General features: G+C 39.8%; 1 protein-coding gene across 1 annotated transcript; it reads right to left on the bottom strand.

The window, feature by feature from the left end:
- Positions 1 to 8,838: 8,838 nt before the first annotated feature.
- On the bottom strand, positions 8,839 to 109,520 carry LOC143853976 (ABC transporter G family member 28-like). The gene is made up of 14 exons (XM_077363671.1): positions 109,303 to 109,520; positions 108,783 to 108,859; positions 96,097 to 96,366; positions 72,286 to 72,349; positions 71,848 to 71,994; positions 71,416 to 71,450; positions 63,696 to 63,769; positions 62,333 to 63,246; positions 40,706 to 41,002; positions 35,062 to 35,562; positions 33,496 to 33,644; positions 10,997 to 11,286; positions 10,771 to 10,904; positions 8,839 to 8,995 (listed from the first exon to the last, which is right to left on the bottom strand). Exons 1-14 carry the CDS (start codon positions 109,518 to 109,520, stop codon positions 8,839 to 8,841), a joined length of 3,327 nt encoding a protein of 1,108 aa, XP_077219786.1.
- Positions 109,521 to 113,733: the final 4,213 nt, after the last annotated feature.

The following is a 113,733-nucleotide window of genomic DNA, read 5'->3' as shown; positions in this document are numbered from 1 at the left end:
CCGAAACCCATGAAACCTGAACCCAACCCAGGTTATTTTCGGGTCGGGTCGATGCGGGTCGGGTTTTACCCGGCTCGAGTTGCAGCCCTAGTTTTCACTATACACCGACGTTTTATTTTGAACGTCGGTATATGTAATACCCTGTAAAATAATAATAATAATAATAAATAAGCTATTATTTATAAAAACTATTCCTCAATTACCATTCATTATTACTATTTACCCGTGGGACCCACATAGAGGGACCCACTACCATCTGTGAGACCCACAAAGAGGGACCCACTACCACCAGTGGGACCCACAAGCGGGACCCACAAAGCAGGACTCACTACCATCGTGGGGCCCACAATATGGGGCCCACACCCCACGGTGGGGACCACCGCTTGTGGGGCCTACCTATAGAATCTAATAATTGCAACAAAATTATTGAACTATTATTTAATCATAATGCAATAAGATAAGATAAGATAAGATATATATATATATATATATATATATATATATATATATATATATATAGAGAGAGAGAGAGAGAGAGAGAGAGAGAGAGAGAGAGAGAGAACGGTTCCTACACATATGTGTAGAGAGTTCTCTACACACTAGCTTAAAATACAGTGGGGGCCCACATTGTTTGGGTGATCCAAGCCATCCATTTTAAAGGGCCTCACATAGATAGGGGTGTCTACAAAAAATCAGATCCATAGGATCATCCGAACCCTATGATTTGTGGAGGTAAAATGGATGTCTTTAAACCTTCACAAATTAGTCCATTTTTTCCCTCCACAGTTCGAATGGTTAGGATGATCCTATGGATCTGATTTTTTGTGGACACCCTATCTATGTGAGGGCCTTAAAAATGAATGGTTTGGATCACCCAAATAATGTGGCCTCCACTGTATTTTAAGCTAGTGTGTAGATAACTTATCTACACATATGTGTAGGAACCGTTCTCTCATATATATATATATATATATATATATATATATATATATATATATATATATATATATAAAATAATAAAATAAAAGAAAGAAGGGCTAAAAAAATCAAATTGTGGGTTTTATAAACCCACCATGCGTGGGTTTTTCCAAACCCTTTCCTCTTATCTCCTCTCTCAACACTCAACTCAACTCAACTCAACCCTTTCCACTCATCTCCATCTCTCAATAGTAAGAAAAAAAGAGAGAAAGGGAGGAGAGAGAAAGAGAAGGAGGACAGAGAGAGAGGAAAAGGAAGAAAAGAAAGGGGCAGAGAAGGCGTCTTCATTCGTTGTTTTCATCGAGAGGTTAGTACTAATTTTTATAATGGCATAAACTCACTTTGTCTTTTCTTATTTCCATTTTTGATAACTGCACTAACTCGGTTTATCTTTTTACGATTTTTTTAAACGAAGTGCTGATTTCAGTTTTATAACCACACTAGATTAAGTTGTCTTTTCTGATTTTAAGACAAACTGTTGAAATTTAAATAAAATTCTATTTTTGATAACCATACTAACTCGGTTTGTCTTATTATGATATTTAGGACAAAGTGCTGATTTTAGTTTTATAACCACACTAGATTAAGTTTGTCTTTTCTGATTTTAAGACAAACTGCTGAAATTTAAATAAAATTCCATTTTTTATAACTACACTAACTCGGTTTGTCTTATTCTGATTTTTGGAACAAACTACTTATTTCAGTTTTTATAATCACACTAAATTAAGTTTGTCTTTTCTAATTTTAAGACAAACTGCTGAATTTTCAATAAATTCCATTTTTTTATAACCGCACAAACTCAATTTGTCTTATTATCACTTTTTTAATAAACTGCCGACTTCTGTTTTCATAACCATACTAAATTAAGTTTGTCTTTTCTGATTTAAGACAAACTGTTGAATTTTAAATGAAGTTTCATTTTTGATAACCGCACTAACTCAGTTTGTCTTATTATCATTTTTTTTAACAAATTGCTGATTTTCAATAAATATTCTGTTTTGAAATCACTCACAAAAATTTACGTAAGAAGACAAAATTATATAATTAACATAGTAAAGCGAATAAGTTAGAAGAAAATTCTAACACTTAACGAATAATAACATTTGTTATGTAATTTGTATAGGGTTACTTCTCAATTGATATATAGGGTTTGCTTCTCCTTACACACTCAAAGGCAAGTGATGACTGACTTTTATACTATTAGTTACGATTATGATTTTTGTGATTATATTTCTGTTTCCTATGATTATTCGCATTCTTTTTGCACCTACGTCATTGAATTAACTGATTATCCCCGTAGAATTTCCTGTGGTAATACTTCTTATTTTTAGGCCATAACACGATGTTTTTGTATTGGCCTCGTACAAAGTACAAGAAGGTCATAGAACTACGTGTGGCCATTTACCGACGGGTACTTGAGGATTCCCATCATGTATATACATATGAGAAGATAGATATGACTCATATACCTCGTCGAGATGACATGATACTTCTAGTAGTTAACTGTTTATATGTACTCCGTATGATTGAGGCTCTCTTATACGATTCCATAATTTGCCATCTTTAGCATATTCCTTAACGTTCTCACATGTTTTTTTTATATTCTTTTATCCTTAGCAATAAATCTTATAAATCTTATTGCTTTTCCTTATCTCTTGTGAATGCCATGAGAAACACTTTTATAATACAGATTTTCATTCCTGTCACTTTTATTATTCAAGCCAGTCACATGAGCTTGTTGTTTGACTTAGATTATTTTTCAGGCTTTGTAGGTGAGGAAAAATTCAGGAGCTGTTGCCGATGAACAGGGTTAGGTGATACTTAGGATGGGAGAGAGTACTCAATGACTTTCTTTTCGATGTGACTTATTATCATGTTTGATGAAAGTTTAGTCGTCGTTTCCCTTTTCGGGGTAGCGATTCGAATTTTGGGATTTAAAAAAAAAATTAGCCCCAAATCCGGGTCGTTACAGTTGGTATCAAAGCTGTATCTCCTCTAGTACGGTGTGTTGGTTCCATCTCGGAAGCGGAGAGAAAAAGTTCTTGGGCTATTTGTGTAGCTCCCCACCTTCCGTACGGGTTTTGCTTATATCTTAGGAAAGGGGTTAGATAGATGAAATATAGATAGTAGAACCATTTTTTACCTTTTTCTGAGAGTATGGAGAGAGGAATTTCGGGGACGAAATTCGTTTAAGGGGGGTAGAATGTAATACCCTGTAAAATAATAATAATAAATAAGTTATTATTTATAAAAACTATTCATCAATTACCATTCATTTACTATTTATTTTACTATTCATCCGTGGGTTTACTATCTACCCGTGAGACCCACAAAGAGGGACCCACTATCACCAGTGGGACCCACAAAGCAGGACCCACTACCATCCGTGGGGCCCACAATATGGGGTCCACACCAAAGGTGGGGACCACCGCTTGTGGGGCTTACCTATAGAATCTAATAATTGCAACAAATTTATTGAACTATTATTGAATCATAATGCAATAGGATAAGATAAGATAAGATAAGATATATATAATATAATATATAAAATAATAAAATAAAATAAAATAAAGAAAAGAAGGGTTAAAAAAAATCAAATTGTGGGTTTTATAAACCCACCATGGTAGGTTTTTCCAAACCCTTTCCTCTTATCTCCATCTCTCAACACTCAACTCAACTCAACCTTTCTATCCATCTCCATCTCTCAACAGTATGAAAAAAAGAGAGAAAGGGAAGAGAGAGAGAGAAAGAGAGGGGAGAGAGAGAGAGAGAGGAAAAGGAAGAAATCAAAGGGGGAGAGAAGGCGTCTTCATTCATTGTTTTCGTCGAGAGGTTAGTACTAATTTTTATAATGGCATAAACTCTTTTCTTATTTCCATTTTTGATAACTGCACTAATTCGGTTTATCTTTTTACGCTTTTTTTTAAACAAAGTGTTGAATTCAGTTTTATAACCACACTAGATTAAGTTGTCTTTTCTGATTTTAAGACAAACTGTTGAAATTTAAATAAAATTCTATTTTTGATAACCACACTAACTTGGTTTGTCTTATTATGATTTTTAGAACAAAGTGTTGATTTTAGTTTTATAACCACACTAGATTAAGTTTATCTTTTCTGATTTTAAGACAAATTGCTGAAATTTAGATAAAATTCCATTTTTGATAACTGCACTAACTCGGTTTGTCTTATTCTGATTTTTGGAACAAACTACTGATTTTAGTTATAATCACACTAAATTAAGTTTGTCTTTTCTAATTTTAAGACAAATTACGTGTGGCCATTTACCAACGGGTACTTGAGGATTGCCATCGTGTATGTACTTAGAGGAGATATATATGACTCATATACCTCGTCGAGATGACATGATACTTCTCGTAGTTAACTGTCTATATGTACTTCGTATGATTGAGGCTCTCACATGTTTTTTTTTATATTCTTTATCCTTAGCAATAAATCTTATAATTCTTATTGCTTTTCCTTATCCCTTGTGAATGCCATGAGAAACACTTTTATAAAACCAATTTTCATTCTTGTCACTTTTATTATTCAAGCCAGTCACATGAGCTTGCTGTTTGACTTAGATTATTTTTCAGGCTTCGTAGGTGAGGAAAAATTCAGGAGCCCTGGCCAATGAACAGGGTTAGGTGATACTTAGGATGGGAGATAGTACTTACATAATTTCTTTTCGATGCAACTTATTATCATGTTCGATGGAAGTTTAGTCATTGTTTCCCTTTTTGGGGTAGCGATTCGGATTTTGGGATTTAAAAAAAAAATTATGTCAAAAAAATTAGCCCCAAATCCGGGTCGTTACAGTATACCTTTTTAGTGACATTGGAATTAGCGACATTCATTGCAAACGTCGGTGAATATAACACCGACGTTTTTCCTTATGTACAGCGACGTTCGAGAACACCGGTGAAGGTCGACTTTCTTGTAGTGTTGTGGGTTACCTTAAGACCTAGTACTACCCTCAGGTGATCCCAAATCAGAACCACTGTTAGGTAGACCAAAGCCATAGAGGAGGCCTACAGACCAATATGAATTCTCAGGTCTAAGGACATATAAAGGGTCCTATCTGGGTAGAATGGCCTTATCTTTATTTCATGTCCACGGGCTATGCTAGTATGATCACATTAAGTGCATGAATCATTCGCAGTACCCATTCTGCCTACTTAGGGTCTACTACCTTAGTGACCGATATAGGCCACCCTAGTTCGTGTATAGAGGCAAGGTCAAATATTGGTTGTGTGTAAGAAGAGATGTCCAGTCTCAACCCCAACCATAAACCTTTTAGTTCTGTAAAGAACCGGAATATCCATACGATCTGTGAATCCATAGGCCTGACCATTCGTATGATGTTGCCTAAAAGGATAAACATGTGTCTAACATAATGAAGCACGCAACACTATCCTCTAATACACCCATTAATTGTCATGAAATACATTAACTATTAGGGCAGTGATAAATCGACTCCCTAAATGGATGAATCGACTCCCCATGTGTCTATCTCTCTCCTCTTTCTCTCTCTAACCTAGAGGAGAGAAACCTAGAGGAGAGAGAAAGACACATGGGAGTCGATTTATCAATTTGGGGAGTCGATTTATCACTCCCCTAACTATTATTGTGAACTATAAAATGACTGGCTTTTGGGGCATATAGTCTTTCAGTTCAAAGATTTAGACAATTCAATTATTGGGCCCTGTTGACCGTTCATGTTGGAGAGAGAGAGAGAGTACTGGTTGTATCAGTTGTGACTTGTGACACAACCGGTAAAAGGGGCGCCGCGCGGGGGGGGGGGGGGGGGGGGGGGGTGGTGAACTTATCACCGCCCTGTTGCTTATAATTAAGGGTGTCAATTTTGGCTCGGGCTCGGAGGCTCGCTCGAGCTCGGCTCGAATCCTTAACGATCCGAGCCGAGCCTAATTTAGGCCAGGCTCGGCTCTGCTCGGCTCGTAAAGGCTCGTTAAGAATTTAATATATTTAAATATATATATTATATATTAATTTATACATTAAAAGGGTTGTCCAGGGAGTGAAAGGGGGGGGCAAAATATGTCAGTTCATTTTTGGAACCCCATTTGTTACTAGGACCACCCCCCATAGTGTAAAAAAAGTAGTCAAATTACACTAGTAGGGCTGTCCAGGGAAGATGAGGGGTGTGAACATAATATAACCCGAGCTCGGTAAGGCTCGCGAGCTTGGCCGAGCCTGACCGAGCCGAGCCGAGCCCGAGCCCGGTTTGAGCCCGAGCTTAGTTTGAGCCCGAACCGAGCCGAGCCTGGCCAAGCTCGGCTCGGCTCGGCTCGTTTACACCCCTACTTATAAATGTTACTTTCCTTATAGCTAATAAATATATTACACAAAAAATTCTTTATAGCTTAATACATCAAACCTAGCTCTATATTTTCGCAGTGAAAATCTAGTCACAAAGGTCCTGTTTGGATTGCGGGAAATTTCTGGAAAAATTTTTGGAAAAGAAAAACTATTCCAGAATTTCCTTCTTTTAAATTGATTTCATATGAAAAAAAAAGTAACTGGAACCACCCCAGTTCAAAATTTATTTACAATGACCTTTAATTTACAGGATAATATGATATCACTTAAAATTATCACTTCCCTCTAAACTGTTGAAATAACAAAAATTCCTAAGAAATATTCTCGGCAAGAAATGTTTTTCTTGCAATTCAAACAGGGCCATACGGCTGTGTTTGGCAACTAAGAATCATTTTTCATGGAATATTAGCTCACATCATCTCCTCAATTATGCCGTCTGAATTCTCTCCCGCTGCCACTCTCCTTGCCACAGTCCCACCAGTTGATAACCAATATTCTATGGAAACAATTTTCTTTGTTCCCAAACGTAGCCTATGTTATCCATTTCCTTTGTAAGGATGAAGAATTCAGTATTTATCACACTCACCAACTTTCCGTGTATACCTTGTAAATAGTTGGTGTATGGATAAACCAACTAATCAGTATATACACCACATTAAGTACATATAAAACCATCACTTGGTCTATATTCCCTCCAAGCATTGTCAAGATGACTAATCCAGTATATATAACATATACCAACCATGCAGTACATGCACCTTTTCATAACACAGGTAATAAGTGAACCATCTCAATTAGGTCCTTGCGCAGGTGTTGAGCTCGTCACCACTGTCAAATGGTTGCGAATAATGTAAACACAGAACTTTGGGGTGCACCATTATATGTCGTTCTTCTTGGATTGTAGGAATTTTCTGAAAAAGTTTGGAAAATAATTTTTTTCTAAAATTTCAGCTTTTCCATTATTTGGTTACACAGGAGAAAAAAGTAATTTGAACCATAATTCAATTTTTATTTTCATGCACCTTCACTTTATAATGATATCCTAAAATATATCATCTCTCTAAATTCTGGAAAAAAATATTCCTAGGAGAAAATTTTCCTCAGGGTTTGTCCCAGTGAGGTAAAATTTCCAAAAAACATTAGTTTACTCCCTGTGCAAAACTTAAGGGTGTTCCAATAATGAAAATATAAGCAACTTTCCTCGTAAGTTTACGTGCTGCCATCTATTTGTCTTAAAAGAAGCGAAATGGCATACACCGAAGGAGGTAGGAATTAGAATTACCCCAACTGGAAGTAGAACCAGTGTTTCCTGACCAAAATTTAAGTCGTGGAAAATGACTAAATTGCCCCTATGACATAAAAATTGATCAAAATACCATAGAGTAAAATGAATTGAATACCCCGGTCATGGAAAATAACTAAAATACCCCCATTGCGTAAAAACTGATCAAAATACAGAGTATTGGGTAAAATGACCAGAATACCCCTATATCATGGAAATTAACCCAAATACAGGGTAAACATGAATGATCAAGATACCCTCGAGTCATGGAAAATGACAACAATAACCATATAACATAAAAATGATAAAAATACGTCGTATCAGTAAAAATGACCAGAATACCGTCATGGAAACAGACCAAAACACCCCTATATGGGTGACAATGACCAAAATGCCCCAAGTCATAGAAAATGACTAAAATACCCTTTATGATAAAAATGATCAAAATATCCCCATATGGGGTAAACATGAATAGAATATTCCGAGTCATGGAAAATTACTAAAATACCCTCATGACAAAAAATGATCAAAATATGTTGTATTAGGTAAAAATGACCAGAATACTCTTGCATCATTGAAAATGATTAAAATATCCTTATATTGGGTGAAATGACCAAATACCCTAAGTCATGGAACATGATTAAAATAGTCATATGACATTTACCCCCGACAATATGTGGTCCTGAAACACTTGAAATAAAATATACTTTGTAAAATGGAACAAATGAAAATTTAATCAAGGGTAAACTAATACATGGTAAGTAGATTACACCAAAATGGTTTACCCTGAAATGGAATACTCCCTCGTATTTACCCTCACTGGAACATACCCTCAAAAATTGTTTTCCTACAATCCAAACAGGGCCTAAATATTTCCAACTTTTGGAAATCATAGCAAGAATGACGCTGGCCTTGCAAAATATTCATCTAAGAAAATTTCAGAAGCTCCATCCTGTAAGATATCTAAATTTAATCATTTGAATGTTAATTTCCACGAAATATTAAAGTGCACTCAGGTTCCCATGATGACATGATTTACAGACCTTGCCTCAGTTACCTTTTAACAGGCAGTTTCCCAATGGGGAAGGGAAATGATGTAAGTTTTCCGGGGAACCTTAAAAATGGACTATTGCTATAATGTAACCATATCAGAACTGAATTTTCCTTTTGTACACAAAATATATGAAAAGAATGATAAATTTTTTTTTTCAGAAGAATGAAAAGAATGATGATTTGGTCTCACTTCTTTTGGAAGGTCACCATACAGAAGAACGCTATGACACGGAAGACTATACCGTAGGTGATGAGAACGAATAAACAAAGACCCCAGTCATGTAGATCATAACCACTGCTCAGAAGCGAGCCACAGCGAGTAACCAGCCACACGCCAGAATACCTGTAGCAGAAGAAATGTAAGAAACATGGAAAAAGATTAGTTATGGATTAAGTAACAAATATATTTCACAAAATATCCACTTTTCTGACACTACCCAAATACAAGAATTTCCAGGCTCTGTTTCTTTCCACGTAAAATGGTGTAAAACAAATTTTATGCTCATTTTTAAGGGGAAAATGGGTGTAATATTTGTTTTACACAGTTTTAATTTTTAAGTGGAATGTTTTAAGCCCATTTTACGCCGAAAGAAACGGAGCAAAGGAGTTTTAGAGATGAGCGTGTTAAGATAAAATATTTCATTCAAAGTAGGTAATATTTATGTACACAAATATTGCAATTCCGGGGTACATAAAAGCAAAATCTAAATTCTTTTAAATGTTCATTAGTGTAACTGGTTTCACTTTGCGGTTGTTTCTGCTCCTATGGATTTAAATGTTTTGCATCTCAGATTCTTTGGATTCCTATGGTGCAGTTCTCTTGAAATTTTGAGACCAATGTGCAAAGATTCTTCCAAACATTTTATTGTCAGCATCTGTGCTTGAACAAGTCTCCTTTTCTGTGATCCCTAAAGAAATTGGGAGCAAAATCAAAGTCGTTGTTCAATTTGTGACAACAAGGAACATTTCTATGCTAGTCAGTATGCACATTTTTATAGACAACACTCAAAATTTTTTTATGTTTTCCTATTGCGTCTAAGTATTGTATTAATAAGTAGTGCTTTGCGAAATTTGTGACCTCTAATCTTATAGAGATCTCTACTTCGCTAATATAAAATCTTTGTATTGTTTCCCAGTCACTGATTCTGTAAAATTCTCAACATTCCTTTATGGAAAACCAAATGAACATCCCAATATGTAATGAAGGAGAATGTTCCTTTACTGGAAACATGGTCTGATGTTCCGTACATTGAAAACAAACTATGCTTTCCTACAATGACCAAATCTTCGAACAGGGCACAACCATAACCCTTCAAACCAGTTAATGGAATGGAATAGTCTTTGCAAAAGTACGTCAACCATGCTAAATATGTAAAATGGTAATATCCTCATCCTTTTTTTTTAAATGGCAAAATATCTTCAACCTTTTAAACAACCTATAAGATCTCTTACCAATATTTATGGACACGTCCATTAGGTTAGATCATCGGTTCCATGCCCGTGTTGAAAAGGGAGGCATGGAAAAACACTTCTTATTATATGCACACTTTTTCTTGCTTCTATTCAAAACAAACACTTCTTATTATATGAACACTTTTTCTTGCTTGTATTAAAAAACAACATATAATATTAAATACTGGAGGCTGGAGGCTGGAGCCATTATATTGGACATTAGAAATTAACACAATTCCAGATTTATTACTATATTTTTACAATTGTTTAAGCAATATAGTAATTTAAAGACCATCTTATAATTATAGACTTGTGCATTCAATCGATTATGATGCATCATTCCAGACATTTCTAATATGTAATCTTTGTAAGTAGAGGGCTGCTAGCAAAACAGGATTTTGTTTGGAAATTAGAGATGAAATCCCCTGTAGTGACACATGCGAGAAAGACAAGGAAGTGAGGTCGTATCCCCAAGAAATGCATAAAAAGCTGTGGAATTGACCAACGTTTCCAAATCGCCAGTCAATTCCACTTCCGTCTTTATTTTCCAAACGAAATCCCACTTTGGAAATTTTTTCCTTGTAAGTATATTCCAGTCTTTGTGCGCGTGTGTGCGTGCTTGCGTGTGTGTATGTCTGTGTGTGTGTAAGTCAAGATGGGACAAACCTTTCAGCATTAGCAATAACAAATGCTTCCAAGGCCCACTTTGGATAGCATAAGGTGGCTAGGATCTTCACAACTCCACCTCTTTCCTGCTGAGTCGCTATGAGAGTCAAAACAACAGGAAGTAGTACAGACCACTGCAGGAATCAAAGTAGCCTAAAGTTAGAAGGAAAACAAAGAGAACAATTATAATTGATATTGAGTTGAAATTAGAACATGCTATACGGACCAGTTGGGCGGGACCGGGTTCCAGAAAGATGGCAAATGCGTAGGCAATACCCGTCACACAATATACAAGGCAGACCAATATAATGTAATTAGCTGAAAATGAGGACCTAGGATTGTTGAAAAAATAGAACATGGAAAGATAAACCAGAGGCTTGATAACTGTGCTGAAATGGTCGATTGTATCTTTTGAGAGAAAATAAGCCAGCCCACTCATGCCGGAAGCACTTTCTCTCCAGTAGTGCAGCTTGTCAAGTGAAAATGATCTCAAAGCTGCTATCTTACATAAGAGAGCTGCATTAACATTTCAACTAAATGAGAAAATGAATTTAGACACACACACACAAACACACACACACACATATATATATATATATATATATATATATATATATATATATATATATATATATATATATATATATATATATATATAGAGAGAGAGAGAGAGAGAGAGAGAGAGAGAGAGAGAGAGAGAGAGAGAGGAAAACGTTGGTGCGCTTAAGCTCACCATTTTTTTGGTGAGCTTAAGTGGTTATAACGCCTCCCATTGGTTTCTGTATGTGGGACCCAAACCTTTAAACGAATGGGAGGCGTTATAACCACTTAAGCGCACCAAAAAAATGGTGCGCTCAATACTTTTCTCATATATATATATATGTGTGTGTGTGTGTGTGCGTGTGTGTGTGTGTGTATATATATGCAAGACCTTTTAGCTCAGGGATATAATCATGCTCTTTATCTGTTGACTCTATGTAATGTTTGTAGGGACTTCTGGTCCCCACTGTAATTTTCATAGATTCAATAAAACTGTCATCTTTCAATATATATATATATATATATATATATATATATATATACACAGAGAGAGAGAGAGAGAGAAAACTGTTGGTGCGCTTAAGCTCACCATTTTTTTGGTGCTCTTAAGTTGTTATAGCGCCTCCCATTCGTTTAAATGTTTGGGTCCCGCTGGTTCCCCCTTAAGCGAACCAAAAATAATGGTGCGCTTAAGCTCACCAACAGTTTCTCATATATATATATATGGGAAAGGTGTGCGTACTCGGTCGAGTAGATAAGCTTATCTACTCGGTCGGGTTAAAAACAGTGGAGGCCCACATTTTTTGGGTGATCCAAACCATTCATTTGAAAGGCCCTTACCTAGATAGGGTGTCCACAAAAAATCAGCCCCATAGGATCATCCTAACGCATCCAACAGTGGAGGGAAAAATGGGGAAAAATGGACAACCATAGCTTGTCCACAAATCTGCCCATTTTTCCCTCCACTGTTGGATGGGTTAGGATGATCCTATGGGGTTGATTTTTTGTGGACACCCTATCTAGGTAAGGGCCTTTCAAATGAATGGTTTGGATCACCCAAAAAATGTGGGCCCCCACTGTTTTTAACCCGACCGAGTAGATAAGCTTATCTACTCGACCGAGTACGCACACCTTTCCCTATATATATATATATATATATATATATATATATATATATATATATATATATATATATATATATCAGAGGGAGACCTCATCTGAGCTAGCAAGTATAATTAGGGTAGGTACCGATGTTTTTTTAGGTATTGATTCTATAGGAGTTAACATAGATAGGGTGTTTCTAAGAAATCATCTCCATAGGATCATGCTAACACCTGATTTGTGGAGGTTTAAAATGGACGGCTATAAAATGGGTCCATTTTGTGCCAACATAGATCGAATGGTTGGGATGATTCTATGGAGATGATTTCTTAGGAACAACCAATGTTAGGTTTTATGGAATGAATGGTTTGGATGAGGATATGCTATTTGTAGTGGCTAGCTCAGATAAGCTTATCAGGGCCCATCAAATCGCGCAAACAATGTGGGACCCCGTTGTATTTTTGGCCGATCGAGTAGATAAGTTATCTACTCGATCGAGTAGAAACATTTTTATATATGGGAAAAACGTGGGGGGCCATAAATTGAAAGAGGGACACCTTGCCGTGTGGGTCTCCTTCAAAAATGTGGAGGCCCAAAAATGTAATCTTCCCATATATACTCCCCCTCTAAGGTAATCAATTTAACTCTATAGTTGCAGTATCAAACTACCTATATCAAATATATCATACCCAAATTCAATTCTCGTTCACTCCATCTTTTGATTCTTTGGAGTTTTCTTGATCTAAGGGGGTGATTTGATCTTGTCATTCTTTGGGTTTGTCTTGATCTAATAGGATGATTTGATAGTGAAATTCTTTGGGATTTTCTTGCTAAAGAGGTAAAACTTTGTGAATTTGATGTATTTTCATATTTTCTTGATCAGTTCTTTTGCTAAATTTATTGACGAGTGATTCATATTTTTGAGGATTCTTTGTTGATGGTTGAAGTTTTTTGGTTGATGATTGATTCCTTATGTTTTTTCAGTAAGGACTTCTTCGGTCTCTTAATCTTTTTGAAGGGTTTTAAAACTATTTTACCATCTTTTGAAGGGACATAAGTTTCTTCTTCATCTGACACTTCAAAATCAGACAAGTCAGTTTGATTGTCGCTTTCTTGGAGATCTTGATATTCATTATCTTGATCTTCAAAATCAACATATTGATCCTGGAAATCTATCTCATAATCTTCGTTTTCCGTTATGTTGAGAGTATGTTTATGATGTGGATTAGTTTACTACTCAGAAGATACCACGGGATACAAGATATAGTATTTCTTAAATTGTTCATAGAAGATACCATGAGAGAGCAGCCACATAGGCTCACTTTTCAACAGATTTTGTCTTATTTATTTAATTCATCTGAGGTGGCTTCTCTCTCACGCAACAAACGGCCCGCGAAATTCCTTCTCCTATGGTCCCTAGTAAATCCATAATGTGTATATATATATATATATATATATATATATATATATATATATATAGAGAGAGAGAGAGAGAGAGAGAGAGAGAGAGAGAGAGAAGGGTTCCTGCGCTCGAACGCAAATAGCTTATCTGCACTCGAGCGCTGGAAACAGGGGTGGGGCCACATTGGGGGGGGTCATCCTAAGCATTCATTTGACAGGCCCCATCATGGATTGGGGGTGTACCAAAAATCAGCTCCATTGGACCCTCTTAGGGTGTCCATTTGTGTCGACAAATCTACCCATTTTTCACCCCACAAATGGACACCCTATGGTGATCCAATGGAGCTGATTTTTGGTGGACACCTATCCATGAAAGGGTCCATCAAATGAATGCTTTGAATCTCCCCCCCCCCCTCCCCCTCAATGTGGCCCACCCCTGTTTCTGTGCTCGAGTGCAGGAACCCTTTACTCATATATGGGGAAACGGTTCGTGAGCTAGAGCTCATATAAGCTTATATGAGCTAGAGTGCTCAAACACATGGGTCCCACATTTTTTGGGGTGATGCGAACCATTCATTTGGAAGGCCCCATCATAGATAGGGTGTGTACCAAAAATCAGGTCCATTGGATCATCCTAGCCCAAGTGGAGGGCAAAAATGGGCAGATTTGTCGACAAACAGTGTCTGTCCATTTTTCCCTCCACTTTTTGATGGGTTAGGATGATCCTATGGATCTGATTTTTGGTACACACCCTATCTATATAAAGGCCTTCCAAATGAATGCTTTGGATCACCCTAAAAAATGTGGGACCCATGTGTTTGTGGAACTCTAGCTCATATAAGCTTCGTGACCTCAAGCTCACGAACCCTTTTCCCTATATATATATATATATATATATATATATATGAGAAAATTGTTGGTGCGCTGACAGCGTACCAAAAAATGGTGCGCTTAAGTGTTTAAAACATTTCCTATTGGTTCCTGTAAGTGGGACCCGAACATTTAGCGCAATAGGAAATGTTTTAAACACTTAAGCGCACCAACACTTTTCTCTCTCTCTCTCTCTCTCTCTATATATATATATATATATATATAATTTTTTTTTTTTTTTGAGACGGTAAAATGAGAATATATTAAAAGGCAAACCGAGATGGTTCAAAACAAATTACAAAAGGAGAAAGAAAAGAAAAAACAAAATCAAGGTGGGAGATAATCAAACGGCTCCAGACTAGACCTAAAAACACCACCCCTTGCTAGGGAGTCGGCATCTGAATTAGCAGATCTCCTCACATGCTTAAACAATATAGACGAGTCAAGAACTATATCATCAATTTCCTCAAAGAAAGATAGAAACTGCCACGGAGGAGAAGCCGCACCCATAAGCCAGAGAACAACATTAGTGGAGTCCCCTTCTACTATCACCTTATCTAACACAAAATTATCCAAAAACTTGATCCCACAATGAACTGCTCTCACTTCCGCTTCATTAGAGTCCGCCACTCCAATGGGGCTCGAGAAGGCCCAGAGAACATCCCTCTTGGAATCTCTACATAAACCCCCAATCCCTGCATCACCAGGATTGCCAAGAGATGATCCATCGAAATTCATCTTTAACATCCCATCTGGAGGAGGGAGCCAGGATTGATTAATTTTGACTTTGGTAACCCCCTCCTTGCAAATAATCTGCCAACCTTCCCATAGATCATACGCTGAGACGAAATGAAACAGAGGAAGGCTTCCAGCCCAAGGAATGACCGCTGCAATGATCTTGATAAATATCCAGTAAGACGATTTTGCCACACCGTCAAATACTCGGGAATTTCTTTCCTTCCAAATGAACCACCATGAAGCCAACATACACATCTTCCACAGCGTCTTACCCTTTCTTTTCCAGGGGCACCATTCCCAACTTTTAATAAAATCTGATATGGTGTTAGGGAGAGCCCATGATACCCCAAAGCGAGATAGAATAAAGCCCCATAAATCTCTGGCAAACTTACAGTGAATGAATAGATGATCAATGGATTCGCCATCCGATAAACATAAAGGGCAATGGTTTACCAAAATCATCCCTCTCTTCCTCAAAAATTCAATTGTCTGGATGCGACCACAACATACTGCCCACGCAAAAAAGAAAACCCTCGGCGGGCAAGAAAACTTCCAGATCGAAGCAGAAAGAGGCTCAACTTCGCTACACACCAAATGTTGATAAAAAGATTTAACAGAGAAAAATCCGGATGAACACTAAAACCACACACGGGAATCAACCCCCCTTCTCTTAATATAACACCCTTCAATCAAAGACATCAACTCTAAAACTGAATTCAACTCTCTATCAAAAAGTCTCTTCTGAACTTCGGCTTCCAAACCACCATCGAGTTAACCCGCTCAAAACAATCCGCCACCCATGCCACCTTTTGAGAAGACACCAAAAACAGATCAGGGAATAATACCCTAAGAGGAACTGCCGAGCACCACGGATCTGACCAGAAACAGATTCTATCCCCAACATAAACCTTAAAGCGAATACCTTTGCTAAAAAAAACCTCAACCTTCAAAATATCCCGCCAAACAGTTAGAGCTTTGAACTTAAAATTATCCGCAGTACACCAATTCCCCTCACTCAACCCATATTTGCTCCCTATCACTTTAACCCATAAGGCAGAGGGTTCCGACCCAAACCGCCACAGCCACTTTCCCAACAGAGCCGTGTTAAAACCTTTAATTCTCCTTATTCCCTAACCTCCATTTTTCAATGGGAGGCACACAGAACTCCATTTAACCAAGGGAATTCCACCAGAGGAATGAGAACCTCCCCACAAAAATCTCCTCTGAATTTGTTCAATTCTAAGCACTACACTCACAGGGCATTTGAATAAGGAAAGAAAATTAATCGGAATGTTTGATAAAACTGCTTTGATGAGAACCAACCGATCTTTAGATACCAAATTACGTTTCCAGGAATCTAAACGCCTCTCAACTCTGTGGATGATTGAATTCCAAAAGTGTTTATTCGGTCTTCCTACCCCCAAAGGAAGACCAAGATAAGAAGCAGGCAAAGAATTCAATGTACACCCCAGAATCCTAGCAAAAACAGAAGCTTCATAAGAAGGAACATTTATAACATATAACCCTGACTTCGAAAAATTAGATCTTTGACCAGAAACCATCTCGTAACACCTTAAGACAACTTTAGATTCAATCTCTGGGAAAACACAGGGGCACAAAATAGCAAAGTATCATCTGCGAATTGAAGGAGCGAAACCTCCACTTTATTACTCCCAATTAAGAAACCTTCAAAAGGACCCAACTCACTTCTTTTTCTCATAAGCCGGCTAAGAGACTCCGCAACAATCACAAGGAGAAAGGGGGATAGAGGATCCCCTTGCCTCAACCCCCTAGAAGATTTGAAAAAACCTTTGGAAGAACCATTGATGAGAACTGAGAACCAAGCTGAAGATACACAGGTCCTACTCCAACCTCTCCACCGAGAACCAAAACCCATTTTTCCAAGACTATAGTCCAGAGAAGCCCACTCCACCCGGTCGTAAGCCTTTCCCATATCAAGTTTACACAAAACCCCTCCTTCACCGCTTCGCCTATAGGAATCAATAGCTTCATTTGCGATAAGAGAACAATCCAGAATTTGTCTTTTATTAACGAAGGCGCTTTGACTATCTGATATTATTGAAGGAAGAACTAATTTGAGACGATCCGCCAAAACTTTTTCCAAAACTTTATATAGACAACCAACTAAACTTATCAGACGAAATTCCGACACCTTTGAAGCCCCCTCTACCATTGGGATTAGGGTAATGAAGGTTGCACCAGTACCTTTATCAAGAGCCAGCCCTTCAAAAAATTCTTGGAAAAATCTCATCAGATCCGATTTAACAACTTCCCAACATACTTGGAAAAAAGCAAGACAAAATCCATCCGGACAAGGAGCTTTATCTTTAGCCAAAGAGAATAGACCTTTCAGTCATACTTGGAAAAAAGCCAGACAAAATCTCTCTCTCTCTCTCTCTCTCTCTCTCTATATATATATATATATATATATATATATATATATATATATATATATATATATATATACTAGTAAAAAACCCCGTGCGATGCACGGGCCGACAAAGAGCTGTACGGATCACTTCATAGGTTGATCCAAACCGTCCATGGATGGAACACAACATAAATAGGTTATGCCCCAAAATTCATTTCCATAGGCTGATCATAGCCCTCCAATCTATAGAGGTTTCCATAATATGTTTTTCATCTTAAATCGGATGGTTAAGACCACCCTATAGTTTTTTTTATTAAAAAAGCATAAAGGAGGGGGGTAAGATTGAAATTATGTGGCTTTAATGGGTGCCTTTGTTAAAAAGTATAAAGGAGGGGCAGGATTGAAAATATGTGGGTTGAATGGGTGCCTTTGTTAAAAAAAGTAAAAAAAAGTGATGTGTAATTCTCATAGAATTTTGAAATAATTCAAATAATTCTCTCCTTTTCTCTTATGCGATATATATATATATATATATATATGAGAAAAGTGTTCTTGAGCTCTAGCTCAGATAAGCTTATCTGAGCTAGATCTCAAAAACACATGTGGCCCCACATTTTTGGGGTGATCCAAAACATTCATTTGGAAGACCCTTCCATGGATAGGGTGTGTACCAAAAGTCAGCCCTATAGGACCATCCTAACCTTGCCATTTGTGGAGAGAAAAAAATGGGCAAAAATATGGACATACAGTGCCTAGGATGATCTTATCGTTCTGATTTTTGGTACACACCCTATCCATGGAAGGGCCTTCCAAATGAATGCTTTGGATGCCTCCCAAAATGTGGGGCCACATGTGTTTTTGAGCTAGAGCTCAGTTAAGCTTATCTGAGCTCTAGCTCATGAACACTTTCCTCTCTCTCTCTCTCTTTCACTCTCTCCGATATATATATCGGAGAGAGAGAGAGAGAGAAAGAGAGAGAGAGAGAGAGAGAAGTTCCTGTGCTCGAGTGTAGAAAACATGGTGGGCCCACATTTTTTGGGTGACCCTAAGCATTCATTTGAAAGGCCCCATCAAGGATGGGGAGTGTACCAAAAATCAACTCCAATGTGGGGTGAAAAAATGGGCAGATTTGTGGACAAAGAGTATCTGTCCATTTTCCCCATCACAAATGAACACCCTAAGATGATCCAATGGAGCTGATTTTTGGTACTCACCTTATCCATGATTGGGGCCTTTCAAATGAATGCTTATGATCACCCAAAAAATGTGGGCCCACCCTCGTTTTCTGCACTCAAGCGCAGGAACTGTTTATATACATATATATGGGGCGCGCATAGTTGTAAATTCCGTTTCGGTCGCCATTTCGTTTTGGCCACCGAAACGGAATTTCGGTGGGATTTCGGTCATTTCGGTGCATTTCGGTCGAAACTTTTCGTTCACACAAAAAATATATTGAAAAATATGAGAAAAATCCAAAAAAATAAAAAATCAATAGAAAAAGATGAAAAACTAATAAATAGTCCAAAATATATGTCCCAAAAGGCATATTCATTACTTAAACACATAAAGTCTTGCACAAGTCCAACTGATAGTTTGATACATAGAAAAACATTAAAAAAAAAGATACATGAAAGTGAAACATAGACAATAGCTAGTAGCAACAACTCTCAGTCATCATAACCCGGATGGTCATACTCAATGTCTTCTTCGTCGTCGTCGTCGTCGTCGTCGCCGCCGCCGTCATCACCACCTGGACCACCAGTAGGGACATCTTCTTCAAGAGGCATGAGAAAGTCGTCGTCGTCGTCCCCGGCCCCAACCACAGCAGTAGGTGCTTCAAGATTTTCCCACCCAATGTCTTCCGGCGTGAATATGACATCTTCTTCTGCAACCCAATCCATCATGACATCCAGATGGTCTATGCTCAAAGGGTCACTAGTGGTAGATGATTTCCTCAACAAGTCCCTGAAAAGGAAAACATTAAGTTTAATGTTAAAGGTTAAACTTAAAAGCTTAAAGTGATGAGGTGAGAGTTGAAAACATTATATTACGTTGTATACCTTTCTCGAAACTTAAGATTGTAATGGACAAACACCAAGTCATCTAATCTCTGGTGCTCCAACCTATTTCTCTTTGCAGAGTGAATGTGTTCGAAGGTGCTCCAATTCCTTTCACACCCAGTCGCACTGCAGGTCTGACTAAGGATTCTGATCGCAAAGGTCTGTAATTCTTCCACGTTACCTCCGAATTGATTCCACCATGCAACTGTAAAGTAACAAATAGTAAAGCATTATTTGTTGAGAAACTGAAAGTTAAAATGAATTATACTTAATTAAACAAAAAACTCAAATATACCTGGTCCCAACTTCGTTCGGTTGCGGATTGCAAGCTTCATTCCAAACATACCCTTAACCTCTCGATAATCCTCAATCTGATTGGTGATGAGGTCTTGTGTACCTTCATCAGGTACCAGTCGAGTGATGCATGCCAACAAGCCTCTGGTTACTTCACTGTGCCTAGAGAAGGTAGGAGTGAAAAAGAGAGCAGGGTTAAGAAAATATCCTGCTGCATGGAGGGGACTGTAGAGTTGCCTATCCCATCTTTGGTCGATGATCCTCCAGATGGGATTGTAATCTGATTTTCTCTTCAACCTCTCCTTGATGTTCTCTTTGGCCTTATCCATGGCCTCATATAGGTAACCCATCGCCGGTTTGTCCTGCCGATCTACCAAGCGCAGCACTCTCACTAAAGGCTCGCTGATGTTTAGAATGTACTTGCATTGGTCCCAAAAAGATTTATCCAACACAGTACTAACTACCCCTTCACTCAATGGGTGTTGGACAAACCTACTAGTACTATACTCATCATACACGAACATCTGCTGAAGTGCTTTCCAATTCAACACCAGACTTTGTATGCTAATGAAATTTGTAGCAAATCTGGTTGCAGCAGGGCGGCACAACTCCTTCCCACCTGTGAACTTCTTCCTCATCAAATTTAAGAGGCTTCCATGGTTGTAGATGAACTTTGTAATCGTTCGAGCCCTCTCAATTGTGGTTGCTATGTGAGGAAATACAGTCGGTTTGCACAGATGCTCCAAGATGAGATCTAAGCAATGAGCTGCGCACGGAGTCCAGAAGAATGTACCAAACGCGGCTTCTAGTCTTTTCCCAGCAGCTTTGTAACTTGGCTTATTGTCAGTTACAAATTGCACCACATATTCCGGATTCACCTCTCCGACAATCTTTGCAAAGATATTGTATAATTCATCTGCATTCTTCACTATGCCAGATGCATCAACGGATTTGAGGAATATGACTCCTTTAGGGCAGTACACCAAGAAGTTGATTAGGGAACGTTGTTTGGTGTCTGTCCATCCATCTGCCATAATGCTACAGCCAGTGTATCTCCATGACATCTTAATCTCCTCCAAGTAGTTGTTTCCCTCATCCACTGTATTCTTCAAAATGGGACCCCTTAAAGCATGATAAGTAGGTGCCTTATAACCCGAACCCACGGCATTCACAGCGTCAAACATAGGTTGCCAGAAAGGTGAATTGGCAACGTTGAAAGGGAGATTGGCATCGTAGCAAAGCATGCCAACCGCCATGTCTGCTCTATCCATTGTTTCTTTAGTAGCCAAAGCACTTTTAATGCTTGGCTGGGCTCCAGGGGTTGTTCGTGGTGCAAAGAAATTCCTGATCCCTCCTGTGATTCCCTTCTTCTTCCTTTTTGTACCACTCGGTTCTACAAGAACATCCTTACCTCTTCGTTGAGGGACTTGAGGCAATTGTGTGCCAATGTCTTCTTCATCCTGCTCTTCTTCTTCGTCTAGTGTGCCATAAAAACCTCCAACCTCTGCTCTGGATATGCTCATCATAGCCCTTTCTTTTCTCTTTGCATCTAAAAGTTGCTTCATTCGATATTTTACATCTTCAGTCACTTTTTTGCATGATGCTACTTCACCAGGAACAGCTGCTAAATGTTCTTTCAAGCGGGTTATACCTCCACCCGATATGACTTTGCCACAGAATATGCAAGTTATTTTATTTCTTTGACCCGAAACCAATGTACCGTAAGCCCATGCCGGGTCATCCGATCTAGCGGGTGCCGAACCAATAGAGGATGCTCCTGCAGAAGGTCCCGAGCCCGACCCACTCATTCTGAAATGAAGTAGAAGAAGGGGAAAAATGAATTAGTAGAAAGAAAATTGAAACAAATTACAAAAAAATGAAGTAGAAGGGGACAAATGAAGTAAGAAATAAAAGAAAGGAAATGGAAAGAAATAAAGAGAACCTTGAGGTTGAACTTGAGTTGAAGAGAAGAAGAAAAAATTAGCCTTCACTCACTTGAAATAAGCCTTTGGAAATAGTTCTTGACTTCTTGACCTTGTAGTGGTAAGTTGAATGTATGCCTTCCCTTTGCTCCAAAATAGACTTGGATTGAGTTGAAGAAGAGGGTAAACTTGTAGGAAATTTAGTAGAATAGATAATGTAAGTGAAAGTAGAGAAAGAAGGAGAATCACTTATGTGAAGGTAGAGGATAAGAAGGTAAGGAAAAGGCTATTTATAGAGTTTTTAATTGGATTGTGCATTTAAAAATGACTAAAATACCCTTCCCAACAGCTATAAACGGTCACATTTTGAGGTTAAAATGGTCAAAAACCAAAAAGAGCTGTTGCAGGGGCATTGTCGTAAATTCTGCAAAATCCAGTCAAACTAGCCGTTATGCACGATTCCGGCCGGAATGGAGAATTTCATCCATTCCGGACGAAATTCCGGATTTCGGAAAATTTCGTCCGGAATGGAACGAAATTTTGACCGGAACGAAATTCCAAAAATTTCGTTCCGAAATTTTAAACGAAACGGAATTTACAACTATAGGGGCGCGATATCTGAGCTCATGCTCAGATAGAATTTCTGTGGCAGAGTTTTTAAATAGGGCATCTCCCATGTTGTTTGACTCATGCAACCCATTCATTCCATAAAACCTGACATAGATAGGTTGTTCCTAAGAAACCATCTCCATAGGATCATCCTAACCGTTCGATCTATAGAGGCACAAAATGGACCATTTTGTAGACGTCAATTTTAAACCTCCACAAATCAACACTTACCATGATCCTATAGAGATGATTTCTTAGGGACACCCTATCTATGTTAGGTCCTATAGAATCAATATCTAACATAACCCAAACAACATAGGCACCCACCGTATTTAAAAACTGTAGCTCAGAAAATCTATTTGAGGTTGAGCTCAGATACCATATATCTTTTATATATATATATACAGAGAGAGAGAGAGAGAGAGAGAGAGAGAGAGAGAGGAAAGTGTTCCTAAGCTATAGCTTAGATAAGCTTATCTAAGCTATAGCTCAAAAACACATGTGGGCCCACATTTTTTGGGGATTCAAAGCATTCATTTGGAAGGCCCTTCCATGGATAGGGTGTGTACCAAAAATCAGCCCTATAGGATCATCCCAACCTTGCCATCTGTTGAGGGAAAAAATGGGCAGAAACATGGACACACAGTGTCTGTCCATTTTCCACTCCACCTTTGATTGGGTTAGGATGATCCTATAGGGCTGATTTTTGGTACACACCCTATCCATGGAAGGGCCTTCCAAATGAATGCTTTGGATCCCCCAAAAAATGTGGGGCCACGTGTTTTTGAGCTATAGCTTGATAAACTTAGATAAGCTATAGCTTAGGAACACTTTTCTCATATATATATATATATATATATATATATATATATATATATATATATGAGGAGACAGGAATTTACACTTGGGGGGGGGGGGGGGGGGGGGGGGTGGGGGGATGTGAGGCGGCCACCCCACGCTATATGTCCCTCCATGCCTGTATGTATCGGGAAAGTGTTTCTAAGGGATACCTTAGACAAGGTATCTAAGGGATCGCTCAAAAAACACAGGGAGCTTAGATTGTTTAGATGATCCAAAGCATTCATTAGATAGACCCTAACATAGATAGGGTGTGCCCAAAAATCAGCTCCATAGGATCATCCCAACCCTTCGATTTGTGGAGGTAAAAATGGACAGGTATAAACCTCCACAAATCGAAGGGTTAGGATGATCCTATGAAGCTGATTTTTGGGTACAACCTACCTATGTCAGGGCCTCTAAAATGAATGGTTTGGATCATCCAAACAATGTGGCCCTCTATGTTTTTTGAGCGATCCCTTATCTAAGGTGTCGCTTAGAAACACTTTCCGGTATATATATCTATATACTATATAGCAGAAGAGAAAAGAGATGATTTTTTGAATTTTGTTGTAAAATCTGTGGAATTAACATGTCAAAGGCACTTCGTCCACTTCTTTTGTGTTAGATTTTACCCCTCTGAAATTCCTAAATGCCTCATCTCCGTCTATACACGTGTACTCTATATAGAATGGGAAAATGGGATATTTTTTCTTTTCCCTGCAGTCGATGGTTTTCTGCAGCTTCTGAAACGAAAAGGCAGACCTTATCCCATTCTGCCACATGTCTCTCTCTCTCTCTCTCTCTCTCTCTCTCTCTCTCTCTCTCCGCATACAGATCGCTCACATCTCCCCCCCCCTCTCTTGCAGGATTTAGGATTTTTCCCCTTTTTTACCCAAAATCTGTTTCTCTTCCCATTCGGCAACTTCTGCTCTTCGAAACCCTTTCCACTTCTGTTTTTAGGGCATGACTACGATGTGGTAATACACTCTCACCCCTCCCTCCCTCCCTCCCTCTCTCTCTCTCTCTCTCTCTCTCTCTCTGCATTTGATAACGATCAATTTTTGCTTTTCTTACTTTTCTGGTTTCTTTTGATAACGTACCCTTTCTAACTTTTCCTCTTTTGTCGTTGTCTTGGTAAATCCTCTCTCTCTTGCTCTCTCTTCTCTCCCTCTTCTTCCTTCTTCGCAAGCTTGATTGTCGACAGCTATGAAATTCAGTTTCAGGGGAAGAGAATATTTCGGTGGATGTTCTCCAAATATACACTTAAAGACACCGTCCCTTCGTTTGTGCTTCCTCTTCAAGAAACCCTATTTCAGGGTATATTTTAGAAAGCATATTATCCCTTCGTTCCTGCTTCCTCTTCAAGAAACCCAATTTCAAGGTAAATTTTAGAAAGCATCTTTCAGGGTAAGTTTTTGGAACATCGATGCTTCAATTTCTCCAGAAGTTGTGTCATTCATCCAAGTTCCAGTAGCATGTTCACATCTAAATGCTAGGAACAAATTTTGAACTGTTTCCTCTGCGTATGTTGTTAATTTACAATTCATCATCTGCATAGTATTAGGCATGCCCATATTTTATGGCTCCATACAAATGATTTCCATTTGCTTCTTTATTTAGTAGTCTGTATCTGTTCTTCTTTTCGCATATGGGCTTAATGTGGGTAACAATTTCAAGTATTGGATCCAAAGGTTGTAGGAAAGATTTTAAAGAGCATGATGGATCCTGAAAAATACTGGTGCAATCACGATTAACATTAAAAAAAACTTTTCTGTGATCTGCAAGCATGTGGCAGCTTGGTGAGGAGGAGTTCATTTTTGAAGGAGTGAAGCGTCCTAGGAAAATCAAAACGATAGTCCATTAAAGGCTCAGAAATTATTAGACAAAGGTTGTGAAGGATACTTGGCATATGTGAAGGAGGATGACGGAGGCGAACTATCCACAACAAATATTCCTGTAGTGAGCGAGTTCTTGGATGTTTTTCCTGAAGACTTGACGGAGTTACCTCCCCACAGAGAGGTTGATTTCACTATCGACCTTGAGCTAGGGACCAAACCTATTGCTAAAGCACCCTACAGGATGGCCCCGGTCGAGATGAAGGAATTGAAGGACCAGTTATCTAAGTTGCTTGATAAGGGATTTATTAGACCGAGTTCGTCACCATGGGGAGCTCCTGTATTGTTCGTGAAGAAAAAGGATCGTAGACTACGGTTGTGTATCGACTACAGGTAGTTAAATAAGGTTACAATCAAGAATCGTTATCCACTTCCTTGGATTGACGATCTTTATTATAGTTGCAAGGAGCCTGCCGCTTCTCGAAAATTGAGCTAAGGTCCGGATATCATCAGTTGCGTATCAGGGACGGGGATATTTCTAAGACAGCATTTCAGACTCGGTATGGACATTATGAATTCGTGGTAATGCCTTTTGGGTTGACGAATGCTCCAGCTATATTTATGGATGTGATGAATAAAGTCTTCAAGCCGTTTTTGGATCAGTTCATTGTGGTGTTTATTGATGACATCCTCATTTACTCTAAGTCAAGAGAAGAGCATGCAGAGCATTTGAAGTTAGCACTGGAAACTTTGAGGCAAAATCAGTTGTGTGCCAAATTTTCTAAGTGTGAATTTTGGTTAGAGAGCGTGACATTCTTGGGTCACGTGGTGTCTAAGGAAGGAATTTGAGTGGATCCATCTAAAATCGAAGTGGTTGTTTTGTGGAAGCAACCGACAAATGCGACAGAGATAAGGAGTTTATTGGGATTGGCTGGATACTATCGAAAATTCGTCGAAGGGTTTTCTATTTTGGCAGGACCATTGACTAAGTTGACAAGAAAGAAAGAAAAATTTATTTGGACTAAAGAATGTGAGAGCCGTTTTCAAGAATTAAAGAACAGATTGACTTCTGCACCAGTTCTAGTACTTCCTTGTGAGGAAGGGGATTTTGTTGTATACAGTGATGCATCTTTTAGAGGGTTGGGATGTGGTCTTATGCAGTCAGGGAAAGACATTGCGTATGGGTCGAGACAAATGAAGAGGCATAAAGTGAATTATCCCACTCATGACTTAGAGTTGGCAAGAGTAGTTTTTGCTCTGAGGATCTGGCGACACTATCTATATGGGGTGAAATTTTAGGTTTTCACAGATCATAAGAGCCTCAAATATCTCTTTGATAAAAAAGAGTTGAATATGCGTCAGAAGAGATGGCTCGAATTCCTTAAAGATTATGACTTTACATTGAGCTATCATCCGGGGAAAACGAAAATTGTGACAGATGCGCTTAGCAGGCAGGGGCACGTAAATTTATCTTATTTGATGATGGAAGAGTGGAAGTTGTTAGAGCAGTTCAGCGATTTGGATTTGGGGACTTGTGAAGTTGGTAACAGTACTTTCATTGCCAATCTTCGAGTCCAGTTAGATATTGTGGAGGCTATAAAGGTAGCTTCGGCAGAGGATGAGGACATTGCAAAGATGAAGGCGGAAGTGGATTCCAAACCCGATTTCCATGTTGGCCTACCTTTAAAAGCAACTTACAAACAAAACAACCAAAGCACAATTCACAAGTACTTCCAGATACAAAAAGTGCTCCAAGAAAAAACAATAATGCACACTAATTAGCCAAGTCAGCATAAGTATCTCAAAGATAGTCTTACGAATCAATTCCATGATCTATGATTATATATTACATATCAAAGTGCAATTAAACAGTCCCCAAAATCCAGTTTTCCGTGCCATTACATAGCATGTTGAGACAATGGTTCTAAATTTCCACCGAAACCGACACAAAGCGACAAAAGTGTTTCTATATTCATCCACACAGAAGTGCATATCGAAACCGAAACATATACTGAAACCTAAACCGTAAGTGTATTAGTGGTATACGATATTAGTATATGTTATATGATTAATATTTATATGAATTACATGCGGAATGTTGCATGTTCTGAATAATCATACATGCGCGATAGTGCATCAGTAGGTGTTTGATGTTGTTAAACTATTAATTTTTTTGAAAAGTGACATATTTCATTGAAGTTAGAGAAGCAAGAGGGACGAGTAATCCCCCTGCAGTACAAGATATCAGTGAGCACTGGAATGGGCATACCAAACTAGAGTGAAGCCTTAAAGTAAACAAAAACCAGTCATGCATCTTTTCCTTCCTTCGACTTTCTGTTAGCTTGCACCATTTCTTTGCAAAATTCCCCACAATCCTTCCCGCATCTTCGTGAGTCCCTTCAGGACACCCTAATAGACTATAACCAGCTCTATTATGCTGAGCACTTCTCCAACTTATCCATGATGTGCTTAAATGAAAAATCCGGCATATCAATGAGAAGATGCTCCGGCAACCGATTCAAGAAAACAAGATTTTTTCTGCTGGCGATCCTCTCTTCCACCAAACGGATGCCTACAATCCTGTTGGCCTCCCAATTCAGCCGCCTCGCAGCCCTTTCCTCGCTTAGCATCAGTTGGAAGAAAGGATGATCGTACAAGGGCGAATGGGTGTCCTTGACGGATTCCGTCCCATAGAGCCTAAGCATGGTGAAAGGTCGATCTACAGCCTCTGGGATAAATAAATCCCACTGCTTAAGGAGAAGATCCCCCGATAACTCTTTATGGGTCGGATCGTTAATAAAGGCCTTCTCTTCATCAAAAATCATCGTCCTCATTCTCATGAGAATGTTTTCTAGTACCATAATCTCCATGAGATACCTCCTATTCCTACCTCCAGAGGACAAAGAAGATTCGTTATCCATACCTGTTGGTTGAAGATCAAATTACCCACCAATCTAGTGACTCCAACTACTTTCTTATACTAATCTTACTGTTCTTCAATCTCGATACCCCGGATGCCCTAAAGACCCAGACCCCAAGTGTTATAAATCGCGCCCCTTTATAATTATGACAACTACTACGGGAGGAGAGAAGTGTCCACAGGACAAGAAGACACGTCGCTCTATTTCCAATTATTAAAAAAGGAAGCTTGTACTCCACGAAAGCACCTTAAGGCCTCGCATTACCAAGAAAACACTAAGGCGTGGGCCCCCGAACAAAACCGCCAAACTCAAAAAGTGACACGTGGCAGAGGCTGAAAGTGAATTATGCAAAAGCGAATCCAATGCTGGGACGATTGGAAGCTAATTTGATAGGCTTTAAGAGCCTATTTGTATTGAGCCCCCTTAAAGCACCCACAGACTTCGCCAAATAGGTTGAACAAGGTTTTGATCCTGCCAACTTCGCCTTGAGATTAGGGGTGGTCTCACCAGAGGCGAAGTTCCTTGTTTTAACTTGATGGGCACCTCTTTTGCTCAACTTGGTAGATAGGTCCCGCCACGATACTTTCCGCCTAGGGGCAGGAAGGTCAACTGACCCGGATCCTACTAATGAAAGGCTGGAAAGACTCACTTAGAGGTAAGGCAGACCCAAAAACAAATTCAGATCCGACCTTGGGCAACGTGCCCAGGACCGATTCATAATTTGAATTCAAAATAGGGGACGAGCGATCACCGGAGAGCTTCAGATGAGCTTCTGTCGACGGCAATGACGGAAAATCCAAACTTACAGAGCCCGAAGGGAATTTAGTCGGAAAAGAGCCGTCTGTTTTGTCCTGAATTTCAATCCCAATGGAATAGACATGATCAAGAACCTTAATTTTAACGGATGACCGGGGGCTAAAATTTTGGCCGAAACAAGGCTCATACACTGTTGGTGCCTACCTTCCATCTTTATTTCCAGGACATTACCAAAAAGATTTCCTAAGGCCTCCGCTGTAGATACAGTCCAAACGTGTAAAGGGATACCAAAAAAATTAACCCACAAAGGTTCCTCACCATGAATAAATTCCTTATTCCATGGTGACAGGGAGCTCAAATGATATTCCCCAGAGCTTCCAGGCCTTTGGAGAGGACCAGTGAGGCCTGTAGTTCTGATTCGAACATAAACAAGAATTCATCCTCCGCCAATGTACAAGGGCACTGTAAGGATGGAATTACCCAAAGCTTTTGTGCCCAAATCCAGATGTCCTCTAAGGGGCCTTTGTAGTCTTTCTTTTTCCTTCTCAAACACGCTTTAAGAGAATCCATCCAGATACCTACTTCCCTACCCGATATGGTTAAAATCGGGTAACCTCCAGTCTCTTGTGAAGTGATTGTACCAGAATCAGGCCAACAATTGCTCTCATCAAGATCCCCCTCCCATCGGGATAAGGGGCGAGTACGAGGTACCCAAGAGGAAGATGTCCTAAACTGGCGACACCATCGGCATTTATCCCTCCATTTGAAATTAGTGTACCTACAGGGAAAGCAGAGCCAATTTCCATGGGTAGAACCTACCTCTGATTTCAGTCTCCCTGTAGATGCGACTCCCCACTTAAACATCAAGGCCGATTTCCTTCTCTCTTGGTTACAAATTCGACATCTTTTTCCCCATCTGAAGTTTTGGTAACAACAAAAGGAAAACTGCCAGTCCTCCGACCATCTCTGAGCATCTCTGACCATCTTCCAATATTGGCTCCAGGAGTTTTTTCATGTAAGGGCGCATTTGGCTACCATCAATTTATGTTTTCCTCGAATATTAGCTTACCCAATGGTGAGGGAGCGTGGGAGAGGGATTGTTAAACTATTATGAATGGTTGTCTTGCTTATGTGATTGTTTCTAAGTGTGTATTTGAGCTTATTCTAGCATTTCATGAAGTTTCATCTTAAAAGTCTATCATTTGTATACATTTCCATACGTCTCCATGATTTTATATGATTTTCACCGAAATTTTCAGCTGAAATCGAAACGTTTCCATTTCCTCGGCGGCTGAAACCGAAATCAAATTTTAAAACCTTGATTGAGGCTAATCATTTTATATATAAGAAAGTGGAAAATGGGGAGATAACTCCCAAGTGGATATGCATTCAATATCAAATTGATGATATTTATAGAGTTGTTGAAGATAAGAATGAATATTTCAATGAGAAGTTATGTTTCATGAAACACATTAGCTTGAGAAGAAGTATCAGGATATTTCTGTATGTTCCATTTCTTATGTCACACTGGCAATTTTCTCATTTGGTAATGTACTTTGTTACATAGGACAATTGTCCTATATTTTTGGCTAATGAAAATACACGACCCTTTCCTCTCCACCCAAGCCACATAATCTGTACAGGATATTGACAGGATATATACATCAACCTTCCTAATTTTCATACAGTATAATTTAGTGTGAAACAACGAATTACTCCAAATCTTAAGCTGTTGGAGAGGGTGTTAATTAATCTTTTATACTTTAACACTCCCCCTCACATGTGGCCCCTCTTTTTAGGGTAGGCCTACATGTGGCAAATGTGGCCCCACTTTTGGGTTGGCCGTTACAAGTGGATTTTTAATATCAAGGAGTTTTGAACCCAAGACCTTTGCTCTGATACCATGTGAAACAACCAATTACTGCAAGAGCTTAAGCCATTGGAGATGGTGTTATTTAATCTTTTATACTATAACATTTATAATTATATCTGCAACTCAGAGCAAACACAAATTATTTTGTCATTTCTAAAAGTTGAACTAAGTTTGACATAACAAAAACTTATAAAAGCATGGAATATGGCAGTTCATAAAAAATTATGAGCATATCAGAATATGGCTACAGCTTCAAAACGCAACTTAAAGTTTTTTTTTTTTTGAAATGTTAAAAGGAACTTAAAGTTGACAAATATATAGTTAGACGTGGAGCTGCGGAATGCGAGAAATGAAAAAGGCGGAGGATTGGCAATGCCCCTATTGTCTGTACTACAACTTCGGCTGGCGGGATAAATGTAGAAGATGCTTTCGATCCCTTCACCTTGTTTGCCTCTGGACGGTGGGAGAAGGCCTACAGGGAGTTCTAAGCCAAATCAAGGTAACAGATCTGCTGTATGGTTCTGCTCTCCCTGTCAATATCTTAATTTCATATGGCGGAATGAATATCGCTGGTGTCATCAGGCCAGAATCCCCTCGAAGTGGGTTCCTCATGCTAGCTCACCTTCTAGGGTAGAATCCAATGGTGGTGAGGAAGATTGTTGGCCCGATTCAGGCAAAATTTATCACCACAGAAGTTCAGGGAGTCCATTTTTATCTGTCTCGGGCAAGGAAGTGGACACACGAATGGGTTTACTAAGAGCTTGCCTAATAGGGAAAAAGAAAAATCATAATGGGACCTTGCAGGAGCTTTGGGAATGGGCACAAAAGTCTTGGGATATCTCATCTTTACATTGCCCTTCTATATTGGCGAAGAATGAAATTCTCTTTATGTTTGAAACAGAATCACAAGCATCACAGATCCTTGCTAAGGGATTTGCAGCTTTGGGTAATCATTTGCTCTCCCTCTCACCATGGAAAAGGAAGTTTATTCAAGGTGAGGAAGCTCACTGGGTTCACTTTTATGGCATCCCTTTACACACTTGGGCTGTTTCAACGGTGGAGGCTATAAGGGGTCTCTTTGGTAAGGTTGTAGAAACCAAGATGGAAGGCAATCACCAAAACTACATGAGTTATGTCTTGGCCAAAATTCTAGCCCCACGTTGGCACCTCCCTAGATCCTGTTTTAAAATAAAAGTTCTTGACCAGACCTATACTATTGGGGTTGAACTCCCAGGGGAAGAAATGTCTCATATTCCCATATCCTCCTTAGGCCTTCCAGGATCGGATTTTCGATCGCCGGCAAGTCAAAGGTGGTCTCCTGGTGAGCCTCTGGATCCCGTTTGGATTTCAAATTTCAAATCTAACCAATTGAATCTTCTGGTTTTGCCGCCCAAGGAAGTGCCAATGGCTTGCCTCGATGAAGGTGTGGTGGGTCCTGAAAGCGATCAATCAGGCTTACCGTTTGCAAGGCCCGAGACATCTAAGCCAAAATACCCTGCCCCTAGGCGGAAAGTTGCCTGCCTTGGTGCACCCGTTAAGATTATCAAGTCAATTGGCTTTCACCCAAAAACAAGGAAGAGTTTTGACTATCGAGCCCCTGGCGGATATTATGATGGTTCAAATCCCTTGGCTAGTGGGCCAAGATCTCAAGAAAATGTCCTTATGAATATATTGGAGAATATTTTAGTTACAAAATTAGGGTCAAAGAAGATAAACAGCAGATTGGTGAACCTCCTAAAATTCTACTCCAAATCTGGTAGGATAGGCCCCATTTATGGTTAATTCAGTAGTTGACCCTTGGACGATTGTAATTTTTAGGTTTTTGGTTAAGAGTAGTGGGGTACTAAGGGTTTCAAATACTTGTCTCCAATGAAGTGCTGAGTATTGATATGGTTATGTTTGTTGTTTATAATTACTAGTAGAGTGAGGAAGGAAAAAGGGATGTTCAAAGGGGAAGTTAGGTGTTTTGTTATTTAGTTTGTGGGATCCATGAAGTTGGTTTTAGTTCTGTTGGTCGGTGTTAAGGTGATACTTTAGAATGGTGGATTGGAGAGATAGCAGGAGTAATTGTCCCATATATCAGATTCCAAGTGCGCCGAGGAAAGTATTAGATCCTCAATAGCTTGAGAGACCATGGTCTTTCGCTTGTCGAGGCAATGCTGCCTAGAAGTTCTTCTACGTTGCTGTTAGTAAAGGAATGTGGTGGTGTCGCTGCTAAAAAAGTGTTGGGGTTTTTTTGGAGGCTATTTGAGGAAGATGATGGATGTAGGTTGGAATGATTGTAGTGCAGGGCAGTTGGCTGGGCATGGTCGGGGAATGTTTAGTTTTTTTTGACTCGCCCATGGCGTGGTTCAGGAAGAAAGGGCCCATATTTGTGTTGTTTTTGTTCAGTCTTTCTGGCTCAGGGTATGCCGGCAAGCTTTATTTGATACTATGTAATGCCAGGTGGGACTCCTGGTCCCTAATGTAATTTTCATAGTATTAATAAAAATATGTCAATTTTCAAAATAAAAATAAAAATATATATATATATATATATATATATATATATTAATGTAAGTTTTTGAACTTACATACTGCAATTACGGTATAGGTGTAACCAAGCGCCCCAAACGTTTCATCACTCACTTTAGCAAGTGTTCCTAAGCAGGCTCCAGCAAGCAACAAGATCAGAAAATCCACTGCTTGTATTCTGGCTTCTCGTAGGCGCTGCTTGCCGACTCTGGGATAAAAAAAATTAAAGTGTTAGAAATCTGTAGCTCAACAATTCATGAAACTTTAGCCAAAATATATTTTGAACTGAGAACCAACCACTCCATGCCCAAAAAAAAAATCCACCAACTCTCCCACCCACCCACCCACACCACCACCACAACCACCCAACCCCCAACCATGGTTTTAAATTTCGGCCGAAATCCGAAATTTTGGATTTCGGTTTGGGATTGAAACCGAAATTTCACGAAATCCAAAATTTCGGATTTCCCAAATTTCGGCCGAAATTTCAAGAAATTGAATTTTTTTAAAATATAGTATTAATCCAAAATTTCAGAAATTTTGTAAATTATAAAATAATACTTTTTTTATTACTCGTTTTCGGCCAAAATTTCAAGAAATTAATATTTTTTTAAAATATAGTATTAATCCGAAATTTCGGTTTCGGTCAAGGCCGGAACCGAAACTACAAACGAAATTTAAATACATGACCCCAACACACGCAATTTTAGTTCAACTTTGCAGAACAATCAAACTACTCTACCCAGTAAATTTCCTACAAAGCATGGTGAAAGGAATGAAAATTTTGTTCTAAAAAATACAAATATTCCACTATAGAATCAATTGTGTGAGACTATAAGGAAACGCATGCCCCTTCCTAGCTTTAAGACCATGTGCAATTGAAGTAAAGAAAGCCCCACATCAGAATACCAATCAAATCCAATTGCCATTACAACAATCCAGCAAACCTTAGGAAAGATGTTTTGGTCACTGAAAGGTATATAACCGGGAGAGCTCTCCAGTGCAATACTAGACGGGGAACACCGATGCATGGGTTGAGAATAGGTGGCGCAGCCCATGACTAGCGACAAGGGTATGGTTTTAAATTTCAGCCGAAACGTTTCGTTTTGGACGGAATATTTCGGTTTCATTGGAAAACGAAACGAAATCCACACTGAATCGGAAATTCGGAAATTTCGGGTGAAACGTTTCGGTTAAGTACAAAGTTTCACCCGAAATTTTGGAAATTTTAGTAAAACGTTTCGGAAATTTCGGTGAAATTTTTACAAGATTTCGTCCGAAATTTCGTACCGAAACTGAAACGTGGTTTCACTGATGACTGAAACCGAAACCGAAACTGAGATTTAAAACCTTGGCGACAAGACTAGTAGTTACCAGAAAGGATAGTCGAGCTTAAGAGTGCTTTTTCCCAGTCACAGTGACTCTTCCAAAAAGAGGTCTTCGTCCTATCAGTCTATGCAGTTTTTCATATCAAATTCTTTCCAAAATCATGACAGACCGCTTGGCTCCTATCCTGATAAATAAGTTTCTACATTTTCCAATGGTTCTGACAAATAATTAAATATGAAAAAAAATATAAAGATTGCTTATATGTATGTGTAAGAGAATAAAGTTGTGAAAGTTACCTCCCAAGAAAGTATCTGTATTGCCGGGATACACTAGGAGTTTTTCGGTCGGATAAGTCCTTGGATACTAAGAAATTATGCTGTATTTTGTCCCGTTTGAGCTCAACGGTACACTTGACATCCTGCCATAATTCTCCAGCAAACGATTGTTCCGTTGATCCGACATTAACAGGATTTGTTTCATTATTCAAATTTGCACCTTTTATATTTGTATCAATGCCAGCAGCATTATTTTGCATGTCTGGTGGTATTTCGTACTTATTATGGAGCATCCATCTGATGGGCAGTTGTTTATAACTCACGCTTGAGCTTGTGCTTGTGCTTGGCTTTACTATACCCTCCAAAATGTCTATGTAGTGGTCTGGAGGAGTAACACGGTCAGGGACATTAATCCCAAGATTTGCAAAGTACTCTTCAACTTTCTTCACCGATCCATGATACACAGTAAGTCCACCTTTGGCTAGGAGTATCAAGTCATCAAACATCTTGAATAACGCATAGCTGAACCAGAAAATTACCCTTTTACAATTTGTTTAATGAAAAGAATATAAAGTCAATGTACATGCAATCTATTTTAGGCAATGTAAGAAAAATGAATTCTATGAGGAAGAGAGTCTTTTGTGATAGCCAGTAAACATGGTGTTGTGTGGGGTGGATGGTTGACTAGGGAGCACTCTAGCATGCTGGACTCCGATGAATGGAGAGATATCTATAACATTTCATAAGACTTTAGAGAGGGCATCATATTCAGATTTGGTAAAGGGCAAATTCTGTCATGATCTATGGTGCAACGATCGTCATGTTAAGGACTTGTCCAAGCTCCCCTTCAAGTTATTGTTGATGCTAAAAGTACAAAAGAATAAATAACGCCTTCTCCAACAGCTTAAGCTTTGGGAGTAATTGGTTGTTTCACATGGTATCAGAGTAAAAGGTCATGAGTTCAAACCTCCCTGATATAAAAAAATCCACATGCAATGCGCAACACAAAAGTGGGGCCACGTGTGCCATGTGTAGGCCAACCCAAAGAAAGAGGGGCCGCACGTGAGGGGGAGTGTTAATGTATACAAGAATAAATACACCTTCTCCAACAGCTTAAGCTTTTGGAGTAACTGGTTGTTTCACAGTTGATAGAAGGGCTAGGGTGATATGCTTAAATGTTAGACGCTAAGTTGCATCAATACTGGTAGAGTGCCGGAATTCGGCACGGATATCAAGTGTCGAATTCAGCAAACCTCAAAAAGAAAGATTATTGGGTTCGCCAAAATATTTCAATTAATTTTCAAATTTTAATTTTTTACATGATAGTATGGTTATAATCTAACTACTATATATAAAGGCAAAAAATGATGGGTTATTTTCTTCCATCCTTTGCTTTTATTTCCGCTTGTGTCCCACTGCCATAATTCCAATTGTATCCCACATCTCAGGGCATTTTTGTCATTTGCATTTGCAATCTAATCTAATCATATAATAATTATATATATATATATATATAACTGTGCCACGTGGCACCCCATGCATCCCGTTTTAAACGTTTTGAGTTCCAAAAGTTGGAATTTAAAAAGTCATTTTCTAAAGTTGGAATTTAATCGTGTCTCTCAATGACTTACCGAAGGAGGAATCTTTTCCAAACATATCCCATATCTCTCTCTCATGAATATACATTTATCATTTAAATGCATTTATCTGCTTTACATCTGTAATTATAGAGATTACAAAAGGATTTATTATCTTTCCTAAATAATTGCTATCTTTATTAAATCTTTTCATAATCTTCTGCGCGAATATCTCTCCTCTTTCCAAATACACGTTCATTGGTATTAAATGATACTAACTGATTCGTGTTGATGGGTATTTCCAAAACCGCATAATGTTTGCTGAATGTTTCGTATTCTAAAGTTGCCTTCCAATGTAACGTTTCCAATTCCAAAGGAATACCCATTTTTATTGCCCCAATTAAGAAATGAAGTTACAGGCCACAGCCTTCATCTCCATCAAAGACGGCACTTCTTCCTGGCAACGGCGTATTTCTCACTCGGTGTCAAGAGGGTAAAGGCCTGGCAACAAAGAGGACTACTTTTATGATTTCTTTGCTGGCCGTTATTAAATATGAGGTATCTACCGTATATCTCTGGGCATCAGGCTTCCTTTTAAGTTCTGGGCATCAGGTTTTCAAGAAATCAGATTTTCCGTTGGACTGATTTTTTAATGCGAAATACGAACTGGGCATTTATTTATTTTTCCTCATTTTGGTATTTTTTCATTGATATTGCCGGTTTCAAGAGGTTATGATAATCAGTCTTCCATGTCTGCTCATGTAAAACCCTCTCCTCCCGCCTCGTATTAACGGTGTTTTTTCTTCTCTTTTTCTTCCGCAGAGGGGAAGGCCGATTAGTCTCTCCAAACTGTATTGAAATTATATGTTTTTTCGAGTTACAGGGGTAAGAGCACCAAGTTGAAACTGGGGTTGTTTTTCTTTTCTTATATAGGTTGGAGTCGGTTATTGGATTTTTGATGTTTTGAATTTAGCGTGCTCCAAATGAAAACTAATTGAAGACATGATCAAAGGGTTGTCCTTTCCCTGCACCTCAATTATAACTTTAAAGTAGTGGATCACCAAGGCCTAAAGCATGTAAATTCTCATGTTTATTTCCTACCATCCATGAAAAATTTTATGGACAACATAATTTCTTCATTTTTTCCTTTTTCCTAGACAAGGTTTCTGGCTACATTAAGATTTTTCCTAATCCATGTTTCTGAAAGCGAGCCATATAGCTGACTGCTTTCTATGTCATTACCTCTAATACTTTCATCTTTTTTTCTTTTTACCAGTGTCGCTTCACAGATGGCACAACGAAAGGTGTTCAATCACAATGAATTCAGTTATGTGCTTGATGTTTGCTCTTATTTGGGCGCGGCCTTAAGATCTTTTTCAAGTTAAACATGAAAAGTAGCCTATTTTCAGAACATGAAAAATCTATTCGTCAATTTCGTCAATCAGTTTGACACTCACAATCAGTTGTCATAACTCATAATCTCAAACGAACAGGGCCTAAGTGATTGGATTGTGACTAGAACTTACCTAGGTTCATCTAGCGTAAGATTTCAATTTCACTAACAAACAATATGAAAAATAACATTTTCTGTTTTAATTTTTTTATTTCATTTCATGGCATCTATTTTCTTCATTTTTCTATCATAATTTCTTAGTCACACATGCATTACGCACGTGCATTTTTACTAGTATATCAAAAACATAAACAGGTTAGGTCAATATATTCGAATAATGTATAAGCTACATGAGAAGCTTAGAGAAATGTTCATTTGTTGAGATACGGACCCTTACCAAAAAGAGAACATGTAAGAAAAGGGAGAATCTTCATGAACTGGCTTCCACGAATCAAAGTTTCACGGCATTGAGATGGTGGTAAAGTGAGAACGCATAAAGAGCATATATACATATAGAAACACACACACAGATATATATATATATATATATATATATATATATATATATATAAAGAGAGAGAGAGAGAGAGAGAGAGAGAGAGAGAGAGAGAAAACGGTTCCTACACACGTGTAGATAAGTTATCTACACACTAGCTTAAAATACAGTGGGGGCCCACATTGTTTGGGTGATCCAAACCATTCATTTTTAAGGCCCTCACATAGATAGGGTGTCCACAAAAAATCAGATCCATAGGATCATCCTAACCATTCGAAATGTGGAGGCAAAAGATGGACTAATTTGTGAAGGTTTACAGACATCCATTTTACATCCACAAATCGTAGGGTTGGGATGATCCTATGGATCTGATTTTTTGTAGACACCCTATCTATGTGAGGGCCTTTAAAATGGATGGCTTGGATCACCCAAACAATGTGGGCCCCCACTGTGTTTTAAGCTAGTGTGTAGAGAACTCTCTACACATGTGTAGGAACCGTTTTCTCATATATATATATATTAGTTTTTGGTAATAGAATAATAAATGAGCAATTTTTTTGGAACAATAAGACACTTCCAATCGCTCTCATAACAAAACTAAGGGAAACCGCATCACTAGGATTATTGAAGAAACAAGCTTTGGAAGTCCAGCTTCATCTCCAAAATAGTGATGCGCAGGTCACCACGGTTCATAATGTCAACCAAAACCGACACAAAAAGAGCAACATGTTTCCATTTCCATCCCCACCGAAACAAAATATTTCAGTCAACATGCAAAAATTTCTGCACCATTTCAATCATGTCGACCGAAGCGCTATCACTGTAGTATTTAAATTAAATAACTCCAATAAGCATATCAAGTTTTAAATCAAAATACAACAACTAATTGTTGATTTAATGCATTTGCACATGTACTTGTGCATGAATTTTTTTTATTTTTATGGATTAATAGTTTTGAAATGGGCAATGATATTTTCACCCCCCCCCCCCCCCCCGCCCCAAGGATGATGCGCCCCCCTTTTAACATGATTTGACATAAAAAAGAATTAAGTCTGCCCACAATTCACGTTAAAAGGGGGGCGCATCATCATACATGGGGTTTAAAAAATCATTCTCCCTTTTGAAAATAGGGAAAAGTAAAGAATCAAAACAAAAATGGAAAGAAATGGAGAAAAGTACATTTATTTTAAAAAAAATTAATCACACATACTAGATGAAATTTCGCGACTGACAGAGTCAACTTTTGCTTTCCCTTCAAAAATTAATTATTTTCTTTAATTTATTAGGAAATCCTTTAAAAATAGGGAAAGAACATTTTTTTTTAAAAAAAACCTTATAATATATGCATGTCAGCTTCTAAAATTTTGTGTGAGTTATTCTTGCCTGATCTTCAAATTAACAGAGTCGGATTTTTTCTCTTCGAAATTTTTTTTTTATTTGTCTATTAGAAATTTCTTTAGATTTCGAGTATTTTCATTCATATATTGTACTTTCTTTATGATATAATTAATGGACCGACATTTTACCTACATCTTGTGTTTATTTGAAGTACATGCGTATGTCATATATATTTTCAGTTTAGAATGGATCTTACTATTCTAGACATGTGTGACAACGCATGTCATTAAGTGATTGATCCATGGTTTTAAATTTTCACCGAAATCCGAAATTTCGGCCGAAATTTGGTTTATCCCATTAAGGGATTTCACCCAAAAATCTCGATTTTTGATAATTATTTAATATTATCCAGAAACTTCGGGCGAAATTATCAAAAATTTGGCTTCTGTACGCTATAAAATAGCCGTTAATTTGATTTCATTGGATTTCGGACGAAATTTTGAAATTTCGGTGAAGACCGAAATGCATTCCGAAACCGAAACGTGAAACCATGGATTGATCTTGATAAATCATTGGCTGATTCTTGTGAGTTTTGGAAAATCTTCGAAAGTTCGGAACTCTAATGTCCACAGCTATTGCAAAGCAGATTTTCACATTCTTGAAATCTATGAGATTTAGGCTGGAAAATTAATGTCATTTGTGCATTCACTTGTAGATAGAAGGGGAATATTTTACTAGATTTGCCCTCCAGGCAGTTTCTCATCTCTTGTTTCAAATGATTTCAAAAATATAAGACGTAACAAAAAAAGAAAAACAAAACATACTAATTAAAAGTCATTCTAAATGAATTTAACAATTTACCTAGGTTGGTGAACCACCATGCAGATGTTTACAGCTTCAAGAGCCTCACGACGAAGAGCTCTAATAAGCAATTGAGAAGAAGAACTGTCAAGACCAGATGTAGGTTCATCTAGAATCAAGAGTGAAGGTTCCATTACCATCTCCAACCCGACATTTACTCTTTTCCTTTGCCCTCCTGAGATTCCCCGCTTCTCCACCGTTCCAACCAAGGAATCTCGTACTGCTTGTAGTCCCAAAGACTCGATAACTCTTTCAACAACTAGAACCTTTTCCGGTTTGGGCATATCAGCGGAAAGTCTTCAATAATAATAAAAAAAACAAATGGAAAAGGCAAAAAAATAACAATTAGCATGAAAAAAATACCTTCTGACAACTCCAAAGTATACAGGAAAGCACAATGCCAAAGGAAAAAGATGAAAAAGACAGTCTCTTCGGAAGGCAAGCACATAAAACGAAAAGCTACAATTTTAACAATAAATTGATTATTTCAAGAACCGCCTCAGTATGTCAAACAACATTTGGAAAGTCATATTAAATTTAGAAAGCTAAGAACTATGATTTTGATGTCGCTGATTTATATGATGTCAATTTACAGAGTAAAACAATTAAATAACATGAGATGGGATGTTGAGACTATAAATGAGTATGTAAAATTATTTCAGAAATTTGAAGTGAAAACAGATATACTAGATGAGACGAATAGTCAAGGAAAAGTTTAGAACAGAGCTACAAGATGACAAAGTCCCATCATTTCTAAATGAACAGCTAGCAGTCCCTCCAATTAGCAATTCACATGTATAATGTAATAATTAGATCATGAGAATAATAAACCAACTAGCAATAGCCACAAACGATCAACTTGAAAGTAATAAGATATTTCCAGTGCTAAGTGGCAAAAAATGAATACATTGACCTTTTTTTAATAAATGCTCAGAAGCCCAATGGTGGGTGAGCAGACTTAGTTTAGATAGGTTTCAAACATCAAACCGAACTCCAAAACTTATAAATAATAGAGCTTTTATTCTTAGTTATTGTTAGTTTCCTACATGGTGTGATGGTGAGGGAAAGAGACGATGAAAGAGGATGAGAAAAGAGGGAAGGAAGAAGAGAATGGCATGAAAGAGAGAAGAGAGATGTCGTATCCTCTCTCCCCACATTATATATAATGTAATATATAATACCAATAGACCAAAATGCCCTTATGGCGTGAATATGACCAACAATCCCCCTCAAGCTGGAATGTATGAACCAAGCTTGTTACAAGCATCTTTTAACCTAGCACGCCCTAATGGTTTAGTGAACACATCCGCAAGCTGGTCTGTTGATCGAGTGAACATGGTGCATATTTCTCCTCCTGAATTCTCTAACGAATGAAATGGCAATCCACTTCAATGTGTTTGGTTCGCTCATGGAAGACGAGGTTGATGGCAATATGAATTGCAGATCTATTATCACAATACAATCGTGATGGTCCTGAAGGTGGAAAACCAATCTCTGATAGGAAAGAACGTAACCAAAGCAACTCTCCACTAGTATATGACACAGCTCTGTATTCTGCTTTCGCACTGGATTTAGATACAATATCCTGCTTTTTTACTTCTCCAAAACACCATATCACCTAACAAATGTACAGAAACAAGTTGTCAACCTCCTGTCTGCTGGAAACCCTGCCCAATCTGCATCAGTAAATCCCTCTACTCTCTCATGACCATTTTTACTAAAACATAAGCCTTTTCCTGGTGTGCCGTTCAAGTATTTGAAAATCTGAATCACTGCAGCCCAATGAGAGGTGGGAGGAGAACTCATAAACTGACTGACCACTCCTACAGCATATGAGATATCAGGGCGAGTGGCTGTCAAATAAATTAACTTCCCAACTAGTCTCTTGTATCCACATGGATCATCCAACAAGTCTCCTTGATCTGGAAGGAGTTTTACATTCGGATCCATAGGCATAGATGCTGGTTTTATCCCCATGAAACCCGTCTCCTCTAGAATATACAAAGTATACTTCCTCTATGACAAAGAAAGACCATCACGAGAGAGTGCGACATCAATGCCAAGGAAATATCTGAGAAGGCTCAAGTCTTTTGTTGAGAATTTTCCCTTGAGGAAAGTCTTCAATCTATGTATTCCACCTTTATCATTCTAGTAATCACAATATCATCCACGTAAACAATCAAGAATATATAAGCAGCACTGGACTGGTAGCTGAAAACAGAATGATCAACAACACACTGGTTCATACCAAAGCGCAGGACTACATCACTGACTTGTTCGAACCATGCCCTCGGAGATACAGCAAAAACATAGAAGGAAGAAAGTAGGATAACCTAACAATGTCCCGGAACCAACGATGAAGGAAAACTGGGAAAGAAACAAGTTTAGAACATGCAGAAAAGATGGTTTAAGGACTAATTTGAGAAGAACTTGAGAGTAAGAGGATTATTGTACCACAAAAAGGAAGGGAATCGTGTTGGACAAATCGTCTAGAGTGAAGGTTAAGAGAAAACTCACATTTGAAGCTATTAGGGTTAGGGTTTAGGGGAGAATCAAATGAGGGTTTGGGGTTGGGAATGAGATTAATGAAAGGGAGGGGCAGCTAGGGTTTGTGAAAGAAAGGTTTTGGGTTTTGGGTATTGCGCACAATTATTTTGAGTTTTTGAAATATGCGTACAAGATTTTTAGGGTTTTGGGTATTCTGGGTTTTTTTTTTAAATATGTGCACAAGTATTTTGGGGATTTGAGTATTTGTATGCGAAATCAAAAACTTTGGGATTTGGGTTCTGCCAAATATCTTGGTATTTTGGGAATTGATTTAGGTCACTTCCAGTGGTGATGATTATGGTTTAGGTTTGGAGATTTGGATTTTGGATGCGTCCTGTTAGGGTTAGGGTTGATGAAGATGTGGTTTTGGGTTATGCGCAGGAATTGATTTAGGTCACTTCCAATGGTGATGGTTATGGTTTGGATTTGAAGATTTGGATTTTAGGTTTTGGATGCGATGGTTGGAGTTATGGTTGATGAAGATATAGTAATTGTATCTTTGCCTTCACAGAGGAAACTCTTGATCTTCAACCCGGAGCTCTAATACCATGTTAGTTTTCTACATGGTGTGATGGTGAGTGAAAGTGAGGATGAAAGAGGATGAGAGGAGAGGAAGGAAGAAGAGAATGGCGTGAAAGAGAGAAGAGAGAAGCCGTATCCTCTCTCCCTATGTTATATATGTATATATATATATATATATATATATATATTGCAAATAGACCAAAATGCCCTTACGGCGTGAATACGACCAATAGTTATGAATACAGTTTTGTTGGGCATTTCATTTTGGTCAATGGGATGAGACATTTCAGTGTTTCATCTGTTTCGACGTTTTGTTTCGAAAGACACGACAACCAAATATGTTTTGAACAGTTAAAATTAATAAATAAAAAATATTTACCAAATATAAGAAATTATTATATCAACCAAATTTAACAAATGGTGTTTCAAAAGGAAATACAGGCATATCTGGTGATGGAGGCTATGAAGCACGGGTGCGGGGTGCGGGTGCGACACGACACGGGTACGCGGGTACATGATTTTCCAAAAAACTTGGGTGCGGGTGCGTTCAGGTGCGTTGAATATAATAATATTTTTTATTAAAAAAAAATTTTCAAAATAGGAAAGCAATCAAATAACAATAACATCACCATTCACCAAAATGGAAAATTCTAATATTACTCTTCATTTCATACGTGATTAAGTTCATCATTAAAGCACCAAAATAACATAAAGCACCAAAATAACATAAAGCATCAATGCATCATCAATCCTAGAAGTCAGTCGCTTCATCTCCAATATCGACAACATCGTCCTCTACGTCATCGGTAAAAACAATGGACTCCAACTCCGGCTCATCCAAAGAAAGACTAGCAACTTCAAGTACCCCTACATCCTCGAAGGAATCAAATGTATCTCCACCTATGTCCCACATCTTTGTCTCTCCTTGCTTATATTGTGGAGTTTGTCTTGAGAGAAGCCGAAGATTGCTATGAACGAAAACCAAATCTTCAGCTCGTTGGAGAGTTATCTTGTTCCTCTTGAGAGAATGCAGAAAAGAGTAAGTGCTGCAATTCCTCTCGGCACAAGATGACGATGAAGGTTGCATAAGGATCTTCAAAGCTATGCTTTAAAGCATAGGGGCACATGTATCATGGATGGCCGACCACTCATGAGGCTTGATGGTGAACCGTTCATTGATGGAATCAACATCATTGAATAATCCGGACTTCATGGAGAATTGCGCGAACTCCACATTAGCTCTTGTGCGGTCCGAGGAATTGGTGAAGTACCTCTTGAAGCACTTCATCCTCTCGGTATAAATTTCTGCATCCTTATGTGGAGGCACCCGACTTGAATCTTCAATAAGCCATTGCTCACTATAATACCTTTAAGAAAGAAAAAACTAATTTAGCTTCAAATTTCAAGTCAAAAGTTAGAACTTAGAAATAAACATAAATAACTAATAATCCAAATAAATTTTAAGTCACCTAACCTTGGATTCAATGAATGAGCCAAGCAATGAAGTGGAGTGTTGCTCTTGTTCCAACGAGCAACAAGAATCTCGTGCACCACGTCAAAAAATTTGGACTCCTCTTCTTTCCTCTTTCCTTCCTTCCTATATATTGCCGCCCTTACTTTCTCTATCATGGTATCCCACAAATCATAAACCAAGTGAAGTCAAGAAGTATCCGTGTCACACTCTCTAAGCATGTCATAGATGGGGGATGTGAATGCGAGTATGTAGTCGATAGAATCCCACCATACGTCATCTAACACCTTCTCTTTTACAAACCTCGATTTTCCCATGTCATCCTCCCTATAACAAGTCCATTTGTCGCTAATAACCATTGCTTGAAGACCTTGCTTTAAAAGTTTTAATCTCTTAAGCATAACAATAACACTCGCAAATCGAGTCTCCGTCACGGCAAGCAACTTCAAAGTGTTGAACTCGTTGAATATGGCTAGTCTCATGGAATGATTCATTATGAAATTCTTAATGATGCTAGCATCTCCCGAAACATCCGTTATCCAACTACATTCGTCATATGTAATTTGATTTGCTTCCACATTCTTCGCCGCACATATGTTCTTCAAAGCAAGGTTGAGGGTGTGCACCACACATGGAGTCCAAAAGATAGAAGGAAATTGTGCCTCACTAAGTTGCCCGGCCGCCTTGCAATTTGCGGCGTTGTCGGTAATTACTTGGACAACATTTTCATGCCCAACTTCCATAATTACCTCCTTCAACAAGTTGGCAATGAAATGTTTGTCCTTTGTCTCCCTCGAACAATCTACCGCCTTGAGAAACATAGGCCTACCCTCGGTTACCGCCATAAAGTTAATGAGAGGCCGCCTTTGTGAGTCACTCCATCCATCGCTAACAATGCTCACCCCTTTATCCTTCCATGTCTCTCTAAGGGGTTGCAACAACCTATCAACATTTGCCCTCTCTTTTTGTAGTAGAGTCGTTCTTAGCAAGTTGTACCCCGGAGGCAAATAACCGGAAATTGGATTGTTGGCCGCATAAGAGTATGAACTCGCATAGTGTAGGTTCCTTGCTAGGTGAAATGGCAAGCCACTAGATTAAAACATCCGAGCAATCTCGCCATGTAGGTGATCACGGGCCGCCATGTTAAATGCCTTTTCAATAGCACTCACACTTCCACTTGGACCACTTGTCTTCCTCCTCTTTAGATCAAAACTTGGAGGGACAAACATACTACTTGGGCAACTCAATGATCCACTACTTGATGATGGCGGCAATGGCACTCTCTTGGGAGCATTTTGCTTCATAGCCTCCTTGCATTCTTCCTCCAACCTTTGCATTCCGAGTAGGTCATTTGCTTTCACCTTAGGACACGCTCCGATTCCTTGTCCTGATACCTTCAACAAGTGCGCTCTAACCCTTGTGTAGGAGCTATTCCAACTCTTATGACAAAAATTACATTCCCATCTCACATTCTCTCCACCCTTAGGATATTTATCAAATCTAGTGGCATACCTCCATAAGGGCTTCGAGAGGTCTTCATCAGTAGAAGTAGAAGGTGGTGCATTTGTGGCTTGGGCGGGCGCTACTAGCCCCGGATGAAGACATTCTATTAAAAGAATAAACACAAATTTAGTACGCAAATAAGGTAATTGGACTCCCAATCGGTTGTCACAAGACTCATAATCTTATATCTTGATGGTCTAAAGTCTAAACCCTAAGCCCCTAATTGTGAGCCCAAATCAAGTTATTGGAATCAAAATTAAACATAATTTTGACTCATAAAATCAGTTTTGGGCTCCCAATCGATTGTCACAGTCTTAAATTAACATGGCCCTAAAGGGTAAAGGCTAAAGCCCTAACGACCTAACCCCTCTAATTGAGCCCAAAACGGATTTTGGGGGTCAAAATTAAACATAATTTTTTACTCCTAAAATCAGTTTTGGGGTCCCAATCGATTGTCACAATCTTAAATTAACATGGCCCTAAAGGGTAAGGGCTAAAGGCTAAAGCCCTAATGACCTAACCCCTCTAATTGAGCCCTAAAGGGCTCCCAATTGAATGTCACAATCTCAAATTAACATGGCCTGAAAGCTCACAATTGGAAATTTGGGATTTAGGGCTTTAGGCCCTAAAGCCCTAAATCCCAAATTCCCAATTGTGACCTCCAAACTGAAAATCAGTTTAGGGCTTCAAAATCACAATCCATTTTAAGATTATGCCAACCGATTGTGAGCTCCAAATTGATTTTTATGTGACTCACAATCGGTTAGGCTATATTTTAGGCAAATAACAAATAAAATAATGCAAATCACAAATAAAAATGAAGGAGAGAGAGAAAGAGAGTAGAGATTAAAAAAAAAAAAGAGACTGGAGAGAGATACAAAGAGAAAGAGAGAAGTAGAGAGAGAGAGAGTACCTTTAAGTAGGGTTAGGTTAGGGCTCCGACGGTGGCGGAGGCGGCGGTAGTAGTTGCAGGGAGAGAGAGGAGAAACCGAGAGGGAGAGGAGAAAATGAGAGAAGCCCGAGAGAGAGTGAGAGAGGAGAGTTGCAGGGAGAGAGAGAGAGAGAGAGAGAGAGAGAGAGAGAGAGAGATGCAGACGAGAGAGGGTGAGGCCGTGAGGGACGAGACAGAGAGGGTGAGGGAAAGAGTTGCGTGAGTGTGAGTGAGGGGGTTTGGGTTTTAAAACCCCTTTTATATAATTTAACCCCCCCCCCCCCCAAATTGCTATTGGCAGCCTCTTTTTTTGTTCGTTTTTTTAAACACTTAAAAACGTGTCAAGTGCGTCGGGGTGCGCACCCCAACCGCACCCGACCGTAAAAATTAGAAAAAAAAAAGATTTTTTAATCGGGTGCGCACCCGACACGCACCCGAGCGCACCCGTGTCGGATACGCACCCGATACGGGTACGCGGGCCATTTTGAAGCACCCGTGCTTCAGAGGATGGAGGTATTCTTAGAGACCACATGGGAAATCTTGTCTTTGCCTTTTCTCTTTATTATGAGTACGGTACTAACCAGAAAGCAAAAGTAAAAGGCATATTAGATGGCATTAATTATCCTTCACAAAGATCTGATTTTTTGTATCAGATCCTTTCGAATGGAAGTTCTTTGGACTAGGGACTTTCTTCATCTTCCTAAACTTTCTTCATCTTCACTTTGGGGAGCCGTCATCTTCATCATCTTTCTCCTGGAGGAGAAAAGTCTTCTCCTTTTAGGGACTCTCTTGGAAGAGATCCAAAAGGGCCCTTTAGAGAGTCTCTGAAAAGATATTCTAAAGGGGATTTTCTTCTTTCTCTCGAAGGAGAAAGATCTTCTTTCGCTTAGAGACACCATCATCTTTATCTTTTGAGGGAAATCGCCGTCTTTATCATCTTTCTCCCGGAAGATAAAGGTCTTCTCCCTTTAGGGAGTCTATGAGAAGAGATCCTAAACGCACCTTTAGAAAGTCTTTGGAAAGAGATTCTAAAAGGATTTTCTTCTTTCTCCCGAAGGAGAAATGTCTTCTTTCTTTTAGGGAAACCACCATCTTTATCTTTTGGGGGAAACCGTCGTCTTTATCATCTTTCTCCCGGAAGAGAAAGGTCTTCTCCGAATAGAAAGGTTTTCTCCCTTTAGGAAGTCTTTGTGAAAAGATCCTAAAGGTACCTTCAGAAAGTCTCTTGAAGAGATTCTAAAAGGATTTTCTTCATCCTTCTCATGAAAGAGAAAGGTCTTCTCCCTGGATAAAATCTGCAAAAGAAAAAAAGAAATTGTTGGACTAAATCTTTTCTTACCTTTCTTTTTCTTCTGTTTTTCCTTTCGTGTAGCTTTTTCGCCCAGAATATCCGATCCCCTTTGTTGAAGGATCTTCCCTCTATTTATAGAATTCATCTTGAAGTGGTTAGGCAATTGCCACCTCACCCCTTATCTCTCAACTTCACGATCTCCACTTCCTCTTCTGTGGAGAATTACGTAACTCCCTCCTTTTTGAAAAGTGGGTCACTCATCTCTTCCTTTTGCGAGACTTATTTTGCTCCCTAAAATTTAGAGATTTCTTTTCCCTTAGTCCTGGGCTCTTTTTTTAACTTTTATGTTTATTCTTTTTACTTTAAGGAATAACATCATGCATAACCATTGTTTTTCCCTTTTTTCCTACTTTAGTAAGGGATTTTACTACTATGACCTTTTTAGTAAAATTTCAAGTCCAACATTGAGTTAGTACATTTTGATATCTGGGGCCAATGTCGGACTGCATCCTTGTTTGGTTTTAAGTATTTCATTGTATTTGTTGATGATTATTCAAGGATGACATGGCTATTTTTTATTAACAACCGTTTGGAAGTCTTTTCTGCATTTTGTATATTTTATTTTGTGATTTGTAATGAATGCCAATGTTCCGTTGAATTTCGACCGAAATTCGACCGAAACGAAAAGGTACCGAAATCGAAATTCCCTAAATTTACAAAATTTAGTTCGAAATTTCGGAAATTTCGGGAATTTGGTTGAAATTTATAATAAAATAACAATTTTTTATTAGTTAACGAATTTCGAACGAAATTAACGAAATTTCGCCCGAAACTAACGAAATTTCGCCCGAAATTTCAGTAATTTCAATCGTCCTAAAATTCTGGGATTTCATCCGCCAATACAAAATTTCGCCTGAAATTTTGGGATTTCGACTGAAATTTCGGTTTCGGATAACTTCGAAATTTTAGCCGAAACCGAAATTTAAAACCATGCTGATAATGCATTAATAATTTTTTGCATGTGATGGGTTTCGGATGTTCTTGGAGAGTCATGCATCTTTCATCAGTCCTTTTGTGCCAACACCTACCAGCAAAATGGTGTAGCAGAGAGGAAACTAAGATACATTCTCGATATGGCACGCATTCATGTTCCAGATGAGGGTACCTAAGCCTTATTGGGGTGATGTTGTCCTTAGTCCTCATTGCCAGCGTCTTGGCTAGTCGTCTTCCTTCCTCTATCTTAAATAATTGGACCCCTTTCTCTGTCTTACACCCATCTAAGAATTCATTTCCCCTACTCCCACACGTCTTTGGTTGTGTTTGCTTTGTTCATAATTTGTCCCACGGCTTAGACAAATTAGACCATCGTGTTGAAAAATGTGTGTTAATTGGTTGCTCACGTACCCAGAAGGGGTATAAGTGCTACAGTCCTCACTTGCAAACGCTCTATGTTTCTTCGGATGTTACTTTCTTTGAGACTACCCCTTCTCTGACTCTATGGACGATCCTCTACCTGACACTAGACTGCCTCTTCCTCGCTCATCTACTTCTATGGATCACTCACCTTCTCCACTGCAGGTTCACACTTGTGGCCCTCGGTGTTTTGTGCAAACTCAACATGACACAAGCCTCCCGCCCGACCATCCGACTTCCTAGTCTGACAGATCCACATCGTGCCCTTAGGTAATTGATGTTCCTTCCATTCCGGTTTATTCTCCAGTAGTATCTCACACTCGTTCATGTTTTGCAGCACATCTGATCTCTGAGATTGTTTCGGTCGGATTTCCACTGTCTATTATATGTCTCTATTTGCATTGTATTCACTTGTTGTGCATAGATCTATTGCAAATGGCTTAGCTCACCCAAATTGGCGTGCTTGCATGGATGCTGAGATGGTTGCATACATTCCAATGGTACTTTGTCGTTCGTCTCGCTTCCTCATGGTACTCAGATTGTTGGATATCGTTAGGTGTTGTCAGTTAAATATCTGCCATATGGGATGGTTGAACGTTTGAAAGCACAATTACACTGAAACATTTTCTTCGGTTGCGAAAATCATATCCATCCCGCGTGTTGATATATTTGGCTGTGAGAATGGGCTGGCCAATATCAGTTACATGCATGGTTTTAAATTTCAACCGAAATCCGAACTTTCGGTCCAAAATTTCAGATTTCGGACAGGACCGAAATTTAAAATCGAAACCAAAATATAAAAAAATTTGGCCGAAATTATATGATTTTAACCGAAATTTCCAATGAAACTGAAATTCCGACCGAAATTTTGTTTTCGGCCTCAGCCGAAAACGAAACCTAAATTTCAAACCTTTGTTATATGTGAAAAGTGTGTTTCCACAGAGTGAACTCAATGGGGATATGGAGCAACCTTCAGTGTATGTTGCTCAGCGAGAGATGAAGGTATTTGTATGTCGTCTACGTCAAGCTCTCTATGGACTTAAAAATATCTCCCAAAGCTGGGTTTCGGCGATTTAGCTAGGTGATTATGCGCTTTGGCATGAAGCAGTGTTCAGTTGACCACTCAGTTTTTGGCTCACAATTTGATCGTGGGTACATTTTCTTAATAGTCTACGTGGACGACATCATTTTCACTAGAGATAATAGGGAAGGTATACATAAACTAAAGGTCTTCCTTCATAATGAATTTTGCACCAAAGACCTTGGTCGCCTCAGATTCTTCTTTGGAATTGAGGCAGCCTATTCACGTGGTGGTCTGTCCTTGTCCCAGAGGAAATATATGGTGGATATATTAGAAGAGACAGGATCCATGGGGGTGAAACCGGTTGAGGTGCTGATGCAGTGCCAAAATGGCAGCCATGTCATGCATAGGTGGTTTTGGTGGAGTTCCAAGGTTCATTCCCGCAATTATATTGTTGCCCGTTTTTTAACCTAATTTTTGGACTTCTAAATGGCAGAATCATGGAAAGTGGTAAACTAAAAAGTTGTAGGTCTTTTTGAGATCTTTCTAACAAGTATTTGTGCTCGACAATCGGACAAGTGATTAGAAAGTTATGGCAGTTTTAGTGGACTGTGTCTGTGGGTTCCCAAACTAGTCAAAGTAGTGAGTTCCAATGCAATGAATGTTAAGTTGTCCTTAAGTTAGCTTGTGGAGGAAGTTGGATGAATTTTCTTTGGTTATCTTTTATTTAAAAGATTAGAAACCATGCTGAGAAGGGATTTAGGATTTAGGATTTAGAATAACGTATGTAATTAATGGAATATCAATTGGGTTGAGCTTCGCTCCCATTTTCTTCATCATCTCTTTGATGTGTTCTTGTGTTCTTATTTCTCTTCTTCTTCCCTCTTAAGCATCCGCATCATCTAATATCAGAGCCAATGTTACTCTCTTGGGTTAGCTTCGATTCGATTTTCATGGCTGCAAAGAGGTAGAGGAAGGCGTGGCAACCAAATGATGAAAGATTTGAGAGATGAAAGAGATAATGAACTTCAAGCGCTTCGAAGACAAACTGAGCAACTTACCATGCGACTCGATTTCCAAGAGGCTCGTAGTGAGCATGGTGGGTCAAGCTGTGGAGGTTCTAGTGACGAGTCTGATGTGAATCCTTTCACCAATATTTGTGAGGAGGCTAGGTTGGGAAGGTTCTATCATGATTTTGACACTGTCAAGATTGATTTGACGGAGTTCCATGGTCGTCTACAACTCAAAAAGTTTCTTAAATGGTTTACTGCCATTGAAAAGTTCTTTGATTATAAGGAGACACCAGAAGGCCAACGTGTCAAACTTGTGGCTACAAAGCTTCGTGGCTACGCTTCAACATGGTGGAATAAAGTTCACAAGATGAGAATCCGCAAAGGAAAGCGTAAGATTTCTTCTTGGGAGAAAATGAAATCAAGGCTTAAGGAGAAATTTCTTCCACTGGATTTTTCTCAAATTATCTTTTCTTAATTCAACAACTTACGCCAACAATCCAAGAGTGCGTTGGACTACACTGAAGAATTCTACAAACTCATGGCTCATAATGATATTTAAGAGGGTGAAGATCAACGTGTGGCAAGGTATGTTGATGGTTTGAAGTTTTCTATTCGTGATGAGGTGGAAATGCACTGATCATTGAGTATCAATGATGCATATCAACTAGCCTTGAAGGTGGACGCTAAGCTTGCTCATCGTGGTGCTAAGAAGTATCTGGATGTTCATAGTCTCTATCCTTCTTTTAAAGGTGAATCTTCACATGGTGGAGGTACAGAGTCAAGGTCCGAATATTTCAACAAAAATTCTACAAAATCAGCCCCTACACATCAAGTTAGAAATCAGCCCAATCGTCCCAACAATCCAAATACTTGTTTCAAGTGTGGTCAAGTTGGCCATCATTATAAAGATTGTCCAAAGAGGCAAGTGGTAGCCTTCGGTGATGAAGAAAATGATGAGGATCTTGTTGATGATTCAAATCAGCCCATATATGATGAGGATCTTGCTACCATTGTGATCGATGATGATTGGCTTCGTTCCATTATTTTCAAGACTCGATGCAAATCTCATGAAAAATTTTGCACCATTATGACCGATGGTGGGAGTTGTGAGAACATTGTATCTCATGAAATGGTGAACAAGCTCAAGCTCAAAACCGAATCACATCCAAAGCCCTATCAGATTGCATGGTTCAAGAAGAGTAATGAGGTAAAAGTTACTAAGCGATGTTTAGTTTCATTTTCTATGGGTAAGAATTACTATGATCAAGTTTGGTGTGATGTAGTTCCTATGGATGTGTATCACATACTCTTAGGAAGGACATGGCAATATGATAGAAATGTCACCCATGATGGTCATAAAATACATACACCTTTTGGATGGGAAAAGTAAAGATTGTTCTTTTGCCTAGTAAAGAGGAAAAGGCACCCAAATCTTTACAAGAGGAGAGTAGCAATTTTCTCACTTCATCTAAGTTTGCAAAAGAAAGTGAGACTAGTGGTATTATGTGCATGCTAGTGGCGAAAGATTTGGAAAAGTCTTTCAATGTGCCTAGTGAGTTAGAACCTCTCTTGGAGGAAATCAGGGATGTCACACCTGATGAGTTACCCATTGGTCTCCCTCCTTTAAGAGATATTCAACATCAAATTGATTTGATCCCCGGTTCTCATCTTCCCAACAAGGCTCACTACCATATGAGTCCTAAAGAGTATGAAGAGTTACATAGGCAAGTAATGGAGTTGTTGAATAAAGGCTACATCAAAGAAAACTTGAGCCCTTGTGCGGTGCTGGCCTTACTAATTCCAAAGCAGGATAGAACATAGCGTATGTGGGTGGATAGTCGTGCCATAAACTGAATCACTATCAAATACCGGTTTCCCATTCCAAGAATTGATGATATGTTTGACATGCTTGCCGGTGCAAAGATATTTTCCAAGATTGATCTTAGAAGTGGCTAGCATCAAATTCGAATCAAGCCGGGTGATGAATGGAAGACCTCTTTTAAGAGGCTTATATGAGTGGCTTGTTATGCCATTTGGTCTCTGCAATGCTCCAAGGACTTTCATGCGGGTAATGAATCAAGTCCTTCGCCCTTTCAATGGAAAGTTTGTTGTTGTTTATTTTGATAACATTCTTATTTTTAGTCATGATAAAAGTGAGCATGTAGATCATTTGAGGGTTGTTCTAACCAAGGTTTAAAATTTCGTTTCGGTACCGATTTCGGACCTTGAAATTTCGAAATTTCGACCGAAATCTGGTACAAAAAAAATAATATTTTATTCATTATTAAATTTCGGTCGAAATTTCGGTGAAATATTAAATTAATATTTTAAAAAACAGATTTTTTGGCCAATTTCGGAAAAACTAAAATTTTGGTCGCCGAAATTTCGGCCGAAATAAATGACCATTTCGGTTTTGTGTAGTTTCGGTGTCGGTCTCCACCAAAATCCGAAATTTCGGATTTCGGTCGAAATTTAAAACCATGGTTCTAACCACATTGGGAGGTGAAAAACTCTATGTAAACCTCAAAGTGTTCTTTCATGACAACTAGCCTAGCTTTTCAAGGGTTTATTTTGACTTCAACAGGGATTAAAGTGGATAATGAGAAGATCAAAGTTTTCCAACAATGGTCCACTCTTAGAAGCACGAAACGGGTGCGGGTGCGGGGGCGGAGGCGGGAGCGGGGGCGGGGAAGCGTGGGGTCTAGAAGAGTTTAAGTTTGGGAGCGCCATGGGAGCGTGTATGTAATATTTTCTTCATATATCTTTCAAAATTCAAGTACATAAAAAAATAATAGTTTCTAATCATTTTCATATGTATATTTCAAAATTTAAGTAAATCTAAAAGCTAATTTCTAACCATCTTCCCCATCTTCATTTGTGTGCACTCGTTCCTCGTGCCTTCTGAAGATGCACACGCCTTTGTGCTTGCTCAAATGAAGTACTTTGAAGAGTTGGAGGAGTTTGATGTAAGGAAGTTGGTGATGATGGGACTTATAGAGTAATAGAAGCAGACTGGAGCATCATTCGAGCGGTTCCCGTCTCTCTGGGGTCGCGCTCCCTGGAAGCTCCTTCCTAAGGAGCGCCGAATCGAGGTTCTGAGGTGGGAGCGGCACCCCAAGAGAAGGTTCCTGCTTCTAAGGGTCCATTACAAAGAGCTTGCAAGAAGTGAGGAGTTTCCATGGATTGGCCTCATTTTATCACCGATTCATAAGAAATTTTAGCACTATATCAGCCCCCTTGACAAATTGAATGAAGAAAGATGGGTAGAAGTGGACAAGGGAGGCCGAAAAGAGTTTTCAACTTATAAAGGACAAGTTGTCTAGTGCTCCTGTGCTTGCTTTGCAAAACTTTGAGAAGATGTTTGAGGTTGATTATGATGCCTCTCATGTGGGCATTGGTGAAGTACTTAGCCAAGAAGGTCATCCCATTGCCTTCTTTAGTGAAAAACTCAATGAAGCAAAGAAAAAGTACTCTATCTATGATGTAGAATTTTATACCATTGTTCAAGCACTTCGGCATTGGCGGTCGTATCTTGTTCAAAGGGAGTTTACTTTGAATTCCGATCATGAAGCTCTCAAGCACATCAACAATCAAGGAAGCTTAAATCGAAGACATGCAAAGTGGGTTTCTTTCTTAGAAGAATATACTTTTCTGTTAAAGCACAAGAGTGGAAAGTGAAATCAAGTGGCGAATGCTCTAAGTAAAAGAATAGCTCTTCTTAATTCCGTGAGCGTACATCTTGAAGGGTTTGATGGCATTAGAGACATGTATGCTAATGGTGAAGACTTTGGTGAAATTTGGAAGCTTTGCAAAGAAGGAAAGCATGAAGATTAGCTTCTTCAAGATGATTTTCTCTTTAAGGGGAGTCACTTATCCATTCCAAAATGCTCCCTTAGAGAGTAGGTTATTAAAGAGCTACATTCGGGAGGTTTAGGAGGACATTTTGGAAGAGACAAAACTGCTTCGCTAGTGAAAGAGAAGTATTTTTGGCAAGCCATTTACCGAGATGTGAAGGGCTAGGACTGTCGATACTAGATTTTCAGAATCCCGGGGTTCTATAAAAAACTTTTGATTCGTTCTTAAAAAATTCGGGTGTGGTCCAAACCGGTACCAATATGAATAAAGAAACCCTCGCTTATTACTGATTACTGCGTTATGTGAAGAGGTGCCAAATATGCCAAACATGCAAGGGACATAATCAAAACACCAGTACCTACAGTCCACTTCCACTTCCTAATGCTCCATGGGAAGATGTTAATATGGATTTTGTGGTTGGCTTACCGAGAACTCAAACAAGTAATGATTCCATCTTCGTAATTGTTTATCACTTCTCTAAAATGGCCCATTTCATTCCTTACAAGAAAACTATGGATGCTTCCTATGTTGCTATCAATGAGGTAGTTAAGCATCATAACTCATAATGTTCCCAAGTCCATTGTTTCGAATAGGGATACTAAACTCCTTAGTCATTTTCGGAGATGCTTATGGAAAAGAATTGGTACTATCTGGCTCTATGGTAGTGCCTATTACCCTCAAACTGATAAACAAACCGACGTGGTGAATCGAACTTTGGGAAATATGCTAGAGTTTGGCCGCAAAGAGGCCCAAGCATGGGATATGGTGCTTCTTCAAGTAGAGTTTTCTTATAATTATGTTGTAAATCGTTCTACCGGTAAGAGCCCATTTGAAGTTATCTATGGAAAAACTCCAAAACACTATCTTGATCTTGCATCCATTCCTGAAGCATCATTGTCCAACAAGATGGAAGATTTTCCTACTACTATGACAAGGATTCATGAAGAAGTGAAGAAGAATCTTGAAGAAAATATCGAGAAGTACAAGTAAGCGACCAATACTCATCATCGAATACAAATCTTTAATGAATGTGATCTTGTATGGGTTTATTTGAAGAAGGAACGGTTTCCATCCAGTTCCTATAACAAGCTCAACGAGAAGAAGATTTGTCCATGTCGAATTCTCAAGAAAATCAACGACAATGCATACAAGATTGAGCTCCCTCCAAATAACAATATTCACTGAACTTTCAATGTTAAAGACTTGACAACTTATCATGGAGAGCTTGATGAGAACTCGTGGGTAGGGCTGGCAACGGGGCGGGGCCGGATGTTGCATTCCCCGTCCCCGCCGGAAGGAAAATTCCCTGTCCCCGCTTCGGGGATGGCGGGGAATCCTCGTCCCCGCCCCGCTGGGAATATCTAATCCCCATCCCCACCCCGCACAAAAAATCCTCACCTCAAAAAAGCTTTTTAATGCCCACAAAAAAGAAAAAGATGAGCCGTGTTTGTGCACTTATCAAAATATGGTAGTGCCGATATCACTAGCCTAGAAGAAATATTTACTGTTAACAAAAAAATACTAAAATAAGAGGATATTGATAATGGCTTGCATATTAAAACGAGGCCGGGGGGGGCGGGGCGGATCCCCATTTTCACAGGTGAAATTGCCAGCCCTACTCGTGGGCGAGTTCTTTCTCACCCGGAGATGATGATGCAGTGCTAACATGGAAGCCATGTCATGCCTAGGTGGTTTTGGTGGAGTTCCAGAGTGCATTCCCGCAATAATGCTGCTGCCCATTTTTTACCCTGGTATTTGGACTTCTAATTGGCAGAATCATGGAAAGTGGTAAACTACAAAGTTGAAGGGCTTTTTGAGATCTTTCTAATAAGTATTTGTCCTCGAAAATTAGACAAATGGTTAGAAAGTTATGGCAGTTTTAGTGGACTGACCAAAAAAAAGTTTTAGTGGACTGTGTCTGTGGGTTCCCAAACCATTCAAAGTTAGTGAGTTCCAATGCAATTAATGTTATGTTTGTCCCTAAGTTAGCTTGTGGAGGAAGTTGGACGAATTTTCTTTGGTTGTCTTTTATTAAAAAGGTTAGAAACCATCTTGAGAGGGGATTTTGGATTTAGATTAACTTATGTAATTGATGGAATAGCAATTGGGTTGAGCTTTGCTCCCATTTTCTTTTTCATCTCTTGGATGTGTTCTTGTGTTCTTATTTCTCTTCTTCTTCCCTCTTAAGCACACGCATCAGGTTCTCATGGACTGATGCAATCCAAAAATTAGCCATAAATTTTGAGGATGGCTATTTTAGGAAGATTCATAAGTGGAAGTTTCACAATTGGAAAATACGAAAAGTTTTCGTGAATAAGGAGAAATTTTGGTGGAATGGAAACTTGCTAAGCTTACATGATTTTGAAATATGGGCAACTTACATTCTTAGAAATATTGTAAGATTACAAGCTTTGAGATTTAGCAAGTTTCAAGCTTTGAGATTTAAATATGATTTTCCTATTCCCTTTAAGTATTTTTTTCCTAAAAGGTTATCATTTTCTAATTTAGCTATTTGCTAGATTTAATAGGCTCTAGTTGCTTTTCTTATTTGTAGCTAGTTTTTTAGCTAAGGAAACTTTAATATTTTAGATAGATATGCCAATATCATTTTTAGCTACTTTTTAGATATTGGAAATCTTTTAAAGACGTAATAAAAGAGATGGATGATTGGAGTTGGGGGAGTTTTTGAGATTGAATAAAATTTTATCTTAACGGCATACATGAGATTTCGTACAAGTTCTTGTTACTTATTCTTTCTTGGTTTTTATTTGATCTTGGTATTTGGGTTGCGCCAGATTGGTATCAGAGCTACCTTCGTTCTTGCGGTTGACGGCGGATTAATCATGCCACTGAAAAAAAGAGGCGCTCGCACCGTTCCAATGGCGGAGATTGAGACACGAGACGAACTATCCATGCTTCGAAGACAAGTCGAAGACTTGACGGCTCGGATTCTTCACTTGGAAAAGTCTAGACAAGAGGAAGAATCTGAAGAGGAAGATGAAACCCGCCTGAACCCTTTCCATGACAGGGTGCAAAAGGAGGGTCCAGTAAACCCGCGTGAAAGAGAATCGCGGTTGGAAATCCGGATTGAAAATAGAGATGCCCGAGTTCCATGGTGGATTGTCTGCGGAAGACTTCTTGGATTGGCTATGCAAGGTGGAAAGAATATTCGATTTCAAAGGGGTTCCAAACCACAAGCAAGTCCAACTTGTGGCTTTGAAGCTGAGGGGACAAGCCTTGGAATGGTGGACACAATTGGAAGTAACACGATTCCGTCGTGGAAAATCCAAAATCAATACTTGGGAAAAGATGAAGAAGAAAATGAAGGAAGCCTTCCTACCTTTTAGATGTCTTCAGTTTCTTTATCAAACTCTACAGAATCGAGAAGGTAAGCAGTTGCTTATTGATATAGACATGGAAGGTCAAGATGAACCTGTCTATGATGAGTGCGGGGATGAAGATGAAATAGTAGAACTACAACCCATTTTAGAAACAATATTTTTCATTCTACATGTACGGTGTTCAGGAAAATTTGCTCGTTTGTTGTTGATAGTGGGAGCTGTGAGAGCATCCTATCAGAGTCTCTCGCGTCCAAGTTGCAGAGAGCCATAACAAACCATTCAAAGCCCTACAAGCTTGTATGGTTGAAACGAGGAAGCAAGGGTGATTCGTTGAAGGACGGTGTATCGAATTCGAGGGCGAATTCTTCTCAATAGGGGGTGACTGATGCAATCCAAAAATTAGAAATAAATTTTGAGGATGGATATATTAGGAAGATTCATAAGTGGAAGTTTCACAAGTGGAAAATAAGGAAAGTTTTCGTGAATAAGGGAGAAGTTTTTGAGGAATGGAAACTTGCTAAGCTTACATGATTTTAAGATATGGGAAACTTACATTCTTAGAAAGCTTGCAAGATTACAAGCTTTGAGATTTAGCAAGTTTCAAGATTTCAAAAATATGATTTCCTATTCCCTTAAGTATTTTGTTTCCTAAAAGGATATCATTTTCTAATTTAGCTATTTGAAAGATTTAATAGGCTCTAGTTGCTTTTCTTATTTGTAGCTAGTTTTTTAGCTAAGGAAACTTTAATATTTTAGATAGATATGCCAATATCATTTTTGGCTACTTTTTAGATTTTGGAAATCTTTTGGAAATCTTTTAGAGATGTAATAAAAGAGATGGATGATTGGAGTTGGGGGAGTTTTTGAGATTGAATAAAATTTTATCTTCACGGCATACGTGAGATTTTGTACGAGTTCTTCTTGTTACTTGTTCTTTCTTGGTTTTGTTTGATTTTGGTATTTGGGCTGCCCCATGGACCTTAATGTCAAGCTTTCTCCATATTAAAGGGATTTGTTAAAGGACCTAGGAAGGTACATGAGATTGGTTGGCAAGCTGATTTACTTGACGGTGACCCGTCCGGATATTTCCTTTGCAGTGTGTGTGGTGAGTTAGTTCATGAGCTCCCCACATACCTCTCATTGGACAGTCGTTACCCAAATAATTAGGTACTTGAAGAGGGCTTCTCGTAAAGGCTTATTCTTCAAAAGGCATAATAACATGAACTTGAAAGGGTTCATTGATGCACACTAGGTCGGATCTATTGCATATAGAAGGTCGACTACAGGGTATTGAACCTTTGTTGGCAGAAATTTAGTGTCGTGGAAATGCATGAAGCAAAATGTGGTGTCTAGATCTAGTGTAGAAGCAGAGTATCGAGTTATGGCTCATACGTGTCGAGAGTTGAAGTCGTTGAGTTCTTTTTTTTTCTGAGATTGGCATCCCTTCCTCGTCTCAAGCATCATTGTATTGCGATAATAAAGCTGTTGTTCACATCGCTTCAAACTCAGTCTTCCATGAGAGGACAAATCACATTTGGGTGGATTGTCATTTTATTCATGAGAAGATTCAAGAAAGGGAAATATGCACTGTCTTTACTGGATCAGGAGACCACGTAGCTAATATATTTACCAAACCACTAGGAAGAGCAAAGTTGAATGATATGTGTAACAAGCTATGATTGTATGACATATACACTCTAACTTCACGGGGAGTGTTAGAGTGGTGTAATTTATATGTCTGACTAGGGGTGTTCTGGTCCTTTCATGTATAACCCTAGTGACACATGTAATATATTCTATGAGGAGGAGGAGACACTTTTCCCTCTCTCCCTTTCTCATCTTTCTCTTTCTTCCATGATACCACGAACATAAGTAAAGGAAACACAAAAAAGAATGCACGTAAACCTATTTTAATGAAAATAGAACGATTTGAGGAAAATCATGTTGATGAAGAAAAAGGAGCATTTGATGGGTTTTTATAGCCCTCGTTTATTTGGGGATGTAAAAAGACACAATACCGTTCAAATTGCTATAAAATAGTAAAAAACCGTCAAAAATAAGGTAGACAAAACACACAAATAGTTATTGGAGGGCAATCCTAGTAACTTAAAAAAAAAGATTTTGGAAGAAACAGGGCATTTCCCTCTGTTTCATCCTTTTTCGTCTGCTATAGACAAATCAAAATGAATTGAACTGGTACAATACAAATTTCCGATTGGGACATTTTGTTCGAATCATCTGCACCGGTTCTTTATTAGTATGAAACGTTTCATCCATTTTGAAAATCAAATGACAATGATAACTAAGGTTTTATTATTATATTCGTAGATCTTTCGTTGATATCAACCAGTTGAACTAGGAAATCAAAATAACAATTCCTAGTCGACTCCAAGTTTCTGAATATTGGTCAATCCATGGAACAAGAATTACCTAACAACCACGCATGGTCTTCCGGTTTAATTGACAAATGGATCCCAAAATTTCGTGACGCAGATTTCAGCATTAGACCATCGACAGCCTTATGTAGATATATTGCAAGGAGACAATACCAGCATGTATGTTGTGAAACCAAAGCCCATCTAATAAAGCTATGAGGCTCAAAAACAAGTTCGCAAACTAGTGCCCTTGGATTCATAAATAGAAGTTGCGAAAAAAAATAGAGGAAAACAGCATAGGCTGAATGCCAAGGCATGGAAACTCGCAAAGAAATATAAAATACCTGCATTTGGCACTGAACCAGAGGTTCTCCTCCACCGTCAAGTTCCCATGCACAATATCATCTTGTGGTACAAAACCAATTATCTTCTTATATGAATGCATTGGTTCTACCTTTCCATTTATAAGAATTAAACCAGTCATCGTGCAACCAGTAGCTTTTCCAGCTAGAGCATTAAGAAATGTGGTTTTTCCAGCCCCGGATGGTCCCATGACAGCAGAAACGCGGCCCGGCATAAGTTTTCCTGTCACACACCTCAAAAGATGCTTGTTTTTTCCTTTCAACGTGAGTGTTAGATCACTGAAAGCAACTTCAATCACAGGTCTGGTCCTTATCTCAGTATCAGTGGCCATTGAAATTACTCCAGAAAAGGTTAAGTTCTTGTTCTGTTCCTGAAGAGCTCTCTCTTTCTCAAGTTGACCATACGCATACCTTAAATTTTGGCTACGAGTATGCATTTGTTTACCCTTTGGCATATTTTTCTTTATGTTCTTACCTCCAATTTCAAGATCAAAACCTTCATTACTAAAAGGGTCCTCCTCAAGTTGGCGGATCATATTTGTAAGATTACTAGGTTTCTTCTTTGTTGTTGATGATGTAGATGCTTGCTGAGAAGCACCTGAAGGCATTGGTGGAAGTAAGGAATCATCAGGTCCAGGTTTAGGGTTACCCAGAACCTTTAGTGGTTCTTGTTTCCTTGATTGTTTGCGAGAAAATCTACGGGATAATTGTGCTTGCAGCCCAATTGCATGTTTCTTAGCTACATCTTTGGCCGATTTCCACTTCTCTCGGGCTTGTGCCGTTTCCCTTGCACTTCTTGCGGCAGCTTCCCTGGATTTGGCCTCTCTTCTTTCACGAGTAGTAAGAACTTGGTCGGAACAGTTATAGATAATGAGTAGCAAAGTACTCAATGCTGCCTGCAAGAAGCAGTGAACGTTGTTGTGAAATATATATATATAATGCTGCAGCTGCAAGCTAAAATTTAGCAAATAAAACTCATTGTGTAGTGTGTACATATTGCAACCTAAACACGCAAAAAAAAAAGTGCACAACGAGATGAAGGTATGTTAGCCAGTTCAGATTGAAATATTTTGGTGATATATGAGGCAAATCAGTCCTGGTTGGTAAATCAAGGTCACTTTGAATAAGTTTGAGAAGACTGGGAATTATAGATTTACATTTCATTAACAATTCAAATTATGATGGTCCTCTAAAAACCCAAGGATGATCTCTATCACAAAAACTTTCAAGTATATACTCCAGAAAACCTATAAAATTCTTGACTCCAACTACAGAACCTAGGAGAGCCAAATGTTTGCTGGTTCAAGAAAATTACACAATGAAAAATAAATTGAAAACCACTTACAATAAGCATGACGCCATATGCATGAATATTTTGATTTGCAGTATTTGGATTACAAGTTGCCAGCTTGAAGCAACCTGCAGGATGTTTGTCACAAAGCTAAGTTAAATCTGCTTAATTATCATTTAACAGCTAAATACAAAGCCCGTGAGAGAAGATTTTACGTCAAATAACTTATGTGAACTTAAAAAGTGGAAGCAATTAGCTCAACAGGAGAGAAAAGATAAATTATTTGCTACAAGAAGTATGAATATCAGAAGAGTACAGAAGTTGTGGCATAACGTAAGTAATCACCGATCCCAATAATTAGAATCTGAAATCATAGGAAGTCTAAATGACCTAAGAAAATCCATTTAATGTGAGATATACATATTTTGTAATTATTTTACCAAGAGTAATATATTAATTTACAATTCTATTTTTGGGTGGATTTTTTGTATTTAAGGTTTATTTTACCTTCACATATGCACATGAAGAAAACAAAAGCAAGTTATGGTTGGAGCCATGTTTGTTGCACAAGCATAATGCCTATAATAGACTTGAGCATAATGATGCCACATATGTACAAAATATGTGCAATTTACGGCAGAGTTCAACAGTGATGTATGGGTACAATGCATGTAGTAAACACAAAAAATTTGGCTAGCGGAAGGTAACCAACCAATGTGGGAAATTCATAGCTTTAGAGGCATTTTTCATCCTTATCATTTCCAGTTCTTTTAGTTTTCTATGTAGCCCTCAAGCAGTTCATGGTTGCTCCTACCAAAAATTGTTCATATGTGGTATGTTTTTGAAATGTGAATGAGATTTTTCCAGTCCCCCCTTCCGTAGGAAATAAATGCATGATTTTTAGTTTTTTTTTTTTGAATATTTTTTTTTTTTTTTGAGAAATTGACAAATATATTCATACTAGCAAAAATGCAATGGGGACCAGTAGTCCCACTGGATGTACATAGTATGAGTCACCCAGGAGCATTTTCCTTGGTGGAAAGAAATCCCTTACTCCTGGAATTAAACAAACATCTTCACATTTTCCTTTACAATTTTCAAAAACACTGAAAAAAAACAAGCATAGGAACTTCCCATGGAAGACAGGACCTTTACATTGAAAGGCCGCAGAGTCTGCAATTCCTTTCGCCTAAGAATGTCTTCCTCTCAGCGATCCAAAAATCAACAAGCAGAGAGGCCAAATTGCTTTACGGATATCAGACATCGGATACCCGAAACATTCTTCTAATTTTTTAGAGCCTTAAGTTCCCTTTTATCTCTACCTGGGGTTTTTCCGTTTTTTAGACCGGAGTCCCTTTTTTCTATATCTAGGAACATTTTCTTTGTTGCTTCTATATTTTCTCGAAATCCTATTTCCAAATGATCTCCCAGTTTAGTCATTTTATCAAACTCCTCTGAGGATATTCTTTCCTCCGAGTCGGATGAAGTTCCTCTTTCCTCTCGTGAAGTCTCTTCCCCAGGAGATTCCGACCCTCTTTCTTCTGATAGGTGCTCCCCCCTCTCGAAGCAGGAACTAATTTTCCTTCCAAGCTCCACTTCCATTGAATCCCTCGCCATCTTGGATCCTTCATCCTGGGGGTTATCTCATTTTCCTTTCCCCTTTCTCCTCCCTTATTAGCCTCCGGTGAGGGCCATACTTAATTTCCTTCCCGTGCTTTTCATTGGGCGGGAGGGCACTATCTAGATTCGTTGAACCTGACGTTCCGAAGGTTCATCATCAAAGGCCACTGCTTTCGGCCTTAGTTTTAAGAGCTTGTATTTCTTGAATTCTTTTGCAATTTCACTTCTCGATGGGGACCCATCATGGGGTCTACCATACTTTTGTCCCCGATTTCTTTTGTGATGTTCCTTTTCTCTGTAATATTTACTCCTTCCTTCATGATCATCTGAGTGCCATGGAATACCTGACTGCTCATAGCCATCTATCATTTTGATTATGTTTGATACAAAGTGTTTGCTTTTTTGGTTTTTTTCTATTTGGAGCATTGGTCCTCCATCGATTTCTATGAGACTGGTATTCAACTTTCCAACCTTCTCTGGGAGGCTACGGGATTTTGGTTTTATTAAATACTTTGTGTTCACGAAATACTTTTTCACTTTTCTAGATGTGATGTCTCTCTACAGAATTTATGGGGTCTCGACTACGCCATGTCTTGTTAAAGCCAAACCTCACCTTTTTTTAGGCTATTGTCGATTTGCTAGAGGTTGATTGAGACCACCACGCAGTAGGAACTCCTGATCAGGATCTACAGGGGATATGGCATTTAATGCTATCTGCTTGGTAGTCTCTCTCCTTGGCCTAAGAGATCCAGGTAGTGAGGTCTCTGCCACCCAGTGGGTAGGTGGAAATTTGAATTTTGAATTTTGGACCAACGGTTCTTGCCTGATATCGGACATCGGATACCCAAAACATTCTTCTAATTTTTTAGAGCCTTCAGTTCCCTTTTACCTCTACCCGGGGTTTTTCCTTTTTAGACCGGAGTCCCTTTTTTCTATATCTAGGAACATTTTCTTTGTTTCTTCTATATTTTCTCGAAATCCTATTTCCAAATGATCTCCCAGTTTAGTCATTTTATCAAACTCCTCCGAGGATATTCTTTCCTTCGAGTCGGATGAATTTCCTCTTTCCTTTTGTGAAGTCTCTTCCCCAGGAGATTCCGACCCTGTTTCTTCTGATAGGTGCTCCCCCTCTCGATGCAGGAATTAATTTTCCTTCCAAGCTCCACTTCCATTGAATCTCTCGCCGTCTTGAATTCTTCATCCTGGGGCTTTTCCTTTCCCCTTTCTCCTGCCTGAATAGCCTCCGGGCCATCCTTAATTTCCTTCCCGTGCTTTTCACTGGGCGGGAGGGCACTATCTAGATTCGCCTGAACCTGACGTTCCGAAGGTTCGTCATCAAAGGCCACTGCTTTCGACCTTAGTTTTGAGAGCTGGCATTTTTTGAATTCTTTTGCAATATCACTTCTCGATGGGGACCCATCATGGGGTCTACCATACTTTTGTCCCCGATTTTTTTGTGATGTTCCTTTTCTCTGTAATATTTACTCCTTCCTTCATCATCATCTGAGTGCCATGGAATCCCTGACTGCTCATAGTCATCTATCATTTTGATTAAGTTTGATACAAAGTGTTTCTTTTTTTTTGATTTTTTTCTGTTTGGAGCATTTCTCCTCCATCGAATTCTTTGAGACTGGTATCCAACTTTCCAACTTTCTCTGGGAGGGTACGGAATTTTGGTTTTATCAAAGACTTTGTGTTCACGAAAACTCTGCGATTTCCTTACTTTTTCATCTTTCTAGATGCGATGTCTCTCTAAAGAATTTCTGGGGTCTCGACTACGCCAGGTCTTTTTAAAGCCAAACCTCACCTTCTTTTAGGCTATTCCTAGCCTCTGGTACTTACCTCCCTTATGATTGGAGGCAGCGTTTGACTGTCGATTTGCCAGAGGTCGATTGAGACCACCATGGAGCGCGCAAATGAGAAGCGGCAAAGCATCACAAGCAGGAACACCAGCTAAGCAGCACCACGCCAATAGAACATAACCACCGATGGGGAAACCATCAGAGACAAGGTCGACGGGAAAACTGTCGCCTAAAGATAAGAAGAGGAGAAAGAGGATAACCAACCAACTAATGATGGGGAAACCATCATCTGGGGACAAGGTCAACGACAAGAACATTGTCACCTGAAGAGAGCCGATCAACGATGGGGATATCGTCGCCCGGAAAGAGAGCTCAACGGGGAAATCGCCACCTGTTAAAAAGCCTACCAATGATGGGAAACCATCGCCCGGAAAAAGAAGTTGACGGGAAAAATGAAATTGTCGCCTGTAAAAGAGCCGACCAACGATGGGAAACCATCGCCCAGAAGGAGAGGTCGACGAGGAAAACGAAATCGTCGCCTGTAAAAGAGCGGACCAACGATGGGGAAACCATCGCTCGGAAAGAGGGTCGACGGGGAAACCACCGCCAGTAAAAGAGCTGACCAACGATGGGCAACCATGGCCTAGAAAGAAGGTCAACGGGAAAACCGCCGCCTATAAAAGAGCCGACCAACAATGGGGAAACCATCTCTCGGAAAGATAAGGCATAAAGCGAAGAAAGACTACGTAAAACTACGCCAAGAACATGGAAAGGAAACAACGAACATGGCGAAGAACATACGGAGAACACAACACTCCCCCTCAGGCGAGACTACATAAATCTGGAGATGAAAACACAAGAAAAGTTGCAAAGAAAACAAGAAGAAAACACCGACACTCCCCCTCAAGAGAAGAGAACAAAAGAAAAACTATATGACAACATGACAACACTAGACAATACCAAGAAAAGATAACACCAACAACGATATACTAAAACAACTACATGATAACACTCCCCCTCAAGTTGAAGTCGAAGGCATTCAACTCACAACGAGAACAAAATATGGACTTCCAAGGCACAACACCTCTCTTAGACATTTTATCAAACACTTGGTGTGTACCTTTGTCATAAACACGAAATACATAGAAGACTATGGAAAGAAAGATATGACAACATGACAAGACTTTCAAGGCATAACACGTCTCTTAGACATTACAAGAAAATCGACATCAACATAAAGTACATACAAGACAATGGGAAGAAATAGATGGCAACGAGACAACAACAAGAGAAGTGTTGTTGTGTGCACCTTTGACATCAACATAAAGGACATACAAGACAATAGGAAGAAAGATATGACAACGAGACAACAATAATAGAACAACAAGAAAACAATACAAGACAAGACTCCCCCTCAAGTTGAGGCCAAAGGCCTTCAACTTGAAATGAAAAGAAGACATTTAAGGCACAAAATCTCTCTTAGACATTTGAACAAACACTTGGTGTGCACCTTGGATAGCAAGCCAAAAGACATGAAACGCAACGAATATAGAAGGGGAAAAACAAAGATGAGGATGTAGGACAACAAGACAACACTATCCCACTAGGGGTGCAAATTGGGAGGGCTCAACCCGAACCCAACGGGTTCAACCCGGGAAAAAGTCGGGTTGCGTTGAGTTCAGGACGGGTTCGGGTTAGGGTTGGGTTGGGTTTTCTCAACCCGGTTGAGTTCAGGTCGGGTTCGGGTTGAGGGGTTCGGCAACCCGACCCAAATGAACCTGACTTTTTAAATAATTTTTTAAATTTTTTAAGCTAAAAATCTCGGGTTGGGTCAGATTGGGTCGGGTTGAAGTCGGGTTGGGTCGAGTTCGGGTTGGCAAAAAGGGTTCCTCGGTCGGTCGGGTAGAACCTTGTCGGGTTGGAACTCGGGTCAGGTCGGGTTCGGGTTGGCCTCAACCCGACCCGAGTTGCACCCCTATATCCCACACTTGCCCAACAAGACAACACTGCATACAGGAACCAGATAGAATGGCGTGGAAAAGAGAATGGCGTAGTAACCCTCATCTGAGAATACCAAACTCCAACATGCAAATGACAGATTGATTCCACAAAGAAATATCAATACTAAAGCAAGAACAGAAGTCTCTGTAAATGGGGTACGAATGGCTTAAATGGAGCTTTTAATTGTAAAAAGAACAAATACCCAAACCTGAAAATAGGGTACGAATGATGGAGGATAAGGTAGACAAATGAGAGATTGAGAGAGATATAAGAAGGATCTGAGAGACATATCTGATTTTTTATTTTGTTTTACGATAGAGAGAGAGTGCGATAATGGATTTGCGCAAAATGGGTTTACGCAATGCGTATTCACGCTGGGTTGCGACAAATCCTAATAAAAAGGAAAACAAGAGGGATTTGAGAGAGGGACTATAGGGTTGTGATTTTTGGCAACTCTAAAAAGAGAAAAGAAAACCGAGAGGTGCGAGCGGGATAAAGAAAGTGAGAATGGCGTGAGATGAAATGGACTCTTCTTCCGTGAGATGAAATGCACTCTTCTTCTTTCTTTTCCTTCCCTAGGATCTTTGCTCTAATAACATGTTAGAAATGGAGTTAGGGTTAGAAGAGAGGAAGAAGAAGAGAAGTGAAGAAGATGGAAAGTCTCCACTAGGGAACTCCACATGTAAATGATGTATATATAGGCCCCAAATAGGGCATCCAATGTACAACGACTACAATACCCCTAATCTACAAGTAATGACTAAACTACCCTAAATACACATTATTCAACCGAATAAATTGAGAGTTCATGGAAATTTGTCTGATAGATATGAAACTATGGAAGAATTAGCATACCATATATTTGATCGAATGCCAATTTATTAAATCTGTCACAAAGTTTTGTATAGATTTGGCATTTGTTACTGGATGGTTTAATCAATTAAGAGCATGGTTTCAAACTTCGGTTTCGGAATGCATTTCGGTCCTCACCGAAACCGAAAATTTTTGAAATTTCGGCCGAAATCCAATGAAACCATTAAAATTAATATTTTATTCGATAGCAAATTTCAGTCTAAATTTCGGTAATTTCGATCGAAATTTCTGGAAAATATTAAATAATAAAAAAATTTGAGATTTTTGGTTTAATTTCCTTAAATTTCAGAAAGTTTGGAAAAAGCGAAATTCGGTCGAAATAATGTAACGTTTAGGGTATCCCCAATTTCGGTTTCGGGGTTGATTTTGGTCCGAAATTTCGGATTTCGGTCGAAATTTAAAACCATGATCAAGAGTGGAAAATACATTGGTTAGATCAAACACCTAAAAGTTTGATGTGTAAACTTCCTGTATAATCTTTCAAGAGCCATGTGGACAGTATAACCATACCATCCGTTGTAAAATAAGAATGACTGTTTGAATTACTGCTTAAGCCTCACTGCAAGAATTTTCATTCTTAACAGATAAAGGAAAATGTATTCATCAGCAGGATGAATAGAAGGAGAAGATATACATTGTCCAGAGAGAGGACTCAAAAACATAGATAAAGAAATATAAAAAATAAAAATCTACGATAACTAAATATCAGGGATATTATTCCAAACAAAAAATTCTAGAAAATAGATTAACCAGTGTTTCAAAATGTAGATGCGGGTCAAAATGCGGTCGAAGAAAATCCTAGTCGACTCGGCACAACACGGTCGAGTACTCAGTTGATGGGGCTGAGTACTTGGCTGATGCAATCATAACTCGGGAGACTCGAAGTAGTTTTTATTGACTCTAAAGGGAAAAACAAACACAGCCAAGAGAAAAGAGCGACTCGGGGGAGTCCACAATGACGCAGGAAACCCTGCCTTGTTATGCATTTTATCTTCTCTAATAATTTAATAAATGTCACTATTAAAGAAAAATCAATTTATACAGCATCTATGGGAAACAAATTATCTCAATTTGGAAATCCTTCGACAAGCATGATAGCTATAGACATTTGTCAGGTAGTTTTCTTTCGGGGTATATAACTTCACTTTTCATCTACACAATTTGCATCTCCAAGGGGCTTTAGCATTGCTCATTTGCTGGTTATTCTCTAGTCATATAAAAGAATAAATGGAGATAATAAGCTGACCCAAGCCATTCAATATATATTTATATATATAAGCTGATCCAAAAAAAAAAAAACATGTAAAAAAGTATATCTAGGATATAATTGCCTGCCATCGATACACATTTTGGAAGTCACGATACAATGAATTGCCCGTATGGATAAAATAGATAAGGTTTTCACTACTCAAACGAGTAAAGCAAAACAAACGGATATTCAGCATATCTAGCAACTTAATTTAAGACTACGGACTTACTTGTTTCAGTTGTAGATCCCGTCCTACAGTAATGACTGAAAATAGTAGGATTGAGTATAATTAGTGAATAGAAATGTCGCATCAAAATGAAATGTAATATAATCAAATTTCTAGTATCAAGAGGCTGAAATGGATTTTCTTGATCATCTGTAAACATTCATTGCAAAATCATGCTTTCTACAACAGACATAAGAGCAAGGATTGAAACTTCTGTTTTGGTTTCGGTTTCGGCCTCAGCATAAAATGAAATTTCGGTGGAAATTTCAGTGAAAATCTTATAATTTAGGCCGAAATTTTAAATTTTGGTTTCGGTTTTAAATTTCGGTCCCGGCCAAAATCCAAAATTTTGGTATTTCGGCCGAAATTTAAAACCATGCATAAGAGTGAAAAAGTAATAGATAAGTGCTTGGTTTTCAGGATTAAAATCAATACCCACTACTACAAGGAAATTTTTGAGTGGTAGTCGGACAATATGATCCCGCTGAACAGAATACTTCACTACTACTCCCTACATCAGCCCAGATATCTGCTCCGCCACAAGTATGGTTCAGCTGCCCAGGAGGTTGCTGGTAACGGTATCTGTGTAAGTTTCAGATATAATTCATAAAGCATACCACGCACAAAAATAAAGATTAGAGGCATTCTAAACAGAAGGGCGCTCTTGCAGAAATGGGGTGAAAGGGTTCCCCCATTGGCTGCAAGGAGCAGTTGTGCATTTATAATGGTTGCAAGTCAAAGTGAATAAAATGCATAACCGTCCCTTGCAGCCAATGGGGGGCGCCCTTTCACCCTTTTTCTGCAAGGGCACTCCTCAGTTTAGCATTCCTCTAAAGATTATAATACAGTAACTTTATATATAAATCGACTTACGGTTCACAAAAGCCTGTAGTTTTATTGAGTTTTGCAAGTGGGCAGTATGCACCCAGGGGACAAGCTACAGTTGCAAAAGAACACAGGGAATCAAACAAAAAATTAGGAACATTTTGCACCCATCAAAATAGGACAACAAGTATCAACTGCAACCAGCCATAAGATAGATGGTAATACATAATGTATTATAACCAACCATAGGATATAATAATGATAAAAAAATATGCAACAATTCTATCTGAACATTCATGGAATCTATGCAGAAAGAAGATTAGATTATGTAAAATTACAAGTATAATATATAGACCCTTACATAGAAGTGTGGGACAGATTAAAAATACATGAAACAAATGTGGACCATATGTGAAGCTTTGCCTTTTGACTGAATGCAAATATCCTTTACGATATTAAATTTGGAGAACACATCGGGGCAGCATTGGTTCTCAGTTTCTCACTATATTTCCTTTGACTAAACTCCATAAAGAACACCCCTTAGAATTCTTTGCTTTTGAAACTCTGCCAGACTTGCTTTTTCAATTAAAAAGACCTTCAAGAGAAACCCTCGATGAAAATACTACCATGCACATTATGAGTGTTCTACTCAATTGCTGACTAGAAAAGTCGTAGGTGATGCATAGACAATCATGGTTTTAAATTTCGGTCTGAAATTTTGGATTTCGGTTGGGACCGAAATTTCGAGAAATTGAATTTTTTTTTAAATATATATATAGTATTATTCCAAAATTTCGGCCGAAATTACAGAACTGAAATTTTGCCAAAATTTAAATCCAGGGACAAAATTAATGCATTAGGGCACGTAGAATAAACAGCCCAAGTTATGCTGATGTCATGTTGAATGGACCCAATCACGTGCAATATGCAACCACAATGATTGTAACAAATATAAATTACATGGCTAACTTTGTGGCCCACTGCATGAAAATTTTGATTTGTGCTGACGTTATTGTGGGGAGTGGGCAGGGTGCATTGAGTATCATTTGAGTGAAGATTCTGTAAGATCTTAGTTATGCTGACAAAATCACACCAATGCATTAAAGAAGGAGATAACCGATTTTATTTAAAAAAACATGCTTAGTTCTGACCTCTAAATAGATATTTAGGGCCTCTTTCGGTACCTCAAAAATTAATCACATATATGCATGAAAATGGCTTGAAGTTAAAAATGATTATTTTCGAATAATGGTTAAAATAGGCTTATAAATGATAAAGTTAATGGCTTCCAAAGAGGCTTTAATGTTCCATTCTCAAAGAGGATTATCTTAAAATAATATTAATGCAAATAAGGACCAATCATGGTTGCATCCAAAGAGGCCCTTAAACTCCACAAAAATTTTGTTACAAAGCAATCAAATATTTTAGGAAAGTAGTCAAGCTATTTATTTCAAATTAGCAAAAAATATCAAATTATTAGCAACTTTTTCAATTTATGAATTTATTCAGAGGGATTTTGAGAAGCCACCATCAGGGATGACCCTACAGCCTGCAACTTCTCAAAGGTTGTAGAAGTCTCAGAAAAATGATATGTATGGGAGAAATGAAGCTTATTTGAGGATGGATGTAGCCTTCATACTTGGAGTTCATGTTTAACCCAGTTAAGAGTTATTTTGGCTTTCGATTATTTTCAAGTGTAAAGTTTGCTACAGTGTAACTTATGCGTTTGAACGCAGAAATTCGCCTAGGATTTCAATTCTTAAGTAGGGTGATTAAGAGCTGGTTAGAGGTAGGAAAAGGGTGTAGATTTGTCTACCAACAAGGGACAAATTTTCTGCGTATATTTATTTATTGTTGGTGGTTTCTTTTCCTCTTCAATTTGTGTTATGCCCTATTGTTCGCCTTTTGTTGTCGACTGGGAGACACAAAGAAATCATGATATACAGTGAGCTGAAAGCTAGTTGCTGGAAACTATTCAAAGACCTGAAATATAACAATAATTTTCAGTCTATGATATGAGAAATATAGAATTTGATCATATATTCTTTCATATAGATTCCAGTGTTCTGAGTTTTTTCTTGTAAATCCCCTGAATTTCAGGGTCCTTTCATTCTAAATATTCAACCTAGAGTTGAAGTTTTTCAGTTCTAATATTTTAAGAATCTGATATTACCATCACACTTTTGAAAATTTTGGAAGGATATCTTCAGAATTTCAACTAAGACTAAAAAGTCAAGGTCCTGAAGTTTTACATTCTGAATTTTTGGGAACAGGTTAATTTGCTGAATTCAAGAATTTTTCAGAATATTACGAAGGTTTAGAATTTCGAAATTTTCACACAAGATTTCCAGTGCAATATTGAAATTTCTTTAGACTTACTAGAAGGTTTGTGATTGTAAATTCGATTTACAGCCCTCGTGTTAGTTTGGTATCAGGGTGGGTTTTTCTAGTGGAGGATCATGGACTCAATGCCCTTGAATAAATAAAACTCTGGCAAATCCTCATAGAGGATTGATTGCGTTGAAGAGGTTTTGCACCTAGTGTTCCGACACGACTGGATTAGCTAGCAACAGTTGAGGACTCAACTATTGGTGAAAACCCAAGGACCAAGAATGCACAGTTTAAAATATAGTTGAGTTGGGACTTTGGGATAAGGGTGGAGATACCCAAATTCTTAGGATGCATACACGCGAAAGAATTTAATAATTGTCCCTCAGAGATGGAAAAGGTATTTGAGTAGACAGAGATGGCCGATGAAATGATGAAGTTAGTGGTCACCAAATTGTTCAGATATGGGTTGGGCTTGTAGCTCAACGGTTGAGGCTTTGTTTCTCCCAGCTTACCGATCAAAAAATAAATTGTTCAGAAGTCAACTGATCTGGTAGAACAAACTCCAAAATAATCAACTTATGGTAAAGAACGATCAGAACTTGGTAAAAGATAAGATCGAAAGTCCTAAAAAAGATCCTACCCATCACCATGTCGGAGAACTCTATCAGTGCAGCAAAATTCGCAACAACCAAGGTTTTAAATTTCGGTTTCGGAAGGCGTTTCGGTCCTGAGCCGAACCCTTGGAGGCAACAAGATAGACGTATACAGGAGTACATCGCGAACATTCAAAACGATCCAACTGTTAACATTCAACGAGCCACCCCCCCCCCCCCCCCCCAACCACCACGCCACGCACCCCACACACGCGCGCGCACAAACACAATCTTTGAATTGAGGTTTTACCGATAAATGTAAAGAATAAGCACAACAACCCCCCGCCTCAGTAGGATCCATCACATCAATTGAAAATGAGAATGCCTATCTGACAACACTATCGTGATGAAAAGAATGCCAGCAAGACCCAAATTCCCTAGGCTAGATCCATCAAAATTCAGCCTTAGGAATTAGGGTGCCGAAGACCACCTAGGAAATGATCAGTCATGGGAGAAACAAACTATCCATGTATATTCCCCACACGACAAAGAGGCCGGACACTAATACTTCCCAGAACTCCTTGGCGCCAATAGCCCATCACAATACAGCGGAAAAAAGTACCTGACATATACTATGAGCCGATCTTGAGGCCTCTTTGAACACACAACGGATCATCACCTTCCACACAAGCCAGAGTTGCAGTAAAAGAAAACTATCATAGTCTTATCTCGTTGGGTACAGAGAAACGTCCACGAATCAATCATCTCGCAAATGTGTCTAGGGAGCATCCACCTGACCTTGATCAGTTCCATCACAAATCCCTTAAACCATCCTTATAAAAATGCAATGAATGTGTTAACAGGTCTTTAGGTCTTTTATTGTAATGCCCAAGGGCATACTTGTCTTTGTACTTCACTCTTTATTATTTATATTACATGACTGAGGGGGAGAACCCTAACTCAATCTTTTCTCTCAATCTTTACTTTCTCTCCTTTCTCTACCTCTCTCTACATGGTATCAGAGCTCTAGGGCATGGATGCCTACGGCCATTTTTTTTTCTTTTCTTTTCTTCTCTTTCCTTCTTTCTTCCCTAACCCTAACCTTAACCTCCATCTTCTCCATCAACCTCAACCGCCATCTTCTCCATCCCTAACCCTAACCATAACCCCTCCATTCTTTGCTACAGTACCCGCTACAGTACTGCTACAGTAAATCGCTACAGTACATCGCTACAGTTCCTACTACAATACCCTATTTTCCCCACTCTTCCTTGCCCTAATCTGATCCATCATAATCTCTTCTTCCTCTTTTGGGTCATAGCTATGCCCTAGATTTTCTTGTTCGGCTTGATCACTATCTTCATGGTGTTGTTCTGGATTTGTACTTACATCATTGCGATGTTTGTGGTTCGGAGTTATCTCGACTTTGTCTTTATGTCGTGCGGTTGTCTCATGCCTCCCTTATGCATATGTTGTCCTCACGAAGCCGCAGTCTATTAGCTTGCTTATAGTCTTCATCCTTGTCTCTACTTGCTCGTTGTTGGTCCTCTTCAGTCTTCTTCCCGGTCTCTTATGGAAGATACACCTAGTATTGAGGACCCTACTATTCGTACTCCAGCTATGGCTACTAGTTCCCAGCCGCGTCAGGCTGCGTCGTCGTCTTTGTCTTCGGTGGATGCGTCATTCCCACTGATTACCACTTCCCGTCTTGATGGATCCAACTATTTGACTTGGAAGATTGCTGTGGAGAGATATCTGAAAGCCCGACGAAAGATTTCTATTATTCGTCGTGATCCCCCTCCTGAGACTGACCCTACCTTTGACGATTGGGATGTAGATGATGCCCTTGTTCGTACACTTCTATGGCAGAGTATGACCCCTGCCATTGCTAGCACCATGATGGATCTCCCTACTGCCAGAAAGGTATGGGAGCACACTGCGGCATTATATTCTGGTGAGGGGAATGTCGCCTGTCTTTGGGACACTTACTCGCGTTGGATGGGTCACAGGCGCGGTGATTCTACAGTCCATGATTACTACAGACAGTTTGTCTCCTATTGCCAGCAGCTGGATGCTTTTATGCTTCTCACCACTGATCTTACCACGGCAGCCAGACAGAGGGATTAGCTCCGCGTTGTTCATTTCCTTGAGGGTCTTGGACCAGAGTTCGCTCATCTTCGACAGCACATCCTTGGGTCTGGTATTGTACCCACTCTTCAGGAGGTATTTTTACGAGCTCAGCAGTGTGCACTTGGCATTACTGTTCCTACTCCCGTGGATGTCTCGACTACTGCTGCTTATGGCGCCGCTGACCGCCCTTCCCGAGGAGGAGGCACTTTTGGTCGCGGTCGTGGTCGCGATACTAGCCGAGGCGGCCGAGAGGGTGGTCGTGGAGGTCGAGCTCTGCCCTATTGTACTCATTGTAGGCGTGAGGGTCACTATCACGAGACATGCTTTGATCTCCATCCTGAGCTGCGTCACACTCCAGATCCTCGTCAGGGCCGTACTGCACATCTTGTCCTTCCAGATTCGCCTGCTCCTATTGACAGCCCCTCACAGACACCACTGGCTACTCCGACCGATCAGATGGTCGTCTCTCGTGCCGACTATGATGAGCTACAGCGTTTCAGATCTGCCAGCCGCCCTCCTACTGCTGGTCTTGTTCAGCCAAGTAGTTCTCCTGCTTCGTTCCTCTCTAGTTCTAGCTCCTGGATTATTGATTCGGGAGCATCTCATCACATGACAGGTACCCAGTCATCCTTACATGATTTTCATCATGTTGTTTTACGTTCTATTACTCTTGTTGATGGGAGTACCTCTCCTATCACTGGTGTTGGCAGTTGTTCCCCTTCACCAGGCATTACATTATCATCTGTGCTCTGTGTCCCCAAGTCACCTTTCAGTTTACTTTCTATTAGTCAATTAACAAAGCATCTTCATTGTTCTATCTCATTTTTCTCTTCATATTGTCTTTTTCAGGATCTCTCGACTAGGAGGACGATTGGCTCGGGCCGTAAGGTGGATGGCCTTTATCGTCTCGACTGCACTCCGTCCCATCCGATTCTACATGGCTCGGTCGATGCATACCAGTGGCAGTCTATGTCACCCGTCTATGGAGCGTTTACGCAGGATTCCCTTCGTTTCTTCTTCATCTGTTAGGTCTTTTCAGTGTGAGGCCCTAGAACTTGGGAAGCATCATCGTGTGCCATTTCCCTCTAAGACTATTAGTCGGGCTTCACACCCTCTTGCTCTTGTTCATTCTGATGTATGGGGTCCTGCGAGGACTACCTCTTTATTTGGATTTCGCTATTTTGTGGTCTTTATTGATGACTATTCATGTATGACATAGACTTATTTAATAAAAGATCGTTCTGAAGTTTTTTCTGTGTTTCGTGGTTTCTATGCTGAAGTTAGTAATCAATTCTCATGTGATATCCAATGTCTTCGCACTGACAATGCAAAGGGATATTTCTCTTACTCTAATGGTTTTCAGGAATTCCTCTCTTCGCGAGGCATTCTTCATCAGTCCTCCTGTGCTCATACCTCTCAGCAGAATGGAGTGGCTGAGAGGAAGCTTCGCTCATTATTAGGTGGGGCACGGACACTACTCTTTCAGATGGGGATCCCTAAGACCTATTGGGCTGATATTGTACTCACAGCATGCTACCTGGCGAATAGGCTTCCCTCTTCGGTCCTTGGCGACACCTCTCCGTTCTCGATTCTCCGTCCTACCTCTGACCCTTTCCCTCTTACACCTCGAGTTTTTGGCTCTGTCTGTTTTGTCCACGTTCTTGGGTCAGGATTAGATAAGTTGGATCATCGGGCCGAAAAGTGTATCTTTCTAGGTTACTCTCAGACCCAGAAGCGTTATCGTTGCTACAGCCCCCGCCTGCGACGATCCTTTGTCACGGCAGATGTTACATTCTTTGAGACTCAATCATTTTTTAGTCTGTCCATCTTGTTGGATCCCTCCCGTTCTCCGCTTCAGGAGGATTCCTCGCATACTTCTGTTCTTCCTCTTCCGGTTCTTCCTGATCTCATCCCTGTTTCTACACCTCCAGTGTTCAGTTCCTCCCCTACAGTTGATTCTATTGTTATACCGACGTCAGAGCCTTGTGCAGCGCCTCTACCTCCACCATTGAAGCAGCACCAGCGTCGGGCCAAATCTGCTGCTCATTCAGCCCCGCCCGAGCCATCACCATCTCAGCCGGAGATCCCCACTTCTGAGGTACATTCTGACCCTCCCATTGCCTCTCGCACTCGGTCTCGCAGTACTGCTCATCCCTTTCCTCTTTTGTGTCATATGACTTTCTCACCCATGTATTTCGCAGTTTTGTTTCGTCTTTGTCCTCTCTTTCTCTACCTAAGACCCTACAGGAGGCACTTGATCATAAAGGATGGCGGGCGGCTATGGATCTTGAGATGCAGGCCCTTAGGCCAATCAGACATGGGATTTGGTCCCTCTCCCATATGATGCTCACCCAGTTGGTTGTCGCTGGGTTTATGCAGTCAAGCACCTTCCTGATGACACAGTTGAGCGCCTTAAGGCTCGACTTGTTACAAAAGGGTACACGCAGACATATGGGATTGATTATAGCGAGACTTTTTCACCAGTTACGAAAATTCCTTCTATCCGTGTCCCGCTATCCCTTGCTGTGAATCATGGCTGGCATCTTCATCAGTTGGATGTAAAGAATGCCTTTCTTCAAGATGATTTGGAGGAAGAGGTCTATATGGAGCAACTTCCTGGATATGTTGCTCAGGGGGAGAGATCTTCTCTTGTTTGCCGTTTGAGGAAATCCATTTATGGTCTCAAACAATCTCCGAGAGCCTAGTTTGGGAAGTTCAGTGCTACACTTATTCACTTTGGCATGAAGCAGTGCGCAGTTGATCACTCCGTCTTCAGTTTTTAGTCTCAGGTTGGTTGTATTCTGTTGATAGTATATGTCGATGATATCATTATCACTGGTAGCGATACAGGTGGCATTCAGAGGCTCAAATCCTTCCTTCAGACAGAGTTCTCTACTAAGGATTTGGGTCGTCTTCGGTATTTCCTGAGCATTGAGGTTGCCTATTCGACTAGAGGTATCTACCTCTCACAGAGGAAGTATGTTCTGGATCTTCTTGATGAGACAGATTGTTTGGGAGTCAAGCCTGCCTCAACTCCTATGGACCAGAATATGAAATTACTCCCTGAGGAAAGAGTCCTGTTAGAAGATCCAGGGCGATACAGACGCTTAGTTGGTAAGCTCATTTATCTTACCGTTACACGTCTAGATATTACCTTTGCAGTTAGCGTTGTTAGCCAGCAAATGAGCTCACCTCGCACTTCACACTGGGCGGCTGTACTTCAGATATTGAGTTATCTGAAGAGTTCGCCAGGTAAAGGGTTTTTATTTCAGAGGCATGGGCACCAGAGAATTGAAGGATACACTGATGCAGACTGGGCAGAATCTCCGGCTGATAGGAGGTCTACTACATGATATTGCACCTTTATTGGAGGTAATCTTGTTTCATGGAGAAGTAAGAAACAAGAGGTCGTGTCTAAATCCAGTGCCGAGGCAGAATATAGAGCTATGTCTCATACGAGTGGCGAACTCATGTGGATACGTTCCTTACTTTTAGAGATTGGATTTCCTCCTTCTCCAGCTCAGTTATACTGTGACAACAAATCCGCCATTTACATTGCCACGAATCCAGTCTTCCATGAGAGGACCAAACATATTGAAGTGGATTGTCATTTCATTAGAGATTTGATTCAACGAGGCTACATATCTCCTGTGTTTACCAGATCTACAGATCAATTAGCAGACATGTTCACGAAGCCTCTAAGTAGAGCTAAGTTAGTTGATAATTGTAACAAGCTAGGAATGTTAGATATCTACATTCCAGCTTGAGGGGGATTGTTAACAGGTCTTTAGGTCTTTATTGTAATGCCCAAGGGCATACTTGTCTTTGTACTTCACTCTTTATTATTTATATTACATGAGTGAGGGGGAGAACCCTAACTCAATCTTTTCTCTCAATCTTTACTTTCTCTCTTTTCTCTACCTCTCTCAACAGAATGAGTGGTAATTGTTGCCACATGAACACCACAAATACAATATTGAAACCCATGGCAATGGCATAAATGGTCAATAGTTAGAATCTTATCCAAGCAAGTCATCCAATAGAACACAACTACCCTTGGTGGAGCTAGGAACCTGCAAACCCTCCTAGCCTAAACATGGGAAACGCTGATACAAGATAGCTTCCAAAAGAAAGTCTTGGCCGAAAAGACCAATCCGAGCAACATTTCCAGATCCAATGGTCAAGGGAACTCTGTATAATATAAACATATTCTAATCTGCTCCAAATTTTCACAACAGTTTCCACCGCCCTATCGTAGGATACTCCAAATTCGGGGGTCAAAGAGTTTCATAAAACGTTCTTGGTGGGAAAAAATGTGACAAAGAAAATGAATATCCCACTCAACCTTACCATTCACCCTCCTAATCAATTGCCCCACACTCTCATCACGGTTAGAATACACCATAAAAAAATGGAAGGAAAACCATATGCAACAGTCCATCATCGCATCAGAGTCGTGCTACAACCAAATCCAATCTCCACACCCCCACTTAGAATCTACATCACAGTTGAAACTCCATCACCCCTTCATGATTCCCTCCACATAGGTAGCCCAGTAGGACAGTAAGAGTCAAATAAATATCACTGACCTCATTCTTCCCCATACTTCTCAACAATCACATCCCCCCAAAGGTAGGTGAGCTCTTCAACAAAGTACCAAATCTATTTAGCAAGCAAAGAAGAATTCATCACCCTAAGACTACGGAATCCATGTCCACCATCCTCCTTCGGTTCGCATATTCCCCCCCCCCTAACTCCCTAGCTTATTCTTCCAACTTTGCCGCTCATTCCACAAAAATTCCTATTGTGGCAGCTCAAACCTTTCAATCACGCTGAATGAGCATCGAAATAAAGACAAAGTATAAGGGAATGTTGGCGAGGACTGCGTTGATGAGAGTGATTTTCCTAATAAACTTATGTTTTGGCACATTTCAATATTTGTAGCCACATCAGTTATGTTGGATAGAAGATGAAGAAGAAGGAAAAGTGAGTTAGGGAAAACTCCCCCTCACTTGTGCATTTATATAAAGAGAGAATGTTACACATGACCAATATGCCCTTAGGCATATACATACAAGTATACAACTAACACTCCCCCTCAAGCTGGAATGTAAATGTCAAACATTCCTAGCTTGCTATAAATGTCACTTAATTTTGCTTTGTTCAATGGCTAGGTCAACATATCAGCTAATTGGTCCACTGATCTAGTGAACACTATGCATATCTCCCCTTTCTGAATCCCATGCAAGATGAGGTGGCAATCGACCTCAATATGTATAGTCCTCTCATGGAAGACCGGATTTGTGGCAATATGAGTCGCAGCCTTGTTGTCACAATATAACTGAGAAGGAGATGACGGAGGAAAACCAATCTCTGACAAAAGAGAGCGTAACTAAATAAGCTCTCCACTTGTGTGGGCCATGGCTCTATATTCAACCTCTGCACTAGATTTAGAGATAACAACATGCTTCTTAAATCACCATGATACAAGGTTACCTCCCACAAATGTGCAATACCATGTGGTAGATCTCCTGACAGCTGGAGATCATGCCCAATCTGTATCTGTGTACCCTTCTATCTTCTGATGACCATACTACTTGAACAACAAACCTCTAACTGGAGCACTTTTCACCTAAGAATCTGAACAATTGCTGCCCAGTGTGAAGTACGAGGTGAACTCATATGTTGGCTGACAGCACCAATAGCAAAGGAGATGTTTGGGTGAGTAACTGTAAGATAGATAAGTTTACCAACCAGCCTCCTGTATCTACTAGGGTCATCTAAAAAGTCTCCATCTTCAGTAAGTAATCTTACATTTGGGTCCATGGGAACTGAGGTAGGTTTCACTCCAAGATAACTTGTCTCCTCAAGTAAGTCCAAGACGTATTTCCTCTGTGAGAGGGAGATCCCCCCCCCCCCCTCGGTGGAATACACTACTTCAATGCCAAGGAAGTATCTAAGATAGCCAAAATCTTTGGTAGAGAACTCTTTTTGCAAGGTCTTCAAATTCTGGATCTCCATTGAATCACTACCAGTAATGATGATGTCATCAACATAGACTATCAATAGCACACAACCAACTGCAGACTGACAGCTAAATACGGAGTGATCAACTGCACATTGCTTCACGTCAAAGCGTATGGTAGCATCATTAAACCTCCCAAACCATGCTCTAGGGGACTGCTTGAGGCCGTAGATGGATTTCTTCAATCGACATACGGAAGAGGACATCTTCCCCTAAGCAATATACCCAGGAGGTTGCTCCATGTACACCTCCTCCATGAGCTCACCACGAAGGAATGCATTTTTGACATCTAATTGATGTAGAGGTCATCCATGGTTGACAGCAAGAGACAATAGAACACGGACAGAGGGTATCTTTGTAACCGGAGAAAAAGTCTCACCATAGTCCACGCCAAAGGTTTGAGTGTAACCTTTGGCAACCAAGCGCGCCTTAAGGCTCTCAACAAACCCATCAGGAAGCATTTGACCATGTAAACCCAACGACACCCAACAGGACGAGCACCAGGAGGAAGAGGTACTAAATCCAAAGTCTGATTGGCCTGAAGGGCCTCCATCTCAAGATCCATAGCTGCGCATTACACCAAGTGATCAAGAGCCGTGGGCAAGGACTATGGCAAAAAAACAGAAGACAAAGAAGACACCAAACTGCGAAAAACAGGTGTGAGAGAATCATAGGAAAGAAAAGAAGAGATAGGATGAGCAGTACAATGAGAACGATTGCGTGAAGCAATATGAGAGTTGACAGGTACCTCTGAAGTGGAAGGAGGGATCTCCTGTTGAGCTGGCGACGGCGCTGCTTGAGAGGGATGAGTTGCATATTTGAGGCGGCGCTGATAGGTCTTCTTAGTTACTGGTGTTGGACGAGCAAGTACCTGTAAGGGAGCAGAAGTCTCACAAACAGGGACAATCTCAGGCGTTTATAGGGGAGGATATGGAGAGGAGTGACGACCGGGTTAGGAAGAACGGGAATAGGTAGAGGAAGATCTGAAGGAGAGAGTGAGGGGCATCCTGAGGGCTGAGAAAGTAAGACTCAGTCTCAAAGAATGTGACATCTGCCAAGACAAAGGACCTACGTAAGCGTGGGTTGTAATAACGATAACCTTTCTGGGTCCGTGAGTAGCCCAGGAAAATACATCGTTCAGATCTAGAATTCAACTTATCCAAACTAGGGCCAAGGTTGTGGACAAAAGCGCACACAACCAAAGATCCGAGGAGTGAGATGGAACGGTTCATGATGAGGACGTAAAGTAGCAAAGGGTGATGAACCTCCAAGAAACGAGGAAGGAAGCCGATTGGCAAGGTAGTTTGCAGTAAGAATTGCATCACCCCAATAAGTCTTTGGAACCCACATGTGGAGGAGAAGAGTGTGGGCCCCATCTAGTAAGGATCTCATCTTTCGTTCAGCTACACCATTTTGTTGAGAGGTGTGAGCACAGGAAGATTGATGAAGAATATCACGAGTGGAAAGGAACTCATCAAAACCATTTGATTTGGAGAAATATTCCCTGGCATTATCAATGCGAAGGCATTTGAAAGTACAATTAAATTGATTAGTAACTTCTACATGAAAAATACGAAAAACAGAGAAAACTTCTGAACGATCCTTAAGTAAATAAAGCCAAGTCATGCGTGAATAATCATCAATAATGATAACAAAATATCGATGCCCAAAAATAGAGGTAGTCCGTGCGGGACCCCATACATCAAAATGCACTGAATCAAAAGGATGCGAGGCCCGACTAACAATGATGCAAATATTAGGCCTAAATAAGTGGCATATTTCCCAATTAGTATTTATTAGGGGTATTTTAGTCATTTGGTTATTTGGAGTTCTTATTTTAGTAGGCTTCTTTAAGAGTTCATGTTTTAGTAGGTTACTATTTTGTAGGTTGTTTATTTGCTTGTATGTAGGCCTCTTTACAGCTTATTTTATAACTTAGATTGATATTGAATAAAGATTCTTCTCCCTCTAATTCTAGTTTTCTTCTTCCCTCTTCTGATTTCTTCTCTTCTCTCCCTTAATTCGTCTATTCTTCTCTTCTTCTACTTCTCCCTAAATTCGTCTCCTCTTCAGGTTATTTTCGTCTCTTCTTTCCTTATTCTTCTATTTTTCTCCCCTTTCCTCAATTTCTCTTCACGGTCCTCATCAATTTGGTATCAGAGCGAAAGATTCAAGCCTCTGAAGTGAATCAGCATCAATTCTTAATCTCAGCCCTAGAGGTTTTTTTTTTCTTCTTTAAAACTCAGCCCCTCATCGTCCAATTCTCAGCTTTCTAGTTCAACCATCCACCTTCCATCGTCTCCATCTCTTCCACGGAAAAACTGCAACCCAAAATCAAACCCTTGGTGCCAAACAGTAGCCCCTCTTGCTGTCATAAATAAATTGAAAAAAAAAAAAAAAAATCTCTGCTGTCCGAAATTTCTATCCGAACCTCCTAGCATCACCCTCGCAGGAACTTTAACACTATTAGTTCATCTAAACCTCTCCTCAGATCCAAACCCTAACCCAAGAATTACATCCGTAAACCACCCCATAAATCTCAGCCGAGCATCCTTGTCTTCCTATTCTTTAAGCCTATTGACGATCCAAAAGCCAATAACCCTCCCTATTTAAGCCTCTGCTCCATCAAACCCACCTTTGTTCAATGCCCAAACACAGCCCAGGGGCCCCAGCCGATAGCCATTCTTCCCAATTTATTTTCACCGAGAATCCTCATACCACCCCTGTTGTACCATCTTGGTTTATGATAGCCAATAATGTCCATTGGCCTAAGAGGTTACCTAAGTAGCAGGTTAGTTAACCAAAAAAAATAGAATATATAAAAAGGAAGGCTTCCTTCTCGAGGAAGCAACAAGGCAGCAGCTGCTATTCCCATGTTGGTCAAAAAAGAGCATCTAAAGTGATTGATTTTGTGGGGTGACTTGTCAAAGAAGTTAGCATTAATAAAGAAAAGAGGGTAAGTTTCCTCTAAAGCTACTTTGTAGGGACAGCAGTCACTTTGCAGGCTACAATTACAGAAAAGTAACTTTAGGAAAAAAAATACAAAAGATGGAAAGTTACTTTACAGAGAGTTGTTTTTGAGAAAGTTGTTCTTTTGGAGGTTACTTGCTATACAAGTCATTTGAAGAAGCATTTTTTTAAGTGGTAAGTTACCTATTCCATACCCTCACTTTTTACCGTCCCCTTCTTTACTTGGACAGCCCCCCTTTGTGTTAGTACCTTATAATATAGGTATATATTATAAGGTATATGACCCCTCCCTAATTTCCCAAAGGCCACCCCCACCTATCTTATTTAAAGTGGTGCACGTGACCACATCAAAAAAAAAAAAAAAAAGGCCTTATTACCCACCCCCTAATTCTCCCCTACGCACCCCTTTCCTTTTGGAAACCACCTATTTAACCCCCACTTTTTCCAATAGGCACACCCCCCCCCAATTAAAAAAAAAAAACAGAAAAGAGCAAAAGAAAAAGAAAATTCTTCTCTCTCATCTTTTTCTACTTTTCCTCTCCTCATTTTTTTCTCTACTTTCTCTCTACCATCGCATTTTCTCTCTCCTCACCCGAGCTATTTCCGCTCAAAATTGGGCCTCGACCTCAACATGAAAGTTGTTCGTGACAATTTTTAGAGCGCATTCAGCCTATTTTCAGCAGCGGACAGCAGTCTTCATCACAGTTTCAGGAGCCATCTCAGCTGTTGATCGCGCCCCTTCTTCCGATCATCAACTTTCACTCATCCGATTTCAGATCCGCGATAGACGTTGTGTTCCTTTCGACATGACACACAAATCAAACGGTTGATTTCAGTTTTTAATGCCGATCCCTATGGCTCCTCTAGCTGCTCCATATTTTGATAGATATGATCCTCGATATTCTTCTGCACCACAGGTTCCATATTTCTATGGTTATGATGACTGCACATATCCCTATGGAGATGTTGAGAATGCGTGTCTAGATTGGATCCATGCACTTAATGCATACCATAGGTACTGTGGTTATGATCATCAAATAACAATTCGCAAAGTCACGGATACAGTGTGCCGCGAAGCCAAGTCGAGATGGAATTTGTTCGTTAACGAGCGTTGTGAGTTCTGTAAGCCTCCATTTCGTCGATGGGAGGATGTTCGTTATGAGTTTACATACCACTATCAAAATCAACAGAGATTGAAACGTGAGCGAGCAGCGTATGACCAAAGATTGATATGTGAAAAAAGCCGCTCGACGAGAAGAAGCAGCTCGCCGTGAACGACAAGCCGCAGCACGTTGTGCACGAGACGTTGAAATTGCAGCTGAAAACCGATATTTCGAGCGTCGCATGCGCGAGTCATATTTGCAAAGTCGCTTCACTACTTCATCCATCCCACCTAACATTGCTACTATTCTTACGGAGCACGATGCTAGTATTGATGAGATCATCGACGTTGAGCCTTTGATTCCATCAGATTCAGATTCAGGCTCTGAGATGGACGATCCAGAGTTAGAGACTCAGTTGATTGCAGATATCGACATCGTTGCACATCATGCTTCTGAGATTTCTGCCGCACCGATTGCCGCGCATCTAGAGAGAAATTTTGCCACTTCTACAGTCGAGACAGATATTTTGGCAGAGCCACATGAGGTTGATCCATTGACAGAGTCGACCGAGCACCATCATGAGTTAGAAGCGAGTGCCTTGCTTGACGAGCCATTACTTGAGACAGCTGATCGAGAATATATTACAGAGGATTGCACTATCTTTGAGCCAGTTGAGCAGATTGTCGAGATTTGTGCTGACACAGAGGTACTTGTTATGCAGATTGATCAGGAGGACTGCCCATCTGATATCACTATACCGGATACGAATCTAGCAGATGATTTTGTTGTTGATTCCATTGCGCCCGATGTGATACCAGTAGATGATGACCTTGTTGAGGCTAGTTATGGATTGGTACTGCCCATTGTTGTTATGCCGATCCCACCGATCCAGGAGGAGTATGTTGCGATCTTCCCAGCTAGTTTGCTTCTCCAGCGCAGATTCTGTTCGAATGAGTCTACATGGGTCCTTTCTTTCCTCTTCTTCCGCCGACCTTGCAGATGCTTCTCTCGATTTTCTCGAGCATTAGCCATCAGGATTGCTTCAGACGGATTGTGCCTCCTGCTTCATTGGATTATTTTCATATTTGACCCAGGCGGGCTAGAACTCGAGGGGGAGTTCTTTTCAACTGGGGAGAATGATGCAAATATTAGGCCTAAATAAGTGGCATATTTCCCAATTAGTATTTATTAGGGGTATTTTAGTCATTTGGTTATTTTGAGTTCTTATTTTAGTAGGCTTCTTTAAGAGTTCATATTTTAGTAGGTTACTATTTTGTAGGCTGTTTATTTGCCTATATATAGGCCTCTTTACAGCTTATTTTGTAACTTTTGAATGATATTGAATAAAGATTCTTCTCTCTCTAATTCTGGTTTTCTTCTTCCCTCTTTTGATTTCTTCTCTTCTCTCCCTAAATTCGTCTATTCTTCTCTTTTTCTTCTACTTCTCCCTAAATTCGTCCCTTCTTCAGGTTATTTTCGTCTCTTCTTCCCCTATTCTTCTAATTCTATCCCCTTTCGTCTATTTCTCTCCCCTTTATCAAATTTCCCTTCACGGTCCTACATCAAACAGAGGCCTAAAAGAAAATGACACCCTATGGTGTTTTCCAAGTTCACAGGCCTCGCGCTGAAAAGACTGAACAGGTGAAGAAACAATAGATGCCCGCCGTAAACGCTCAAGGCAAAGATGACCAAAACGGCAGTGTCACTGATAGGCGTCGATGAAGCTGTGCAAAATGGCACGGGGAAGGTCACAGTCCAGACGATAAAGCCCATCCACGTCACGGCCTGACCCAATCGTCCTCCTAGTCAAGAGATCTTGAAACAAACAATAAGAGTGAAAAAATGAGACAATACAGTTAAGATGTTGAGTAAGCTGACTGACTAAAAGCAAACTAAAAGGTGACTTGGGAACACATAATACAAAGGACAATGTTAAGCCTGGACGAGGGGAAATATTCCCAACACTAGAGATAAGAGTAGAACTCCCATCAGCAAGCGTAATGAACTGAGAATAAAGGGGACGAAATGAACTAAGCGAGGAAGAAGTACCTGTCAGATGATTGGAGGCTCGAGAATCAATGATCCAGGAGTTGGAGCTAGTAAGAAGAGATGCAGGGGAGCTACCTGGCTGAGCAAAACCGGCACTCGGGGATGGCTGGTCAACCTGAGGCGCTATAACTCATCATAGTCGGCACGAGACATAAAGACCCCATAAGCAGGAGGGGCTGGACTGGACTGAGATGAAGTGGCCAAGGGCTCTAAAGTATCCAGTGCTGAAAGATGAGCGGAGCGGCCAAAACGAGGCTCAGATGAGGGACGTAGCTTAGGGTGCAAAACATAGCAAGTCTCCAGATAATGTCCCTCGCGGCGACAGTGAGAGCTGTAGGGACGTGGGCGGCCACCGCGGCCACGAGCAAAGGTGTCTCAACCACGGGTAGCACGATCACCCACTCCATATGCTGCAGCCGCAGTTGTATCAACAGAAGGACCCGGCACAGAATCACCAAGAAGATACTGTTAGGCACGCAAATATACCTCCTGAAGGGAAAGCATAGTGCCGGACCCAAAACTCTACTGACGAAGGTACAGGAACTCGGGGCCCAAAGTCTTGAGAAAGTGAATAACACAAAGTTGATCATGCTGCTGAGCGGCCGTAGTCAAATCAGTGGTGAGGGGCATAAGAGCATCTAACTGCTGGCAATGCGAAACAAACTGGCTACAATAGGTAGAAAGAGAGGTGTCACTGCGCCGAAGGTGCATCCACTGAGAATAGGTGGCACAGATGCGGGCGAGATCGCCCACCCCAGAGAAGGTAATAGCAGTATGATCCCAGACCTGTCGAGAAGTCGGAAGATGTATCATGGTTCCGTCAATCTGGGGGGTCATACTCTGCCAGAGGAGAGTAAGGATTAAGGCATTATCCTGTTCCCACTTCTCATAAGTAGGATCAGTGGAAGGAGGGGGACCACGATGAATAAGAGACACCTTCTCCCGGGCAATTAGATAAGTCTCCACCGTCACTTTCCAATTTAGGTAATTGGACCCATCAAGTTTAATTGTGGTCATGGGTGGGAATGAACCGTGCAGCGAAGAAGAGGGAGTATACGATGAGGAGGATGGGCGAGACGTAGGGGCAGGAGCCACAGAATGCTGCTCAAGAGAGGGATCCTCAATGATTGGGGAATCCATGGGTAGAGAATCGAAGATAAGGGGCCCACTGACGATAAGGAGCGACTCCGAGAATGGAGATCAGAGATGTCAATAATGGAGATCAAAGCTCCGAAAAGAGATAACTGAGGAAGAGGGCATGAGAGAGAGCCTCTAAGACATGAAGAAAAATATATAAGAGGTTGGGGCCACAAAGAGGAGAGGAAGAGTAAAAAGGTGTTTAAGACATGAGAAAAGAGAAAGAAAAAGGAATTAGGGTTGTAAAGTTAGGGTTTTGATTTGAGAGTAATAGGGAATGAGAGAGGAAGATGAACAAATAGAGAGAGAGAGAGAAAGAGAGAGAGAAAATAGTAGAGGGGGGTATTTACGGAAGGATTTGGAGGGGGCTGTTACGGCGAGGGGTGGGGGGTGGATGGGTTACGGGACGGGGGGTGAGGTGATAGAGTGGGGAGGTGTTATGGGACGGGGGGTGAGGTGTTATGGGGGATGAGGTGATACAGGAGAGGGTGAGGGGTTACGGGGGGTAGGGGCCACCGGAATGGAGACAGGGGATTTACGGAATGGGAAAGGGAGGGGGTAAGGCGTACAGAGTATTGCCCTGAAAAGCCAGTAGAATGACATTTATTAATCAATAAAGATTTATTTCATGAAATGAATGGGTAATTATATTAATGAATGTGTGTGATGTGCTTGTTTATTGACACATGTTCGTCCTTAGGTAGCATAGTAGAAATGCCATGCTCAAAGGATTCACAAATCCAAGGGGGCAAGGAGATATGGCATCTCGATTCTATGCAAGCCTTAATAGGTCCTAGTTGGGAAAGAGACTGGACATCTCTTTCAGTACACAACTAGCACCAGTCTTGCCTACATGCACGTGTCGTGAGGTGACTTATCTCGATGATCTGGGTAGTGGACCCTATGAAAGAAGATTGTATGCGACGCTTGGATCGTGCAACCGAACCGGATCAAAAAAAGATCAACTTGTCGACAAGAGAGTATAAAGTTGTTCTTCCAGACATGACCCTTCACATGTCCTTAGACCTGAGGGATCTTATTGGTTTGTCGGGCCGTTCTAGGGTCTTAATCTATCTCAGAGTGATTCTAGTTTAGAGTCACATTCGGATAGAGCTATATCCTAGAGCAAATCCACGAGACCAATAGTGATCCTCAACAAGGGATTCTTCGCCCTAAACTTTAGGGATTGACATCTACAATTTTGTCAGAGTGGTAGGTTTATTAAATAGCCTGGCCAGGCCGATTTAATAAAAGGTTTATCGGAATGTTTTATGAAACGTTGAAGTGTTTTCAAAGGATTTTACAAATGCATTTGGAGGCCGAACACCGCTTGACCAAAATGGTATACCAAGAGTGGGCCAAGGGGGTAAGAGGTGTCCACCCCCCATATGACTCAATTCAGAAGATGTAGTCAAGAAGAAACGACTTGCACATATAAGATGTGATTAGGGGTAAGATGTTCTGACGGTCGACTTCAGGGTTACGTCTCAATGGAAGCCACTAACCTAATGCGAGTGTAGATTAACTACAGAGCGAGATCGCTGTGGGGCCCACCATAGGGTTCTGCATGATCGATCGTCGGATCCTTGCGACGATCCCACTCATAACTCAAATGACCCGGTAACATCCAAACAGATCACAGTTCCGCATTTTATATAATTGCACGGACGGATATGATCTGTTAGATCAATGTAGATATTAATTAAGTAAATATATATATATATGTATGTATATATATATATATGTGTGTGTGTGTGTGTGTGTTGAATGTGTGTGTTGATATATGTATATATACATGTCTTTGTTAATAGTTAACAAGAGACAGTGAGCGAATTTTTCGAAGACAAATTGGATGCGAGTTAGTAATTAATTAAATGGATAATTAATTATTAATTAATTATTCATTTATTATACTTTATTGTATGGGAGAGTCCCCACATAGCCTTGGACGTCTGGGAGAGTCCCAATGGCTCGAGGAGTCTCAATTCAAGTTGGTTTCTCAATTGGATAGAAATTGGGAGAGAGAAACAAGGATTTATCAAACTAAAACTCTTTATAATATATATGAGAGAGGGCTGAACGAATTTTGAAGTATGGAACACTCAAAAATTCGTCTACCCCTCTCGCCTCCCTTGTGAAAATTCGTTTTTCACTCTCTCTCTCTCTCTCTCTCTCTCTCTCATCTCTTCCAATTGTTGGAAATTCACTCCATAGTTTCAAAGAGAAAGGCTTCCAATATAATTCTCTGATCTTTATATCAAAGGTATTGATTAGATCAGACCGTAAAGAAGTGAATAAGTGTTATTCACATCCACGATCAACGGTGCAAAGAAAAGAATCCATCGGTTCAACTTGCGGGGTACAGAACGATCGCAACCGTTTGAGGAGTAGATCAAGCAGCGTGGTTCATTGATTTCTTCTTCAAAGAGGTATTTCTTTATGGTTAATTAACATAATTAACTAATCTAGACTCTAGGATCTTGGGCAAATGCAAGATCGAAAAGAAAAATTTAAAGTTCTATGTGATTTTTTTTCCGTTGCGCATAACGATCTTGTCGGAAGGGGATAACCTTCCTTCAGGAGGTGGGGAGGAGCAGGGATGGTGTCGGGGAGGGAGGTTGGGGTCACGGGAGAGGGTGGACAGAGAGGGCTGAGGGTTGGGGTTGGGGTTGGGGTTGGGGGGTGGGGGTGGGAGAGGGTGGGCCGAGAGATGGGAGGAGGCGAGAGATGGGATTAGGACGACGATGGTGGTGGTCCGACAATGGTGGTCCCTAGCCGATCAAAACCCTAGGGCTCTGATACCATGTTAGATAGAAGATGAAGAAGAGGGAAAAGTGAGTTAGGGAAAACTCCCCCTCACTTATGTATTTATATAAAGAGAGAATGTTACACATGACCAATATGCCCTTAGGAATATACATACAACTAGCAAGTTATAATAAAATGGCATGTTTGGCATCTTTGATGAGATTTTTTTTGGACCCTAACACCGAAAATGTGCCATTTTAATCCATTTTCTTGTGTTTATGGAATACTTGTGGTAGGGTTTTTTATCGATGTTCCATCAAGATTTGCCTTCCTCACACATTTTACAATTTCAGAAAAAATATAAATGCAGATTGAGTTCAATTAATTTCACTGCACATCACTTCTTGTCACAATTTTATCTGAAATATCAAAAGTTGGCTCAAACTTTTTAAAGGTGGCACACATATTCTTATTTTTATTTTCTGAATGAATAATGTACCGGTTATATTATCAAGAACATGGCATCCAAAATTAATCATCTAACAATCTACAAACCAGAATGACATGGCACTAACAGAGACGCACTATACAACATAAATCCAGATAGACATAGCCTATGAAAAAACCAATGAAAAGCTCTGCAAAAAAGTGGTGAATCACAAATTGTATCTAATTCATTTTGGATTTTAAGAATACATAACAAATCACAACGAAGATATTTAACGGGCAAAACACAAGAAAAGCCATCATCAAAAAAGAAACAATCACAGAATGATACCAACCAAACGAAGGATCATCGGATAATCATTCACCATCCAATCAAATCAACAAAATAAACAAATTCGAGAATGTTATTGATTTGTAACATTGGATATTAAGTTTCTTACAGATATGCAAATCAAATATTTTGGAAGAATAAGTACCAAACATTTTAAAGCTTAACTTTCGGGAAAATGTAATTTTTAATTTACTCTTTTCCCAAAATTTCAATTTCGGCTATGTCCGAAACCGAAACCGAAACCGAAATTTTAAACCATGGTTTTATAAAACTTAACTTTGACGGATCTAGTAGGGGAAACCCAGAATCAGCAGGTAATGGAGGAGTCCTAAGGGATGCGGGGGGTGAGGTCATATGGGCCTTTCTAGGCCAATAGGGGTCCCAGACGCTAGTGCGGCGAAGGTTCGAGCTACTCATCAGAGGATAAAAGTTTGGACAAAGGCTGTTATAGTAGGTGACCTAAAACCAAGTATATTTCGCATGTTAATCAATAAAAGTTTCTTTTTCATGACATTTATGGGTACTAAATGTTAAATGTGTGTGATATGTTACTTGTTATTGACACGTATTTGTCCTTAGGAAACGAAGTAGGAAACCCATGCTCATGGATTCACAGATCCTAGGGAGCAGGGAGATGTGGGATTCCGGTTCTTTGCAGACCTTAGTTCCTAGTTGGGGTTGAGGTTGGACAACTCCTCCTATACACAACTAGCATCTATCTTGCCTACATGCACAAGATGTGAAGTGACTTATCTCAATCACTTGGGTAGTGGATCCTAAGCAAGATAGAATAGGTATGACAATGAGATTGTGTACTGAACAGAATCACATTAGAATAGCTTGTGGACAGGAGACAATTGAGCTATTCTACCACACAGGACCCTTTACATGTCCTTTAACCTGAGGGGTCATATTGGTCTGTTGGCGAGTCTCTCATTTTTTGCTATCTAACCGTGGTTATTATTTATTATTGGAGTCACCAGAGGGTAGTACTAGAGTGTTGGACAAACCTTCGAGGTCAATAGTGATACCCGAAATTCTCCGCCTATTTAATAGAATAACATCTACGGTTTTGGTCAGAGCAGTAGGCCTAGAAAAATACCTGGCCAGGTGGATTTGATAAAATGTTTATCAAAAGGTTTTTACAAAATACGTTTTCTTCACTACAGCAACTAAGGTATTTGATTTATATTTATGTTTATTAAATAACCATAAGATCATTTAGTCCCTAGGAATCCTAGGTTAGAGCAAAAAATTTGTTCTACACGGTTTAATTTTCCGCTGCGTGTAGCGATTTTGCTCGGGCTTTTTCAACCTTTCTAACAAAGACTCCTTAGATCGGGTGATAGTGGAGGGAGACTCCCTCAATGTCATTTGGTGGCTTAAAGGCTCCCTTGTTCCTCTTTGAAGATTCGCGCAGTTTTTTTAATGAGATTCAAGACATAATGCACAGTTTTTCAATTGTCGTCAATCACATAAGAAGATCTGCCAATTCCGTAGCGGATAGATTAGCGAGGGTTGGTGTTGAAAAGTTGGGGTTTGAGAAGATCGATTATCTTCCCCCTTTAGATGTTTTACTTTCCCTTTTTTTATTTTGAAAAGCAACTTTCCTTTTTTTCTTCTGTTATGTTCTTATTTATGGATGCTATTGTAAATCTCTAGGTCTGACCACCTCGGTCTTTCCTTTCTTTTAATGAAACTTGCCACCATTCAAAAAAAAATGTACCAAACATTTTAAAGAATAACAATGAGAAACTATGTAGACAAAATATGCACAAAACATGGACTATGGCTCCATTTCAAAAAATAAAAATAAAACAAGTATCATCAGGTCACCTTAGCAACATTATCAAACTAGTAAAACAGATGAAATAAAAATTGCCCCTCCAGGCAAGAAAATAAAAAGAAAAGAAAACCAACCTCCCAGCACGGTGAAGGTGGTCATTGTGAATCACTATAGGAAGGAGAAAAAACAAGGAGAGATTAAATACTTACGTATCATGCAAGTAATACCATGAGGGCAGAAGAATCCCTCACAACAAGGCTGACAGTCATGAATTCTAACAGGCATATTCTGGGAATTTTTGAGATCAACCTTTTGATTTGAACTACAAGCCCATCCAGGCTCACATCCAGGAACCCATGAAGTCAAATTACAATTGTTGTTAGGTTTCAAATAGTTGGTACTCTTTCTCCCATCTTCAAAGAAACTTCTGAAATAGAACTTTATTTCTGCTGCTGTACAGAGGCGTTGTGTAAGATCTCCTGTTGAATCACGGAAAAAAAATGGTTGTAATCAATAACATATTTTGATTTGAAGGAAAAAGTAAAAATATCTTACAAAACTAGATGAACTTGTGTGGAGTAATGTAATGTTTGTCATGCTTAGTAGCAGGATTGTAGTTCATAACATTTTAGGCATCTTCACGTAGTAATTTGACTTCATCTGGAAGTAAAGCTTTCTTATCAGCAAAAGGAAAGTCTAAGCGAGGAAATAAGCAAGGAAATGAAGGAAAAATAAATAAATGTACCCCTTCCAGTCCCCGGTGCAAATAATTCCCGATATTAATTTTTGCTTGAGTGACACTATCATTGCCAAAGAATCAATTACAACATTTGGCACCTGTTGAACATTTGGATACCTTGAAGATCGGGTGGAAAATAGCGGACCAAATATTAAATCAAACACTTCAACCAATGTTTTTTTTTTTTTTTTTTATGGGTAAGCTGGGGTTAGGCAGACCCCTACCAGATATATTAAAATGAGAAAAGACAGATACAGCGAGAATAAGGAAACAACAACCCCAAACACATAGAGGGGGAAAAGCCGAAGAGCAAGCCCTAACTAGAAAGCACTAACGGGGGGCGAAATAAGCAAAGACACCAAAAGGAAACAAAAAAACATATAAAAACAGCAGCACAATAGCCACCAGATAGGCACCTGATCAAAACAACTCCAAACCAGAGGAAGAAACAGATGAGGGGCCACGATCCAGCCATCAAAGACTTCTCCCAAAAGAAATCTTAGAGAAGGAGCAAATTCCACAGGTTGGAGGGGAGAGGAAAGCAAGTGGAGAGGTTATGCTTTTTTTCCGAGTTACCCTTTGCCAAGGTCCATGCTCTGCAAGATGATTTAGATTCTGACTGAGATCAGCAATGGGTTCTGCAATGGAATCAGATTCAGAGTCTTCAAGAGCAGCAAAGCGATTAGAGTGAACCGAGATTTTGAGGGGGGGGGGGGGGGGGGGGCATTGGAACCTCTAATGCATTCAATATTCTTCTTTTTATCTCCACCAGAAAGGGGAATTGAGCTTTCAATATTTCTGGTTTCTACCCCCTGGAGATTTGCTCCACTATTGGCTGGAATCTTGGGTTTCCAAACTTTCTTTGGAGGTATATTGGGATTTCTCTGAGAATCAGAGAGGCTGCTGCAATTGTCTGTCCTATGGCTGAAATCCATACAATTCTTGCAAGCTGAAGGCTTCCAGTCATACTCCACCGATTGGAAATGGATCCCCGTAGGTGTTTCTAATGTAATAGAGTCTGGGAGTTTCTTATCCACACTAACTTCAACACAAACCCGAGCATTAATGCCTGGACGCTTCAGCTGTTTGAGAATCCATATACAAAGGTTTCCCAAAACGGCTAGCAATTTTACTGAGGACCCTGTGCGTCCAAAATTTTAGATGGAGACCCGGAAATCTTATCCAAATTGGAATTTTTGTCAGCCTAGTTCTCTCCATTGAGGATTCCGGAGTCCATTTTTGGAGAATCAGGACTTTTCCACCAAATGTAGTGCGGGAAGCTTCGAGAACCTTTGTATAATCTTCCATGTTGAGAAATTTGAATAGGAAGAACCGGTTGTTGAGGGCGTAGAGATTGAAGTCTCCTTTTAAGTTCCATTTCCTGTGTAGGAATTCCTTAAGAGCAATGAAGTATGGTCTTCTCCCTGGAAAATACCCCACAAGTCAATTACTCCATCTGTCTTCCATTTCAACAAAATCATCATCTTTCAACACTATTTTTTCTTCGTCCTCGATAGGACCCTCTTCTTCAAAATAATCCAATGAAGTTTCTATAGGATCAGTAGGAGGTGGAGAGAACAGGCTTTTCCATAGGCGGAGGGAGGCGATTTTGAGCCATTTGCGTCAGAGGATTGCCTGGATTGCAGACCAGTAAGAGCATCCCTAATGGGACTGCTGCCCAGCTGACTAGCTGATCCCAGCGAAGGGTGCCTGTTTGCTCCACACCATCAGATATAGAAGGAGAGAGGATTTTGCCATCAGTTGAAGAGACAAGCTTGCAGCCTCCTTGAATCTGGTCATTTTGCTGATGAGAGGGCGCAACAGGAGAGCATCTACCAGAACTTGAGCAAACATTTTGGGAGTTAGGTGAACTCTGGTTATTCTGTCTGTGAGAGGGAGAATGCTGAAGAGGTGTTTCAAATTGGGTCTTAGACTCATCCTTCTCGTGACCAATGGCAGGGGAGCAAGGGGTTCCAATGATAGAGCCTGGGCGGGAATAAATCAGATTAGAGCCTGAGACCAAGCTGTTGGATTTGCCTTGACCAATCGATAGCTGGTCAGCTGGATCCAAGGAGGACTCGTCAGAGGAAGGGTGCAAGCTGTCAGGGGCAGTCTCCATGGGCAGAGTCAAATTTATGGGAGTCTGCAAAGGATGAGTTGACGAGGATAAACCTGACTTCTCTTTTGTTTGAGTAGAAAATGGGCGGGAAAAAATATTTTCCTTAAGCATCTGTGATAAATCAAGGGGAGAGGCCGCACTTTTACCAACCGCATTAAGAGAAATGCCTTTTTTAGATATTTTTGGTGGGAGAGTGGAGGTCTGCAGTGCAGATTTGACTTCGTCTAGTCTGCAAGAGGACAGAATAGGTTTCACTTTAATTTGAACATCTGCTGGGCGGGAAGGAAATTTTTCCTTGGAGACCGAGGCCATCAGAGGATTCAGCTGAAGATTACCCATTTTAGCATCATTGGAAGCTGTGTCTACATCAGTAACAGCAGCTCTATCCTCAACATTCAATGAAGATAAGGAGGAGAAGTCCTTTGCATCGATTGCTGTGGGATCATGGGAGGGAAACTTAATGGAGAAGGCTCCAAAATTTGACTAGAGCTTTGAGGGGGTAGTTTCACTAAAGGGGAAAGCTCCGAATTCCAAGGATGGAGGACAGCTGAGTCAGGGCACTGAACATCAGTGAGAGGTTTCCAGTTTTCTTCAACAGTGGTTTTGGATTCAGCAATGGTGGTTTCGGCACCAGGAAGAGAGGAATCCGAATCAGAGAGAGGGTACTCATCCATGGAGTTATTCAACTCATTAATTTTAGCCGACAGGAGGGCAAAAATGTCTTCTTCATCCTCTATCTTCTGCTTGATGCGGGATTTGCACTTTTTGCTTGAGCTTTTTCTCCTTTTGCTGACCATAGAGCTGCTGGAAGGAGAAGCTTTGATTTCAGAGTCAATGAGTTTCAAATACTTCATTTTCTCCTTTACAGGAATTTGGAGGTGGTCCAGGTCCCCATTGTTAACCCATTCTCTAATTTTCTTTAGTTTTACAGAAGAAGATGGGATTGCCTCGATTTTGAGCTTAACCAGCTCTGAAAAGGAAGTGGTTTCAATGACATCTTTGGCTCCTGGATTATAAGTGGGAGTCCAGTTGATGTTGAGGTTTCCAAAAGGTTGGGGGCAATCCTCATCTGAGCCTTGATGGGGGATCAAAGCTCCATGAGAATCATCAATGGGATCATGGATTTTGGGATTCTTACCAGTAAGAACTGAACAGGACTGAACTACCTGATTGGTATCTGATTCCATGGCTGAACTTGGCTTCCATGAGAGAGGGACAGCCAGGATGGGAGGTGCATCAGTTGAAAGAGAGCCCATGGCAGAGATTTCAGAATCACTTTTGATGGGAGTTGTTGAAATTTCTTCCATGACTTGAAGGAGAACTGAACTGATTTGAACTGAACTAAGCAAGAACAGGATCTGCACTTACTAAAGTTAAAAACAGGGAATATCCATTAAATCTACATAAAAAAAGACCAATCATTCACCTACCCATAAACAGAAAGACTAATCATTCCTTTTGGACAAAATCCTCCATATAACTCCAGGAAGGCAAAGGAATATAAAGAAAGAGATCACACACTGAACGGAGCACCAAGAAAACAGTTAGACTATTGAAAAAACATCACGGCAACAGGTAGGAAGTATAGCAAGTTCAACCGAAGTCTCTAAGGTGGCTTCTGGGATAGGAACCTTAATGTGGATAAAAAAGGACCATTACTTTTAGATCCAATCATCCGTATAACTGCAACAAGGCAGTGGGCTAAAAAAAACAAACAGTCAACACACTAAATGTGACCACAAAGAAACTGGTATTGCGCTCAACAATTTTGACCTAGTCAATTTTCCAAAAAAGCTCGTTTCATAGGATTCTTTACCAGTTGGGAGTCTGTTGAGAGAAGAGAAGAGAGGAGAGGAGAAAATGAGTGAGTTAGGGATATCTCCCCCTCACTAATATATATATATATATATATATATATAGTGATTTGTGGACACGGACACGAGTGTTGTGTGTCAACACGGACAAGGAGTGTCGGACACAACAAACTTTCAAATTTTAGAAACATGGACACGGCTAAAATAGAAAGTACATATAATCAGGATTTGTGGACACAGATTCTTGTGACGAGTTTCGACACGGATATGAGGTATCTGACATGGAAAGCCCTAAAAATCTAGAAATAGTGGCACACTCATTCACGTAAATACATATAAAGTTACTGACACTTCTAGCAGTACACTTATAGTGTCTAAAGGAGTGTCAACACGTGTGGACACGGGTGTCGTTTCGGACACGTGTGTCAGCAATAAATTCAAAGTGTCGGCCAAATCATATACATATATATATATATATGTGTGTGTGTGTGTGTGTGTGTGTTATACGCTACATTGAAGATGAAGATGAGGGTAGAGAAGAGAGTTTAGAGAGAAGTAAATGAGAGAACCATACGGTCTCTCGCGCACATCATATATTAATAGATGTGTGGATACATATGGAAAGAAACAAATACCCCTAAACAGGGGTGTGCACATATATTCAACACTCCCCCTCAAGCAGGAGTATGTATATCATACATTCCCAGCTTGTTACATAAATCACTCAATCTAGCTCTGCTCAATGGTTTTGTAAACATGTCAGCTAGTTGATCATTTGATCTTGTAAATACTGTGCAAATCTCCCTTCCTTGAATCCGATGACGAAAAAAATAGCAATCCACTTCTATGTGTTTTGTCCTCTCGTGAAAGACCGGATTCATGGCTGTATGAATCGTGGACTTCTTCACAGTGGAGCAACGCCGATGACGAGCAGGGTAGCCCAATCTCTGACATGAATGACCTCAACCAGATCAACTCGCAACCTTTATAGGCCATGGCTCTGTACTTAGCTTCTGCACTTGACACTGATACAACTTCCTGCTATTGTTTTTCCAAGACACTAAATTACCTCCAACAAATGTACAATAGCTATTTATAGACCTCCTGTCTGGCAGGACCCAGTCTGCATCTGAATATCCCTCAATCCTCATGTGATTATGTTTTCTGAAGAGGAGTCCTTTACCAGGGGCTTTCTTTAGATATTTCAGTATCTGAATAATTGCGGACCGATGAGATGTCCGTGGTGCACTCATATACTGACTAGCCACACCAACTGCATAAGCGATATCTGGACATGTGACGGTGTGGTAAATCAGCCTCCCAATTAAACGTCTATATTGCCTGGATCCTCTAGTAACTCTCCTTGATCAGGTGAAAGCTTGACATTTGGGTCCATGAGAGTCTCAACTGGCTTAGCTCCCAGAAGACCAGTCTCCTCCAATATGTCCAGTGCATCCTTCCTTTGTTATAGGGATAGCCCTCCATAAGAATATGCTACCTCTATCCCTAGAAAGTATCTCAGACGACCAAGATCTTTGGTACTAAATTCCTTCTGAAGAAAGTCCTTCAGCCTTTGTATCCCTACAATGTCACTCCCTGTAATAATGAAATCATCAACATAAACAATCAGAAAGATCCTACCATCTTTGCCCTGAGAGCTGAACACTGAATGATCTTCAGTACGCTGTTTCATTCCAAAACGTATCACTACCTCACTAAATCTACCAAACCAAGCACGAGGAGATTGCTTATGACGATATATCACCTTTTGCAACTTCCAAACAGAATTCTTCTATCTCCCCCTGAGCAGCAAACCTAAGAGGTTGCTCCATATATACCTCTTCTTGCATATCACCATGCAAGAGGCATTCTTGACATCTAACCGATAGAGAGGCCACGAGCTGTTGACTGCAAGAGATATCAAAACTCTGATGGAAGGAATCTTTGCCAAAGGAGAGAATGTGTCTGTGTAATCGATGCCATATGTCTATGTATATCCCTTTGCAACCAATCAAGCCTTCGGTCTTTCTACTGTCCCATCTAGTAGATATTTTAGTGTGAATATCCACTTACAGCCAACCACCTGAGCTCCTGGTAGAAGAGGGACCAACTACCATGTGTGATTCTCCTCCATAGCACCCATCTCTACCTCCATAGCTGCTCGCCAACCTGGATTAGCCAGAGCCTCGACAACAGAGTGAGGAATAGAAACAGAAGATAGAGAGGACAAAAAGGAATTGTAAGAAGGCGACATATGAGCATAAGAAACCACATCAGAGATAGGATGATGAGTGGTACGACGTCAGGTACGAGATGCAATCAGAGCTTCAACAGAATAATCACTTACCTCAAGAGCAGAGGGAGGTCCAGCGAGCTGTGAGAGGACTGGAGGACATGAAGTGGCATCTCGACAGGCAGGTTGCTGATGACGAAGAGAATAAACCTGCAGAGGTTTGGTTGAACGACGGGTGATGAAATCGATACTAAGATAGAGACTGGGACAGGTAGTGGAACCTCAGGGTCTGAACCTGGGTAGAAATAGTTCTAGTATAATAAGGCTTATCCTCAAAAAAAGAAACATCAACAGACACATAAGCACGACGAAGCTGAGGACTATAACACCGATAGCCTTTTTTAGTGCGAGAATAGCCCAGAAATATACATTTAATCACTCGAGATTCCAATTTATCTAGTCCAGAAGTAAGATCATGAACAAAGCATGTACACCCAAACACTCGAGGAAGTAAGGGGAAATGGATTCCCAAAAGGATGTAAGACAGAGAAAAGCGACCGATTCTCGAGAACGGATGATGGAAGACGATTCGCCAGAAAACAGGATATGAGAACGGCTTCGGCCCAATACAATTTAAGAACATGCATCTGATAAAGAAGAGTCCTAGCTATGTCCATAACATATCGAATTTTCCTCTCTGCAACACCATTTCGCTGAGAGGTATGGGCACAAGACGACTGATGAATAATACCACGAGCATATAAAAACTCCTGAAAACCATTAGAAACAGAGAAATATTAACGTGCATTATCTGTGCACAAACATTTAATAGAACAAGAATAGTGATTAGAGATTTAAGTATAAAAAGAGTGAAATATATTGAAAACTTCATAACATCTTTTATTACATATAACCAAGTCATCCTTGAATAATCATTCACAAATATAAGAAAATACCGATACCCAAATAAAGGAGTCCTACATGGACGCCAAATGTCAGAATGAACCAGCTTAAACGAACATAGGACACGACTAAATGAATGGAACTTTTGTAGGAAACACAATGGTGCTTTCAATACTGACAATGCTCACACTGAAACTGACTAACCAGACCAGACACAACTGAAGAATACTGTAGACGATCAACTGGAGGGTGACCAAGACGGCAATGTCCCATGAATGAATCAACAGAAGTACGCAGCGCAATAGGTGCAGAATCACTGTCAAGGTAGTAGAGACCATCCACTTCATCTCCTGAACCAATCCTCCTCCCAGTTGCGAAATCTTGAAGAGAACAATAAGAAGGAAAGAACGTCACCAAACAGTTAAGACGACGAGTAAGTTGACTAATAGAAAGAAGATTACAGGGAAAATTAGGTACACATAAAATAGAAGAAAGAGATAAATGAGAACTGACAGAAGTGTCTCCAATACCAGAAATGTGGCACTTTGCCCCATTAGCCAAAGTAACTAGTGTAGAAGAAGAGTTAGGCTTAAAGGTGCTAAGGAGGCTACTATTGCCAGTCATGTGATTTGAGGCTCCAGAGTAAATGAGCCATGAACTGGAATGACCGAGAGAGCACGATGGGGTGCTACCTTCTGTCACAGGAGTAGCAGATGCTTGTTTCCCTTTTTCCTGTAGGCATCGAAGAGACTCGTATTCAGTGCGAGAGACCACAAGGGTGTCGGAAGAATCAGTAGAGATAGCAATGGGAGTCTCTGTAGAAGTCCCTCACTCCCTGAAAAATGATGTGCAGCTCGAGAGGGTTGTAACTCTGGATATAAATCATAACAGAAATCAACAGTATGACCCTCCATATCACAATGGGAACAATAACGGGCGCCATGACCACCGATGGTACGGCCTCCCCCTGAATCACGGCCAAAACCACGACCAGAACCTCTCCAACCATGACCACGAACGCAACCCCGAGTGCCTCTTGTGTAACCAGACTGAAAGGCAAGGGCAGACTGCTCACCAATCATATCACCCTGAGTATCAACACACAATGCTCGTTGAACTCGAGAGAAGACCTCGTCCATGTCTGGTAGAGTACCAAGGCCTAGGATCTGCTGACGAATAGGCAAAAAATCTCGACCAAGTCCATCCAAAAATCGAGCAACACGTATCTCATTTTTGTGCTTTGCTAACTCAGCAAGATCGGTGGATGGAGGATGGTAGACATCTATCTGCTCACATAAGGTAACGAAATCAGAATAATACTCAGAAACAGATCTCTCACCCCGCTTCACACTGAAGAAATCAGTGTAAACATCACAGATCTGAGTGAGATTGTTAATCTCTGAATAGTCTTTGCACGTAACGAAACTGCACCAGAGGTATTCAGAAACAATATATGACTAGCAATCTTCAGATCCATACTCTGACATAAGAGTGACTGAAGTTGGGCATCCTCCTGACTCCATTTGTCATAGGAGGTCTACTTAAGATTGGGGGATCCGATGTAATAAAACTCAACTTGCCCTACCCACGGAGATAGAGATGTACATATCAACTCCAGGCAGGATAGTTCGAACCAACAAGCCTGATGGACGTCATAGAAGTCAAAGGAAACGAACCAGATATTGTAGAAGAGGTTGAAGGCATAGCCATATCGAATCACAAAGTGAATCTCAATATCCTGAATCGGTGAGTTTGTTACAATAGCACAAACAAATAACCACAACCACCTACAATACCCAACAAAGAACCATCCACCCACAGAAACATCAACCAACCCGTGCACAACGAACAACAATCAGATAACCACAAAATAAGTCACAACCGAATAATAAGAAACCAACAGCAACTATGAATCACCATCCAACTACTATGAAACCACCGACAAAATAGGCACCAACAACTGCATCTAAAGATGTGATAACACACTCCACCATTTTGTTCCGGGATAAAACGAATCACCAACAACACAAGTTAACGCTAATATCACGATAAAAATGAATCACCAGCACCCGGAACCATCCACAAAGTGAAAATATCCACTAATAGTTGTTTAGAACATGGATAAAAGTGAAGAAAGGGAAGTTTTATGAACTGATTTGTATAAATAAATGGATTAGGGTTAGGATATGATGCCGAAATTGGAGGAAAGGGGGTGCGATCAATGGATGAGGGCTAGGGTTAGAGTGCGGCAATAGAGAAAAAGCAAGGGAGGTGGTGCGATTGTGTTTAGGGTTGATGAGAATTAGGGTTTGGATTGTGCGACTAGGGTTTAGGAGTGCGATTGGGGTTTGGATTAGGGTTTGGATGGTGTAAAAATCATAAAGAAGTGGGGCTTTTTTTATCATGCGCATAAAGAAATGGGTTTTCGTTTTTTTTTTTAGGGGGGTGTATGTGCATATAGATTTTGGGTTTTGAGAATTGGGTTTTGGTCACTTCTAGTGGTGGTGGTTATGGGTTTGGGGATTTGGGTTTGGGGATTTGGGTTTAGAGATTTGGAAAGGGTACAGTTAGGGTTAGGGTTAGGGTTAGGGAGAAATATAGAAATTGGGTTTGTAGGTTTAGGGTTAGGGTTAGGTACCTTTAATCTCGATCTTCAATCTTCTCACTCTGATACCATGTTATACGCTAAATTGAAGATGAAGATGAGAGTAGAGAAGAGAGTTTAGAGAGAAGAAGTAAAGGAGGGAACCATACCGTCTCTCACGCACATCATATATTAAAATATGCGTGAAAAGACACAAATACCCCTAAACAGGGGTGCGCACATATATTCAACAATATATATGAGGATAGAGTTGCTACGCTCGAGCGCAGGTAAGCTTAGCTGCGCTCGAGCACAGAAACAGGGTGGGGCCACATTTTGGGTGGGATCCAAAGTATTCATTTGATGGGCCCTTTCATGGGTAGGGTGTCCACCAAAAATCAGCTCCATTGGATCACCTTAGGGTGTCCATTTGTGGGGCCAAAAGTGGACAGATACTGTTTGTAATCTGTCCATTTTTTGCCCCACAAATGGACACCCATTGTTGATCCAATGGAGCTGATTTTTGGTAGGCCCCCCATCCATATGGGGCCTTCCAAATGAATGGTTAGGATCACCCCCCCCCCCCAATGGCCCCATCCCGCTGTTTCTGTGCTCGAGCGCAGCAACTCTCTCTCTCTCTCTCTCTCTCTCTCTCTCTCTCTCTCTCTCTCTCTCTCTCTCTCTCTCTCTCTCTCTCTCTGCGTGCGTGTGCGTGTGCGTGCGTGTGTTTGTGTGCGTGCGCGCAATGACAGAACTACTCTTAGGACACATATACATCTTCTAACACTCCCCCTTAAGCTGGAATGTATATATCATCACCCATAACAATGATCCCATAAACATTAATGGTCAAAATTTTGACCTTATCCATGACCTTTTCGTTGAAAATAGAATAATCCACCTTACTCCTTCAGCAGTTGTTGAGACTGAGAAGGCATATTGTTCTTTTCTTCATCCTTTTACATATTTTCCAATCATTCCCTTTCTTCTCATGATTATTCAATAAATCAGGGATACATAGTAATTTAGGGACCGTTTGGTTACACCCTAAAATCATAGTTTTCACACACAAGTATAAAAAATCATGATAATAAAAAGTACAAATTTAGTATAAGTGTTTGGGTTGGGAAATATTAGTAAAATATTCTAAATTCATAAAGAAATAATTTGAAAAATCACGACTTTTTAAAATAGTCATATGAGATAATCCTAAATAACATTTCATTCCTCTTCATTACCTCTTGTCTCCCTCATTCCCGCTACACTCCCACTCTCCCTTTTCTCTCGCCCCTTCTCCATTACCATTCAAATTCCAATTTAAGGCCGCAAAAAATTCAAAGTTTCTCTTTTTCCTCGACTCTTATCTGGCTTCCAATTCATCCTTGGAGCAATCGGAAGAAACAATAACAAAGAAATATAAGTTCGTGCACATTGATATAATTGTTGTGTAGTTTTTAATGAGGAAGAGATCCCCTTGATGCAATTTGACAATGCTTTGATGAAACCAGAACAGCCAATATTTTTAAGAAATAGATGGAGAGATCCCGTTGATGCAACTTAACAATTCTTGGATGAAGCCAAAATGGCTAGTACCTTTAAGAAATTTTTTTTAATTTGTCCATGTAACTCAATTCACCGCATTTAAAAGCCCCTTCGTCGTCTTACAGAAAATGAAACCACTCTCTGTGGATATATCAAGTTCAACAAAATCACGTCACCGCACATTCGTTACTCTAACTTGCATACTTGGATCATCTTTTCTTGGTTCTTGAACTCCGCCATTGAGATACCATAAGTTTAACCCGTACAAGTGTGGCTCTTTGGTTTAAAGTAATGGGTATGCTCCCATTGACACGAGCACTTTGGCTTAAAGTCATGGGATACCCTATGTCATAAAAAAAAGATACCATAAGTTGGCCTTACCACCAACATAAATCCAACTGCATGCCACAAGGAGAGAAAAATTTTCCCTCTCAACTTCACTAGGATAATTATAACATCCTCTCTGAGTGAATGAAAACTCAATCCACTCTTCTTTTGTTTTCCTTTTTATTTTGAACGGTAACAAAAACCTTTTTTTTCAATGATGAAGGACTAGAAGTAGAACATATAACCAGGATGTTCAGGAAAGGATAAAGAAACAGAAAATACAACGAAAAAGACACTTGTAACCACTCCTCGCCTTCCAAATTTGCATCTAGCCCAATATAGCCGAAAGGAATATGATGAGAAGTTCCTAGTTTTGGTAGTGCATTAATTTGATATCACTCTGATTTCACATCAAAGTTCACCATCTTTATACCTCTTCCTTATTTTCACTTTTGAATGAATGAATGTGGTATGGTGCTTTTGTGAAGTTGGCAAAAATCTCATGATTCTTTATTCTCAAGCTACTGGGGGTAACAATTTTTATAGCATCAAAATGTTTAATTTGCAATTGTTTCCATCAAATAATCAACAGAAACAAAAACATAAAAGAAAAAAAAACGACCATTGTTCATACCTCTTGTTTTTCGAATACAAGAAGTTAAGAACCCCAAATTCGAGGAAAAATTAAATGCACCATTCCAATCAGCATCCCTGTGAGTCAATGCCGCATCGAATATCAAACCCAAATTTCAATTCCATCCACATAGGGACCATTTGGATTCATGGATTTTACAATCCTAAAAATGTATAATTCGGGCTTTACAGTATAAAATCTATGTTTTAGCTTATAAAATCTAGGTCTTAGCTTGCAATGTGGAACAACCAATAACTCCAAAAGCTTAGATTAGGTGATATGGATTAGGATAATCTTTCTCTGAATCTTATCTTCATATTCTTCTTATGTTTATCTGTTATTGCTTATTTAAGCACATGTTACTGTTAATGAAAATCAACTGAGATTCGTAAAAATTCCCTAATCTTATTATGTAAAACCCAGGATTTTTACAATCCTCAATTATAAAATCCTTGTATCCAAACGCCCCATAATAAAAATTTAAAACAAAATCTAAATAACAGCGTAGTAGGAAACTCACACATCCTTTATGCAGAAGCTCAATTTGTTAATGATCTCTCCAGACAAGATATCAGTGAGATTGGAAAGGCGGTTGTAAACGAGCTCCGTGAAGATCCGGACAACCTCGGGGCTATCCGACTGATTATAGTCATCTTCTTGACAATTTACGCACCATGAAAAGCTCAAAACAAGGATAAAAATGACAACACGGCATAAATTAGCCCTTGCATTTCTCATCTCTATTTTGGAAGGCTTCCACAATGGATAATTATTCTATGGCAAGAACCGAGAAAATTAGATATGGATAAAATGGATTTAAAAGATGGAAGAGTCCAAAATCTAGTGGATATTAACCATAGCATTGCTCCTCACTATGCGATGCAGGACAAAATTCAGTAACAGAAAGGATAATGTGACCAAATTGGTGATAATCAATCGAATACTAACCGTGGCATTTGAAACTGGTTCATAAATCGGCTGGACAATTTAACGATTGGATTTGCTCGTGAAGAGGATTGGAGAGCTTCTGAAGCTGGGATTTTCGAAAGGATTCAAAGATCAAAGCGTCTGCAAGTTAGGGTTTGCGGCGAGCCAGTGGCTTTCGGAGAAGGTAAGGAGAAGAGATGGCGGGGAGGAAATGATGGAGCGATTCTAGGAGAGAGAGAGAGAGAGAGAGAGAGTAAATTATAATGAGTTTTTATAAGGGAAAATGATAAAGAGAAAGTAAATTATAATGAGTTTTGAAATAAACAAGAGGGGGGGGGGGTGAATTGAATTTATCTCAATATTAGGCCTTTTTAATATTTCCTATGAATCCTAATTGGAATTTTTCTTCACTTAATTAAATATTTGGTTAGTGCAAATATAATTGAAAAACAAAAAGAAATGCCAAACCAAACAATAATGGAAATGCAAGAGTGAGAAATGACACACCGATATATAGTGGTTCGGCCAACGGCCTACTCCACTCTACTCAAGGTCGCACTTGAGGGATTCCACTATTGGAGACCTCCACGATGCCCGGCTCCGAGGCGATTACAATTCCAAGGGATATTAAACAAGGATGCCCTTACACCTTTACAAAGACTCTCCTTCTCCGCCGAGTTCTAAGCGGTTGCTCTCTAGGGAATTAAAAAACGGAATGCCCTAGCCACCTATACAAGATATGAAAGATTGATAGATTGGCTTCTTCTTGAAAGCTTGATGCCCTTTGTAGTTCCTTGATTGCTCTTCAACAAGGATTTGCAAGTGATAGCTCTAAAATATCCAAACTCAATAGGTTCACAAGTGAAAGGAAAGTTTGGGAAAAACCAAAAATCTTAAGCTTAATAGGGGTTGCAAGTTTGCTTGAGTGCTTAAGAGGATTTTTCAAAAATCAAGAGAGAGGAAATAATCCTCTAGATGTTGTATAAATAGTCTCTCCTCAAAATATGACCGTTTGGGGGTGTAGATAACAAAAATCAACTTTTAAATCAAAACCCAACGGCTCTTTTTTGAGCTGTCGCAAGGTTCTCGGAGTTCCGAGAATCATTCTCGGAGTTCCGAGAATTCTCGAAGTTCCGAGAAATATTCTCGGAGTTCCGAGACAACGGCCAGAAGAAATAAAATTTCTACTGGACCATTTCTCGGAGTTCCGAGAAAGTGTCCAGACGCTACTGGACCTTTTCTCGGAGTTCCGAGCTCCAGTCTCGGAGCTCCGAGAAAAATCTCGGAGTTCCGAGAAGCCTAAAAAATCTGATATTTTGATGTGTGATTTTTGGCTTTTGGAACTTGACTCCTATGATAATTTTGGAATGTTTATGAGGGTCCCAACATGTTGGTCCACCACATAAGCATTCACTAAACCGTTGAAGATCTTTAAGTGTTATTTGAAAAACAATTTTGAAAACACTTTGAAAATACTTTGCCTTGACTTGAAACTCTAAAGAGAAAGGATGTACAATGATACCTATGCAATCTTCGATCCCTCTTTAGCTTTGGTCTTCAAATGATCTTCCATCTTTGGATGCTTGCTTGAGTGATGATGTGAGCTACACTTAGCTCCTTTGGCTCTTGTTTGGTACAGCTTTAAGCATGACCAAGTTGAGTGTTGGTTTCTTCAACGATCAATCCTATCTTAAACACAACACTTCAAAGCAAATTGATTAGTATTCAAAAACACAATCAATTATGTTTAGAATCATCAAAACAAGATTGGAGAGTAGACCCTTGGGCTTACAATCTCCCCCTTTTTGATGATGACAAACAAAATTGATTATGAGGTGTGTGTGGAGTGACATAGTAGGCAAGTGAATACTAGAACTCCCCCTCAATATATGCACACATATAAATGATACAAGTTATAAGCATGTGGTGCATATAGTAAATTTGAATAGATAATCAATTTCAAACATTCTCCCCCTTTTGTCATCGACAGAAAGGGTGTAAAAAAAACAAATTTAGGAGTAGATAACTCCCCCTAAATCAATGCTTATGGTATAAAAATATATAACCAAGTAATGCACATATACCTGTTCATGATCGAGATGTTGACATATGTCAAAATGTTAGGTATTTTAATTAAAGTGAAGATACCTCTCCAACTTAGAAAACTAAGAAGGCTAAGAATATCAATTGAGTGATTTTTAAGATTAAAAATTTGACATCTCATTCATGCAGATACTACCAAACAAAGATTATATATATAAATACTATATAGATAAGCTGGTTAAAGGCACAAAGTATTTATTTGGCAATTTCTTTAATTTGATCCGCACTCCAAATGTTTAAGGCACTTCGGATATAACAAATTCTATCATCACTAAGGGGTTTTGTAAAGATATCCGCTAATTGATCTTCAGTGTTGATATATTTTAAGCAAATATCCCCTTTTTGTGAGTGATCTCTGATGAAGTGGTGCCTAATCTCAATGTGTTTTGTTCTTGAGTGTTGTATGGGGTTCTTTGTTAAGCTTATAGCACTAGTATTGTCACATTGGATGAGAATATTTTCTATTTTGATTGCATAGTCCATCAATGTACTTTTCATCCATAGGACTTGAGCACAGCAAGCTCCAGCTGCCACATATTCTGCTTCTGTTGTGGACAGAGCTACTGAATTTTGCTTCTTGCTAAACCATGAAACAAGTGATTTACCCAAGAATTGGCAAGTCCCACTAGTGCTTTTCCTATCTACTCTACATCCAGCAAAGTCTGCATCTGAATATCCGATGAGAGTGAAGGAAGATGATCTTTCATACCACAGTCCTAGACTTTGGGTTCCTCTTAAGTACTTGAAGATCTTCTTAACTGCTGATAGGTGAGATTCTTTAGGATCCGATTGAAATCGAGCACAGAGACAGACAGTAAACATAATGTCTGGTTTGCTGGCTGTCAAATAGAGCAAACTACCTATCATACCCCTATACAATTTATGATCCACAGATTTGCCAAATTCATCTTTTTCTAGCTTAGCAGTAGTACTCATGGGAATTCTTGATGTCTTACTGCTATCCATGCCATACTTCTTTAATAACTCCTTTGTATATTTTTCTTGATTTAAAAATATTCCATTTTTGTATTGTTTAATTTGGAGTCCTAAGAAGTAGGTTAACTCTCCCATCATGCTCATTTCAAATTCATTTTTCATTAAGGTTGCAAATTCATCACACAATTTTTGATTAGTTGAGCCACAGATGGTATCATCCACATAGATTTGGACAAGGAAGATATCATGATTTTCTCTTTTGATAAATAAGGTTTTATCCACCTTTCCCATCTCGAATCCCTTTTCAACTAAGAAAGTGCAAAGCCTCTCATACCAAGCTCTAGGAGCTTGCTTTAATCCATATAAAGCTTTATCAAGCCTGAAGACATGATTTGGATGTTTGAAGTCTTCAAAACCTGGAGGTTGCTCAACATACACTTCCTCTTGGATATAGCCATTTAGGAAGGCACTTTTGACATCCATTTGATATAGTTTAAATCATTTATGAGATGCATATGCCAAAAGTATCCTAATAGCCTCCATACGGGCAACAGGAGCAAATGTCTCATCATAATCTATCCCTTCCTCCTGATTGTACCCTTGGGCTACAAGCCTAGCTTTATTCCTAGTGATAATTCTATTTTCATCCAATTTATTTCTATACACCCATCTCGTGCCAATGACTGGATGATCACTAGGTCTAGGCACTAGCCTCCACACTTTGTTCCTTTCGAATTGACTTAGCTCTTCTTGCATGGCCATCAACCAATATTCATCCTTTTCAGCTTCCTTGATGGATTTTGGTTCTAATTCGGAGAGGAACGCCAAATTGTTACTCACACTACGATAGTATGATCTAGTTCTTACTGGCAATGTGGCATCACCTAAAATTTGAGATTCAGGATGATCTACCAATGTTCTCCTATCCCTAGGCAATGAGTCATCATTTTCATTTTCTACTTCCTCACTAGGTAATGTATGACTT

Source organism: Tasmannia lanceolata, unplaced genomic scaffold (assembly GCF_043159265.1).
Source record: "Tasmannia lanceolata isolate RefF3 unplaced genomic scaffold, GAP_Taslan_0.1 ptg000020l, whole genome shotgun sequence".
Lineage (NCBI taxonomy): Eukaryota > Viridiplantae > Streptophyta > Magnoliopsida > Canellales > Winteraceae > Tasmannia > Tasmannia lanceolata.
The sequence above is the reverse complement of the archived record's forward strand: the minus strand, read 5'-3'. Positions and strand labels throughout refer to the sequence as shown.

Coding starts and splice junctions, on each gene's coding strand:
- LOC143853976 (XM_077363671.1), bottom strand. CDS start 109,520: ATGAGAAATGCAAGGGCTAATTTATGCCGTGTTGTCATTTTTATCCTT. Junction 96,367..108,782: donor TTGTATTCGAAAAACAAGAG/GTATGAACAATG, acceptor GTGATTCAACAG/GAGATCTTACACAACGCCTC. Junction 63,247..63,695: donor CATATGGCGTCATGCTTATT/GTAAGTGGTTTT, acceptor TGCTTCTTGCAG/GCAGCATTGAGTACTTTGCT.